The sequence below is a fragment of the Dermacentor andersoni genome, chromosome 5 (genome assembly GCF_023375885.2).
Source record: "Dermacentor andersoni chromosome 5, qqDerAnde1_hic_scaffold, whole genome shotgun sequence".
Taxonomy (NCBI): Eukaryota; Metazoa; Arthropoda; class Arachnida; order Ixodida; family Ixodidae; genus Dermacentor; species Dermacentor andersoni.
The window spans coordinates 20,910,007-21,054,185 of record NC_092818.1 but is presented as its reverse complement, the minus strand read 5'-3'; the positions used below and the strand labels follow the sequence as shown (position 1 = coordinate 21,054,185).

Sequence of the window (144,179 nt, the reverse complement as noted above, 5' to 3'; positions counted from 1 at the left end):
GCAGTGACTGCCTGGCCGTCGAAAAGGACGTCGAGGTCAGTGGTTCTTTGTCTGGCGTTGCAGTTAGGTCTTGACGGCGGATCACGGATGCGTCGCGTTGACCTGTGGCTTGAACGTCGCGTCGTCAGGTCTTCTTTCAACAGCGTGTTCTTTGCTGCCAGACTTCGTCGGGACGGCGGTGTGTCGTTGTTATGTCGTCGAGATAGTCTTTTCGGCATCTTCGTCGGCGGCAGAGGATCTTCGTAAGTTCGACGAACACCAACCGCACCTCCATCGGTTGCTGCTTTTACTTTTCCGGATATGGGCTGACGGACCGGCCCCGGGCTGGGCCAGCGTATGGTCGTCGTTGCGGCGACAGGTAGCGGCCTGGTGACGGCGAGCGGGACGGTCGTCGAGAGTTCCACTGAGTGGCGGCTAGGTAGTCGGCGATGTCACGTGGGCGCTCCTAAGCTGTGGACGCGGCGCGTTGAAAGCGAACCCTCTCAGTCGCAAGTGGCGGTATGGGCATCGGCGGTACACATAGCCGGCTTCTCCGCAGGGATAGCAAAACGGGCGGTGGTCGGGGACTCGCTAAATATCCGTCTTCCTCGCGTAGGTGCGCTGGGCGACGAGTGGGCGTGCTGGCGGTGGCGGTGGTGGAAAACGAAATTGCGGCGTTACAGGGCCCTGGCGTGGTCGCGGAGTGGGGCCTTGACGGCGTGCGACGGCGGCGTAGGTCATCGCTTCTGGCTGGGGCTATGGTAATTGAGGTTGCACCTCAGAAACTCTTAGCGATCGCTCAAGCTCATCTTTGACGATTTCGGTCTCGAGGCTGCGACCTGGGGTATAACCTCTGCAGCTCTTCCCGTACGACCGCTCTGATAGCCTCGCGAAGATCGTCGGTGGCCAGTGATTAAATTCCTGCGTAATTTGTAGAGTTCGTGTGGCGGTTGAATTGCCGGTTCCGCGTTTCGAGTGTCTTCTCAATGCTGGTGGCCTCGCGAAGGAACTCTTCTACGGTCTTCGGCGGGCTTCGTATCGTTGCGCCGAAAAGCTCTTCCTTCACACCCCGCATGAAAAGGCGGACTTTCTTCTCCTCGGGCATATCCGGGTCGGCGTGGCAAACAGGCGGTTCACTTCTTCCGTGAATATGGAAACGTTCTCGTTAGGTAGCTGCACTCGGGCGTCCAGCATGGCTGCGGCCCTTTCCTTGCGCACGACGCTCGTAAAGGTGCGCAGGAAGCCGCTACGGAACAGGTCCCATGTTGTCAAGGTCGACTCCCGGTTCTCAAATCAGGCTCTGGCGGCATCTTCTAAGGCAAAGTATACATTCCGTAGCTTGTCGTCGGAGTCCCAGTTGTTGAAAGTCGCGATTCGGTCGTAGGTCTCCAGCCAGGACTCCGGGTCTTCAGTCGCTGCTCCATGAAAGGTCGGTGGGTCCCGAGGTTGTTACAGGATAACGGGAGACGCTGCGGCAGCCATTGGGGTTGTCTTGGCCACGATCTTTTTCGTCGTCTCGGGTAGAAGTCCGTGTTCCGGGGGTAGCTGTAGCAGTCGGCGATTTGCTCGATGGTCCGGGATGACGTAGGTTTTGTCCTTGCGGTCCGGGCTGTAATCACGGCTTGTCGGGTGCGTTCGGTGCATGAACGAACCAGCACCCCCACCAGATGTGACGTGGTAGTGACGATAAAGAAGGCAGCAAAACTGTGGTGAACAAAACGAGCGTTTTTTTGGGCGAACTTGTGCCCTCAAGAACAGGCTACACTCAAAGAACAACGGTAGCGGCGAACACGATCGGCGGTCATCGAAATCTGCTCAGCGGGTGAACCGTGTCGGCTTTCATACAGCAGTCGTCGAATGTTCCAGACTAATCGCTGGGACCCGTGTGTCTTCCACGAAGTTCTACACCACTCGCTTCACGCGATGAAATCAGATAACACAAGGTTCGGTGATAACAGACAGAGGATAGAAGCATCGACAGCATTCCAGAAACTTCCGATACATGGAGGCGCGTCCCGCGCTGTGCGATATCATTTGCTAGGCGGCGAAACGTGGTCGCCCGATAAAAATAGGCAAGTGCACGTGTCAATATCTCGGAGGGTCATGAAATTGCAGGAATACGCTTTGTCTTTAAAATCATTAAAGGGCACTCAAAGAGTGACACATCTAACTTCGTGCATTTTCTGCGGGATATATCCCACTAGAATGACCCCAGTCTTTCAATAGTTCCATTTCCACCAAAAATTCCATGTGTTTCAATATTCCTTCCTTCCGCGTACGATGACGGAATGACTTAGACTCGCACCCAGTTGAAACAAAAGACGTCGAACTTTTTCAAAGATGCATTGCCAGTTGATCGGTTCTTTGTACGCATTCTTTCTCTTGTTTTTATGTATGCATACACATTTGCATATCAGTAATCACGATGTGATTTTTTTACTGCTCTCTGTTTGAAATACTTCTCGCGATCCAATCATCGTTTGCTACCCACTCTGCAACGACTGCCACTGGAGTCCGCAGTACTGCCTAATAAATATAATAAAGTACAATACGCGGAAATTTGTTTTAGGGTGTGTAAACATACGACATCAATTATCAGCTGCGGTGCGTCTGTGTGTTGTAAACCATTCTGGTTGTATCGGTTTCCACTGCCCCTATGAATTGGAAAATTGTCTCACAATCAGATCGCGCGGCTTTGGGACTGAAACACGTGATCGTTCGGATGCGACCAACCCAATGCAATCAAAAAGCATCTATGCGCGAATTGTTACCGTATACTTGCGTCAACCACCGGCATCGTTCTCACGCATTTCGAGCCTGTTTAGCCATGTCTACGTTCGCCTCCTGAACAAGGTCATTGCCGTCGCTCAATACAGCAATCACTGCGTTTCGTAAACCAACACGATACAGGTAAATACATAGGTAAATACACCTGGTAGGTAAATACACCTGGTAAATAGGTAAATACACCTGGTAGTGAAGCTTTCTAGGAGCCCATACGTTCGAAACATGGTGGTTGATGGGGCTCAGCGCTTTTTGTGACAAGGGAACCCTTCTGGTGGAACATGAACTACTGTGACGCTATAAGCGCCAAGAACATAGGTCACATTATTTTATGTGTAAAACTTGTCAATTTTTGATACACATTGTTTTCGTGGCCAGTCATTGCAGCTGTCTCTTCAAGTGCCCTGCATTTCGACTCAACGGGCGTTTCGAACTTTTAGCGAAACACGCGATACAGAAGAGCGTCAGCCGTAGGAGTGTCCAAAGTGCACTCATGCACAGAACATATCTTTTTTTTGGCTGACCAAAAGAAGCTTTCAGTATTAAATTCTGGGGCTCTATAACGTAAAACTATTCCAATATGCTTTCATTCCAGTCTCCTGACGTGAAATTTGCGTAACCACCGATGCAAGGATAGGTCGGTGATTCGAAGGTTTCTCTAAACAGAGCAATCAAACCCTCTCCTCGTTTACAGGAAGTCAATTTTGTTTCTTTTAAAAACAAATAGCATTGCATACACTCAGCCGCTTGTCTTATCTAATTCGCAGACAAGAAGCGAGGAGCCGATTCAAGTGGAGAGTGACTCGATGGGGCCGAGCCAGTGCACTTAAAATCGATAATCGAATGAAGAGCGTAGAGCTGCGTCTGCGCTTGCCCGGCTTTCCCTTACTTAGCTTGCGGTGACTGGTCGAAAGTCGCGGCGGCATTAAACAGAAGAACGCTGCTAAAACGAATTCTCAGCATAAAACGAGTTGGCAGAGCCAGGTGGTAAACCTGCCGAAAGTGCTCCAAAACGTTGCATGGCCACGCGAAAAGTTTTATTGTACGCAAATAAACCCATGCTCTCCGCAGGTGCGAGTCGCCAGTGCCTGATCAATCGGCAGCAGCCATCTTTTATTTCTTTCGGAACGGGGCAGCCTGCGGCTATTCAGAAAAAAAATCAGTTTTGTTCTGCACATTAATGCATCTTTAACGCGCAGACGTCACTTGACGCGGGAGTTTTCGCGGTTTTGTGACGTCGCGTGACAGGCAGTTGAAATGAGTGCAGTCCTAAACCTTCTGACCAATAGCCGAGGTGTAATGGTGAAAAGGTATCGAATCACAAATAACTATATTTCTTTTGTTCGGTCCACTGATGCATAATCAGTGTGCACACGTCATATCAGATGGTGAGCTATCGCGGTTTTCGTGACGTCGCGTGACAAAAGGCGAAGTGGGGGTCGTCCACAAAAGTTTTTGACCAACCGCGGAGGGCTGATTGCCGAACTGGAATGGAAAAGTTTGGAATAGCTTTACGTTATAGCGCCCCTACATTGCTTTGTAATTGACAACGGCGTAAAGGCGCCCTCCTACAGCGGACGCTGAAAAAGAGGTGGTTAGTAATAGAATAAAATGAGAGCCATCTTCCCTTCCCAAGCGTATGCAACATTGATCAGGAATACTATTTTCTTTTATTGATATCAAACTGTGTCCTGTTTTAATCAACAAACGGTTTTTCTTTCTCATAATTTGTTTCCTCCTCGTACAGTCGTGCTTCAATCGCTGCTATCTTAACCCCACTTGTTCATGTCTGTGACGATTGGTTCTGCACCACTTTCAGCCCGAAGTTCAGCGAGCAATTTGGATCAACATTTTATAAGCTTTGTGCTTGCGCCTTGCATCCTTGCCCTGTAATGCAGTATTATTCAAAGGGGGTCGTATAAAAAAGATGTGGCGCATATTTGTGAGGACGCAGTTTCCGTAAAACTACTGAGCGCGCCATAGAGGCCGGCAGGCGTAAGACAAAAAAAAGAGTTTTCATCTCTTTCCGGCTGCGAAAAATTGAATTAAGCTTCTCTATTTCTATAGTTTTCCTCCGGACAGGCCGCCATTGGAATATGAACCTGGCAACGTTTAACGCTAGAACGTTATCTAGTGAGGCGAGTCTAGCAGTGCTATTGGAGGAATTAGAGGGCAGTAAATGGGATATAATAGGGCTCAGTGAAGTTAGGAGGCCAAAAGAAGCACATACAGTGCTAAAAAGCGGGCACGTCCTGTGCTACCGGGGCTTAGCAGAGAGACGAGAACTAGCAGTCGGATTCCTGATTAATAAGAACATAGCTGGTTACATACAGAAATTCTATAGCATTAACGAGAGGGCGGCATGTCTTGTTGTGAAACTTAATAAGAGGTACAAAATGAAGGTTGTACAGGTCTACGCCCCTACATATAGTCATGATGACCAGGAAGTCGAAAGCTTCTATGAAGACGTGGAATCGGCGATGGGTAAAGTCAAAACAAAATACAGTATACTGATGGGCGATTTCAATGCCAGGGTAGGCAAGAAGCAGGCCGGAGACAAGTCAGTGGGGGAATATGGCATAGGCTCTAGGAATAGCAGAGGAGAGTTATTAGTAGAGTTTGCAGAACAGAATAATATGCGGATAATGAATACCCTTTTTCGCAAGCGGGTTAGCCGAAAGTGGACGTGGAGGAGCCCGAATGGTGAGACTAGAAATGAAATCGACTTCATACTCTGCGCGAACCTTGGTATCATACAGGATGCAGACGTGCTCGGCAAGATGCACTGCAGTGACCATAGGATGGTAAGAACTCGAATTAGCCTTGACTTGGAGGGAACGGAAGAAACTGGTACATAAGAAACCAATCAATGAGTTAGCGGTAAGAGGGAAACTAGAGGAATTCCGGATCAAGCTACAGAACAGGTATTCGGCTTTAACCCAGGAAGAGGACCATAGTGTTGAAGCAATGAACGACAATCTTATGGGCATCATTAAGGAGTGCGCAATAGAAGTCGGTGGTAACGCCGTTAAACAGGAAACCAGTAAGCTATCGCAGGAGACGAAAGATCTGATCAAGAAACGCCAATGTATGAAACCTCTAACCCTACAGCTAGAATAGAACTCGCAGAACTTTCGAAGTTAATCAACAAGCGTAAGACAGCGGACATAAGGAACTATAATATGGATAGAATTGAACAGGCTCTCAGGAACGGAGGAAGCCTAAAAGCAGTAAAAAAGAAACTAGGAATAGGCAAGAATCAGATGTGTGCGTTAAGAGACAAAGCCGGCAATATTGTTACTAATATGGATGAGATAGTTCAAGTGGCTGAAGAGTTTTATAGAGATTTATACAGTACCAGTAACACCCACGACGATAAGGTGAGAGAGAATAGTCTAGAGGAACTTGAAATCCCACAAGTAATACCGGAAGAGGTAAAGAACGCCTTGGGAACTATGCAAAGGGGGAAGGCAGCTGGGGAGGATCAGGTAACAGCAGATTTGTTGAAGGATGGTGGGAACACTGTCCTAGAAAGATTGGCCGCCCTATATACACAATGCCTTATGACCTCGCACGTACCGGAATCTTGTAAGAACGCTAACATAATCCTAATCCTTAAGGAAGGGGACGCGAAAGACTTGAAAAATTATAGACCGATCAGCTTACTGTCCGTTGCCTACAAAGTATTTACTAAGGTAATTGCAAAGAGAATCAGGAATACCTTAGACTTCTGTCAACCAAAGGACCAGGCAGGATTCCGTAAAGGCTATTCAACAATAGACCATAATCACACTATCAATCAGGTGATAGAGAAATGTGCGGAATATAACCAACCCTTATATATAGCCTTCATTGATTACGAAAAAGCATTTGATTCAGTCAAAACCTCAGCAGTCATGAAGGCACTACGGAATCAGGGTGTAGATGAGCCATATGTAAAGATACTGGAAGCTATCTATAGCGGTTCCACAGCCACCGTAATCCTCCACAAAGAAAGCAACAAAATCCCAATAAAGAAAGGCGTCAGACAGCGAGATACGATATCCCCAATGATATTCACAGCATGTTTACAGGAGGTATTCAGAGACCTGGAGTGGGAAGAATTGGGGATAAAAGTTGATGGAGAATACCTTAGCAACTTGCGATTCGCTGATGATATTGCCTTGCTTAGTAACTCAGGAGACCAATTGCAATGCATGCTCACTGACCTGGAGAGGCAAAGCAGAAGGGTGGGTCTGAAAATTAATCTACAGAAAACTAAAGTAATGTTTAACAGTCTCGGAAGAGAACAGCAGTTTACGATAGGTAGCGAGGCACTGGAAGTGGTAAAGGAATACATCTACTTAGGGCAGGTAGTGACCACGGATCCGGATCATGAGACTGAAATAACCAGAAGAATAAGAATGGGCTGGGGTGCGTTTGGCAGGCATTCTCAAATCATGAACAGCGGGTTGCCACTATCCCTCAAGAGGAAAGTGTATAACAGCTGCGTCTTACTAGTACTCACCTACGGGGCAGAAACCTGGAGGCTAACGAAAAGGGTTCTGCTGAAATTGAGGACGACGCAACGAGCTATGGAAAGAAGAATGATAGCTCTAACGTTAAGGGATAAGAAAAGAGTAGATTGGGTGAGGGAACAAACGCGGGTAAATGACATCCTAATTCAAATCAAGAAAAAGAAATGGGCATGGGCCGGACATGTAATGAGGAGGGAAGATAACCGATGGTCATTAAGGGTTACGGACTGGATTCCAAGGGAAGGGAAGCGTAGTAGGGGGCGGCAGAAAGTTAGGTGGGCGGATGACATTAAGACGTTTGCAGGGACAACATGGCCACAATTAGTACATGACCGGGGTAGTTGGAGAAGTATGGGAGAGGCCTTTGCCCTGCAGTGGGCGTAACCAGGCTGATGATGATAATAGTGGCGAGTCAGCCTGCTTGGTCACCATCCTTCGAAAAAAAAAAGTTTAGTGGCGATTTAGTGGCAAATGCGAGAGAATCTCATTAACATTACATAGCGAATCCTTCAGGCCCCCGTTCCATGTTTTAAACCGCGTTCACCACATTGAAAATTGTTATTCAGGAGCTCACTCGACAGACGTCATGCCTCTTCGAGCGGCGAAGTGCAAGTGAAATGCAAGTGTTTTTCTACGGCGGTAGAGCCTGCGCGTCCTTTTCAGGATGGCGGAGCGGAGAACAGCTGCAGCCGGAACTCCCCGTTTTAGAATTAATCTGCAGCTTGTGCAAACACTGGGCGAGCTGCGATTCGTTACACCGCGCGCCGTCTCCGGCGCGTTTAGTTCTGAAAGATGCAGAATCTAGAGTTTCGCGGACCCGTTGAAGCGAGGGGCAGACGAAGCATTCGCTGTGCGCTCCGTATAAACCAGATTGTCTTGGCTTCTTACGGCCGAAGAGAGGATACCGTCGACACGGTATCACACCGTATCTTTCGTCACTGCGACGCTCAAGTTCAGCAGAATTATAGGTTTTCTCATTCAATATTTCTTTTTTCCGATTGCCCAATAATTTGGAAAATCTTGCGCCCCTTAAATCCTCCGGCGTTTCTACTTATACTTATTTCAATATAAACAAAATAATTTAGCGAAGGAAATTACCGAGTTTGCCGATTTCGTTATATGGAGGTTTAACTGTATAGTAAACAAAACTATTTTATTCGTTGGCCGACACTTCGCCCAACAAACGAGGTTGTCGCGCAATATACTCGTATGCACAGACAACAGTTTCAACGAATCAACAGCAAACCGCCTTGGTGGCGTAGTGCCTTGGGCGCTGCTGTGCTAAGCCGGAGGTCACGGGACTACATCACGATTGCGGTGGCTGGATGGGGCCAAATAGGACAGGGCCAAATGCAAAAACGGCCGTGTACCATGCATTAGATTCACGTTAGTGAAATCCAGTTGGTCAAATTTGATTCGGATTCCCCCATCACGGCGTGGCTGATAATTACCTTTTGGTTTTGGCACGTAAAGCTCCTTAATGTTTTTAATGAACAGCAGAACTTATTTCGTAGCAGAGCGGTACCCACGCTGTTACGATCGTCGGGCATGTTTGTTAACTGCTCTTTCGTGCTGAACGACTGCATATATTTACAGGCACAATGCTGCAGTAAGGGCACATTCTTAAAATTGGTATTTGAAGATACGCAACTAATCTCCGAGGCTGATTGTAGAGTCAAACAAGCGCACACGCATCGCGCTTCGTGCACCGACCGCCTCACCCTCGGCTTAAATTCCGTCCATGCAAAGTTAGATCACTTGAGAACGTTTCATACACCTGTTTCCAACGTACAAGACGACATGTCATACCAAATAGACCGCGCCAGCCCAAAAACAACCACCAGCATCCGCCGCCGAGCCTGTACAGCTTTCATCAGGTGAGGAGGAAAGGGCTCGAGGCGGCGATTTCCTCCTCTCTGGTCTGCGCGATACGGCGTGGCGCTGCTTGAATGGGTTCCCGCCGCATACCGCGGTACGATTTGGAGTTGTTTTAGCTCGTGAAATTTACGCGATGAAAGTTCATAAAAAGTTGTCGCAGAATGACTTCATAGCCTTTCGGTGCAGTGATAACTACACCAGGCAGAAATTTATCGTGGCAGCGTAAACATTCGACGTGCGTCGTCAGCCGCGGTGTGTGTATGTGTTACACGTGAAATATTTTGGCTGTATCGGGTTCTTAATTTACAAAGAACGTGTCTCTGTGAATTCCCGGCACGAATTGAAAAAAAAAATATTTTCACAATATCTATTAGCTTGGGCTGAAAATTAATACATAAGAGTGCTCGTGTACGGTAAACCCAATGGAAACCTAAAGCATCTAAGCGACAATACTAATAAAGCATTTGCACGACCTACCAGCATCGTTCTCATGCATTTCAAGTATAGCAAACTTGAAAACTTTATGGTGTGCCTACGTTAGCCTCCAGCATAAGGCCGGAAGCGTTGCTCAATAGGGTTATCAATGCGGTTGCTAAACCATCGTGATACACATACGCTTTGTGCTTCGGAATTGCCTTCTTTCCCTGCAAAGCAGAATTAATTCATAGGGAATCGCATAAAAAGGATCTGACGGCTATTTGAGAGGAAACGGTTTCTGTAAGACGGGTGAATGTGTCGTGCAGAACGGGACAAATAGACTCCCCGCTCTTGAAAAAAAGATTTATCTTACTCTCCATGTAAAAAAAATACCAAAGAAAATGATGGCTCTCCCACAATTGAGAGTAAATGTAAACATAAAATAGCTTCAGGCAAAACAGATTTGTTCGAGTAATTACGACGATTACTCGCAACCACCTTACAACCATCCCCGGCGCGCTGGACACTGCCGGCCTGGATGGATGGGTGGATGGATGGATATTATGAGCATCCCCTTTGGAACGAGGCAATGGGTTGCGCCACCAAGCTCTTGCTATTATACTACGTAATGTCCTACCTACGTTAAATAATAAAAACGAAGAAAAAAAACACTATGAATTCCCACAACCAAATTTCATGATCCCCTATTGCGAACTGTGCTTTTGTACATCTCTGTTTTTTTGTCGTTTCCCTACTTTTATTCCACCAATCCTCCTATCGCCTCTTACTAATCCCTATTGCGGACTTGTTTACTTTTCCACTCCTCCCTCTGAACCCAAGGGCTTCAAGGAGGCCCGTGGTGCCTAAATCGACCGCTGGGTAGACGTCTTCACATTCTAATGAAACATGCTCCGTAGTTTCCCTAGTTTTACCGCAACAAGCGCATGCTTCTTCCTTCTTATACTTCGCTTTATAGGTGCGTGTTCTAAGGCATCCCGATCTCGCTTCAAAAAATAATGAGCTTCCCTTTGAGTTCTCATAAATTATTTCTTTCCTGATTCTGTTTTTTCCTCTTAAGTAGTTACTCATGGCAGGTTTCTTTTCCATTACCGCCACCCATGCGATTATTTCGGCCTCTCTGACCAAGCATTTTAAGCATTTCATGCCTGGTTACGCAGCGTGGCGTCATCTCTCGGAGTAGGTGGCACAAAGCCCGCACCGCGGAGCTCACGGACCGCTGGCGTTAAAAGGAGCCCAGGCAACCATATCCGAGCGCCAATATGACAATCAAGAGCATGCATGGTGCACTGCATCTGCCTTTTGAACGCCGCTATTCAAAACGACAAATAAAATTTCAGTGCAGCAGAAGTTACAGCTTGAGTGATATTATGAAAAAGAAACATTAGGAAGAACTCGGAAGCAATATATTTTGTGACTCGTTTGGGCAGTAACTAGCATATGTAATGCGGTCCTGCACAAAGGGCTGGGGACCAGAGACCGCATTTTCTTGAGTTTTGACTGGTTGCCGGATGATCTCGCCTTGTTATCGCAATGATGCCCAGATGTTCTGGCTCCGTTCTCGTGTTGAGTGACCGGATAATGCCTTTGGTTTTTGGCACAAGGTCACTTAAAGGTTGCCGACAACGGGAGATAAAGCAGTTCATGCTTAAAAACACTGGATAATGCCACAATAAGGCATCGCGCGGTCATGCGGCATGCTTGTACTATGCGCCATATAGAACAAACCTCTATAACCCTGTATATACCACTGATTCGGCTGCTTGCGTTGTCCGTAGCCGGTCGCTCGACCACTGGACAATTATTATTCGCGCTGTAGGGTATGCTCCTATTAATAACCAAAACTATTTCATTAGTTGATGAAAACCATGTCCGATCTGTCTACTAAAAGCAATATGAAAGCTTGTCATAGTAAGAAGCGAAACTTATTCCATAAGAGAACGCTAAACACGTTGTTAGGATCGCCATATGTTTCGCATCTGTTCATTGCTGCTAAACCATAGCTAAGAGCAACAATGAGAATGCTGCAGAAAGGTCACACTAGTGAAACAAATTTTAACGAATATTCAACTATTCGTCGAGGGTCATTGTAGGCTCAAGCACACGCACTCATCTCACTGGGTGCTCCGTTTATCTCAACGCCACAGGAACTCTGGCCACGATGACTTAATTCACTTGAGTACGTCTTGTAGAACCGTTTCCCACGTAGGAGACGCCAAGTCATACAAAGACCCGGCGAGCGCGAGACCAATCACTAGAATTTGCCGCTGAGCGTATACCTCGCATAGAACATGGAGCACTCGCCCAAGCCACCTTGCGAAATGCTCATAGACTGTCTACACAATATGGCGACGCCCACGAATCAATAGGCTTGTACGGAGAGCTACGGTGGCGGGCAAGGCGTGATCGGGCAACTTGAGTGTTTTTATAGGATGTGATTCGTCAGACATATAAATAATGGTAATAAATAAGCAAATGATACATTTAAACGAGGTAATTCGCGTTGGCGATGCAGAGGTGTTGAATACCTGAATACGAAATTTTTACACAACTTTCGGAACTTTTGAGACTTATAGGACATGCGTCGTCCTAAATGAATAACAGCTGCTGTCCAGATAAATATATGCGTGAGGTAGAATGCTTAGAAACTTTTCATGTTTCACGAATGCGCTAAATGTTCTTTAATAGATGGTGCTAAAGATAAGGCACTAAACACTCATGCAAGACGCATTCATTCGTGCTTGTGTTCAAAATGCTAAATATGTTAGGAGTCTGACAGTGCTGTTACATAGCTATCCCTATTTACCCTTGCCTGAATGAGAAACTCTGTTCCTGAAATACTTGTAATGAAGCGAAGTGTTGCTCACGTTCCAGTCGCTGCCCTTGCTGGTAAGCAACAGTGGAATGGCGATGATCGGGATGGCCAAGATGATAGCCATGACAACAAAAAAGCAGAACCTGTCTCCTAAGACACCGCTTTCAGCTGGATTGCTACTATGGAAGTCCGGACCCGGCTGTATTTGCTGGAAGCTACCCGGTGAAGGTTCAGCAATAGCTGAGGCCGCGCCTGGGCACTCGGGGACTCGAACTCCAGGCTTCGCTGCATCGGTCGGCGCAATGGGCTGATCAAGGCGTGGTGGCGAAGGCTTTGCAGAAACGGGTTGCGGCGGGACGTTTGTCTGCGCATCTGCCTTGACATTCGCAGCTTCACTCTTCGGTGGTGAGGCCTGCTTGGCATCAGACTTTACGGGTGGGGGTTGTTTAGAATCGCTCTTTGTCGGTGCGGGCTGTTGAGAGACAGACTTTGGAGGACTGGCGACCGTCTTGTTTTCATCGGAACGTGGCCCCAACTGCTGTGGATCAGGCTTCGCGGCACTGGCATCCGGTTTTTTTGCATCGGTGCGTGGTGGTGATGCCTTCGCTGAGTCGGGACCTGGTGCACCGGTATTCGGAGGGTCGCCTTTTGTCGCAGCAGACTTTAATCCGTCAGGCTTCGACTTTTCGCCAGGCGATGGCCCAGCTTTGTCCCTCTCAGCTCCAGCCGGAGCACCGGAGGGAGGCGGAGAGGTTGTTCTGCGATAAAAAAATTAACGCGATGGCCTTAGGGCGATGACGCTATTCGTGTTGTACGCTACAAGCCAGGACGAAAAACAGTGAATTATCTTGCTGGGACAGAACTCAAGTCAAGACAAAACGCACCTTCGAATATCTCGAATATCCATCGGCACACAGTGCCGAAAATATGAACTTTTTCGGTACTTCGTGCATGTAAAAACAAAGCAGAGAAGGCTCCCTGCACTTACTTCCTTCATACACATCTGTTTGGTCATTGTTCCACACTGAAAGCAGCGGCACGTAGATCACATGTTCACTATGAAGTACCAGACTACAATACGCAGCGAAAAGACCTGAAATTTTACGCGAAAGCCCCTGCGCTCTTGCTCTCGGTGGAGCCATGCTTCCTACTGAAAATTTGACGTCACACGCATCAACGCGTCTAAGTCAGACGCAGTGCCCGCAATGGCGTCGCTTATGGAGCGTGACTTCGGTCAACTGTCCAATGCAGAACGCGCAATACCGCCAGAGGAATTCCTCCGTGCAGCAAAAAATGCTGGCTTTCCCATAACCAAGAGTATAGGTAAGGGTGAAATGGTTCCAGCAAAAGCAGATTGGTTGGAGTAACCACGAAGATTGCCCACAACCATCTCACAACCATCCCCAGCGCACCAGACGTGCTGGCCTGGTCACGCATCATGGCGCCATCTCTCAAAGGAGGCGACGGAAACCCACGCCGCGACAATCACGGACTGCTGGCGCTGAAAGGAGCACAGGCAACCCTTTCTTAGCACCAAAAGAGGATAATGAAATACATGGTTCACAGTATCGGCATTTCGAACAGCGCTATTCGCAATGTCAAACAAAGCTTCAGTGTACTAGAATGTCTTGAGGGATATTGTGAACAAACATTAGGAAGAACTCCGAAGCAATATTTTTTCTACGTTGTATGTGCAGTAACTAGCGTATGTAATGCTGTCCTGTACAAGGTGTTGGGGGCCAGTGACTGCATTTTCTTAATTTAGACTGGTTGGCCGGGTGATCTCGCTTTGTTCTCGCAATGATTCCCGGAGAACGGCTCAGGTTTTTGGATAAAGGTCACTTGAAGGTCGCCGAAAACGGGAGCTAAAAGCATTCATGATTAAAAAAATAATGAGCCATTCCACTCTGTGAAGGTGGAATGGCAAACAGAGAAAGACATTAACCAAGAGCGGACACTACCATAGAACCCAGCAGCCGAATTGACTGCAGCGCACCAAGCAGGTGATGTGAATACCTGAACCACACTTACGATTTCGGTTTTGGGCGCTCGCGTTTTGAACGCTGGCTGGTTCGTGGTTCGTATTACGCCGGCTGCGCGGATAGCCTCGGCAGTTGTTTTCGCTTCTATTGGCCAACGGCGCGTCGTCTTGGTGCGGAATCGTTTTTTCAAGCGAAGCTTGTATTCGAACAGAATGGGCAATTGGGCTAGTTGATTTACTTGCATCTTGAACCTGTAAAAGCGCACAAAGACCTGAACGAAAAGAGTGGCCAGGACGAGGCTCTTGTATTGCCTGACTCGTGCCGTCGGGGTAGCTGTCGTCGTACGGGAGAAAACAAGTCCTCCTCACCCTCAGCTGGCGGCCAGAAACCCTCCTCACCTGCTCCGCGCGGGCCGTTTCTCGCCAGTTCAGAGCAAGCCGCGTTATGGGTAGGCCGCGCTTTGTCCTGTCCTCCAAAGAGGAGGCACCCTTCAAAAAAGACAACGGGAGCGGGCCCGGGAATGGGCGCGAGCTCGCCGAAGTTATCCTAAGTTTCGCCAAATCGAAGCGGAAGTCAAACACCAACGCCGCACCGATGAAGGAGTTCGACAAGCAGAAGTGGAACGAGAACAGTGGGCCGATGAACTGATTCGACAAGTAGCAGCGAAACTCCGACGCCGGATGGATGAAAGAGTTCGGCAAGCAGAAGCGAAACGCCTACGCCAGACCGATTCATTAACATATCATATCCCATATCATTAACATCGATTCCAGTAAAAATCCTAGAGCATATAATATACTCGCACCTCATTGAATTCCTCGAGTCCAATTCCTTCTTCAGCATTTATCAGCATGGATTCCGTAAAGTAGTTTCGTGTGAAACGCAATTGTTATGTTTTACTAACGACTTGTTTATTAACGCGGATCATGACTTTGATACTGATTGCATGTATTTAGATTTTGCTAAAGCATTTGACTCCGTTTCACACGATCTACTTATCTTCAAGCTTAATCAACTTAACATAGACCCCAATGTACTTGCATGGATTAAGGAATTTCTCTCTAACCGTAGTCAGTATGTGACGGCTAACGACTTCTCTTCACGTAATTCTGCCGTAACATCTGGTGTCCCGCAAGGGTCAGTTTTGGGCCCTCTGCTCTTCTTGATTTATATTAATGATCTTCCTACTTGCCTTTCTTCCTCAACTGTCCGACTGTTTGCAGATGACTGCGTGGTTTACCAGAAAATTACTAACCATGACGATTACCTCAATCTGCAACGTGATCTAGATAGGGTATTTGAATGGTGCAGTCAATGGCTCATGACACTTAATACAACTAAATGTAAAAGTACGCAGGTTTCTCGCCACAGCACTAATCATTGTCCGCGTACTTACCGCCTCAATAATATTCCATTACCATCTGTTGACAGCTATAAATACCTTGGTGTTCACATTTCTTCTAATCTATCGTGGAATACGCATGTAGAATTTGTAACTAACAATGTCAATCGCATGCTTGGTTATCTGCGTCGAAACTTTTTTGATGCCCCATCGTCCTTGAAGTTACCACTTTACAAAACCTTGGTACGTTCTAAATTAGAGTACGCATGCGCCATATGGGATCCTACTCAGACTACACTCATTCAAACTCTTGAAGCCATTCAGAATCGTGGCGCACGTTTCATCTTGTCGAATTATTCACGTCATTCCATTGTCACATCTATGAAGAAAACCCTAAACTTGCCTGACCTTTCGTTGCGTCGAAAGTCATCTCGCCTTAGCCTTTTTCATAAAATCTATTATTATAACAACGAGATGAATGACGTTTTGTTCCATCCACCTCATTACATATCTTCAAGGACCGATCATCGCTTCAAGGTGGGGCTACCTTCTTGTCGCACAAAATTGTGTAATGACTCTTTTGTTCCTAGAACAAGTGTCGCATGGAACCACCTTCCCTCCACAATCGCCAGCATTGCTGATGGCCACCAGTTCAAGATCGCTTTACAAGACGCCTTTTAATATTTCTGTTTGTTTGTTTGCTGCACGCCTTGCCATTTCTTCCCCACTCCTTTCTGTAGTGCCTTTGGGCCCTGAAAGTATTTTAAATTAATAAATAAATAAATAAAAGAAGAAGCTTTATCTCGGGTGCTCCTATCTAAATACATCTAAAAGGAGAATTCGTTTTCTCGGCAAACACTGCATCAAATATGGCGAGATTTCTTGCATTTAAAAGGAAAAAAACTCTAGAGACTGTTGGTTTCGACTCTTCGGTTTATGTCGTCAATATTTTATTAACAGATTGGAAAAATCACAAATTTTCAGAAAACGAAAGTGTAGAGTTTACGACTCTGTAACTCAGCAATGTAAAATGACAGCACAATTATGTGAATCATATCTGATAATACAGCTAAAGCGGACAAAATTGATTTGTGTTACACATGAATATGAAGAAACGTAGTAATATGGAAATACAGCTTTTGCAGAACCCTTGTAGAAACGTCACCGATTCACGTAATATATAAAATGATGTATTGCATTTTTGCGCTTTTAGTAAACTAATGGGTGCCGTTCACAGAACCGAAATATCTGTTCTTGATGCAGCGCTGTTGATTTGTAAACTTCGTGCTTCTGTTTTTTCAATCTTTCGGATTTCTGAAAATTTTACACAACTTTCAGGCCATAAATCGAAATTACGATTCCATCAGTAACTACAATTCAACTTTTCCTCTGAAATGCAACAAATTTCATTAAAATCGATCCAGGCATTATCGAAAAAAAAAAGTTTCTGCGTTTTACATGTATTTGAATAGGCCGCGTCGTAGTTGGGCCCGAGCTAAAGCTTCCTCTTAAGGAGTTCGACAATCAGAAGCGGAATGAAAGCGGCATGCTGAGGAAGGAATTCGAAAAGCAGATGCCAAACGCCAACGCACCACCGATGGATGAGTTCGACAAGCAGAAGCGAAACGCCGACCCCAGGTCGATGGAGGAGTTCGAAAAGCAGAAGCGTAACGACAACGGCGGGCTGACGGAGGAGTTAGACAAGCAGAAGCCAAACGCCAACGCCGCACCGATGAAAGAGTTCGACAAGAAGAGGCCGGGTATTTCGCTACGCCATGCATGTAAAAGTGAACTGCTTCTGTTTGTCATGCCTCCCATTCACCACTTTAGCACGTTTCACCTCTACACGCGTTATTCGTATATGTTAATACTAAAATGACCCTTGTAATATACTTTCTTCATCTCACGTCGCCCGGTGGCGCTTTGTACGGGAACTACTGATTCTTATCTGGTGCCACAACGTGGGATGAATGCAGAAAAATCCCGCTACGAGCATTAACATAGAATAAAATGAACATTTCCTAATTACACAAGGCGTCTTGCGTCTTTATGAAATTGCATGAGGCACATATTCGATGGAGGCTTGTAAAGATCCTTCGCAATCAATTTTAATAATGAAACGATTTCGCACGAAGACCGCACGCAATTGATCTGTAGAATTAAAAAAATCGTTCCGCGCAGCAGGCATAACGCGTACGAGCTACCGTTCAAAACGTTCGCGCCCAAAACCGGAAGTTTGGTTCAGGCATTAACGCCGACGGCTTTGTCTGCTGCAGTCAATTCGGCCGCTGAGCTCTATGGGAGTGTCCGCTGTTGTTCAATCCTTTCTCTGTGATACTCGCGTCAGCTAAGGGCTGATGTGGATACTAAGCGCGACGTATTTCCTGTTGCCAGTTTTCGCCGAGTGTTCACTCTTGTTGAGTTTCTTTCTCTAGGCTTACCCTCCGCACTTGGAACCCCGGGTACATGCGCGCTGTAAGCGGCCTCCTCTAATGCGCGCAGTGTGGGAGGTCCCGTGATCCAGGTCTCGAAGACGCGGTGGTGCGAGCGGCAACATGAAGCGCTACTTCACCGCGACCGTCGCTCCTCAGGACAGCGTTGTGACAGCGAATTCTCGTGCTTACAGTGTGAAATCTGTTCATATTTGTTTGTGCACACGTGACACCAAGCTTGTATTGTTGGTAATTCAATCATCATCATCAGCCTGTTTTATGTCCACTGCAGGACGAAGGTCTCTCCCTTCTAGCGCCCGCGAATTTCCTAATTTCATCGCTGCACCTAGTCTTTGGTCGTCCTCGATTGCGTTTTCCTTCTCTTGGTACCCAATCTCTAACCTAATGGTCCAACGGTTATCAAACCGGCGGATTACATGACCTGCCCAGCTCCATTTTTTCCTCTTGACGTCAATTATATTATTGTCTATACCCGTTTGCTCTCCGATCCAAACCGCTCTCTTTGTCTCTTAACGTTATGCCTAGCAATCTTCGTTCCATCGCTCTTTGCGCGGTCCTTAACTTCTTCGCAAGTTTCTTTGTCAGTCTTCAAGTCTCTGCCCCATATGTCAGCACTGGTAAAATGCACTGATTGTACACCTTCCTTTTCAATGATAGTGGTAAGGTTTTTTGTATACTGGTAATTTACACAGTCAATTAAACTACGAACCCTACTTAGTGAACTTTCGAATAACGTGCTATTCCTACTAATGATCGGTGTTCCGGTTAAAACCATGTTAATTTTTTAGTTTGTCTTTTGGACCACCACCCTCCCGAGGAAAAATAAAGTTTATTATTATTTCAATAATTACTTAATAATTCTCATTAGAAAAACCGTACTGACGCTTCGTAAATGACCTCCACTTGGCCAATCCTCTACAGTGGTCTGCGCTCAACCACTATGGACAAGTTGACTAAGACGTTGGTAAGAAGTTGCCCTTTGGCTATCAAGTTCTATTTAAGAAAACATGGGGTCGGCATCTTCTGCTGTTTCGAGATTGTAGCGACTGCTGACCGGAACTAAAGACTTTCTGCGAACTTAGATACGATTGTCGTTAAAAGAGCGGCGCGTATCGGCAAACACACACCTACAGAATGTCAGACAAGACGAGCGCTCGACTCGTCTATCATTAGCTGTTTATGTGTCAACCTTTGCACTTGAGCAAAATGAGAATAAGGTGAAAGCAGAAACCAATGTTTCGACAAGGCTTGAAGAAGACGAGTCGACTTCTCGAAAGGTTGACTCCTGCTTTCACCTTGTTCTCGTTTCTCCCATCGTCTTGAATTTCCATCTCCCGCCTTCCTCCTGTTTTCCCTGAACTTTGGTACTCGCTATAAAGGTTATGCTTTAACAGCTAGCTCAACAACACTATTTAGGCAAAAAGATGTCACTGTCCCTGGAGCAGGTGCTAGATCCTTGGGCGGCGCTTTCGTAACAAAGCACCAGAAAATGCGAGAGCATTAGAGCGATTCATTTACCTTATTTGCGGATTGAGTGCGACAAGTCTAGCGACTTTTGAAGTACCGGTTGAAGGAAACGCACACTCGTCAACCTTAAAACCAAACGAAAAATAAAAATGTTTTTGACGTTTCGGCACCCGATACAGGTGCGCAGTTCAGCATCAAAAAGGTGCATGGTGGTCTTTATTATATACATACTCAATGACGTAATACGTCCCGAGTAGCACAGGGAGGGGTCATAGTATATTGTAACTGGAAACGGGGAACTTAAAAAGGCTACGATATAAGCGCAATGGGGATTTAGCCAAAGGGCAGAAGGTGCCTAACGCACTGAGGGAGAAGCACAGAAAAGCAGATCACAGTATTGATTGACAGTCAGAGCCCGTCATCGAAAAAGATAATTATATCCAACATGCCCCTTGTATCATTTTGCATACAATCTACGGCGCACACGACAAACCGCTCACAGAGACCCCTCCCTGATCTACGCACAAACGCATTACGTAATTCGGCACCTACCTATATTATAAAGACTACCATGCTCCGTTTTAATCGTGGACAAGGTATAGGGTGCCGAAGCGTCAAAAATATATTCATTTTTCTTTTTCGATTGGCAAGTGTACATTTTCTTCAACCGCGCTGCTTCCTCGCCAGCAGAGGTTTCGTCGCACTCTGAATTACTCTCATAGTACTATGAAAGCAGAATAGTGCCGCTCGTCGTCACATGCTTAACAATTAAGAGTGAGAACTGGATAAGTTGACGTCGAAGTAATATGAAAGGCGAGAAAAAATAGGCTAGAACAAAATCCATCGTATGCGCAGACAAATCTATTCATTTGTTCCCTTGATCCATGCCATGTATTTTGCCCAACTAATATTTATGCAAAGGGTGTTTAATTACTTTGTATTGGTGTTTATTCACAATTTGTGGTTTTATTTTTGACGTTGTATTTGAGAACTTGCTGCGTAGTCTGTGGAAACACCCCTAACCTGTTAATGCAACATAGACAAAATCGTTCCGGACGCACCAGCAGAAGTGTTAGGGCCTGGAAGAGTTAAGAGGGCTCAATAAAAACCGCATTGATATCAACAGTCATGTGAGGTGTGTTCTGCGTCTCATAAAGGTTATCGGCGGCGGCATTCCGTAACGTTGTTCAAGGTATGCGAACATGCCAATTATTAGACACATTTAAATTAGAGGACGCAAATCGCGCCCAAGTGTTGAGGGAAGCCAACCACTGGATGTGCAAAAGAACGCAAAGCGAGCGCAAAAGCACGCGAAAGGCCCACAGTGCAGTTTGCCTACCCTAACGCTTGGTTGCGGCTTGCGTTGCCTAATCCAAATTCTCTATTGCGCAATCGGCGCTGCGTTTAGAAATACCACCTGCCTCTACTACGAATAGGGGCGGGAATTGGGCTTCTTTGTGGTTACAAATTTAAAACCGCTGCGGGATAAGTAGAAAAAAATCATTGCTTACTTAGGAGGTGTGCTGACCTTTTCAGCCATTGCTTCTTCTGCTTCGTCTTCTTTGTGATGTGGCGTGAACGCATCGATCAAAGTGGCATAACGTTCGGACACGACTGCCTTGGAAAAAGAAAAAAACACGGGCAGTTTTCCTTCTTTTACATAGCTTTTGAACTTCGTTAAGGTCTACTAATCGAGAGCTAGAAGGAACAATATCTCAAAGCAGGACACTGGCTTGTGTGAGGATGAAAAAAAATGTTTGTTCTTTTATAATTTAAAACAGCAAGTTATGCTTAGCATACTTGGCTGGCGAATGAGGAGATAATAAAACCGATTTCTCGTTTACATTTTTACATCGAAGCTGTATGTGGATAGGATTCATATGGATCATCAATGACTTATACATCATACCTCCTTATGTATTCGTGCTCCCGTAAGCAAGCAAAATGTAATGGCTCATAGCCCAGTAAGGCAGAGGCTACAAGCACTCAAAAAAGTAAAGCGAAGAGGACTTCAATTCTTCTTAATCACGCATACAACATACTGAACAGCATGTTGAAAATTGTCATCATCAATGGCTCATATCCCCGAGAGCAATGACTGATACCTTCGTAAGTAAGCACAAATTACAATGACTCATAGTCCCGCAAGATTTATGGCTACTCACTTTGCGTGACTTAGCTGCGATGACACTACCCCTGCTGTCGTTGTCGGTGATTTCACTGTGGATATGTCAGTACAGAAAAGAGAGCGGTTTACGCGTTTCCTGTTGCAAGCATATCCCTTGCGATGCCACACTTATGAAGACAATAAATGAGTTCGTAACTTTGTTCAATATTATGTGTAAACTCCGTGTCGTGTACTAAACAGCTTCGCTGGTCAACCACATTCACAGAGTGGAACGGCTGACGTTTGTTTTTCCTTCTTAGGACGTGCATTATTCTGTACTACCGCTGCGACAGCCTGCTGCTATCGTGGTGAAATAAATTACAGCAACAGGAATTGCTAGAATCTGCAGTTTTTATTTCACTGCGCAATAGAGCAACACAGCAAGCTGCAGAGTTTGAACGGTCCTAGCGCCACGCACAGTGCACAAACTATAGCCTCGTTATGGAAATCCTAGACGACATCAGGAGATTACATTTCGTATGGATAGAGTCGAATAAACAAAGTAATTTCGAAAATTTCAATTTGTGGATAATCAAGATTGCGCTAATTATTTCTTAAATATTATTCTCATTGTCAATTTAAAAGATACGGAGGTAGTATTTCGCGTATCAACAGTTGGAAAAATCGAAATGATATAGAAGTACGTAATATTTTTAAACCATAGTTTACAATGAAGTTTATCACTACCACCTATCATAGTTTACACACAAGTGGGCATCAGTCTGGTTCTGTCCAGTGGGACAGAACCCGAATGAAAGCAATTGTTAAAGTTGGCACGATTTCGTCCGATGTGGGCCTGAAAGCAGCGTTGTTGCAATATACAAGGACCAAAAAGTCCTCTACGAAATGGCATACCTTTACGACACTTCGTTTATCTAGCATGCTCAACAGCAGCCGGTCATGATGGGCAAGGTAGGTGTCACTTAGGACAGGGGCTAAACAAACTTTGAACAATTGCTTGCACCCGCTTGTGTTCACCCGTGAGATGCCTACTGATAATAGCTATTGATTTTTAAACCTCAATTTACTTCTTTCACGTGATCATGTATGCCTGATGTACGAACCAAGAAGCGGGAAACTTCTTTTAGCATTTGACTCAGCCATTCTAGGCTGGTTAAGCAAAGCATAACTAAATTTTGTCTTACTAATACCCTCAGGAAATCGTGTCATCATGCCATGCAGCTCAGTTTTGCAGGTCAAGTTGATCGACTTTTCTGTGCCGAATACCCTGTCGCACTACTGTCGGCCATAGCTGAAAGGCTATTAAAGCAGCTGAAGAAGGACAGTGACACGGAAGCCCAACAAAGAAATAATGAACGAAAGAGGCCGGTAGTCATGCCATATTTGCATAAGGTCGCTTACAGAAAAAAAAGAAGTTGGCCGCAAGGGTAACATGGAAGTAGTGTTTTCCGCGCCGGATACGCCACGCAGGCTCTGCACGGTCGTAAATCCACTCCATCCGCGCAGTTCTGTCTGTTCGAACATGCACAAGAAGTGTTTTGGGTCTTGCGTTGTTGAGGTTATTTATTAAATTCCACTATCATGCGGGGAGAGATATATATGCCAAACTGGTCTCTGCCTTAATGAAACATTAAAAGAACGTGATTACGATGTGCATCGAGTTATACAGGGACACTTATGAATTCACTGTCGCGACTGTGGCTGTAAGCCGAATTTCTATCGGTGTCAAGTGCTAAAAAAGGATCGCTCACAACTTACGCGGGAGATTATTGAAGCTGATCTCATAGTAAGGGCTGGCTGCACGTGTATTAGCGCGTTACCTTTGTGCCTATCTTCACATGAAGTAATAATCATTGGTCAGTTTAACCGTGCATGACAGAATTGCGCGTACTGTGACTCATGGTGATGTAGTGTTCTATCGTTGTGACGTTCTGTAAAGTGTTGTGGCGACATGTCCTGATGCTTTCTTGTAGCTATATATTACGTGCAACTTGCTAATAAAGCAGTTGGTAGTCAGCGCTCTGTTCCTTCATCTGGCCAGCTCGACTTGTTTCTTCCTTTTTATGTTGCCCTGTACGAGCTTTAGAATGCAATACCAACTCGCCCAATACTCAAATCCTGTGGAGTGTATGATCATCGCATATTGCTCACGCAGTGATTCGGCTGGAGCCATGGTGTGATAATCAAGACGTTTTCCGTGTTCTGACACGAACCGTGAAGACTCCCGTCATTCTAGTGTCATTAAACTTTAGACCACAGTGCACACGTTTGAACTGGGTGTGGATAGCCCATCTACGGTCTATGTGTCTATGTACCCAGGAATTCCTATTCTCGTGGGCGCAGAATTCAATGCTCTACATACCGAATGGGGATACAAATGCAACTTCAGAAGAGGATGTCAAGTTATAAACATCATGGTCGATGCCACTTTTATACTGTTGAACCATCATGCTGTGGCTACCTGTGGTGCACCCGAATTATCTAGAACACGTGCTCCAGACTTCACGTGGTGTTTGGGTCCCAGGATGCTGCAGTGGCGTAACCCGCCGTGGTTGCTCAGTGGCTATGGTGTTGGGCTGCTGAGCATGAGGTCGCGGGATCGAATCCCGGCCACGGCGGCTGCATTTCGATGGGGGCGAAATGCGAAAACGCCCGTGTACTTAGATTTAGGTGCACGTTAAAGAACCCCAGGTGGTCGAAATTTCCGGAGTCCTCCACTACGGCGTGCCTCGTAATCAGAAAGTGGTTTTGGCACGTAAAACCCCATAATTTTTTGCTGCAGTGGCGGCTGGAACCGGATACGTGTAGCAGTGATTACATGCCAATAATGATTTTTCCGCAGAACGTGCATAATGAAAATTCTACGAGGAGTAACAGTCACGCAACGTTTGGGGAATTATCGATTCATAAGCACCCTCAGAGCCCTCAGAAATTATTCCCGCTCTACAAGAACTTCCCCGGAGTAGCACCACTATAACCACAGTTGACGAGGAATAACCTCAACCGGACCTCGCTCCTTTGCAACTTTGGGCAAAGCGACGTCAAGCAGAAATGTATGCGTCGAGGAATCCCGATGTACCTGGTAGCCATGCAGGCGGCAACCATATAGCGGCGAAGGCACGTCGGCAGGAAGAACAACTTTCTCGACGACGATGGCATGAGTGGAGGGGACATCTTCGATCTGGCATTGGAAAGAGCTCTTTGGCGTACGTTCTGGTCAATGTAACGCGGTCATAAGTAACCTGACCCTGCAGGGAACGTTAGGTTAGCAATGCAGAGTATGCCACATGAATTTGCAGAACATGCTGCTGGAGCTCTCTTTCTAAAGTGTGATCGCGCGTCATCTATAAACTGCCCGAAATTGACGAGTCTGACCCATATGGCAAATCCGGAATATCCAGCCCTTTCAGAATGGCCTAACTAATAGCGGCGATTGAAATTTCGAAAAAACGAACAACCCCTGGTCCTGATGGTATTCCTCGTGAGGTTTTCCATGACAAAGAAGGAGCAGCTCTTGACGCACTTCTTGAGGCTATCAATAAAGTATGGGAGACTGGTAACGTGCCAACTGATTGGAAGCATTAGGTTTTTGTCCCCATTCTGACACCAGGAAAGTCTACAAATGAGCTTCGGATTTTAGGCCCTATTCCACAATCTCCAACCCTATGCAGGCTGGGTGAAAATATGCTGGTCACAAGGGTTTCCTCGTGGCTTGAACATCATGATAACTATCATCATGCTCAAACTGGACTCCGTTCTTACTTGCGAACTGAAGATGGACTATCTATCTTGTCAGACGATGTTTTACAGGTTTCACCACACAGTACCGCTGTACGCAGGGTAGTAGCAACAGACAACAAAAGCTTATGATTATGTAGACCATGAAATCATGATTTCTAACACCATCAAACTGGGATTTCCACCGCGGGTCATAAGATTTTTCTGTTTATTTCTTCAGAATTGCACATTTGCGATTAAAGTAGATGGCGGGAAAGAAAGGGGCTTCACATCGAACAGAAGAGTCCCGCTAGGTTCGGCTCCTCTTCTCTCCAACGTTGCTCTAATTCCTCTAGCCTGGCAACTACATCGGTTTCCAGACTTGAAGTTTTTAATCTATGCAGGTGATGTCACTTTGTGGTCCGGCAATAAAGATGTCTCAATGCAAACTCCACAGCTTCAACAAGCCCTTGATTTTCTGCACAACTACGCTCGTCCAGCAGCATATTTGCGCCCAAAAATCAAGCTATCTTGTGGAGGCCAACAAGGTAGGACGCGCAAGAGTCACGCAGCACCCTTTTATATTTAGACACGGCGCAGTGACGATCTCTTAGGCTTCCGAGGTTCGCATACTGGGTTCATATTCATATTGACCGCTGCGGCAGTGCACACAGGTTCCGTGAAAACAGGCAGAGTTCGACAAGAGCACTGCAGAGAGCATTGCCACAAGAGCATTGCAGCAAAAGCAGCTACATCTGGTACTGGCGTAGCCGGACGGCTGGTACAATCAGTCTTGCAGCCACGAATCTTATATCAGGAACAATTTCAACGGCCGACTTTGGCGCAGTTCGCACATAGTTCGCTACCACGATGCTATGCGCACAATTAGAGCACTGTGCCACATCACTCCGATACCAATCTTGCAAAAACGTGCCCAGCTCAATACAATTATAGAGCAAATTTTATAACGTGAAAAAGCGCGTGAAATGAAAAAGCAACCTGATCCAGCTGTCAGTGCGTTGCAGTATCATTTTATACGCGGCTGTCAGATTATCAACCAGCCCTATTCAATGCATCCCTAGATCTCAATGCAAAAATGCAATGCAATGCATTGCAACGATGCAGCCACTATATATAATGAGTGCTTCTTTAGCGGCTATTGAAGAACTCAGAAATGAAGACGACCTTAGGAAGAGGACCTTAGTATTGAAGCAATGAACGGGAATCTTATGGGAACCATTAGGGAGTGTGCAAAAGAAGTCGGTGGTAACTCTGTTACAAGGGATACCAGTAAGCTATTGCAGGAGACGAAAGATCTGATCAAGAAACGCCAATCTATGAAAGCCTCTAACCCTGCAGCTACAACAGAACTGGCAGAACTTTCCAAGTTAATCAACAAGCGTAAGAGAGATGGCATAAGGAAGTATAATATGGATAGAACTGAACATGCTCCCAGGAACGGAGGAAGCCTCAAAGCAGTCAATAAGAAACTAGCAATAGGCAAGAATCAGATGTATGCATTGAGAGACAAAGCCGGTAATATCATTACTGATATGGATGAGATAGCTCAAGTGGGTGAGGAGTTCTATACAGATTTATACAAAACCAGTGGCACCCACGACGATAATGGAAGAGAGAATAGTCCAGAGGAATTTCAAATCCCACATGTAACGCATGAAGAAGTAAAGAAAGCCTTGGCAGCTATGCAAAGGGCGAAGGCAGCTGGGGAGGATCAGGTAACAGCAGATTTGTTGAAGGATGGTGGGAAGATTGATCAAGGAAAACTGGCGACCCTCTGCACGCAATGCCTCATGACTTCGAGCGTACCAGAATCTTGGCAGAACGTTAACACAATCCTAATCCATATGCAAGGGGACGCCAATGACTTGAAAAATTAGAGACCGATCAGCTTACTGTCCGTTGCCTCCAAAATATTGACTAAGGTAATCGCAAATAGAATTAGCAACACCTTAGACTTCTTTCAACCAACGTACCAGGCAGGATTCCGTGAAGGCTACTCAACAATAGATCATATTCCTACTATAAATCAGGTGATAGAGAAATGTGCGGAATATAACCAACCCTTATATATAGCCGTCATTGATTGCGAGAAAGCGTTTCATTCAGTCGACACCTCAGCAGTCATGGAGACAATACAGAATCATGGTGTATACGAGCAGTATGTAAAAAATACTGAAAAACATCTATCGCAGCTCCACAGCCACCATAGTCCTCCATACAGAAAGCAACAAAATCCCAATAAAGAGAGGCGTCAGGCAGAGAGATACGATCTCGCCGATGCTATTCACAGCGTGTTTACAGGAGGCATTCAGAGAGCTGGATTGGGAAGAATTGGGGATAAGAGTTAATGGAGAATACCTTAGTAACTTGCGATTCGCTGATTACATTGCCTTGCTTAGTAACTCAGGGGACCAATTGCAATGCATGCTCACTGACCTGGAGAGGCAAAGCAGAAGGGTGGGACTAAAGATTAATCTGCAGAAAACTAAAGTAATGTTTAATAGTCTCGGAAGAGAACAGCACTTTACGATAGGTAGCCAGGCACTGGAAGTGGTAAGGGAATATAACTATTTACGGCAGGTAGTGAACGCGGATCCGGATCATGAGATTGAAATAATCAGATGAAGAATGGGCTGGGGTGCGTTTGGCAGGCATTCTCCGATCATGAACAGCAGGTTGCCATTATCCCTCAAGAGAAAAGTTTATAACAGCTGTGTCTTATCGTTACTCACGTGCGGGGCAGAAACCTGGAGGCTTACGATAAGGTTTCTACTTAAATTGAGGATGACGCATCGAGCTATGAAAAGTAGAATGATGGTTGTTCCGTTAAGGGATAACAAAAGAGCAGATTGGTTGAGGGAACAAACGCGAGTTTTCGGCGTTTTAGTTGAAATCAAGAAAAAGAAATGGGCATAGACGGGACATGTAATGAGGAGGGAAAATAACCGATGGTCATTAAGTGTTACGGACTGGATTCCAAAGAAGGGGAAGCGGCAGGGGGTGGCAGAAAGTTTGGTGGGCGGATCAGATTAAGACGTTTGCAGGGACAACATGGCCACAATTAGTACATGACCGGGGTAGTTGGAGAAGTATAGGACATGCTTTTACCCTGCAGTGGGCGTAACCATGCAGCTGCTGCTGCTGCTGCTGCTCCTGCTGCTGCTGATGATGATGATGTTGCTGATGAACTCAGGATGGTTTAGAAGGCGTGGAAATCTGCAAGACAGTGCGCGCTATGAATAGTAAAACAGCTACTTACGTCAAGGTACACTGGATTCAAGGCCATGCTGAGAACCCTCACAACATAGCTGCTTAACAGCAGGCACCTTGCCCTCGTAATCCAGATCTCCCGTTTATTCCCCTCCCATCTCAACCCCTTAACTGACTCCAAGCACGTAAAAAGTTTCTCCGGCAGGACATATGCTCTTCTCCTCCCTTGTGTCTGCTCCCTCCCTCTTCACCTTAACGGGCGCAAGAAGTTGTGCATAGGGGGCTTCGGGAAGGGTGACCCTCACATTGTCTGTTGTTTCAACGTGGAACTGGTCGCCTTTACCACTGGTTTCGACTTGCTGATACTGCTCCGTGCCAGTGATGGAGGCAGACGCTAACCACCTAATGTGGACTTGTCCAGGCTCACAATCGGAACGCTCGCGTCTCTTACTGCAAGCCGGCCTCCGTTACACTGTGAAAAAAAGCTATGGCCGCTCGATATATAATAACATATTCCACGAAACACTGCTTCAATTCATGCACAACACAGGCTTCACAGCATACATATTGCCACATGGTGTGGCACAGCAAGGGGACTGAAGAGGAAGAGAACAAGGTTCGTCTCGGCATCGCGGGTCAACGGTTAGGTTTCGTGAAGTACAAACGCCTGCATCCCCATTTAGCGCGTATACTTCGGCAGGGTATACGCGACAATTTGGTGGAGGTGCTGGGTAACCCAACTTATGCAGGAGACCCCACTGGGCAGCAAGAACCTCGCACAATTGGAGTTGACTCCAGTTCACCGCACAAGCCGGCGAATACGAGGCCTCACCCCAGAATTTGGAAACCTCCAGGATAAAGTGTTGATTAGGACCACTGCGACTTCTACGGAAAGGATGACGACTTACCTAACGCTGCTGAACCCCGAAGTGCCGACGGCTTTTCATGGCGACATATTTGAAGACGTGGAAGACTGGCTGGCGGATTTCGAGCGCGTGGCTGCGTTTAACGAGTGGGACAACGCCAAACTCAGGAACGTCTACTTCAGCCTCCAGGATGGCGCTCGCACGTGGTTTGTGAACCGCGAAAGTGCCCTGTCATCATGGCGTGAATTCCAGCGCAAGCTGCTGGAGACTTACTCCAGCCCCGATCAGCGGGAAAAAGCGGAGCGAGCCCTTCAGTCACGCGTCCAAAAGCCAAACGAGAGCGTCACGATGTACGTGGAGGACATGACGCATCTCTTTCAGCGTGCCGATCCGAGCATGTCGGAAGAGAAGGTGCGTCATCTCATGAGAGGCGTAAAGGAACAGCTCTTTGGCGGTCTTGTTCGGAATACGCACAAGACTGTCGCGGAGTTCCTCACCGAAGCCACCGCAATGGAGAAGACGCTGCAGCAACGGTCGAACATGTACAACCGACAAGTAAATTCCGCCTGCACTCCGGATACGCCGGTAGGCTTCGGGTGCGACGTCGCCTTGCTTTGCGAGCTTATTCGCTCAGTGGTTCGCGACGAGCTGCAGAGCACCACGGTACGTCGCCACCGCCAGTCAGCTCCCTCGCCAGCGTCGTACGCAACGAAGTACAGCAGGCACTGCAGGCATCTCTTTCCAGCAGTGAAGTGCCACCTCTGCCAAGTGAGTCCCGGCGGAAGACTTACGCAACAACATTACTGAGCCCCGCCCAAGCTTTCGCACCTACTTATGTTGCGTCGCTAGTCGCGTTGCGATCCGCGCAAGCCGCTCCGACGACTCCGCTACCGTACTTCGACGACCGCCGAACGCCCGCGAGGAAATCAGAGGTTTGGCGAGCACCCGACCGACGACCGCTGTGCTACCACTGCGGCGAAGCTGGTATTGTGTATCGGGAGTGCCCCTATCGACGACTCGGCCTGCGGGGTTTTTCCATCGATTCGCCTCGACCTAGGTTTGGCCAGAGGCCTCCCGACATCGCAGAATTCATCGAGCAGCAGCGCAGTCCGGGCACATCGCAGCGGCAGTCACGCTCACCATCACCGCGGCGATATTTCCCTGCTCGTGATACCACCTCGAGGACGACGCAAGGGAGATCACCAAGTCCACACCAGGAAAACTGACGTCAGCGACCTTCCGAGGCGGGGCCGCTGATACTCGACGCGCTGAAGACCGCGTATCGTGCCGTCCGCAGAACAACGAAAAGACGATGACGCCAGAACCAGTTCCCGCCAACAAGATTTCACTGGACATACCTGTGTTGATCGACGGCATAAAAATGAGTGCACTTGTAGATACCGGCGCCGATTAGTCCATTCTTAGTGGCACACTGGCGAGGGTTCTGAAAAAACTTACGTTGCCCTAGAACGGGGCACCAGTTCGCACTGCAGGTGGCCACGTCGTCACACCACTTGGCTTATGCTCGGCGAGAGTAAAAATTCGCGGTGCTGCTTTTCTCGCCACTTATCTGGTTCTACGCGAGTGTTCCCGCGATTTAATCCTTGGGTGGACTTTCTCTGGGAATATGGCGCCATTATTGACCTCCGCGAGCGCTGCATCACTTTCTCGACACAAAGGGCAACAACACAAACCGACGCCGTTGGACACAGATTCGCACTTCGCGTTTCGGACGACAGCATCACGATACCGCCGCGTGCAAGTGTTATGGTTCCGGTCAAGTCCGACGAGCTACAAGACGGTGAAGCCATTGTAGAAGGCAACATTTCTATGTTGCTGACCCAAGGTATTTGTGTAGCGCGAAGCCTTGTGGCACTTCGTGATAGCCAGACAGCGGTCCTCGTTACCAACTTTACCTTTGAGCATCGGCACATTTTTCGTGACACTGCCGTCGCCTACGCCGAACCATCAACGGACATCGTCGAGTGCTTTGCTTCTGAAGTGGACACGGATGACGGTTCACTCAGAGACATCGATGTAGACTCCGAGCTTACGGACGACCAAAAGAGCGCACTGCAGGAACTTTGAACGAATTCCGCGCGTGCTTCGCTCGGTCTACTATGGTGGGCCAAACGCCGATCACGAAGCACCGAATAACGACATCCGCCGACACACGCCCCATCAAACAACAGCCTTATCATGTCTAGCCGAAAGAACGTGAAGCAATTCAAGCCCAAGTCAAGGAGATGCTAAATAATGGTGTCATTCAGCCTTTGCACAGTCCGTGGTCGTCCCCGGTCGTTCTGGCCAAGAAAAAAGAGGGAACGCTTCGTTTCTATGTTGATTATCGACGCCTCAACGATGTCACCAAGAAGGACGTGTACCCACTACCACGTATCGATGACTCTTTATACAGGTTGCGGCGAGCTAAGTATTTTTCGTCTCTCGATCTAAAGAGTGGTTACTGGCAAATTGAGGTAGATAAACGAGACCGCGAAAAAACTGCTTTCGTCACTCCAGATGGCCTTTACGAATTCAGGGTACTTCCGTTCGGGCTCTGTTCGGCCCCAGCAACCTTCCAGCGAATGATGGACACCGTTCTCGCTGGTCTGAAGTGGCAAACCTGCCTCGTTTACCTCGACGACGTGGTTGTTTTTTCGGCGACATTTGACGACCACCTGAAACGACTGCGGCAAGTTCTCGAAACCATCCGATCGGCTAACCTCCCCCTTAAGCCTCAGAAGTGTCACTTCGGCTACAAGGAGCTTATGTTTCTGGGACATGTGGTCAGCGCGGAAGGCGTTAGCCGCGATCCCACGAAAACTACCGCTGTAGCCACGTTTCCAACACCGACCGACAAGAAAGGTGTCCGACGCTTCCTGGGCCTTTGTGCATACTACCGGCGTTTCATCGAAAATTTTTCGAAGATGGCGGAGCCGCTGACTCGACTCACGAGGGACGATGTATCGTTCGTCTGGGCCTCAGAGCAAGAGACTGCTTTCACTGAGCTTCGACAGTGTCTGGTGTCAGCACCAGTTCTGGCCCACTTTGACGAGGAGGCGGACACGGAAGTTCATACAGACGCCAGTAACGTCGGTCTTGGTGCGGCGCTTGTACAACGGCAGGAAGGTATTGAAAGAGTGATTGCCTACGCAAGTCGCACACTATCGCGTGCAGAGACCAACTACACCACTACGGAGAAAGAGTGTCTTGCCGTCGTATGGGCGCTGGCTACATTTCGACCTTACCTCTACGGCCGCCCATTCGTAGTTGTAACCGATCATCACTCGTTATGTTGGCTTGCAAATTTGTGGGACCTTTCTGGACGACAGGCACGGTGGAGTCTACGTTTGCAGGAGTACGACGTGACCATCGTGTACAAGTCGGGCAGCATACACGAAGACGCTGGCGCACTCTCGCGTGCCCCTATGGACACTACCGACCAAGACATTGAGGACGAGGGCGTCTTCCTTGGGGCCGTAAGCGTTACTGATTTGTCCACGTGACAGCGCGCAGACAACTCACTACGACCTATATTCGAACATATGGAAGGACGAAACCCATCAATACCCCGGCACATCGCTCGAGGATTGTCGTCTTTTTGTTTACGGCATGGCGTCTTGTATAAGAAGAACTCTGCTGCCACCAACAAGACATACCTTTTGGTCGTTCCAGCAGACCTCCGGGCTGAAGTTTTAGTCGCCTGTCATGACGAACCTCCGTCTGGTTATTTGGGCTTTACGCGAACGCTTGATAGAGTGCGCAAATCCTACTACTGGCCGAAACTTGCCGAGTGTGTTAAGCGGTACGTCCAAGCCTGCCGTGAATGCCAGCGCCGAAAGTCGCTAGCTGTCAAGCCTGCGGGATTGCTGAATCCGATTGACCCACCTGGCAAACCTTTCGACCAGGTCGGCATGGATCTTCTGGGCCCGTTTCCACTGTCATCTTCTGGCAACAGTTGGATAATCGTCGCCACAGACTATTTAACGCGGTATGCTGAGACAAAGGCGTTGCCTCGAGGCACAGCTTCCGAGGTTGCCCAGTTTTTCACACAGAGCATCGTCCTACGACATGGCGCCCCATCGCACGTCATCACAGACCGAGGCAAAGCCTTTACAGCGCAGCTAATTGAAGACGTTTTTAAACTCAGCTGCACAACCCATCGAAGGACAACTGCCTATCATGCCCAGACAAATGGCTTGACCGAACGACTGAACAAAACGATAACTGACGTGCTGTCTATGTGCGTAGACGTACAGCACAAGACGTGGGACGAGATACTCCCATACGTAACGTTTGCCTATAATACTGCTACGCAAGAAACAACACGCTTCACGCCGTTTTACCTCGTTTACGGCCGTGAAGTGCAGACTATGTTAGAAGCAATGCTGCCATGCGACAACATTGTTCACCTCGATCTCGCCCAAGATGCCGAACTCTTCGTGCAGCACGAGGAAGAAGCCCGTCAGCTTGCCCGAGTGCACATAAAGAAACAACAGAGCATCGATGCGCAACGTTACAATCTCCGCCATCGACAAGTCGAGTTCCAACCTGGCGATCAAGTTTTGGTCTGCACTCCCGTGCGCCGAAAAGGACTATCCGAGAAGCTTTTGAGTCGCTACTTCGGACCTTATAAAGTGTTGAAGTGAATTAGTGACGTGAATTACGAAGTCCTTCCTGACGGAAGCCAGCCTCCCCGACGTCGACAACCGCAATCGGAGATTGTGCATGTCGTGCGGTTAAAACCGCACCATAGCCCCTAAAATTCGACGTTTTCAGCCGCTTAGGTTAGTTTTTGTTGTTGCTCGTCCCTCAGTGCCTTGTGACTGCATCGCACACCACAGTGATTGTGACTATGGCCTATGTGTTCGGCCTAGGCCATCTCGGTGCTCTCACATCAAGCCTATGTATGTTTTGATTCTTTTATTATTATTTTTTTGAAGAGGGGGTAGTGCCACATGGTGTGGCACAGCAAGGGGACTGAAGAGGAAGAGAACGAGGTTCGTCTCGGCATCGCGCGTCAACGGTTAGGTTTCGTGAAGTACAAACGCCTGCATCCCTATTCAGCGTGTATACTTCGGCAGGGTATACGCGACAATATAATACTCTTGTACACATGGGGGCAAGTCTGTTTCGCAATAAAAAATGTTGTCTCGCGATGTCCTTTTGTCCGAACACATGAAAGAGCCGCTTTATGTCTGCTGACGGTTCTGAAAGGTCTTTGCATTGTCCAAACAGATAACCTTAGCCAACTCTCTTCGGCTTGCAAAACTCACCAGGGCCAATAAAAATGCCTCAGACGGCATCCTGGCAAGCAGCTCGCGGTGAATTGCTCGCGAAACAGCACAAGAGAAGATTGCAGCATAAGACTTAATGTCTCTGTCTCTTGTACAGGCTAGGAGTGGGTCCGCGATCTCCAAACCAAACATTTCGAAAGTATTTGTCGGCGTATCCGGCGACTTCGTAAAGTTGGGCATAGAGCACTTCCTGCGAAGGCTGCGAAATGCTCGAACTGCTATGTTTTTCGCTAGGCTACGTGCTCGGCAAATCCAGTAAGATGGGCTGAGCTGCGTAAATGCGTAGCTAGTTAGGACGACGCCACTATTTGGAGGTTCAAGTCATTTAATTAGGTAAAACATCACGCGTCAGCAAATGAGATGGATTTTCTGATCCGTGGCACTATCTCTAACGAGATGGTTCTGTTCTGCACATCATCTCCATAACACGATTTGCCACGAACAGTTTCCATTTTGTAGACTCTCCTCTATTGAACAGTACAAAAATATGGCAGGTCCACATGGTGTACTCAAAATAAAACTAGTAAGTGCACTGTTCACGTAAGTCAGCTGTCTTGCACCATGCAATGCACCCAAAAGTTCCAAACGTGGCAGCGTCGTTCTGCTAATGGGAGCCACATGTGACCTGGCGATGAGCAACATGAGTCGTTAGGCCATATCCGTCATGGAATAAATCGCGGCCTCTATGCGGCTGGGCTGGCGTCGCCGAAGACGTGCAAGCGTAATTCACTGTGTACACTCTCTTGTCCGTCAAGATAGCCAGAAGCCGCTATTTTCTGAAGTTGCGGAAGTTGTCAGGCCCAGCCTTACCGTTCTTAACTAAGGTCTTCGGGCAATGTCTCGTCCCAGCTTACTCCTCGTGTCCGTAATTCGTATATTATCTTTATCGTGAATGTCTACGTTGGAACGAGTCCCTGTAGATCGAATATTCTCGACACCACCTGTAAGATCAGCCATTTAGTGTCTAGCTTGGCCCCTATGATATCAAGAAGCTGTCCCCAGAAAAACTGAATTTGTCCGTTGTCGGATTCCAAGCTGCGCTAAGAACTTACAGATTTCTCATGTGGTAATTTATTTCGAGATTACCAGATTCTTTCTTGCCTTCAAAAGCACATATCAGATTGATGGAATGCGTCCTCTAATTTCGGTACATCGTTCCTGCCGGCTTCATAATTTCTTGCACGTCTTGAGAAAGTTCTTGGTCGCTTCTTCCATGTTGGCACCGGTAACTAGATCATCTACGTAAAATGACTCAGCCAGTGTGTTCTCCGTTTTGCCATAGCACTAGGTACTTGATTCACATGGTAAAGGATTGTCGCTGGGAACAGGAATGGGCTGGACGTAGCTCCCATAACGACATTCGTCATTATCCATTCTTGAAGCTGAGAGTCTATAGTTTGTCTTCGGCAAACGACGAGAAGCGAAAGAGATCTCTGTCTTGCTCCAGTATTATATGCAAGAATGTCTTTTTTCTATCGGTGATTACTGCAATGGGTTGTGTCCTGAAGTGCAGGAGTGTTACTCAAAGGACTTGATATAAATGGTCTACCTTTTCAAGGCACTCGCTGAGAAACTTGCGTCCCTTGGCATGTGAGGACACCTCGAAAGCCACCCGAATTTTTGTGGTCAATGCTTTTTCTTGGATGACCTTTTTATGTGGCATAAAATATAGCTCATTTTCATATGGAGAAACTTCATGGACAATTTCCGTGTGTCTAAGTTGTAAGTATTCTCCCATGGTGTCGTCTTATATCGCCAACAGTCATTTCTGTCTTGCTAGGTGGTTTATTAGTTTTTAAGCCTTGTGATAGCAACGCGTCTGTTGAGGGAAATTACAAAGCCATGCCCCCAATACAACACCCTTGCCATGGGTGATGTCGCTCATAAAATCTTTCATAACTGCTTACTTCGTTCGTTTTCTCGCCCATATTTGATATTCCAAGGTGCTCCATTCCCATAATGATCGCAGGAACTCGTCCGACTCTATTGCCTGGGTTTTCTAGACACAAATCATAATGCACGTTGTTGTTGGATGTGATGTTAAGCAGGCAGTTTGTCCTTGAAGGTTCAATCCAGCTAAACTTAATCGTAATCAGCAATTTATTATTCGGGTCATAGCACTTAGGTGACGCGACAAGGACTGGCGCTAACTTTCAACTCTGTCTGGTGTTCTCGTTCTTCCTTGTCAGTGTCAACTAGACGATATGGTCCCAATAACTATGTCAAATCAACTACCTCAAAGCCTGCAATCACAGCGATTTGTTATCCTCACACAACGAAACCTAGCCTGTCAATTCTCTCAATATTTTGTGAAAGCCAATGAGCACGCTGACACCGCTTCCTTTGATGACAGATGCGTGTACCAGTTCAACGGCATCATCTAACCCCAATTTCATGAATAAGGGAACGAAATATCATGTATTTTGACTTTCCTCGATGTGAACGCACATAGGCGGACTCTAGATGGCGCTCAGCACAACTTCCACGTCATAAAAGGGGCTTCGTAAGTGCCGCTCGACCATTCGTGGTTTTTCGGCCGCCTTGTCTGAAGTACTGGCGAATGTGCTTAGGGCTATTTGTGTATATCCAACGCATTTGAGGCCCACGTGTCTTGACAAATTATTGGTAACAAAGGCACGTTGGTTACCACCGTCGAAGATACTTCGTACGTAGAGAAAGGCGCTGTCAGTGACTTCCCAGGCGCAGAATGTTTGGAGGAATACACAAGTGCTGGATTAAGCTTTACTACGTCGCCAGCCTCCTATAGAGGTGCAAGCGGTTGTACTTGCGCTGTCGTTCTTGATGCCTTGGAGCAAGTTGAGAGCAATCCTTTGCATGTCTCACATGCTTGAGGTGTAATGGCCTGTGAACCTCGAGCAAGAGTTCCTTGGTACGGAATCGCGTAGCTGGTGGCCTCTGATTGTACACCGGAAGCATCGTTTATCGTTGGATAGCACTAGCAGCACTTGCACTTGCAGGCTGCAGAAAATGGAGGCTTTCCAGGAAGAGTTTGTCGAACAGGTGGAAGAACTCAAGAATGAGCTAAATAGGGAGCATGATGCACGGAAGGTAGTTGAAAAAGGACTTGAAGCAGCCGAGCAGAAGCTGAACAGGGCCGCCATTGGGAACGAGAATGTGCGTGACAATGGAACGCAGTCCCCCGATGTGACAGAAGAGGGAGTGCTAGCAAAATACGTGGAATGCAGGCAACGTGGTGAAGGATTAGCTGGAAAGAGCGGAACGTACGTTGAGGCCGCCACACGGAAAAAGCAGGAGCACAGGGGACAATGCCCCTTGTAGTGTCCGAATCACGCTAAAAAAGACAAAGGGAAACAGGAAGAGGTAGGAGAGAGTGAAAGCGTGATTATCCCCCGCGACTTAAACCTGGCTAGGTGCTCAGAAGCAATTGTGGAGAGGGTGAAATGCGATAAAAAGTGGTGGTAGCGACATTTCCAGGGCGGGCACTGGGTTCTGTCATGGAGCGAGCAAAAGAAAAGCTCGCTGAAGATGCCCACGTGCGCAACCTTGTCATAGTAGCAGGTGGGCTAAGTTACGTCTTAAACAGGAAAAGGACAGGACTAGCCCAGGGCTTGGCGAAGGGGGTGGAAGACTTGTGCGAGCTATCCCCTCAGGTGCAGATCGTGATGTGCACGGTGCCGGAGGTGCATGTAGGTGACCATCACGTAGAATGAGCCGTAGTGGCTGCTAATGAGGCGATATGGAAAATGAGCCGAGAGAGAGGCTTCGAGGTTGTCGAAGTAAACAGGAAAGTGAGAAGGTGTGGTCATTTTAAATGAGGTGGGATCCACTTCAATTAAAGGCTTGCACGAGAAGTGGGCTGGCGACTTGGTGGTCGTGCTGTTGCTTTTTTAGGGGGCCCACGGGCACTCAGGAGGCCAGAGAGTAGGTAGTAATGAATAAGGTCCCCTAGGGGAACCTCAGAAGAGCATCGCAGTCGATAACAGAAAAAGGGGAAAAGCAAGAAAGAGAGCTCGCTATGGAAAATGCTACGTAAACATGCAGATCAGCAGAAGAAAGGAAAAGTGGCCAGAGATTGAGGAGCAGTTAAATACAGAACAAAAAGGGGCGTATACGGTTACAGAAACGCACCTTAGAGATTCGGAAGAGCCGCCAGTGCTTGAGAATTATGTTAGGGAAGGGTGCAACAGAACTAAGTCGGAAAGAAAGGGAGGGGGAGTCGGAATGCTCGTCCACCAGGGAGCCAAATGGAAAAGAGTAAATTCAAAATGTCAAGAGCATCTTTGGTTATCAGGTACAGTGAGTGGGAAAAAAAACTTGCTGGGCGTTACGTATTTGTGGACCGGAAATAATTGCACAGAGAAGAATAAAGAGTTAGTGGAATGCATAAGCGTTGATATTAAGGGTTTCGAGAATGGTGCTGAAATTATCCTATTAGGAGACATGAATGCCCACATACAGGATTTAGATGGCTATACCGACAACAACGGGAAGTCAATGCTAGACGTTTCTGAGCAACATAACCTCGTTATCGTGAATAAAGGGCCTAAGTGTGAAGGGCAGATCACGTGGGAAGTGGGAAACCGGCAATAAACCATTGATTACTGTATAATGAAAGAAGGAATTCGTGATAAGTTGAGAAGAAGGGTCATTGACGAGGAAGGGTATACCACCATAGGGGGGACCATAATGGCATCATTTTGAAAATGGGATATGTAGTTGGGAAATGGATCAAGCAGTGCAAGATGACCGGTCCAAATTTGAACGCTGAACAATTAACAAATATATTCACTAGAGTCGAGGAAGAACTTGGCAAATGTCCAAAGAGTGGAAATATAGTGAGATTCTAAGTGTAATAACGACAGAAATACGGAAATAGAAACAACATGTTCGTTGGAAAGGAAAAAAGGAACCGAAAAACTGTTGGAACAGGCAGATACGAGAAACAATCGCCGAACGACAGAAAGCTTCCCGAGAACACAGGAAGGCAAAGAAGGCGCAGTTGCCGCAGGATGAAGTAGCCACCAAATGGGAAATGTATCTGGAGAAAAAGTCTATGGTTCAAATGCTCGTGGAAGCAAAAATGTGAAAGTGAACGTTGATTGTCAGAAATACGTGAGAAAAAGAAGGCCGCACCTCGAATATTTTAGACCATCATAAAATTATTAGGCAGGAAGTCAACAACAACACAACAACATATTCTAGGCGAGAAGCCGCAATAAATTACATCCGAGAAATAACAGCCGAATCTTTCCAAGGCTATGACGAGGTTGTATTTGAAGAAAGAAAGAGCACGAAAGAGACCCAGGTAGAAAAGAAGCTGGTGCTGACAAATTTCAATTGGGAGAAAGCCAAAGAGAAAATTCCTAAGCGCACAGCCACAGGGCTAGACAAGGTTCCCGTTAGGCTAATTAATGAACTAGGACCAACAGGTAAGGAAGCTCTGGCGAAAGCAGTGAAAAAAACTTTTAAAGATAGACGAATACCAGACAGTTGGCCACAAAGTAGAATGAATTTAATTACCAAAGATAACGGGGAGAAATGTAGAATTCACTCGTATAGACCGTACATCGGTAATATACAGGCTGCCAATACAGGCAATCAATTAAAGCTGCAAGCATGGGCAGAGAATAATGGCATTTTGGGAGAACTTCAGAATGGCTTCAGAATAGATAGGCGTTTAGATGATAACTTATTTGTTCTTACTCAGTGTATTGAAATATCAAAAGTAGAAAGCAGACCTTTTTGTGTGCCCTTTTTAGACATTACAGAAGCCTATGGCAACGTAGACAGCTACATTTTGTGGGATATTCTGGAAGGGGAAGGCTTAGGTGACGACTGTCTACAGCTTTTGAGAGAGATTTAACTGCAAAATACCGTTTGCATTGAACGGGAAGAGATGAGGAGCAAGGAGAAAGTTAATGTCAACAAGGGACTGAGGCAGGGGTGCCCTTTATCCCTACTGCTGTTTATGGTGCACATGGTGAGGATGGAGAGGGCGCAAGAACGAAGTAATACCGGCTTTAATCTCTCATACAAACTGGTGGGTACAGTAGTAGAGCAGCAGCTTCCAGGTTTATTTTATGCGGACGACATTGTGTTGCTAGTTAACAAGCAAAGTGATTTGCGACGTCTGGATAATATCTGTGGACAGCAAGGCAACAATTCAGGTTGCAAATTAAGCATTAGGGAATCAGGTGTTATGGTATTCAATAAAAACAGTGAAGACAGTGTCGATACAGGGCCAGGAAATACCTCGGGTAAGAGAATATAAATACCTTAATATATGGATAAACGAAGGCAATAGATATATAGAAACAGGAAAAACAATAACAATGAAGGGGAAGAGAAATGCAGCCATAATTAAGCACAGAGCGCTATAGGGTGCAATAGGTACAAGGTGCTCCGAGGTATGTGGAAAGGTGTAATGGCTTACTTTTGGAAATGCGGTTTTTTTGCTTTAAATCAGGGTTACAATCGGGACTCCATGAGAAACAAAGGTCAGTGGGTCGCCGCGCATTGAGCGCTCACTGGAAGACTAGAAATGAAGCTGTGCAGCGTGATAGCGGCCGGAAATTTTTGAAGTTAGGGAAGCTTGCAGTAAAATTGGGTATGAAGAACGACCGAGGAATATGGAAGAAAGTCAATGGGGTGGGACAGTGTTGAGGTATCTGCACAGGAAAAACATTGATTCACAGTGGAGGAAGGGAACTACAAACTTGCCAGCAAGTATGCGGCCTGTATGGTTGGCAACACAGCAACAAAGAACGTCAAGCGGAAAGTCAGAGAGGCTGAAATAATCGCATGGGTGGCGGCAACGGAAAAGAAACCTGCCATGAGTAACTACTTAAGAAGAAAAAACGAAATCAGGAAAGAAACAATTTATGATAACTCAAAGGGAAGCTCATTACTTTTCGAAGTGAGATCGGGATGCCTCAGAACACGCACCTATATAGCGAGATATAAGAAGGAAGAAGCATGTGCTTGCTGCGGTAAAGCTAGGGAAACTATGGAACATGTTTTATTAGATTGTGAAGACGTCTACCCAGCGGTCGATTTAGGCACCACTGGCCTTCTTAGAACCCTTGGGTTCAGCCAGAGCAGTGTAAAAGTAAACATGTCCGTAATAGGGATTAGTAAGATGCGATTGGAGGATTGATGGAAGAAAAGTAGGGAAACGACAAAAAACTGAGACGTACAAAAGCACACTTCGCAATAGGGGATCAGAAAATTTGGCTGTGGGAGTTCATAGTGCCTTTTCTTGCTTTTTTTATTGTTTAACTTAGGTAGGACATTAGGCATTATAATAGCAAGAGCTTGGCGGCACAACCCACTGCCCAGTTGCAAATGGGACGCTCATAACATCCATCCATCCATTCATACGCAGGGGCTGGCGGGGGCTGGGACGTCGGTGTCCGGACATTCGCTGGCGATCGCGCTGGGAGCGCGCTTTGCAGACCATGTTTTTTAGAGTGCATTCTTTAGAGAGACAAACCTTAAGCCACTGCCTTTATGTTACAAAATCTTAAAATGATGAGGCTGCTATTGCCCTAGCCATCGTACACGCTTCAACCGTGCCGGTGCCGGATGGACCTATCACAGTGGTCACTGATTCTCAGACCGCCTGCAGGACTTTGGCACAAGGGAGGGTGACACCCTACACACACCGCATCCTTACATCATTACACTCCACAGCGTTACACAGGGTGCGTATCGTCTGGACACCTGGACACGCCTCTCTCCATGGTAATGAACGCGCTAATGCGGTAGCCCGAGAGCTCGCTAACCGGGCGCCATTGGAAGAGCTGTCCCACCCAGAGGACGCACCGACAGAACGACTGAACTACACTCAAACTTTACAATATTGCAGAGATACCAGGAGACACTTCCCTCCACCATATAATTCCCTTAATAGAAAAGATGCCGTCGCGTGGCGACAGCTTCAAACTAATGCATTTGTCTGCCTCTTTTATCTTCACCTCTTCCACCCCACACAATATCCCTCATACTGTCCCTATTGTGGAGCAAAGCCCACAATATATCATTGCACCAGGGAGTTCCCACACCCACCGGGCTACTCCCCTATTCCTTCACCTTCCCCTTCCTCCTGGGAGACTGCGCTGACCAGCTCAGACCCGCAAGAGCAGCGACGGCTGATACGGCGGGCACGCGGAGAGGCGTGAGCCAATGGGGACCTGAACTAAGGGCTCCACCCTGCGAGGAAGTCGCCCAAACTCATGATGAATAAATGTTCTCTCTCTCTCTCTCCACATGCAAGACTTGTTCTTACAGTTTGGTGCGAATCACAACTCGTCTACAATCCTTCTCCACCAGGCAACGTCGCAGCTCGAGAAGTAAACCTCCCTTCCCTCTCTTGCGATTCAGACTGCTCGCCTGAATTTTTATGTGCTTACTAAGAACGACGATGATAGATTCGTCAATTGTGAAGAGAATATTGACAAACTAATCGCTTGTCGTCTTCCCGCGGCGCTTGTCTGCGACAGCTTCGAAGGATCGACAAAACACTGTCTGCTAGAGCACTAGGCGCGACCAAACTGTGGGAGTCATTATCGTCTATTACGGCGCCTGAGGGATTTCAGTGATTATAGTGAAGGGCAGAAGCACTGAAAAAATTGGTTTTAATTTGTTTCAACGCACTTTGGGTACCGATACACTTGCTTACATGTTCAAAGTTCTCGCTTTTTCAGCATTCTAACGTGTGCTACCGTGAAGCGGTGCAGACGTGAAACACCCCCAACAGTGAGAGGCGTTTCTCACCAGCGTCCCCCGCGTTGTCGGAGCATCTGTTCTTCTTACATAGTGACTAAGGCGTCTCGTTGTAATGGCCGCAGAATGACTTCGCAGAGCAACGGTGAAAACTATGGTTCCTTCCCTCCAGGGACTCCAGGCTTCGGATGCTGATGAGCATGTATTCATATAGTTGCCTGGGGGCTCTTGTTCCACCAGATGAACAAACTGGATTCAGCAACCATAACCTTGCGAAGTATTGCTGTCCCGGCGTCTTTCGTCGCCGAAGTGTTCCTGCATCATAGCTATGGCGTCCTGGTAACGTAATTGTGTCGTCGAAAGTCCCACAACTGCTGAAGCCGCGTCTCCTCTCAGAAACAGTCCCAAATAAGGAAATTTATTCGTGGCGATAAGACATTCAATGTTACGAGCAATCTGCCCGAATACCTTCCAGAACTCAGCCCGTTTGCACACATCTTCAGAGAGTGGAGCAACCATGAAATGCGGTAGTTAGCTCCCGTTCTTTCTGATGGTGTAGCGAGTGTGTGGTTAGTTCAGCGAAGTTCAGTGAAGGTCATCGTATTGCGGACTGCCCTGCTAATATGCTCAGCAAGCGCGTACTTTGTGTTGTCTTCATGCTCTAGGCTTCGCAGGTAATCTTCGCAGGTAATGAGATTGTCTAGTTCCGCATTTATCTTGTTGAGTTCATCATTATTTATCGTAAGCCTTACGTAGTAGAAGTTGCCCTGCTCAGGCGTTGCGTTGTCGTTATGAAGCAGGGAACTTGCCTGGTTGGTAATCTGACTGTTCAGGGCTCGTCTTGAAGTCGGTTTCGCCTTGAGTTTGTCTATGATTAATCAGGCAAATCGTAGCCGTCCGTCGGTCCTTCTCGAGTTGATGAGCCCCAAACTTGTGAAATGTGGCGTACCAATAATCGAATATAAACTCTATAACGTCGATAGGTCAAAAAAAAATTGGAGGACGCTTAAGTTTCGCCTTCAGGAGTGGAACGCGATAGCGTTATCGCACCCCGCTCGCACAGCCCACTGATTGGCTCGGCATGCTCTTAAGTCACGCAAATACATAGTTTTCATATACAACACTTGTAAGTCCACAGCACAACTTTTTTCTAATTATTTGTTCTAACAAGTGTTTCTCACAATCTACCTTACCGCACTGGGCTGTGCACACTACAACGTTTCTTGCTCCCCTGTTCCTTTAGCGTTCACACGCACTGAGTATCTCGGTCACTTAGAACGCACCTACACAAACACAACACTGGCATTTTCACTTATCGTAGAGTAAGTCATTGTGGACTCTTTCAAATCGCTCTTCTGGCATGACACACCTGGATGAATGTCGTTCCCTGTCTTCAAGAGCACTTTCATCACACTATGCTTGCGATAGTGTCAACAGCACCCGTATCAGCATCATCTGCGTTTGAATCCCCTCTGAATTCGTCAATTGGTACATCCTCTGGTTTGCATTCTATTCCTTGTTCTTGCAACACGTATTGCAAGAATTGCAACACATGTTTTTATTGCAATACGTATTGACTTACACGTGCCAAGGGGTGTAAGACAATGCGCTACGGTTCAGCGATCACTTACGAGGTGCCACTTTGCACCCACCAATCACGCGGTGAGCGCCGAGCAACGCAGCGTCCGGCGCGGTAACGAAACGTGCGCCTGAGCAAGCGGAACGAACCACAGGACTCGGTGTCTATGAGGGAGAAATGATCTACGCGAGCCAAACGTCGTCATCGGCACAGACAGCCGGGCCGCGACGCGCCATAAAGGCGGACGTGATCATGGGGCTGACGCCTCGATGGGATCGTCCTCTATCTCGCTTGGGAGCGCCACGCAGATGTATGACTCGTCGCCAGCAGCACGGCACACATCGCAGGGGACGCTTTCCGACCAGACGCGCTACGGCGCAGCGATCACGTCAGAGGAGTCCCGCAACGGACGCTGCACCTAGGAATCGTGCTGTGAGCGGAAAGAGGAGCCGCGTCGCCTAAACAGAAGGGTTCGAGTGACGCCCGCTGGAAGTTGGAAGGGGAGAGAGCGAGAAAACTTATTAAAGGCAAGGGTATTGGGGCATCCTCGCATCGATCCCCGCACGGCCACAATGCACTTAAACAAGACGAAGGGAAGAAGTTGGCGAGTGGCGCGCCACCTGTCGGAGCAGCACCGTACATTGCGAGGAGGGGGTGTTCTGTGTTTGCCACAAGATGGCTCTGCGTGTGCGCCAAGCGCAGAAGAAATTTAGCGGAAACATAATTCTCTACTCGTTTAACTGCGACTTCTGTAAATTAAATGCTCATAATTGCCAATATACACCGCAGTTTAACTTTCTATGGCACGTTTCTAAGGCAACACCGCATTCACTAGAGGCGTTTTGGTCCCGTTTGAACCATCGAACTCATGGCTGAGTGGCAGCTTCTCCGTCTCAAACTACGGATACCCTGGTTCGATTCTCACCCAGGCCATCTTGCAAGCTGTTTTTATTTATTAATTGCCTGTCGGGATTTTTCGCTCACGGTAACGCCGACGCCGATGACACCGGCTTTTCTGCGACACGAGCTCCCTAACGCTGTTGCGTTAAGAAGCATTTTAATGACACTGACTCGGGAGACAGAAGCCTGCTAGTAGTCACGATTCCCCAATCTTGCTTGCTTATGCGTTCCTTGACTTCAATGGAGATTTTTATTCGGGTATCTGGCTGGTATTTGGCCGTTTCCGTGGGCTGATTCCGAAAAGAGTGAAGTGCAGAAATGTGGATCGACCTCAGAGGCTATTTGTGCCCCTGGAGCTACTGGGTATGTGGCGTTCATCGATGAACCTTTGCGGCGCAGAATAACTGGAATGTTGGTATTGCAAGCGCCGTGCGGGTCAAGAAAAGAAGAAGCGTGTGGTGGAGCCCAAGGACAGGATGGAGGATCTAGTTGCGCTCGGTCACGTACTTTTTTTTGCTTTATTGAGATTGCAAACTGTATAGGAGAAAAGATAACAGACGCGGAGATATCCACAACAACACGACAATGTCCACAAGAAGAACAAGGTTCGTCAACCTAGGTGCGGTGTTCGACGTTCCTGCCGTTCGAGAAAGTCTGCTTGCCAGTGATCGCCTAGCCCTGATCCAATCTACTTCCGAGTTGGCTGTCAAGTAGCGGGTGGTTACGCACTCACATTTGTAGCTTTATTTCACACCTTTTTTGAGTGGAAGCCGTGGTTATTTTTGAACTGATATCTGTCTCATCTCCAGACCAGAGACATTGTCTGATCTGGAAGACAATCTGGTCTTGATCCATTCCTCTTCATTACATACCAATGGAACTATGTTTTAGAAGCGCAAACGACAGCGTTCCTGCGGTTTTGGTACCCACAAACGGGAGGATGATCCACATGAAGAATCCTAAAGTAACTGAAAATGAACTTTAGGCAGTCTCCCTTCACTTTCCGCAAATCACCAAAGTTCAGCAGTTGGACGAGGGGGGGTCCTGTGCTCTTCACCGGACCAGGCTTGTGCACAAGAACTGCTAAACTGTACTAATTTTGCCACGCACCCGGGGAACTGTTTAATCCCACCTCAATTAGCTTGCTGCAAAGGCTTAGTCCGCGGTGAAGATGTAAGCTTACGTCCAGCAGAAATTTCAGAGCTTTTTTCCCTGGCATGTGTAGTATCTTGTACCGCAGCGCAAGGGTAGTCGATAACAACAAGGTTCCAACTGATACTGTTGTTCCAACGTTTCCAGGGACGGCTCGCCCATCAGAGATTAAGGCCTGGCCATTGATTTACAGAGTTGAACCTCTAGCCCCACCAGCACTGCCGTGTCTCAAGTGTCGGATTTTCGGACACAGCACTAACGGTTGCCGGTCAACCATTCGATGCGGGGATGAAGATGGTGATAATAATTCCACATCTCAAGATGTATCATACTGCCTGCGTAATGGAAATTGTCCCACTGATGATTCTGATTGCACTGCAAGATCAAAGGAGCTTCGAGTGGTCGAAATATCTGAAAGGATACGTAGCTCTCCTTATGAAGCTCGTGAAGAAATTTAGAGCAGAACACACAGATACGTTACGTTGGAGTTAGAGCCTGCCAGTCGCTCAGCATGGATTCATATTTTTCACAGACGATGACCACGTGATAAAGAAAGCTGCTGAAAAAGATATAGAAAAGCTTTTGGCAAATCATACAGACACTATAGCTCAAGTACTGTTTGCGCAATTCTCTCAGATATCTAAGGTTATAATAAAATGTAGTCTCCAAAGTCTCCAATCTCTGCTAGCTCTCCTAAATCACGTTTTTCGAAATCGTTCCCCTCTGCGCGTGCACATTTAACACAAGGTTCAACTTTACAACAACTTGATCAAAAGTTTCATACGGAATCAGTCTCGAGGCAATCGGGATGTAGACAAGAACGCTAGGACCCACAGACGCACCAGATCTCCTAACAACGAATTGCCTAGTCCACCTTTTAACTCCCATACTAAAACGTGTGCTAAGTATTCCCTTAATATAACAGACATAGTGAAAGAAGGATAGCTGTTGCTGAGCTTTCATCAACATAGGGTGCTTTAGGGTATTCCAGTGGAATTGCCGGCCAGTACTTTCTGCTACTAAAGATTTCTTATATCTCATATCCCAGCATACTCCCGATAACATACTGTTAAAAGAGACTTGGTTGACAGCTGGTCAAGATTTTCATTTAAAAAACTATCGTTGTTTTTGATTACATAGGCCTTCCCGAGGTGGAAGATTTACTTTGTTCATTTCATGTAAAATTTGTCATAGAGCGAAATTTTCATATCAGAATGTACCTCCTGAATTTGAAATTTTAGTATTAAAAATAACACTTCCAGGCGGCACACCACTCTCTATAATCAATGCCTACTTCCCTACTGGGATACTAGATATCTGTACACATGACGTCATCGTCGACTACTGTAGAAAGAGCGCGTTGTTCGCGGATGACTTTAATTCACATCATGTGGCATTAGGTTTTCGCATTGATGCATCTGGGAAACGTTTATAGGATGAGGCTTCTTGGAACAATTTTACGTCTTTAAATTCTAAAGTTGCAACTTTCACTCGTTGTAAGTCGCGCTCCGTCTTAGACCTATCATTTGCTAGCTCAAGTTTATCAATCTCGCCGTGGGCTGTCGTTGAAGATACCGCGAGTAGTGATCACCGTCCTATATTGATGGATACTGTCTACGGTTTAATTTCTTTAGATAGTGATGTACATACGCGTACATTGGTGGCCTATTCAAAGTTCAAGAAAATGCTACAGCCCACGTTGTCTTCTTTGATAAGCATGGAGATAGACATAAAACCTACGAGCTTTTGCTCGGTTTTCAAGGATACCATAAAGAAATCTAAGTTTGCAGTATCGAAAGCAAATGGTGATTCTGGCTGTCTCTGGTGGAAGTCTGCCTGTGTACCAGTTGCAGACGCCGAAAGGCTGCGTGGAAGAAACTTCTTAACCAATGCCCTACAAATGGGAGTAACTATAAATATGCTGCAGCTATGTTTAAACGAATATGTTCATTAGCAAAGAATAACTACGATGAAAAATGTTATAATTTTTTATTGACGAGTGGCAATGAAAAAGCGCTTTTTAGGTTTCTTCGTTTTTTCAAGAGTATACCAACGCCCGTTAATATTTATTCAGTGATTCATTCAATGATTTATTAGAGTAATTGGAAAACATTGCCAGAGGACTATAAAAGTCTTTTACAGCTCAGTTACAACTGAATTTTGTTAGACAAGCCTCCGGGTACAATTTTATAAATGTTGCGATTGAGGAATTTGCGCACGTTGTGAGACAGCTACCTGCCTCAGCTCCAGGTCCAGATGGTATCACAACGAGCATGCTAAAATATTATTTTTCGTGTCTCCACAAGACCAACTTAATATCTTCGACTACTCCCTTAAGAACGGTTGGATTCCTCCAGATTGGGGGCTTGCTAATATTCTGCACCCCTGCTTAAGAAACGAGGAGCGGGATTGCATATCGACAATATAAGGACCATTGCGTTAACATCTAATATTATTAAACTAATAGAAAGAGTACTATATGCCCGTATATTCAGGTCTTCAACTAATGACACATTACTGAGCTCATGTCAGATTGGATTTATATGGAGATGCCCGATTTTGTGCCCGCACTTTGATTTGAATGGACACGTAAGCTTGCTCGACTCAGGCGCCAGTATGGAGTGTTGGCGGCTCTTGCTGTAGCTAAGGCATACGACAGTGCAGAACATGTCACTCTCCTGAGTATCCTAAAGAGCAAGCATTTTCCTCCGTATATTACAAACTGGATTTATGAATTCCTAAGAGATGGAAAATTCTATTGGTCATAAGACGTCATTTTGGCGTCAAAATTTAATCAGGCCAGAGTAGTTCCACATGGTTTCGTTATTTCTCCGATTTTGTTCAATATTCTAATGAGTTTAATTCTAGTGTGTGATGTTACAGAACTGTATGTTTACGCAGAGGACGTTGCACTCTTCGCCTCAGGGAGTGATATTTACTCACTGGAGATAATATTACTATCTTATTTATCAATACTTCGATATTTGCTTGAGGATCTTCGCATGTCATTAAATATTAGCAATAGTGCCTTGCTTGCATTTCTATTAACTTTACCTGTTAATGTTTCCCTCCAATACCATCAAGAAATAATCACGCAGCGGGACTGCATTAAGTATCTAGGTGTTATATACGATCCAAAACTTAGCTGGCGAAATCACATCAAACATGTAACGTCTAAAGAAACGCGTGCTGTTGGCACGATTCGCAAACTCGTTCACCGCCGCTCTGGGCTACGCAGGGACCCTCTGGTTATGAGTTATCGCATGGATGTTTGACCCATAATGAAATTTGGGTGCGTTTTATTATCTAGTGGGCTAGCACACAAGATTCACCTCCTCCTTCTTCTAGAGGGAGAGACTCTCCAGATTTGTCTTGGTTTGCAAAAATTTGTTGCAAATGAAGTATTATATCAAGAAACTCGATCACCCTAACTGTTTTTGCACATTCCGCATTCGCACAGTAAAACCTACTTGAACATTTACGCACCTTCATTGAGGCGATCGCAGTGTGTGTTTATTAAGGAAAGATCTTCGTATGTTAAAGAAACATGGTTCCGTCTACTCAATCCGCCGGTTGTTTTTGCGCAAGAATAACTAGAACGCTTAATGTTAGGATCGACGGCTAAAGTTGCAAGGATTCCGCCGATACCAAGTTTTCAAGCGTGGGTGGACATTTTCCCAATCGTTCGTTTCTGTGCGACCTCTGCCCGGCCGAGGCTCGGCGGGCGAGCTCAGCGCGGTTCCGCACGCTCAAGCCACGATGTTTACGGCTGTGCAAATCACCGTTGATGGTGAGGAAGTCAGTGAAAGCGCTGGGTGGACCACAGCGTTACACAATAAGCGAAAACCCATCATCCAGGACCCGCTTGGGCAGGGCGGCCGAGTCACCGACACGCCACGTGGCGGGAATAAAAGCCAGGCTCCGGCGAGTGTCAAGACACGGCTAACGACTGCTTCGAGATTGCCTCGACTACCGAAAGAGTATGTTCGAATCATAATCTGTCCCCGTGGAGGACTGGACATCAAGAAGATGGGCCACTTCAGAGTTGCCCAAGCCCTCACTACCGCTGCTAGACTTACGGAGGCGAATACGGCGGAGGATATCATATGTCCGAACATGGTGAAAACATATTGGTGGCAAGCACACCATCAAAGCGCCACGATGTGAAAGCTATACCTATTGCACAAGCAAGCTACGAAGTTAGTACATATGTCGCAGCCCCCGAAAACTCATGCAAGGGAGTTATTCGTCACATTGATCCCACCATTGATCGAGAGGAGCTCAAACGCCTCATCATTCAACCCAAGAATCCAAGTGCCTTCGAGGTGAGATGAATCAAGAACACAAGCACGGTAGTCTACCTGTTTGATGGACTCAAAGTCCGGGACTACGGTAAATGCGGTCCCAGTTTGGTAAAATGCTCTCTCTATCGCAGACAAACTGACGTTTGCTATGCATGTGGAAAGTTTGGCCACAGAGCTGACGTTTGCCCAGCCCCTGAAAATGCTATCTGCCGCGGCTATGGTGTGAGCAACCCGGACGGTAAGCACGAATGTACACCGAAGTGCACGCTCTGTGGTGTCCCTCATCCCACGGCTGACAGAACCTGCAAGCAAAGGTTCCAAATTCCGTTTGTAGTTCGACAACGGAGAAGAGAACGGCGCAACCGCGAACAATCCAATCAACCAACTATGTCGCCAACCCCTCTCCAGCCGGCTCTCAGCAGCTCGCACAGATCCAGGAGCCGATCCCGAGACCCCGGCGGCGAGGATGGCGGCTACCTGGACCGTGCCTCTTCTAGAGGTCGCTCGACGGAACGCTCGTCTTCCAGGGGCCGCAAGGCCCCCAGGACCCGCTCCCGCTCCAGGGGCCACTCTCGTTCCAGGGGACCTGCAGTTCAAATCCAGGAGCCTGCTGATCGTGGTACCACATGGGCTGACCGGGTCCAAGAATCACCGAAAAAGGTAACGGGGGGTCAATCGCCAGAGCACAACAGGATTGCACAATTGGAAAGAGAAAACGCTTCCTTAAAATACGCAGTGGAGCAGCTCACAGCAGAAATTGCAGAACTAAAAAAAAGCCAGCAAGCGAGAGACAGTTCAACCCATTCGGGCCCCTGCAGTAGAAACCCCCATGGAGATCCCCGTAGCAGAACCGACTGCCAATGGTCTACCCAAAAAGAGGGCGCTGGCAGTTCATGCCTTAGACAAGAGCCCCAGTGTTCGCAAAATGAAAAAAAAAACGATAGATAAAGTTGATGAATCCCTCGAAAAAGTTCAAATTGTTATTGACAAACTCGCGGAGGCGGTCAGAGCACTAGGAATCAGATGCGACAATATGGAGCGCCACGTTCCTACAATGGCTACAATTACATCGTTGGACAAAGTGAATAACACCGATACTGAAAGGTCGGCAGCGGCTTCGCTCCGCAGCATTTTATAATACAAGCTAACTGCTACATTCCACCATGGCGGCACATCACAGGGTAATTATTATATGGCAATGGAACTGTAGGGAATTCCATCGTAAAAGGAATGTCCTCCAACAGTTCATTCGGACCCACCCGGAAACGCCACATGTAACCCTATCACAAGAAACGCTCACGGATACGGTCACCCTACCAGGCTATAAATCGCATGCCCAATATGGTAATGGGAAGAGGGGAATCAGTACATTAGTCACCCACATATGTGCGTTCATAGCCCATGATCTGAATCTTGAATCCAATAACGTTGAACACTCGCTCGTTGAAATTATCCCCAGCGGACAGTTCAAGACAAGTATATTTATACTTAACATATACAGTACACCCAAAGACCTCAGGCAAAGATTCGTGGCAATTATCAACAGGGCTACAAGCAAGGCCAAGACATTCCCACTCCTGGTGGCCGGAGACTTCAACGCTCCGCATCAAGCATGGGGGTACCAACAAGCTAACCGCAAGGGCGTTGACCTATGGCAAACTACAGTCACTAATAACCGCACGCTTATAACAGATCCGGCTTTTCCAACCAGGATCGGCAACTCCTGCTCTAGAGATACCACACCTGACCTCTTTTTCATACGGAATGTGGAAACCACAACTTGGTCCATTCTCCAAGTGGACCTTCGCAGTGATCACAACATCCTGGCCACCTCCGTCAACGTGAGAAGCGGGGACCTCAAATAGTTCACTATTACAGATTGGGATTACTTTCGCAAGATTAGGGAAGAGCGAGCTCAAACACATGACTCAGCACTTAGCCTAGGGCAGTGGGCTGAACAGTTAAAGGAGGATATCAGCGCGGCGAGTAAGAAAATCCAGACTGAACTGGAGGTAGACAGGATGGATAGCCGCCTCGCTCATCTTCTAGAAGCTAAAACGTCATTGTTGAACTGATGGAAAGGGCAGAAACTCAACCGAAGGCTCTGAAAAAAGATCGCGGAGCTCAACAAAACTATAGAAGATCACTGCCAAACCTTGAGCAGACAACAGTGGCATGAGGTCTGCAATTCCGTGGATGGCCAGATGAGAGTTGGAGCTAAATAGAACCTACTCAAGCATCTGCTCGATGATACCAACACCAACTCAAACCAAAGACAAGTGATAGCGAAGGTTCTACACAAGGCATCACAATCAGAGACACTGCAGACTGTACTCGACAGACTCGCTCGCAAGTATCTGCCACTGGGCAACTCGAGTGACGAACACTATCCCCCCTACAAAGGCTCATCTTGCCCCAAGCTAGATAAACCCTTCAAGGCACGCGAAGTAAGGGCGGCTCTCCGGAATCTAAATGGCAGGTCGGCCCCTGGTCCGGATGGCATCCCGAACCGGGCTCTCAGAAACCTGGATGACTGCTCTATAGAATGGTTGACAGAGAAGATTAATGGAATATGGGAACGAGGGGTTGTCCCGGAGTCCTGTAAAATGGCCTTGGTCATCCTCATTCCAACGCCTGGAAGGCCCCCGAGTCTCCCAAACCTCAGACCCATTTCCCTCACATCCTGCGTGGGGAAAGTAGCGGAACATGTTATACACAATCGAATTTCCAAGCACATCGAGAAACAAGGATTTTTTCCGTACAACATGATCGGCTGTCGTCCGACCCTGTCAACGCAAGACGTGATGAAGCTCATCAACTGTCAAATCATTGACAATACCACAAGAGATATAAGAGGCATTCTAGGCTCAGACCTGGAGAAGGCCTTTGACACTGTATCCCATGTTCACATTCTGAACTCCATCTTGGAGCTCAATTTGGGAGACGCCTTCCACAAATACATAAGCTCGTTCCTCAGGGGTCGCAAGGCCACGCCCAAGATCGGTGACCTCAAGTCCGACAATTTCAGTTTGGGCCCCAGAAGCACGCCACAAGGAGCGGTAGTCTCACCACTGCTTTTTCACATCACCATGAAGAAACTATCGCAAAGGCTATCCGACATAGAAGGGATCAACCATACGCTCTACGCTGATGACATCACAATCTGGTGCACCGGATGAAGCGAAGGAGCTGTTGAATTAGGCTTACCGGAGGCTGTAGATCAAACAGAGATGTACCTGGAAAATACGGGGCTTAGATGCTCCCCGAGCAAGTCTGAGCTCCTCCTTTACAGGAGAGTCAGGAGAGGTCCCAAACCTAGAGGCTGGAAACCACTGTCAGAAATAAACATCAAACTCCAAACTAAAAGCGGCTGTACCATCCCTAGAGTAGACGTCATTCAGGTGCTTGGCATGTTCACCGAATCCAATGGCAGTAACAATACGACGCTCAACAAGCTCACAGCCAAGACTGAGAACATGATCAGACTTTTCAACAGAGTCTCGAATAGGCGTGGAGGCTTAAAGGAAGACAACCTCCTCAGGTTGTTCCACGCCTTCCTCATGAGTCATATAGTTTATGTGGCAGCCATGCACAACTGGTATAACTCCGAGAAGGAACGATTAAACACGCTCATCAGAAAAAGTATAAAAAAGTACTAGGCATTCCATTAGGGGCGAGTACGGATCTCCTTATGTAACTAGGAGTGCAAAACACATTGGACGAGATAATCGAGGCGCAGGAGTCAGCCCAACTGGCCCGTCTATCCTGTACCCCAGCTGCAAAGAAGGTCCTGGCGGTTCTTGGGATCAACCCTATCCTCATGGAAGCGCGGAAATATGAAATTTCAGAAGATCAAAGGAACAACATACGAGTTGCACCGTTTCCCCGTAATGTTAATCGTCTACGCAACGTCGGCAGACGCAGGGCAAGAGCCCTCGCCCTCCTCAAGCGTTCCAAGGACGATCCCTACTCGGCATGTTTTGTCGGCTCAGCCCAATATGGACAGTCGTCTAACTTCGCCATTGCCCTCGTTTATCACAACGGACAGATAGTGAATGCGGCTTCCCTGAAGTGCTGAACACCAACCAGAACGGAGCAGGTCGCAGTTGCTATAGCATTCCTAGACAACAGCAGATCACAAATCTTCACTGATTCGAGATCGGCGGACAGAGCTTTCTCTTCAAGATCCATCGCTGAGGAGGCTCACAAGATTCTCAAGAACAAGATAATCTCTCCGCACACCATCACGTGGTTTCTGGCTCACCTCGACCCTCAGCTTGACTCGTTTCCCAATCTCAATGACATCGCCCACTCCCAAGCGCGCGCACCAACCCACCGCGCGGGAGCAGGATCGAGCTCAGACTTCGGGGTTCTCGAGTTTCGCGACACTCTCACTGCTTTCAGCGAAATTACTACGCACTATCACCTGGGTAGGAGGACTTATCCTCCCCCTTACAGCAAACTGGCTAGACCTCTGGCGTCCACTTTACGCATGCTTCAGACCAAGTGCTATCCAAACCTGGCCCTTTTCCGCACGATCACTCCAGAGGCTTTTAGCTCTACTTGCCCCGACTGTGGGGCTGTTAGCAATCTCGCACACATGCTCTGGCGATGCCCCTCGTTACAGGGACCCAATCGCATCACAGAAGAAGAATGGAGCTCTGCCATCCAGAGCTCAGAACTTTTACGTCAAACCCAGGTTGTCCGGAGAGCCCACGATGCGGCGGTTAGGCTCAGCCTATCAGTCCCCACGTGGGAGTGGCCCGCAGCTCTGCCCTAGGGCAAAGCTTCTCAGGCCCTTGTAATCAAAGTTATTTGTCTGTCTGTCTGTCGTTCTGTCTGTCTGTCTGTCTGTCTGTCTGTCTGTCTGTCTGTCTGTCTGTTAATGTTAGAATACGCGATATTATTCCCCTAAAAAACCTGTAAATACAATTAGAATTGAATTTGACGACATATTTACTTCCTATGCTAAACTCCTGCCAACTATATATCTAAACGAATTATCACAAGGTGATTCAGGGCAATTAAAAAACAATAATTCAATAGTTACGGATGCATTAATCTTTTAAGAGAATGCGGGTGTAGCCATTTTTACTGAGGCGCTGTACTGGTCGCATTCAATGCGACTTCTTGATTTTACACCTATATTTCAAGCAGAATTATTAGCAATTACTGTAGCTCTTCGAAAGCTTCCTGTCATTTCTTTAACAGCTGTAATAGGGACCCATTTGTTATCAGTGTGCACAGCGCTCACCTCAACCTCAGACATTAGTGTTTTCAAGGAACTAGAAGCAATAATACCTTCGACCTAGCGTCTGGGGTGCTTGGTGTGGCGACCAGGTCAACGTGGCTTGTTTTTAAATGAAATCGCCGACGAACTAATTGAATGGCCGACTGAATGAACGAGTGAATGACCGACTTCGCAGTGGTGACTACCCCGGTGTGCATCGCCTTACACCTGCTATTTCCTTTGGTGCAGATTGACCCTGCACAGCCGCAATTGTGCGCCACGTCACCATCAGCCGGGATCACGTGACCTGACACGCTACTCGGCACGCATCGACAACAGGAGGCGTGGCACTCTTCGGCGGCACTGATATTGGCAACAAAGGCATGACGTCAGCCATTTCAGAGCTAGAAAAGGAGCCTTCTTGTGCTTACTGCATTCACATGGCAGTGGCGACGACCCTGGTGCGCATCGCCTTACGCCTCCTATTTCCTTTGGTGCAGGTTAGTTAGTTTTCATCTCTTTTTTCATTTTTTTCTTTTCGTCGGTGCTGCCAACTGTGTGCCGCGCCTTGCTTGTGTGACGATGTCAAAAGAGTTTGCGAAAGCGATAGACGAAATCCTTCAGAAACTAAAAGATGAACTGAAGATAGAATTGAAATCGTCACGCGAAGCGTACGAGAGTTACCTGCGCAATGAAATTTGTGATTTGAAGAATGAGCAGCAAAACATGACACAGAGCATCGAATTCGCGCATAGAGAAATAGAAGACTTAAAGAAGAGATCTGAAGCTGAAGCAGCAAAAAACACTCAGCTTTTGAAATAGAACCAGGCAATCAATGCAAAGTACAACTCCTTGGAAAGAAAGAACGGCGAATGTCATTCTTGAAATCCAGGGAGTTGTTAAGACAGAAAATGAAAGTGTTGTTGCCATATTGTCCACAACCAGATATGCTATTGAAGAACCAATTAGTGAGTGCGATATCGATACTTGCCATCACGTCCCCACGCGTAACCCAGATAAAACTAACATTATCGTGCAATTGAAGTCCCGATCGAAGCACGACATGACATTAACGAAAGCTAGAAAATCCCGGCTTACTAACGACAGCCTAGGACTTGGCAGCTCAAGTCCTATCTATGTAAATGGGCATCTTTGTCCTACATTGAAGAGATTTCTCAGTATTGTTATCAGGCGTAAGAAGGACTGCCAGTGGAGATCCGTGTGGACCCATAATGAAAGGATTTTTTCGAGGCAGTCAGACACTTCTAGCGTCCTATCCATAACTTGTAAAGACGATTTCAATAAGATTACATTGGTGTAATTAGCCCCCTGTTTCTGCGTACAATTTAAGCTTTTAAAATGCGCTACCACGATTTTGCGTAGTCCCATGAAATTCTTCCCAGTACTTCTATGTACGGCTCTGTTTTGCATATAAACACACGCTCTGCTCTCGCTAAGCATGACCAGATTGCCTATTTCCTAGACGAATTTTCTTTTCAGTATAGTATTTTAATGCTTACTGAAACATGGTATTACGACGGGTGTGCAATGCTCAATGTTAATGGATACAAAAACTTTTTTTGTCAATCGCAGTAGTCGTAGGGGCGGTGGCGTCGCTATTTATGTTAAAGCTTCTAAATAATGTGAGGTAATATCAGATTATACATGCATAGACAAACGTTTACGAGGTACTAACACTGAAACGAAACGCTGACGTCATTACTGTCGTTGATCACCCACCAAAGAGAAATTTCGGGCACTTTATGAACATTTTTGAAAACTTCTTGCAATTTGTTTGCGCAAATAGTCTGAAACTCGTTTGCGGGTGAACTTTAGCATAAGTACCCTTGAAGCTAGCACCTGCGTTCAAGATTTAAACACCATTTCTTACCCAGGCTTTGTGAATATAATCACTATGCCGACACGCATCACTGTATTAACTTCATCAGCACTTCATTTGTTTATTACCAACGCGGAAACTAGAGTCTCTGATGCAGGAACCATAGCCTCTGACATAAGTGACCACTGCCCAGTCTTCATGATTTCCCGCCCCCCTCCCAAAGTTCATCAATATAGTTGAAGGGACGCAATTACAGTGCAATATGTATCAGACGATGCTTTACTTTTATTTAAGCGTCACATCAGTGCTCAGGATTGGTCTTTTATATTCGGAATAAAAAACGTGAATAATGCATATTCTAAGTTCAGTGAAATTTCTCAGCGAATATGCGCTATACATTTTCCTTCTACAACTTTCAAACCTTTAAAAAGAATAAGAAAACCTTAGGTCACTCTTGCCCCCATGAAAGCTATTAATAAGGAAAATCGATTATTTCACACATTTTTACGTACAAGAGCACCGTCTGACTTGATTTTAAAACTTTCAGAAATAAACTGAACGCCGAGCTTAGGTCGCTAAAGTTAGGATATTATCAGCGGTTGTTCTCTGAGATAAAGAAACAGCAACCTGACGCCGCATGTAAAGCGCCAAATAGGGTTCTCGGTCGCGAAAGCAAAACGGAAACGCCTGCAAAGTTAGCGCACAATAACCGTGAAACAGTTGGTCAGGTGCTTGTAGATCATTTTAACCAAGCGTCTCTAAAACACGCTATTCCACATAGCAACCTACAGGTTATCAGACCGTCAAGCAATTGCCCTGCTGAGAGCTGTGCTCTGCATGATATAAGTGAAGCTGAACTTTATCGAACATTTCTAGGTCTAAAGAACAGCAAGGCTTTAGATATAGATAAACTACAAATAAAGCCCATAAAATATGTTATGGAATGCATTATACCTGCGCTCACTCACATATTTAATCTCGCTATCCAATCAGGTCAAATTCCTGACGTACTGAAACGATCCAAGGTAACAGTCACTTACAAAGGGGGCAATAAAAATGAGATAAAATATTATAGGCCAATATCTGTGATACCAATTTTTTCTAAAGGCTTAGAAAAGCTACTGTCTTCGCGACTGACTAACTTCATTGACAAAATAAATATTCTTTCCGACGCGCAGTTTGGTTTTAGAAAAGGATGCTCTATTGAAACAGCTTTATTAACTCTTAAAAAGAGTGTTCTACAAAACATTGAAAATAAGATATATATATTGGTCTTTTCGTAGATAACAATAGGGAATTCGATTTACTTAATCATGAACTCTCGTACCACGGGGATCGTGGTAAGCAGCTCGAACTATTCCGTTCGTATTTAGCCAACAGGACTCAGTGTGTGTACATTGGCAATTACCATTCATCTCCCCACCATATAAAAGGTTGTGTGCCCCAAGGCAGTAATTTAGGTCCTCTTTTATTTAAGGTATATATAAACGATATTTTCCGTATTGACACAAGCTCAAAATTTATCATATATGCCGATGATAGCACTATGCTACTCTCCGGAACACATGAAGCCGATCTAGCATGAAGATGTAATCACGTCATTGAGAAGCTCGTATTTTCATCCCATTCTAACTGCCTAAAAATTAACCCAACTAAAATCAAGGTACTTTTCTTTCGTGCAAAAAATAAAGTAATTAATTTAGAACAAGATATATACTGCGACAGGCACAGGATTGAAATCGTCAATGAATATAAAATTCTCAGAATAACATTTAGCTCAAATCTCGCATGGGATTCGCATATTGACAACTTATGCAAAAAACTTTCAATGACCACAGGAGCTCTATCGCGTTGCCGCGTAATTCTCCTAGTGGAAGCAAAAAAAAAAGAAGAAATTTATTTTGCATTGTTCGCTTCCCACATGAATTACATTAATATAGTATAGTTGACCACTACACAAAGGAATATTACGAGGATTTGTTTATTATAAAAGAAAGTTGTTCGCATTATCGCAAATATTCATTATTTAGCTTCCACAGAATATTATTTTAGGTTGTACAAGATTATGAAAATACAACCTATGTATGAATTTCGTGTTCTGCGTTCATTCTATGTGTCTTCACCAGCATTTAAAAACATTATTGACAAAATAGCCCTGCTTCAGCAAGATACCAGTTTTTGTACACGTTGTCTTGACTTTTGGATAATACCACGTTTCTGTACTTTTTATAAACGGCACTCTTTGAAATATAACTTTCCATTATTCCTCAATAAATACAAAGACACAGTGAACTCCACACTAGCATTACTTCATCAGCTTCTTTTTCTAAAAGGGAAAAAAAAATCATACCTACCACTATTGTCGTCAAGCTACATACATTAATACTTCATTTTTTGAACAGAAGCTAAATCCTCCTGTGTCTGCTTATATTTCACATTGTAGTGTTTTAGAATGTAGTATCTTTTCCTGATGTATACTATGTGTTCGTGTGTATGCATACGTAAATATATATATATATATATATATATATATATATATATATATATATATATATATATATATATATATATATGTACATTTGTTGTTTTCCCCCTTTTCCTCATTATATACGCCTTTTTTGTATATTTTCTCTTCTCTATATAAAGCATTTTTTTTTTCGTATTCCTTTATAGCAATATATCTAGTATTGTGTATTCTTGTTCTTATAGTGTATTCTTCTTCTGATGAACTGTTATGTTTTTGTTTAACGGTTCGACAAGCACAACGAGGTCAAACCCTGCCTTGAATATGGTGCCCAGCTCCTGTCAAGTTGAAGAACGCAGCTTTTAGCCGTGTCAACCACAAATTTTGTTTTGGAAATAAAGAATTTGAATTTGAACTTGCACGCATATCACTACATGCACCAGTCATGTATGTTCTGCCTACTTCTGCTTAAATCGCCGTGGCTAGATTTATAAGGCTATCTCTTTTAATATATTCTGCAAATCAAACATTCCAAACAACAGACTTAAGCGGAAGCTTTAGCTCTGGTCCAACTCTGACGCGGCCTATTCAAATGCATTTAAAATGGAAGAACGTTTTTCTGAGATAACCCCTGGACCAATCTTCATGAAATTTGTTGCAGCTGAAAGAGAAAGTTAAATTCTAGTGACTGCTGGAAGCGGAATTTCGATTTACGGCTTGAATATATTAAAAAAATTCATAAATTGGCAAGTTTGAAAAATAAGGAAGCACAAAGTTTAGAAATTCATTGCTCTGCATCAAGAACAGAAATCGCGGTTCTGCAAACGGCCCCCATTGGATCATGGAAAGCGGACAAATTAGATATGTAATATTATATCTTACGTGAATTTGTTATGCAGTGTGCAAGGGTGCTGCAAAAGCTTTATTTTCATATCACTAAATATTTTGACATTCATTTGCAGTGCATCCATTTTGTCCACTTTAGATGTACTATTAGCTAAAATTCACAGAATTGTACAATCATTTTTGTCGAGGTACATAGTTGTACACTTGATAGTTTCGTTTTCTGAAAATTTTCTATTTCTGCCAATTCTTGATAAACAACTCACAAAATAATTCAACAATTTAACACCAGCAGTCACGAGATATTAAGTTTCTTTTAAATGCGAACCTCGCCAAATTTGGTATAGTGGTTGCCGAGAAAAACGAATACCCATTTCACATGTATTTAGATAGGAGCACCCGAGCTGAATGTTCCTCATAAACCATGTTTACCTTTGGGACAATCACTGGTGTCGCACATGTAAACTGGAAATCGCCCTCACAAAACTACGATACCGTATTCCCCCCATAAATTTTTATACACACAGGCCTGGCCTGGCGCTGTCCGCTCCATGTGATTTCTACAAAGGACTGCAAAGAGCGGCAACCAATTATCATTATTTATTGACGTGCTGCCGATTCGCAATCCTGATAAAGAAATACTTCAATATTCAATTCCGGAAATTGAACATTGGTAAAAACACTGCAAACATTCTTTCCTTTGAGGCAACTACATTTCGTTTTTGCCACAGGAACGTATGCAGAGCCGCATGCGACTTTCTTGGTGGCGCAACAGTACGCAATTAATTTCATGATTTATTATTTATTATTTTACAAGATACCAGCTTACGCTAAGTTGATTATTTATCTTTGTTAATTTACAAAATTCCAATTAAATCGAATAACATTCATTACCTTCTTGCTCACTGTCCTTTCAAGAACACCCTTTTCCTATAGGCGTTTTTCGTTTTTCGTTTTGGACTCGAGACCTTTCACCGAGTCAAAGATACTCGGATCGTGGCCACACCCGTCACTGGCTCGAAAAGCGATTCGTGCACTAGTGCGGTACTTGGAGTGCACGGGCTTAACAGACCGTTTATAGTGTCCTTGTGTATGGTGTCGCTCCCACACGTACTCAGTGCTTCCTCTCTCCCTTTCGTCCTCTTTTATTCCCCTTTCCCCCACCCCCAGTGTAGGGTAGCAAACCGGATGCTGTTCTGGTTGACCTCCCTGCCTTTCCTACCCTTGTTTTCTCTCTCTCTCTCTCTTCGTTTAATCGCTGGCTTCTTGGCCAATCTCCTGTAGTGTGTACGAGCCATGGTATAGGCAGCAAGCAAGCAACTAGACGCGAAGAAGAAGAAGATTCTGCCACAGCTACGACGTGAGGCGTTAACCAGAGGTCTCAAAATGACGAGGGAACGCAAGGCGAAGAAACCGAGAAACAAGAAGAAAAGCAAGAAAGATGGACCTGAGAGTAAGTGTAGGGAAATTATACATTTGTATTTTGTCGTAATTTTCTATGAAATTCATTTGCTCCATGTACAACAGACCGAGGCTCTACAGCCACAATAACAATATCAGCCAGAATAAGTTAGGTCTTTTCAATTTATTGCATCATAAAGAGGACTCCTGCGGATAAGTGAAGCTTCGTGTTAGAGTACTTACTTTAACTGCTTTTTTTAATGCACGGATATTGCATAAAGAGCTCAAAGATTTTAACAAGTGTTTCAGGCGCGGATAATAAACATGACGACTCGCGAACAGGTTGACAACGGCGAATGTATTTATGCACTGGTTCAGTGCAGTTCGCTTAATAGTAGGGCTGCCACATTGTTGTTTAGCATACTAGGGCACACGCATTCACAAAGATGAGATTATGTGGGTGAGTTTTATCTGGAAGAAAGAGACGACCTCACGGATTCATCTCTCCGTCGTTATCAAGTGTACTACCTTAATGGCATGACAAGTGTACCGCGAACAATGCTTTCTCCTGCTGTAACTGCAAGTAAATTGTTTCGTGTGAAGTTTACGACCTATAGAAATGAATTGTTGCAGCTACGATACCAGTTAGTGTACTGACGTCGTGCTGTGCACTTTTGATTCTCTACATCATTACATTACTGCATCATTAGATGCTTGTCTGCTGAGTGAACAGACAATACTAGAACATCGTCCTCACCGGTGATCGGCTCAGTAGGCACTAGAGGCTCTTCTATGCTTTCTAGAAAGTCTGGCTTATGCGAGCACCTTTTACTCTGTAGTGCTGTTCGTGGACGCCTCTCTACCCCCCTCTTTCTCTTTTTCTCCGTTCTTTTTATTCCCCTACTCCCTTCCCTCAGCGCAGGGTAGACAACGGGACTCTTGACTGGTTAACATCACTGCCTTCCTTTTATCTCTCTCTCTCGTCATCACCGCTTCAATCATAGATACACAAAATATAAGCTGTACTGGATAAAAAGTAATTTGCAGTGGCGCATACTTTGTCCATTCATTTTCCTATTATGCAGAAGTATTGCAGTAGTAAAATTGGGCCCTAATTTTTTAAACACACACACACAAAGACAACTTATGCGAGGTAGAACAAGCAGAGCCTAATTTTCTGCGCATTTGTTTCAATCGAATAATTGTCTTAAAAAATTTTAGTTGGCATAAATAAAGCGTACATTGTAAACTTAATGTGCACGTGGCCCATGAGATGCCTCCATCCCATGATAATTTAAACTTTGTCACATTCCATAGATGGAAATGTTTGTTTGTATGACGCCTTCTAGCAGTAGAATAGGTGACTGCAATAATCATAACCAGCAAACCAATTTTGCTTTGCACGTTTTGCTTGCAAAACTAGTTATAACGTGTTTACTGATGCTATCATATATGAAGTCAATGTCACTCTCAGTTCCCTTCATATACTGGGTAAGAATTCTACGCGTTTCCTAAAACAATGGCAGCATACTCTGGGGCACTTATACAAGTAGTTTACTGCAAAGACAATGTTCATACAAGGCACTTTACCCTTAGTCACCAGATAAGCAAAAATGCCGGCCTCAATTCATGAAAGCTTAAAATTTGTGTGACTGTTGGTTGCCCCAGGGAGCACGTGATTTCATGTGAGCACCAGCTGTATAAGACCATCGATCATTTCCATACTTTTATTTCAAAGGTCGTCGTTCACCAATGCACTTTTCACTTTGTATGTTTGCATGCCACGTTGTACCCCGCCCACCATTTTTATCAAACCTTACCTTCTGAAACACTTCAGTAGGCTGTTTACCGGCAGTGATTAACGTACAACCTCTAAAATATTGCCTGCTAATTACCCCGAGATTGTCACCTATTTTCTCCTAATTTCCAGATGCCACATTCTGTCAACCGATACACCGAAAAAATGTTTTACGCCCTTCGTAGAAAGCTTGAATATCGAAAAGAAACTCGCATTCAGCTGTTATAACTGAAGCTCAATATGGACCCTCGTGTGTAAAACATGGGCTGCATATTGCCCCTCATATTTCTCAGTTTAACCAAATATAAACTCGGTACGGCGCTCATTTATATGGCGACACTAGGAAAACATTGCGTGTAATGTCCTTATGACACTTTTGCCCATGTGCATCTGCTCAGTCGTAGTCAATTCTTGCCTGTTAAGCGTTGCACTCACATCAGCCATATATATATATATATATATATATATATATATATATATATATGTATGTATATATACATGTACACACACTTCGGACAAGCAATCCAAGTAGGGCGAGCAGAATGCAAAAGATGGTTTACGCCGAAGAACAAGATGTAACTAGTGTGTAACACGTTTTTCACACCACTTCTATCATCATAAGGTAGACGATGAAACATTTTTAACTTGATTATAATACAATTATAATAATTAACTGAAAAGAACAACATTATTTACACAAATGGTATACAGGTAACGGGCGCTGCAGGTAGGCTTCAGTTACTTTATTCCAGTCAGCTAAGGTTTGTGGGAAAAAAAGAGTACCGAAACGTGTCATTCCTTCCAAAAATTGCTGTTCCAGAATGAGGGTAGTGGTGTCGAGTGGGTCTGCTTATCAAGAGGGATACGTGTTCTGCGATGTCTAAGGCTAGCCTATGATTATTTCATTTTGAAATAAGCTTTAGCTTACTTTTCTTTCTTCGAATTTCTAATAGTTCAATGATGTTTTCGGCTAGTAATGCAGTGGGGGAGGCAGTAGCCTTAAACTTACTATAAATAAATTGTACTGCTTTTCTTTGAAATATTTCGAGCTTCCATAAGTTAATTTTTTGTGAGATTCCCAAACAATGGAAGCGTACTCTAGTTCTGGCCTAATTAAGGAAAAGAAAGAGAGTCGGTTCACACTAGGCGGAGCAGTGTTGAGTTTGTGGCGTAGAAGGTATAATTTCCGGAAAGCGGCAGAGCACATCGTATTTGTGTGCAAGTTCCATGATGCATGTCCAGTAACGAGTGACTACTCGTTACTGTTAGAGCTAAATATTGCCGCAAGGCCATCTGTGCCCAACCACGTTGACGATGAAGACGACGACCTCGTGTGTGCAAGCGAGGCGCTACAGAAGAAGCCTGGACTGAGCGCTTGCCCTAACTCCCTCAATTAAATACGCTCTCCGCTCTTGTCTCCAGAGAACCGTGACACTGGTGGACGTGCTGGGTATCGCATCATCACCTAATGATAGGGACGACTCCTGCGAGTAGCCCTGCATCGAGCCCTTCAAGACATCTTCCAGGCGTCGAGACACCTGTGCACCGCGCAAGCCACCGCCTGCAAGGTCTTCGCCCGGAATTCGGCCTTTTCCAAGGAACTTTGTCAGCGACCTCACCGACTCAGGAAATGGCGCTTGCAAGTACAACACAGGTGACTGTTCAAAACAATCTAGTACCCCCTAGCTTCCACGGTGACACGTATGAAGACGCCAAAGACTGGCTGGACCAGTACGAACGCGTAGCTAAGGTCAATCAGTAGCGTCCGGACCAGAAGCTTTCCAATGTATACTTCGCTCTTGAAGGTAGCGCCAGGACGTGGTTCCAAAATCGCGAGGCACATTTGACAACGTGGGACGAATTTTGCCGTCGGCTACTTGACACCTTCGGAAGCACTGATCGCCGAGATAATGCACTACGCCTTCTCCAGTTGCGCATTCAGAAGCCCAACGAAAGTGTTTCGATGATTGCCGAGGGCATGTCTCGTTTGTTTCGCCGCGCGGATCCCAAGATGCCTGATTCGAAGAAGCTGAGCCATCTCATGCGTCAAAGAACAGCTATTCGCTGGTCTCGTGCGTAACCCGCCTACAACAGTGGAAGAGTTCATTAAAGAAGCCACAGCAATCGAGCGGGCGCTGCAGCAGCGTTGCCGGCAATACGAACGCCTGACTAACGATGCGCCTGCAGGAGCCGCAGTACTGACAGTGACAGACGAGACCTCGCTGCGGGAACTAATAAGAGACATTGTGCGCGAGGAGACTGCGAAGCAAACTGCGACACCGAAGGAGTTCACTGTTGCTTCGGTCGCTGAAGTAGTCCGCCAAGAAATCCGGCAAGCATTTGCATCACCTAAGCCACTCCCTGAACCGTGTCCCGAGCCACGCTTCGAGCCGCGCGCAAAGAGCTACGCCGCCGCTGTTCGTCCCCCGCTTTCTACCGGGCCACTACAGCAGTACCACTAACGGCCACCTATTGCTGCCTGGATACACAGGGAGCATTTCGGGCGACCCCAGCTTCGCAGGACCGACGTATGGCGCACTGCTGATCGCCGACCATTGTGTTTTCAATGGGGTGAACCAGGGCACATTTATCGTTTTTGCCCTCATCGCCAGGGTGGCATCCAGGAAATGTCACCTGCCACTCCGCGACAGTTTCCAGAGAGACATCGATGCTTCGACGTCAGTGTCACTCGGGAACAAAGCAGCTCAGCTAATCGCCGGTCGCGCTCGCCGTCTCCGTTGCGTTATTCTTCGCCGAACCGTCGCAGTTTCGCCGACGTGGTGAGAGGCCGCTCTCCAAGCCCACGGCGGGGAAACTGAAATCGGCGACCTCCGGGGAGAAGGTTGCTAGTCGTCGAACCGCCGAAAGTCCCTCAACATTACAGAGAAACGAGCAGCGCAACGTGGAGAAACGGAATGCCGACGAATTTGCGAGTGCCGACCTACTCTTAACGATTGATGGGCACGACGTGACAGCTTTAGTTGATACTGGCACAGACTTTTCGATAATGAGCGAGCAGTTGGCAGATCGGCTTAAGAAAGTCGAAATGCAATGGACGGGCCCTTATATTCGAAATGCCGCGGGCCAGATAACGACACCTACAGGAAAATGTGCATTGTAAAAAAATTTGCCTTACTTTACAGAAAATTTGCTGGTCATTTGTGACCGAACACTCTTCCGTAAATTAAGAACGGTCATTTCCGTAGAACGGACAACTGTAAAAGAGAGACCGTAATACAAGATACGAGTGCTTTTGTATCTAGAAAACGGAAGAGTCTGTATTCTGAATCTGTACTGTAACCGTTAAAGTACGGTGCTTCTCGTATTCAGAAAACGGAACACACTGTATGCTGAATTTGTACTATAACCGTTAAAATACAGGTGGTTGCCGTATTCAGAAAACGAAAGACTCCGTATGCTAAATCTGTACTATATCCGTTAAAGTACAGGTGCTTCCCGTATTTCCTCTTGCAGAGCATATATATTGTTCGGACAATGTGCCATCGAGGACAAAATTGCCTAGGACGTGCGAGAGTCGACCGAATTTTATGGTGCACTATTTGCTGGGATCAGCCGTGCTACTATCTGCGTTCAGAATGTGTATACGTGACCCACTGTTTTCAACGGTCTTGAACAGAAATGCAATTTGGTCAACGCTCGCACTTCCAGGGTACTTTTGTGCACGATAGTACATCTCCTTTAATGCAAATGTAATGAAGGCAGCTCATAGCCAAAGCAGCAGGTCACCATTGAGAAAATTGTCTTGCCAACACACTGACATGGCTGCTGAGATAAAACACTTCGCACTTTGTGATATGAATGCACTGCATATCATATATACAAAAATGTGCAACATTTCAGTCCTCAAGTTCTTAGATCACAGAAGCAACTTTATTTTCTTCAATCACTCGTCTTGCACTTCTTCCTGGTGAAAGTTGTTCTTGACCCCAAACGCTTGCAAGGATAAACTTGCTGCTATTAGAAGAAACAAATAGTATTCCTGAATATCCATCCTAAAGAAAGTGGCAAACAAGTATAATCACAGAACATGACAAAGCAGTAACTTCTGTATTAGAAAAACATGTAAGTAGACCAACATTGTTGGAACAAGGGATGTTGCTTTAGCCAACATTTCGACATAGGTGCCTGTCATTAGGGTAGCAAATGTTTTCTTTGGCTGTGTTGTTTTGGATTGTGCATAGCTCACTGGCCCCTAGCCTCATTGGGGGAGAAGAAATTAGTGCATATAATAGGTCAAGAGAAGCCAAAGTGTTAAAATAAAGGAAGGAAGGGTGTGCTTAGCAGTGGCGATTGTGATGGAGTGGGTATGAGCACTGCTGTCAGTACTTGCTAAGAGTAGGGGTGACCAAAACAGAAAACGATGTACACATGTAAGCAGTCAATAATCCAGTAGACCTAATCTTCCCAGAAGAGAAAATAGGTATCAAGATAAACAGTTTGCACTTTTGGAAAAGGGAAACGAAGAATTAAGGAAAATAAATTTTGTATCAAGATGCATCTGGTTACGATCACTGTAAATGGTAAATGAAGGCACATTATGAATATATATTTTGTTGAAAGCCGATGAAGAAAAGATATATTAACCAAATAATAAAAAATAGGGACATTAAGATTAAACTGGGCATGACCATAAAACAGTAAAGAACAGCCTGTAGAAAAACATGGGATGGACAATATGATAACGAGGTGCAAGAGTGCAAAACGCCTAGCGCTGTTTATATTCATGCTGCTGTTGACGGCTTCAAGTTTCTGTTTTCCCGTGGAACCTTTGTCTTACTTGAACAAGGAAATGGGTCATTTTTTAAACAAGTCAGTTCAAATGCGGTTGAAAGCTTCAGCATTATTACAATGAAAGAAAATATGGGCAGTTTTCCTGGGTGTGCTTTCATTCACCAGTTATTTCCACTGGTGTAAGCTCAAAATTTAATGATCTAAATGGACCTTAGCTCCTGGTAAACCATTAGCTGGTCTTTTTTTCAACACAGATGCCTGCACATTATATGTGTTGGCAGGAGCGCTAGCGATCTACATTATACTTGTTGCCACAACCAAGGTGAAACTTGGTAACAGTGAGTGAAAAAAAAACAGCATTCCACAATACTGATTCAAGTCGTCTGGAAAAGTTGCTTAAGTTATCGTACACCCCCCAACTCACCATAGACATAATTATACACCACACTGGCTCTCATGGTGTCAACTTTGCTATTACAACACTAGGCATCAAGTGAGGAGAATTAGGGGATAAGAGGGCACAATTCTTTGTTATGACATCAAATGTGCTTTATATTAATGCTACATTGCAGCTAACAAAGAAGCAGCCGGTTTGTGAGATAGTGACCAATGCATACGAAAGCTAATGACATTCTGTGCAGCATAATGTTGCCGATGAGGTGTTATGCGCACAAGTGCACTCTTTCACACAAAATGACATCCTGCAGTCAAACCTTGTGCAAACATTAGAGATTGAAAAACACCACAGTGGAAAGCACAGTGCTAAATTTGTTGAAGATTACTAAAAATTATTCGATTATTCATTATCCTTACTGTTCGTTATAAATTCACAGATTGTTCCCTACGCTTGCTGTAAACAGGCACCCTGCTTTTACAGTCGTAGCAACAATGATCTGTGGCACAGACAAGAAGGAATGCTCATGAAGTTTATGCAAGGGTATACCCTACAAATTACACCCCATTTCACATTCCAATGGGGTAGAAGAGGAAGACGAAAAAAACTTTTTTTCTGGTGGAGGATGCATACCCCAGAATAGAAGAAACGAGTACCCTAAATATTGCTGCTGCCGATGCCTGTGCACTAGCAGTTACATATAATATGGCAGTTACAATTGTTTTTCCACAAGCACTGCAAGCTGCTGCCAGTTTACCAGTACACAGTTGTAATAAATTTAGGGCAACTTAAAGCTCTCTAATGGGTTTATCTCATATGACACATTTGGAATGCAATATTCTGCAAATAAGTGAAGCGCGATGTGCCATCCCATACAATGAAACACCTTTGAAGAATCGGAATCACCACCTGCACTCTTAGGCAAAGTTACACCCTTTGGAGTGCCCCTTCTGCCACACAACAATAATCGTTATCTGCCTTGATGCGTTTCCTTTCTTGAAAACGCCACGCCCGCTACTTTCCTGTCGGGAATGCTATCATGCTGATACCGCGCATGCCTTTCGTTACTGGAAAGTACGGGACTCGCAGCGTTAAAGAAAGGAAACGCATCAAGGCAGATGACGATTATCGCTGTGTGGCAAAAAGGGCACTCCAAAGGGTGTAACTTTACCTAAGAGTGTGGGCAGTGACGAGGTAAAAGAGTGTCTTCTGTGTAAAGTAGTGCACCTGTATAACCTAAAGGTGTGGAGAATGCATTTAGTATCAGCTGTGAAGGTTTCTAATTTTAATTGCACACAGTAAAAACCTGCATGCAGTTTTGCAAAACACAAACCCCCTACCGTTTTGTTGTTCAAAGGTAACGACACGTAGGGCCATAACATGTACAGTATGGGTTTTGTTCCCAAACAATCAAAGAGAATAGCACCACCCATAGTGTTATGTGCCTTCGGTCTCACATTTTCTGTCACAAGATTGTTAGTGTTAAATGCTGCGATCGGCAGAGAAACGGATTTTTCGAGCAATATAATGTATTAAGTACTGTGATCTCAGTTCTTTCACTGCTGTTTATGCATTATCGGGTCTTTCAGTAAAAAAAAGGAGGAATAAATACATGCGTATTTCGCGTCACAACCCTCATGAGGTATTTAGTAGTCTGGATTATAAAGGATTCCAGATTTACAATGCAGGTCATTTTTATTCCACTGAAAGAATGGCATCATGCCAACGATTCTGCATTTCGTGCTATATTTATTTGTATTTACTTCAGTTGGAATGTGTGTGTACTGTCAGCGATATCGCTTGACATGTTTTAGATTGACTGTTTTCCCAATTTAGGCAAATTCGTATTCGCAAATAACCTTGTATGACACCAAGAACTTGCATAGCAGGAGTGTTTCTAACATTTGCAAGGTATGAGGCTCTTGAATCCGTATCTAAGCCTGGGGTGCACGCCGCCCTCTAATCTCATCAGCAAGTTTCTGGAACTCATCTACAAGGTTTCTTATGATGAATGTCATCATCATCATCATCATCATCAGCCTGGTTACGCCCACTGCAGGGCAAAGGCCTCTCCCATACTTCTCCAACAACCCCGGTCATGTACTAATTGCGGCCATGCTGTCCCTGCAAACTTCTTAATCTCATCCGCCCACCTAACGTTCTGCCGCCCCCTGCTACGCTTCCCTTCCCTTGGGATCCAGTCCGTAACCCTTAATGACCATCGGTTATCATCCCTCCTCATTACATGTCCTGCCCATGCCCATTTCTTTTTCTTGATTTCAACTAAGATGTCATTAACTTGCGTTTGTTCCCTCACCCAATCTGCTCTTTTCTTATCCCTTAACGTTACACCTATCATTCTTCTTTCCATAGCTCGTTGCGTCGTCCTCAATTTGAGTAGAACCCTTTTCGTAAGCCTCCAGGTTTCTGCCCCGTAGGTGAGTACTGATAAGACACAGCTATTATACACTTTTCTCTTGATGGATAATGGCAATTTGCTGTTCATGATCTGAGAATGCCTGCCAAACGCACCCCAGCCCATTCTTATTCTTCTGATTATTTCTGTCTCATGATCCGGATCCGCCGTCAATACCTGCCCTAAGTATATGTATTCCCTTACGACTTCCAGTGCCTCGCTCCCGATTGTAAATTGCTGTTCTCTTCCGAGACTGTTAAACATTAGTTTTCTGCAGATTAATTTTTAGACCCACTCTTTTGCTTTGCCTCTCCAGGTCAGTGAGCATGCATTGCAATTGGTCCCCTGAGTTACTAATCAACGCAATATCATCAGCAAATCGCAAGTTACTAAGGTATTCTCCATAAATTTTTATCCCCAATTCTTCCCAATCCAGGTCTCTGAATACCTCCTGTAAACACGCTGTGTATAGCATTGGAGACATCGTATCTCCCTGCCTGACGCCTTTCTTTATTGGGATTTTGTTGCTTTCTTTATGGAGGACTACGGTGGCTGTGGAGCCGCTATAGATATCTTTCAGTATTTTTACATACGGCTCGTCTACACCCTGATTCCGTAATGCCTCCATGACTGCTGAGGTTTCGACAGAATCAAACGCTTTCTCGTAATCAATGAAAGCTATATAGCTTTCATTGATTTCATTGATATAGCTTTCATGAAAACTACCATTCAAAACTACCATTTAAATCGCCATGATTCCGTAAAACCATATGCATTCAATGAAAGAAATGTAATTTATTTGATGTAACCCACGGTTCTTTACTTTTTTTCATTTCTGAAAGTGTTCTTTGCCACCGGTCTGCCAATATGTAAGGGGGCCAGGGACCACTCAAGCTGCGAAAAAGCAGCTTTTACCTTGGCCCCCTCCATTTGCTTGTAAATGGGCACAAATAAAATGTGATGAAATGAAATATATAAGGGTCGGTTATATTCCGCACATTTCTCTATCACCTGATTGATAGTGTGAATATGATCTATTGTTGAGTAGCCTTTACGGAATCCTGCCTGGTCCTTTGCTTGACAGAAGTCTAAGGTGTTCCTGATTCTATTTGCGATTACCTTAGTAAATATTTTGTAGGCAACGGACAGTAAGCTGATCGGTCTATAATTTTTCAAGTCTTTGGCGTCCCCTTTCTTATGGATTAGGATTATGTTAGCGTTCTTCCAAGATTCCGGAAGACTGTATAAATCTCTATAGAACTCCTCAGCCACTTGAACTATCTCATCCATATTAGTAATGATATTGCCGGCTTTGTCTCTTAACGCATACATCTGATTCTTGCCAATTCCTAGTTTCTTCTTCACTGTTTTTAGGCTTCCGCCGTTCCTGAGAGCATGTTCAATTCTATCTATATTATACTTCCTTATGTCAGCTGTCTTACGCTTGTTGATTAACTTCGAAAGTTCTGCCAGTTCTATTCTAGCTGTAGGGTTAGAGGCTTTCATACATTGGCGTTCCTTGATCAGATCTTTCGTCTCCTGCGATAGTTTACTGGTATCCTGCCAAACCGAGTTACCACCGACTTCCATTGCACACTTCTTAATGATGCCCACAAGATTGTCGTTCATTGCTTCAACACTAAGGTCCTCTTCCCGAGTCAAAGCCGAATACCTGTTCTGTAGTTTGATCTGGAATTCCTCTATTTTCCCTCTTACCGCTAACTCATTGATCGGCTTCTTATGTACCAGTTTCTTCCGTTCCCTCCTCAGGTCTAGGCTAATTCGAGTTCTTACCATCCTGTGGTCACTGCAGCGCACCTTGCCGAGCACGTCCACATTTTGTATGATGCCAGGATTAGCGAAGAGTATGAAGTCTATTTCATTTCTAGTCTCGCCGTTCGGGCTCCTCCACGTCAATTTTCGGCTATCCCGCTTGCGGAAGAAAGTATTCATTATCCTCATATTATTCTGTTCCGCAAACTCTACTAATAACTCCCCCCTGCTATTCCTAGTGCCTATGCCATATTCCCCCACTGCCTTGTCTCCAGCCTGCTTCTTGCCTACCTTGGCATTAAAGTCGCCCATTAGTATAGTGTATTTAGTTTTCACTCTACCCATCGCCGATTCCACGTCTTCATAGAAGATTTCGACTTCCTGGTCATCATGACTGGATGTAGGGGCGTAGACCTGTGCAATCTTCATTTTGTACCTCTTATAAAGTTTAACAACAAGACCTGCCACCCTCTCGTTAATGCTATAGAATTCCTGTATGTTACCAGCTATCTTCTTATTAATCAGGAATCCGACTCCTAGTTCTCTTCTTTCCGCTAAGCCCCGGTAGCACAGGACGTGCCCGCTTTTTAGCACTGTATATGCTTCTTTTGGCCTCCTAACTTCACTGAGCCCTATTATATCCCATTTACTGCCCTCTAATTCCTCCAATAGCACTGCTAGACTCGCCTCACTAGATAACGTTCTAGCGTTAAACGTTGCCAGGTTCATATTCCAATGGCGGCCTGTTCGGAGCCAGTGATTCTTGATGCCAGTGATTCTTGATTCTTGATGTCCGGAGCCAGTGATGATGAATGTAAAGTTGCTTGAATGGGAGAAATAGGGAATTTAAACAGGTGAATTATGCAGCGTAAGAATGATGTCAGCAAGAAGCAAGCATCAAGAAGCACTGTCGCTCAATGTGCATAGACTATCAAACGCAAGAATTATTTGGGGTGATTTAAAATTCTGGCATTAGAACGAAATGTCTTTTAATCTATATATAAACTCTGATTATTCACTCTACTACCACTACCTTTACCAGAAACATTCATAATCATTATCCTATCTATGCCACATCATCCTAAATAATATACAAGCGTTCATAAGCTGCTTTTTTTTACTGATAATTCTCAGTGGGAAAGAGGTGTACGTATGAAGACCATATCATATACTTATTACCCGTTTTTTGATAAATGATAAGGGAAAAACTTCACACCGAAAATGCATTGAGCTTGAGCAATTTCTACGTTTGAAGCTGTTGAGTCTTTTTTCCCTTTGCCATCCTTGACCCACCTGGTTAGCTAAGTAGACAGAAAAGCTGCAGGAGAAAGGTAGGGGTGCCAAATTAGACTTGTGCCCCAGGGGACCTTTTCACGGTCACTGGACGAACTGCCTGTGGCATCGGCATCTTCCTTGAGGGCCATGGCCATGTCTAAGAAACCTTGTCTCCACAGGCAGCATAAAGAAGGATAATTTTTTGAACTAAGTCATTTTCATAAAAGAACCCATTTAAGTTGTATTCCTGGCTTTGCACCACAATATTGACACATGACTGGCCACTCAAGACACTTTACATGTATTCGCAGGCTTATTCCTTGGAAAAACATATTTATGTACCACACAATGAGTAACAGTAACAGAAAAGTGTATCGGGAGGCTTTCATATTGCTCTACAATTTTTCATTGACACTTTTCTTTTAAATATTTGAGATGTTTATGAACTAATTAAGAATTACGTAATTAGGCAGAATGCAAAAAATAATCTGAGTATCTCCAAGCGATGGCAAACAACATTACCTTCCTTCTGTCTAGTTACATTGCATTTACATATTTCTAAATCTTGGTGCACGATAGTTAAGACACCCTGTAGATCATAAAACAATATTACAATTTTCATAATCATCTCTTGCGTGTTATTAGTGGCTATGGCTGCTTCAAGTTATTCTTTCTGTACGGTACAAGCAGTTTTGAAGTGAAATTGTTTTGCATCGAGGGCGTGTAATCTAGAAAATCAAGCAAAAGGTCAAGTTGTGTTCACTATTCAGATGTTTAACTAAGAAGGTGCAGGAAAAGGAAACGGGACACAACACCTAATAAACAATGCGAAATTTGAAACTTTAAACTGAACAAGAAACCAGTTTTTGAAAACGCAGAAAAAAGCCACCAGCTTACGTCGAATACACCCTTGGTATGTACTCCAAGTGAAGTTGTTACCGCAATGCTTGGGCACCATATGAACGTAACAATCAACAACTTTGAGCAGAATATTAACACCACTAAATGAACTGGCCTTTGAAGATTCTTGATCTGAAATCCTCAACGACTTGTGCTGGCGTTTAATCTGTCGAGCTCCATCTGCATTCTCAAAAGCTGGCTCTCGGCCATAATTTCTCTAAACGCAAAATCAGCTTAAATCTCAAGATAGGGTTGACCTGTAAATAAAGTGGATAATGTATGGCAAACATCATGAACACTCTTACATGTGAACCAGAGGGTTCACTCACGCAGCCATGAAATTGTGATACAGACACATGATACATTGAAGCTGGTTTTGTGAAGTGTTTCATGCTTACAAGGCTTCTTCCGCAGTTGTGAAAGCTATCTCCACTAGCTAAATAAGCGATGAGAATAAAAAAACAACTTCAACATGCTCACAACATGTTGGTCATTTGCAAGTAAACAGCAGCAGGCTCCCAGGTTGCCTGGTGCAAATCTACTATGCCACAGTACTTGCGTTACCCAGTAGCAGCCACTTTAAAATACAATGTGTTCAGAGCCCTTTCCCTTTTTCTGCTTTGGAAACAGTTTACCATGTGTTCAGTAGGCGTCGAGAAAGGGGACAGAAAACATTGTGTACCACTGATTTCTAATATTTTTGCTGGATGCCGCACACCGCACCTGATGCAGGTGAAGCCAGTGGAAATGCGGTGTCATGCAGTCGCTTCTCCTGGAAGCAGGGCATATGGTGGACTAACTAGTGCGTGTGATCAGATAATATTGCTGCCGAAAAACTTTTCTATGTGGTTTTTCACATTTTAGGAGGTCTCTACATGTCTGGTATGCGTTTTTATGACAATCTGAACCCGTATAAGATAGTGTTCCATTACATCAAGTTTTTTCTCATTTACCAGTGTTTCCATTGGACGCCACTTATGTTAGCGACACTGTAGACACTGCAATGAAAAAATTCTGGACACCTTGAAACTCTGCTTGGGTAGCTTATGGCACATCAGGCAGATATGTTAGGGGAAGAAATGCCACACACCCGTGCAAACAAAGTGATGCTGCAAAGTTGTGAAGCACCAACTTCCGGGACAAGGTTCGCTTCAGTCGAGGGCGCTCGATGTGCTGTCCATCCCCTGTAGTAGAGATCAGTGGTGTCGACTCTTTTATACTGGCTTTCTTTTCCGGTCGGAACCTTGGCAACAGCTTCTGCCATACTTTTTTGAACCTGCAACATGTGCAGAGAAAGTCACATCACTGTGCGTTGATTGTATGACTTTATTGTTCTACACAGTCTATCAAATCATTAAAAAATTCAGTTCGCACATTTTACTACTGTATATAGACAGTCTAGTTGCTATACACGCGAAACATTACCATCCCTCTGACAGAATGCAACAATAGAAGCGTACGACTGTAAAGCAACACTAAAATTTAAATTGATGCGACACCGTATGAGCATACAGTATGCTTACTGTATGCTCTAGCCCTGTGTCAAGTAAAAGTTATTTGTCAATCATTTATGGTGTATTTCTACTTATTCTGGGTCATCAAACTGTACAATCAATGCTACAAGTTTACACATTGTTGGCTTTTGATTGCCTATGTGATCCGTTTCCTACTTGCGCATGCAGTAATCCCACTGTAGTAAGGAAAAAGAGTTAGAAAAAGAAATGCCATGATAATCTTCTACATTTGCTGAGGGCAGGAGCAATGGCCAATACCATGTGGTTGAAGCAACATAAATACTCAGTTTTCACACAGCTTAATTGTTCAGCAAGTAAAAAAGAGTTACACTGTGCGCCTCTGCATAACCAATAAAATCTGACTACTTGACACTGCATTAAGGCTGCTGCTTGGTACTGTTCGGCAGTTCGGCTTTGGTTTTCTAATATACAGAACTGTTTAGGTACCAGTAGTTTACTTTGCAATAAAATGGAACTTGGAGCACTGGTCATTTGCACATAAATAATGCGACAGCAAATATAACACAATGATAGGAATATGGGTCTCTTAGAAAAAGTACATACACATTATGATTATAATGTGATGTGATGCCACAATGAAACCGAAAGCAACACATAGAAGTGGACGGAACTTCCATGCCACCAAGGTTATGGACAGACAGTACTTCAGATGTGCCCGCAACACAGTCAAAAAAGGCAAAGCCGCATTTCCTTGCGTTCAACACAATGTGTTGGCGGGCTAGTTGGTGCGAATCCATAAATACTTTGTTAAGCGCAAAACAATGGACACAAGAAAGACGACCAGCACAAGCCGCTACTCTCAACTGACGTCACTTTATTGCGTCACTCCTTTATAGAAAGCAGAATCTAGAAGAACATGCGCAGTGAGCACAATGTGCAGGAATCACCAACAACCGATCAGAAGACCGCACTCATGCGACGGAATCCAAAAATCCATATTGAGCCCTGCACAAGGTTAAAGAAGGCACACTAATGCACTGTAACCCCAATGACTGTATGAAGAAAGCTTCCGATAATTCTCGGGCTGTGGTATCACAGCACTTTTTCAAAATCATAGTATCACGAAACATGGCTTTGCACTTCCATATTTTACAATGTTGAGCCAAATGGGAACCTGTGCCTGTTGGTATGGATCGCTTACGTTCGCAATGTTTCGTGATACTACGATTTTGAAAAAGAGCCGTGATACCAACGCCAGAGAGTTATTGGAAGCTTCCTTCATGCAGTCATTGGGGTCACAGTGCATAAGTGTGCTTTCTTTAACCTTGTACAGTGCTCAATATGTTTTTTTTTTTATTCTGTCGCATGAGTGTGCTCTTGTGATCAGATGTTGGTGGTTCCTGCATATGGTGTTCACAGCGCATGTTCTTCTAGATTCTGCTGCTTACAAAGGAGGGATGCAATAAATTGATGTCAGTTGAGAGTAGCGCCTTGTTCTGTCATCTTTCTTGTGTCCGTTGTTTTGCGCTAAAAAAAGCAATTATGTATTCCTTGTGTGTGTTTGAAGACAGCTCCACACGCAGTAGCGATTCCAGTATTGCTGCCCAGTGATTTAGCTCGCCGCATTTTCAAGTTCCACAAAATATAAGGAGAGAAAACTGCATTATAGTCTTGTTGCAAACAAGAATATAACGTGAAGTGCATTCCGAGGCCAGAAACTATAAAAAAAAATTTCTTGATGCACCACTGTGCAGGGTTTTATAGCAAAGTCAAATATATTTAGTGAATGTAAAGAGAGAAAACTGCATGATAGCCTTGTTGCAAACAAGAATATAACGTGAAGTGCATTCCGAGGCCAGAAATTATAAAAAAAATTTTATGATGCACCACTGTGCAGGGTTCTATAGCAAAGTCAAATACATTTAGTGTAAATATTACACTATGATGGTACACAATGGTGGTAATCTGTAATAATATAAAAGGTGCCTTAATGTTACAACAAAAGTTGACATTACTTAATAATAGCCCTGTAAAATTTAGCATGCAGGGGAACCACTTGGTTAAACAATAGTGATGTAATGTCTATGTATACAAGTATTACCCATGCATTTCTGCCATTGTCCAAATGGCATAAATGAATGGGTAATACTTGTATACATAGATATTACATCACTATTGTTTAACCAAGTGGCTAAACTATGTCTGCCTCATACAAGATTAGAATTAAACCATAAATTATATATAGTCACCCTAACAGTAACACCTCATTTGAACTTCACAGTAAGTAGACGCCTGTTGATGCCAGCCTCCCCCAATGCTAAACTGTGCTGCATGCTTTACAGAGAAATTATAGTGGTATCACTTAACTCTGAAGCTATTCAGGACTGCAGCACTGTAGAAGACATCTACAAATGTCCCATTTTATGTATAACAGCCTGAGTTGCTTGCACATCTTACCAAGTGCAAATTAAGATTACTTCTCCTAATTTAGCATTTCTGCCTGCTAGACCACAATCCAATGTCATCAATATATTTATTTATTTATTTATTTATTTATTTATTTATTTATTTATTTGAGTACCCTAAGGGCCCGTTAGGGCATTACATGGGGGGGACGGAAAAGTTCAAGCATGAGTGAAATCTGTACAATGTAAATATATGAAGGCGTTAGGAACCACAAAAAACATCTAGCAGAAGCAAAAAAAAAAAAGAAAGAAAGAAAGAAAGAAAAGGGTAATGAAGTTTATACAACGTTTAGTAGCGTAGCTGAAATAAAAATAAAGTAACCGAAATGCTCAGGCTCCGTACAATTTGTCCATGTCTATTGCACGCCTCATCGCTTCCACCGATGAAAGGACTTCTCGTGGATAGCAGACGTTCCGGAGGTATTAAGCACGATGCCATTTCGATATGGTCGCTTAAGGACTATTTTGTTTGCTTCTGTGATTGGTTGGCAGAGTAACAAGCCCGCGCGGTCCGTGTGCCTTGGTTGCGAACAGCTGTTTACTTAGGTTGTATCCTAATATAGTGCTCTTTATTCACGAAGTGTTAATTACTTAAGTGATTTTAATTAGCGAACTTTTCCATTATTGCTTGAATCGTAAACATATCAATTGCGAATTTGTAGAGTACCTCAAATAACCTCCAAATAGCCTCCAAATCAAGCGTTTGTTTCGTGTGCAGCTTTGCCTCGTTGCTTTTTCCAAAAGAAAAAGAAAAGCGCGCGAAACATAAAAAAAAATATTAAATAGAAACGTGCTCTCGCGTCGCTACTCAAGCGCCCGCATGCGAACAGCCATGGATACACGGATTTACCAACGGCGGCAGCTCTAGACAGGGCTTCACGCTATGTGATGGTTGCGGCATCACGTGAACACGCCATGTATTGATAAGCGTAGCGGATTTATAAGGGGAGGAGGGGGCATTTCGAAGCGGGGAAACCCTGACGTCGCACTTGGAACTGCGATTTTGCGCACACAAATTGTTTAGCAGATAGGCACGCCGGAATATATGCGCCTTTTGTTCCATTTTACAATAGAAGCAAGCGTGTGATGCTCTACCAATTGAGCAACCTCGGCGCCGTGTCTCCATCCACTTTGTTGGGTATTAGTGTTTCCTAGTAGAACCCTGGGAGTGTTAGCCAGTGCCACCACTCGCAGGCCTGCGCGGCGTATATGGAACATCCTTTCTGCCACAGGCGTCACGAGAACGAGATCTTTTTGGGTGAAGGCAACTGGTCAATAAACCCACACATGCTACCTGATGGCATCAATGTTGCCGTATTCAAGACCCTAGTTATGTAATAAACGAGAAGAAAGAGGGTTAACCGAGGGGCCCGATTTTTATTAGTCATATAATAAGAAGCCAACAAACACTGACACCAAGGGCTACATAGAGGAAGTTACTTCTACTTAATAAATGAAATAAAGAATCGATAAATTAATGGAAATGAAAGTGGATGAAAAAACAAATGGCCGCAGATGGGGAATGATCCCACAACCTTCGCATTTCGCGTGCGATGCTCTACTCTCGCTAGTAATTGGGCCCCTTGGTTAACCCCCTTTATTCTGCTCTTGAAGAAGGCAGTCATACCCTTCACGAATGATGAGAGTGCTAAAATGATCCTGGCTCTGGGGCCGGCGCACAGCGACAAGAGAGAGGCAGCCAAGCTATTCCGCATATGGCATTGTGGAGGACGCGCTAGTCCATCAACAATACTTAGAACGTCCGAAGTTCTTTGCCTGACGGGTAGCTTCGCAAGAGAGGAACACAGGACTGCGACGGTAGTCCAATGAGCCGAAACGATTGTTTTCATATTCTTTGCTGCTGACCCTCACGGTAGTGTGCCCGACGCCAGTGGGGAGGCCGGAACCTCAAGCTCATCAGTGTGGAAGATTTTAAAAAATGGTCATATGCACCCGCATCATGTACATCTTCATCAAAAACTTTAATACCGAGATTTTGAAAACACATCTGACTTTGCGAATTGGATTTTCAAGAAATGAGAATAATAACCAGACTTTCTCAGTGGCGTGCTTTGGACAGATGAGGCTAATTTCTCTAGAAACGCACAGGTTAATCTTCACAACCCGCACTACTATAGTGATAGCAATGCCCAATGGCTGGCAGAAACACGACACCAATAGCAGTGGTCGCTTAATGTGTGGTGTGGGATTTCTGATGGCAATCTCATCGGACCGATATTTTTTGACAGCACACTAATGTCGCAACGCCACGTCAGCGACATCCTCGAGGACCCCGTGAACGACGTCTGTTCCAACGTTCCACTTGCTCACCTTCGGAACATCTGCTTTCAACGTGACGGTGCTCCTGCGCATAGGAGTAGTCAATCTCGAGCGTGGCTCAACAAGCTTTTTACTGGACAGTGGATTGGCCGGCACAGACCTTTGCCCTGGCATGCAAGGTCACTGGACATGACATTCCTAGACTTCTTCTTGTGCGGCTACGTGAAAGATCGCGTGTATAGCAGCGAAAGTACCACACCTGATGCCCTAAAGACAAAAATAAGCAGAGTTTGCCGCGAGATTCAAACGCCATTGGTCAAAGCTTCAACAGCACAAGTGTTGGAAAGAAGCAAGTACTGTATTGCTTCAGGCGGTGACCTGTTTGAGCGCGTGCTATAAGTGGCAGTGGAAGGTAACCGATCAAAACTGGTGTAAAATATGACTGTTTAACGCACCTTCATGATTTCGCCCTACCCTAACATAAAAAAAAGCTTACGACAAAGATATAAATCGGTAAAAAACCGCTTTGCTTTGCCTCTTTTAAGGAGTTGAAGAGAGAGAAAATGTAAGTGGCTAAACCAATTGCATATTTGGATCTTTCTTTTTGAGCGGCTGAGACGCCTTACATGCTTCTGGTTTATTGTTTATTGAAATAAACTGAGCACCTCTTTTCGGTTCTTCCGAAAGCTGCGTTTTTTTCTTTTTTCGTGCTCGTTTGCGCACTGTTTTATTAAACATTGTAGTTTCTTTTGTAGCTTTCTTTCATGATACGCGAAGGTTACAGCCATCCAAAGTGCCTCATGATCGAGCACAACACTTTTACGTCCGGAGGTGCTGACGCTTATTGCACCACGCTATAGTTAGGTCGCAAAACCTCCCGAGCTGTCCTAGATTACGAAACCTTATAGAATGCGGCAATAAACGAATGCAGCCATATATATTTCAAAGGTTGCTTGGAGGCGCTTCACTAGCGGTGCGCGAGCGAGCGTCTGTTTCATAATTCGTGTATTTCGGGGCAATTTGTTTTTCTTGAAAAAAAAAAAACAACCAGGCACATTTCCGCACGAAATAAATGCTTGTTTCGGAGGTTATTTCTGGTGCCCTTCAACTCTGTGATTGACACGTTTGCGATTCAAGGAATAATTAAAAAGTCGCTAGCTGAAACCAATTGTTTATAAATACTTCATGATGAAAAAATACTGTCTGTAAGTGCAGACGACTGTCGCTAATATGCAGTCGGTACGATTTGTCTAATGTTCTTGGTTTTTTTTTTTTAATCTTCGTACAAGTTAACTGGCACACCTGGTATATACACAGTAGATTGCACCAAACGTCATAATATCTCAATCTCGCCATTAGGGCCATTGCAGTCGGGCTGGTACTGTCAAAGCAAATGCAATATGAGGATTAGCAGTGCAGTGCAAACATGAATATACACACAGATATGGAGATACTCATTAACGCCGGTCAACAACTCATTCCATGGTGGACTTGAAGCTAGTACTTTTGTTGATTACAGCGTAATGGGTAGAAAAACTATGCCAGTTAAGCGTTGTACATACAGAGGGGAAAAGAGCTACTTGTCTACAACGCGCGAGCCAGACTACGATGACGACATAGGCCCATAACACCTGATGCAAAACCGTCTGGATGTCAGCATGCTCGGCTATGCTTGCGGGATGCCTTGTGTTCTCTCGGACTGCTAGTCACCACGTGCTGTCGCACCTGCTTTGGCCGTCTGCGCTTTCTGCCGTACGACGCCGCGAAACACAAGCGGAGAAATAACAACCCTCAGTGCGTACACGACACTTTGACGACCTATTTTTCGTTGTTTTATGTCTAACACGCAGGAGACTGACGGGAAAAATAGGCGCGACCCGACATTTTTTAGCTAAGTGCAGTATGCGATTGGCAACGACGGCATAGAATCGGGAAGAACTTTTTATCGTTTCCTCAGCCTGCGTATTCAATATCTACACATCATATGGGGGTGAGCGTTTTCGCGGTTTCGTGACGTCGAGTGAGATTGGAGGAAGGGATCCTAGCCCGAAAATATCTGACCAGTCGTGGAGAGCTCATGGCAGGAATAACCCACAACCAGATACAAGAAAGGGGCTTACAGATGGAATAGCACACTGTGGTATAAAATTTATAAACAGGGATAAGGTGCCTCAGAAAGGCTGGCCGACGTTTAGACAGGAGGACCTATCTTCGTCAAAGGCGGCCTCGTCATCCTCGGCATGTTAGTTTTAGAGGATTAGTGCTGTGACGTCACGTGCGGTTGTTGTCGGTGGCGGTTGGATATAAAGGGAGAGACTTCACAGATAATAAGCGCTGTCGCCTGACGTCTGTGAGCGTGGTTCCCAAGACGAGATGACAAGAGCGGGAGAGTGGCGGGAAGGCGGGAAGAAAAGTAAAGAAACAAAAGGAGAGAAGAAAACCGGGAGGGAGACAGCAAGAGGGAAAAAGAAGGGGGGCATGTCAGGGCGTTGGGGAAGCGAGAGGTTAGGCAGCACTCAGGGGTGGTGTTGGCGGCATGTTTTTGTGGCTTTAGAAGAGCAGGTCAAGCGGTCAGTGCGCGAGTAACAAAAAAGACCCCCCCCCCCCCCCAAGAAAAAATGAGTTGAACGAGTGAGTTTAGTAGCATAGCAGCAATGCGTCTAGTAATCTTAAAGTAGTTAAGATAGGGACAAGGAGTCTGCGGTGCAATGTATGGGATAACTGGAAAGCAGCGGCATGGTCTTTCAAGGGACGTTAGCCCCAGTGGCTCAACTTAGGTGTCGTTACGGCGGTATACAGAAATGGCGATACCCTGTGTGCCTGAGGCGCCGAGAAAGGTATACTGACGTCTGGGACTTTGGAATGTATGGGTGAGGGTGTTTAAAATATATACATATTGCTACGAAACAGCCGCCACAGTGTGGCTACACTGAGGACGACGAAGACGACGTGTGTGCCGGTTTTGATATAGCGTCGCCATTTTTGGCCTCCGTGAGCTTACCTGTAAATATATTGTAAATAGTATTCGGCTTCAGCTTCACGTAACGTTATGCTTACACATGGCGTTACCGTGCCGCGCACTGTGCTGAAAATTACTGGCAACTACACCTGCCTTCCACTTGTCAATTTCGCGCTAACCGCGCAAGTTCTGCCTCAGGGGATCTCCTTGGCTATAATTCGCGCTTTGCAGGATGATGAGGTCGAGCCATTCATAGTGGAAGATCGTTACAGCTCACTCCATACCGTGACGCCATCGCACGGTACTGACGTCGACATTAAGAAGACGGTCTCCTCTGACCTTCCACCTGCTCAAGCTGAAGCTCTTTGCCGCGTTCTTGAAGGCTATCGCGACATTTTTTACCTTGACAATAGACCCTTAGGTCAAACGTCCGTCGTGACCCATCGCATAAATACTGGCGATGCGAACCCTGTTCACCGACGTCCATACCGTGTTTCTGCGTCGGAACGAGCTGTTATACAACAGGAAGTCACAAAGATGCTTGCAAAGGACCTTATCGAGCCTTACTGTAGTCCCTGGGCATCTCCCGTCGTACTTGTCAAAAAGAAGGATGGAACGTGGCGCTTTTGTGTAGATTATCGCCACCTCAACAAAATCACAAAAGAGGACGTGTACCCTTTGCCACGTATTGATGACGCTCTAGACTGCCTGTACGGTGCCACCTATGTTTCTTCTGTCGACTTACGGTCCGGCTACTGGCAGATATCCGTCGATGACATGTACCGAGAGAAGACTGCATTTGTTACCCCTGATGGCCTTTATCAGTTCGTGATGCCTTTTGGTCCCTGTAACGCGCCCGCCACCTTCGAACCAATGATGGACTCTTTGCTTCAAGGGTTCAAGTGGTCCACCTGTTTGTGCTATCTGGACGACGTCATCGTTTACTCGCCCACATACGAAACGCATCTAGACCGTGTTTCAGCGATTCTTGATGTGTTCCGCTGCGCCGGTCTCCAATTTAACTCGTCAAAATGTCATTTCGCTCGCCGCCAAATCGCCGTCCTTGGACACCCCGTAGACGCCAGAGGCGTGCGACCCGATCCGAACAAAATTCGCGCCGTTACGAATTTTCCTGTTCCGAAGTCTACCAAGGACGTTCGTAGTTTCGTAGGGCTGTGCTCTTATTTCCGACGCTTTGTGAAGGATGTTGCGACCATCGCATGTCCCCTTACCGACCTCTTGAAGAAAGACGCCCCTTTTTCTTGGGGTCCTGACCATGCCTCATCTTTCTCGCGGCTGACTGCTCTCCTTACCACGCCTCCAATTTTGGCCCACTTTGACCCGTCTGCCTCAACGGAAGTTCGAACTGATGCCAGTGGTCACGGCATAGGAGCAGTGTTAGCACAGTGCCAGCGTGGACATGATCGCGTTATAGCCTACGCCATGCAGCCGACTTCTATCACCTGCCGAGCGCAATTATTCAATCACAGAGCGCGAGTGCCTCGCTCTTGTGTGGGCTGTTGCGAAATTTCGTCCATACTTGTACGGACGCCCCTTCTGTGTCATCACTGATCACCACGCTCTCTGCTGGCTATCCTCGCTCAAGGACCCCACGGGACGACTCGCTCGCTGGGCGTTACGCCTGCAAGAATATACCTTCTCCGTGGTATATAAGACGGGACGCTTGCACCAGGATGCCGATTGTTTGTCCCGCTAGCCCGTCGACAAACCGGCTGATGCGGACGCCATCGCTTGCATTTTCTCTGTGTCCCAGTTGCTTCAAATCGGCAGCGAGCAACGGCGCGATCCTTCATTACGCGCCCTCGTCGACCGTCTCGAGTGAACTCCTGGCGACGCCTCTCTCGGGATGTTTCTCCTCAAGGAGGGGACATTATACCGCCGCAATCTCGATCCACATGGCCTTGACCTTCTGCTCGTCATTCCATCGCACCTGCATTTGACTGTCCTCGAGCAACTTCACGATGATCCATTGGCTGAACACTTGGGCGTCTCGCGCACATACGACCATGTACGCCGTCGATTCTTTTGGCCGGGTCTCGCCCGCTCCGTGCGGCGCTACGTTGCCGCTTGTGAGCCCTGTCAGCGCCGGAAGAAGCCCTCCACACCTGCAGCTGGATGTCTCCAGCCGATCGACATCCCACCCGAACCCTTTTTCCGTGTTCGTCTAGACCTTCTTGAACCATTTCCTCTCTCGGGCTCCGGAAATAAATGGGTCGCCGTCGCTACCTAAAATTCTACGCGGTGCGCAATCACCAGAGCCCTCCCGACAAGTTGCGCTACTGACGTTGCTGACTTTCTGCTCTATGACATCATTTTAGTGCACAGTGCTCCGCGCCAATTACCCACTAACCATGGCCGCAGCTTTCTGTCGACAGTCGTCGAGGCCATCCTCCGCTCCTGCTCGACAAAGCACAAGTTCAGCACGTCCTACCATCCCCTGACCAACGACCTCACGGAGCGCCTCAACCGGACCATCACCGACATGCTTTCCAAGTACGTTGCGACCGACCACCACGACCAGGATCTTCACTTCCATATATGACGTTCGCGTATAATTCATCGCGTCACGACACCGCCGGCTATTCACCATTCTATCTCCTATATGGCCGAGAACCCGTGTTGCCCTTGGACACTTTGCTGTCCTCGGCCACACGTTCCGCCACTGAATACGCCCGCGACGCGATAGCACACACCGACCACGCGCGCCCACTCCAGTCTCGAGGCCTCACAGGAGCATCAGAGATGCCTCTATGATTGCCACCATCGTGAAGCGCACTTTTCTCCGGGTTCTCTGGTGCTTCTCTGGTCATCCGTTCGCCGTGTGGGCCTTTCCGAAAAGCTGCTATCGCGCTACACTGGCCCTTACCATGTGGTACGACAACTGACCGATGTCACGTATGAAACCATCCCCGCCGATCTCTCAGCGTAATCATCAGCTGCAAGTGACATCGTTCACGTGGCAAGACTGAAACCCTACCACACACCTTTCACCGCGGATGTGTATATTAAGCACCGGGACGGTGCTTCTACAGCTGGGGGTGATGCTACGGAACAGCCGCCACAGTGTGGCTGCACTGAGGACGACGAAGACGACGTGTGTGCCGGTTTTGATATAGTATTGCCATTTTTGGCCTCCGTGAGCTTACCTGTAAATACATTGTAAATAGTATTCGGCTTCAGCTTCACGTAACAATATGATAAAAAACAGACAAAAATAGAAAAGAGCAGGGGGGTAACCCAAACCAGGATAAGAAATAGGAGGGTGACGTGCGCAGAAACGGTCGGGGCCAGGTGTACATGGGAAAATGGGGTCGTACAGTTGATATAAACGTAAAACATGAAAAGTATATTAAATTGAGTAGTAGGTAAGAAAAAATTTTCGAAATGGAGGACTAGGTGAGATTAAGAATTAAAGTTAGCTGGTGGCATAGTGTGTTTTGTGCCTTGGTTTATGATATGAGAATTACAGATTTAAGTCACCGATTTTAAAGATTCTAAGTTGCCACGTGCCAGATTTGTTTATTATACATACAGCCTTGCATTGTCGAATATATGACCATGCTCATTAAAGTGGCTGGCTACTCCTTTAGGTGAATTGTTTTTTGTGTTCGCGCAGTGATAGTTGAGTCTTGTATGAATTTGTTGTCCAGCCTTCCCTATATATTGTTTGCTACAAGCGGCACATTCTAGACAGTAGACTACGTTGCTTGGTGTGCAGGCGAAATCCGAAATTACCTTGTGTGCGTAATTCGACACTTTACTTTTTACTGTACTAGTAGGTTGAATATGTTTGCATGGCCACAGGGACCGGTTCCCCACTTTGTCCTTCGTTTGGCAGGCACAAGAATATCTTTAGAATTAGTGTTGCGTCTGTAGGCTACTCTGGGCAGGTCGGGGAAAAATCTTGTTAAGTTTCTGGTTGCTGGTGAGAATTGGGTAGTATGTACTGAGGATGTTATTCACGTTTGGGAGTGCGTTTGAAACTTTAGTAGTAAGAAGAGGCGTTGTTGTTCTTGTGATCCTTGGGCGGGGCTTGAGGACCTCGGTTCGATCAAGTTTGGTTACAGCGGTGTAGGCTTTTTGAACGTCACTGTCTGGGTGGTTCTTGTTTGATCATCATCATCAGCAGCGTGGTTACTACCACTGCAGGGCAAAGGCCTCTCCCATACTTCTCCAACTACCCTGGTCATGTACTAATTGTGGTCATGCTGTCCCTGCAAACTTCTTAATCTCATCCGCCCACCTAACCTTCTGCCGCCCCCCGCTACGTTTCCCTTCCCTTGGAATCCAGTTCGTAACCCGTAATAACCTCGGTTATCTTCCCTCCTCATTACATGTCCTGCCCATGCCCATTTCGTTTTCTTGATTTCAACTAAGGTATCATTAACTCGCGTTTTTTCCCTCACCCAATCTGCTATTTTCTTATTCCTTAACGTTACACCCATAATTCTTCTTTCCATAGCTCGTGGCGTCCTCCTCAATTTAAGTAGAACCCTTTAAGTAAGCCTCCAGGTTTCTGCCCCGTACGTGAGGGCATGATAAGACACAGCTGTTATACACTTCTCTCTTGAGGATGGCAACCTGCTGTTCATGATCTGAGAATGCCTGATCTGGTTGCCTTAGTGATTCCTAATTCTTATTATTCCAGACACTTGAGTAACTCAATTTGTAACTAGACTTCCGCTCTAATATGATATCTATAATGAAGCCTACGACTGTTGTACTGTACTCCGTTTTCTATTTTTTCTGATTTTGTATTTCCTGCCTGGTCGCCTGAGGTAGTCGCGCAAGAAACAGAGTGTCAGTCGATGCTCGTGCCGATGAAAGCACTTGTATTTTGCTCTAATTCTATCACAATATACTGCCATTTAACCTGAGGCACATGCAACAAAACTCATCCAGTCCGATTGTTTTCACTACAAGAAAGAGCTTTGCGCGCTTGTTCTCCAAATGCTTCCATGGGTGACCGCTTATTTCCGGTCTTTCGTGTTCTTCCATTGCCACAGTGCAATAGGTATTCTGTTGATGTTCATATTAACGCGACAGTGTTAAGGAGCTCATGTCGCAGAAAATCCGGTGTCGTCGGCGCGGTGTCGGCGTCAGCGGCGTTGGCCATGAGCGATAAATCCGAGAGGGCACTTCATAAATAAAAAAGATCTTGCAAGATCGGCTGGTGGGAATCGAACCAGGGTCTCCGGAGTGTGAGATGGAGACCCTACCACTCAGCCACGAGATCGATCGTTCAAAACTTGACAAAATCGCCTCTAGTGAATGCGGTGTTGCCTTAGAAACTGGCCGTATAACGTTATACTGCGGTGCATATTGGTAATAATGACCATGTAAATTACAGAAGTCGCAGTTTCACGAGTAGCGAAGTACGTTTCCGCTACATTTCTTCTGCGCTCTGCGCACACGCAGAGCCACCTTGCGGCAAACACGGAAGAGCCTTTCCTCGCTATGTACGGCGCTGCCCGGACACGTGGTGCGCCACTCGCCCTGTGATCGCGTCCGCCTTCATGGCGCGGCGCGGCGCGGCCCGTCGCGTGCCGATCGCTATGTTTGGCTCGCGTGGATCGTTTGAGTAGGCGGTGCGAACGGGGTGCGATAACGCTATCGCGTTCCACTCTTGAAGGCGAAGCTTAAGCGTCCTCCAATTTTTTATAATAAAATTAAGCAGTACATCAAATTTTTCCGAAACATTTCTCTTAACAGAAATATAAGCTATAGTCTACGAGTTATATCTCCCTTTTCTGCTCGCACCCGGACTAACTACGGCGCCAACACATATACAGCAAATTGCTGCAGTATGCAGTGTGTATCTTTCAATAATTTGTGACACTCTAACCTTGAAAATTTTTCAACTTAAAAAGGAAATTACTATGTTATTTTCGCCTCATACTGATGCCCCAAGTACTTGCTGCATGTATTGATTGTAGTGTTAGCCTTATTTTCTATTATCGTTTGTATTATGCATTGTAGCCTTACTGATTTATTTTTTTTCTTTTATAAAGCCATGTGTATGGAATAATTTACACCCATGCCAAAGACTAAATTGCAGAATTTTTCTTTTGTTTAATGAATCTGTTCACCCTTCTGTCATTGATGTGCGACCCGGGGTGAGGCCTTGTCAGGGAGTATGCTATTAGCTTCTTCTTCTAGCCTGACTGCATGGACATGCTCTGTGTAGACATATTCTTGTCCGAATAAACCGATCTGATTTGATTTGAAATTGATGCTCGCCAGAAAATGGCTCGCGCAGCGAGATATCTGATTATCTTGAGATATGGGTACGCTTTCGAAGCGAATGAGTTACCCGCAAGTGTCTAAATTTATCTTGCCATACACGCTTGCAGGAGAGGGATATTTACCAGCACACAAATATTTACACTAAGGACTCCGCATGCGGAATCAATCCTATCCGAAGCAGTGCATTACGAGAAATGCGATAAATCAAATTTCCGCTAACTTTCCCGCGCCGAACTGCGCCTGGCTGCAGAATGCCGTGTAAATGTGAAACTGTTCACGTCATCTTTTTGCAAGTGTACGCTCGTTTATAATGACAGTGAAGTCAGAATTGTAGATAAAGAAAACAGGACGACGTCCAATGGTTTAGAGCTTGCAAACTCTGTAGTCATTGCGTGCGCTTATGCATCCATAGCGTCACAAGAGACGAGCGGTGGCACGGAATCGGAGAGGACCAGTACTCCTACTGAAACGGCACCGATGGCCAAGCGAGGTCCAGCCCGGATGGAACCATGGCGCCGGCTGTCAGGCCCAAGATTGGTTCCGATTTCATTGAGGCCAGATGACGACGAGGAAGATGAAAATGGCGAATCAGAGATGCCAATTAAGGTATATCATTTGAAATAGATACCCAAGTGTTGCTTAATAAGTACTCTAAATCAGCCTTGAAGCTGCGATGAATGAATATTGCTCGAAAGTCAAATCCTGTAACATACGTATTAACCTTCCTCTGTGAGGACGAAATCAATGCATCTGTGTTAGAGCCCGTCAGTGTTTGTTGACACTGATAGGCGCTGGAAGTACAACCTGAAGTAGTATGCGTCAGTACATCCACTCGCCTGGGTTTAAATGTGCTAGTTGGTCGATACTTGGGCAACACAATGTAGCGCAAAAATTTCAGTGGCGATTTAGTGGTAAATGCCACAGAAATGCGTTAGCGTAATGTCGCTCGTCTTTGATGTACCAGATCCATGACTTAAATCGTGTTCACCACATTGCCAAGTATTGCACAGGAGCTCTATCTCTCTCTCTCTCTCTCTCTCTCTCTCTCTCTCTATATATATATATATATATATATATATATATATATATATATATATATATATATATATAATGTGTGTGTGCATGGCTTCGATTGCAGTTTCATTAGGATAGTATCACTGCATTAGCCTATTTAACTGCCATGAATTGGTCTGATACTTCGACATTGCCTCTGTTTAGAGACACTTGAGCTCACATCTAGAATCTTCCGAAACGGCTTAACACTAACACGGTACCGTTGCTCATGACATCCGATACAACTACACATAGCTGTCACTTATTTCAGGCCTTGATAACGAAAACAAGCGAAAAAAGAAAGATTAAGAGATGAGAAAGAAAACGGTCATATAAGTCAGGCGTTCAAGGGCTACGTGCACGCGAAGTTCAACTGCGATCAGTAAAATTGATTTTTCCGCGTTTTCCTATCCATATTTCACCTGTGTGCGGAACTACAGCAGCCAGTATGGCGCCCTTAATTAACTGAATGCGGATGCAAGCCAATCTTATAGCTGTACACGCTCGATCGGCACGTGTTTATACGCTTTACATTTGGTGAATGCAACGAATTGCAAGGGGTACCGTAAGTATTGAGGAATGACGAATAATGAATGCAAAAACAAACACGGAGCCCTGCTTTCGGAGTGTCTTCTCCCATCGTTACTCACCAGCGACGGCACGGAGGGGCACGGAGGCGCACGAAAGCATGATTACACGTGCATCGCGTCATTCTCATCGGCTTCTCTACCATGTTCATGGTTCACTTTGTACAAGTGCGCCAAGCGGATATTCGCCACAGCTTCACGCATTCACAGGTCAAAACGCAATTTAGCGAGGTGACAGACATGGCTAGTTGGAAGCCAGCGCTTGTCCCGTCTCGTTTTATTTCCTGTGTAGCCTATTGCGCGCTATCCAGGCTCAAAAGGCACAATCATTTAACTTTGTACTACAATACGGGAATAAAAACCAAACAGGTAATAGGAAAATAAGATCAATTGTTTAAGACTGCGCTGTGTGAACTTCGTGTAATGTGACCCTAAGTGCATTCTAGCAATACAACTAAATGCTTGTGAATAAATCCCACAAGTGCGCATTTCGGCCTTCTGTTTCCTAGTGTTCGCGTTTGATTGCGGCGTAATAGTTAAGCAATCAATGTATCCTGACTCTTTGTTTCCTGAAAATTTGTGCGGTAACGACGCATAAAAATTCAATGATTTACAGCCGAAACTATATGTTAGCATGTCTTCTGAATCTGTGTAATGCATCCGGTTGTTTCCTAAATTTTGTTAAGCAAGTGCTTTTCCCAAATTAAATGGAATCAGGATAATCAGCCTCAAGCCTGCCCTGCATGATTTCTCTTTGAATAAGCAGTCATTCTAAGTCGGGCTTTCAACTTTGTCTCAACTAAAGAGACAATGGTGTCACGGCCCACCACAATATCCCAACTATAGTGCTACTCAGCACCTTCGATAATGACCAATGATACCCGTGTAATTACACAAACAACAGACTGACAAATGGCGACTTTCAGGACTTCCGCTCGACGATTTAAAGAACGCCACAAGTTCCTCGCTGGCTGCCACTTCATGGCGCTCAATTGAAGAAAAATAAGCGAGTGAGCTCACCCATTCGTGTCGACTTGGCCACAGAGACACACAAAGGAAGCATTTAGACAGTAAAAAACATTATCCGAGATAAGACATGAAATCAACTTTGTTTTTTCAGAACAACTTGGTTGAAGTAAAGAAACTGATGCGGCCGTAATCTTCACATGCGGACGGATTATCAGCGAAGCTGTATTTAGGCTGCATGCATGGGTTGCTACATAGGCTGCATACATTACAAAATCATACCTTCTTTTTTTTTTTTTTCATGCGGCACCACACTACGCCGACACAAGCGCCGCCGCGGTCACCGCACCTCCTATGCATCTGCCGCAACCTCTGCTGCAGCCATGCTGGCACCTCCGACGCGCGCCAAGTTTTATAGCCGCAGAAGGGCAGGCCACGTGCACAGGCACCGTGAATGCACCCTTTCCAGCTCACCCCCTATCCGGCTCCATTGCGTCAGCGCTGCTTCCATACTCTTTCCCCTTCTTACCTATGCATCTCTATTTCGTACCTATGCATCTCTATTTCGGTCCACGCGCTGTGCCCCTCATACGGACGTAAGCCACCCAGGGTGCTCACTCCTAGGCACGCATGCGGGGACGCATGCGCCCAGGGTGCTCACTCCATGCACGCATTCGTGCATACGGAAAGTTTTCATTTTTCCAGGGAGGGGGAAGCGCTCGGGCTCGACGAGCTTTGTGAAGCGCACCCATAAATATATATATTGCTTTTAATGACAGCTGCACTTGAAGAAAGTTCGTGTGACCTCGAAAAAATTCGTTCACTGAAGTGACGACCTTAAAAGAGTATATACAAGACCTCAAAGTCAGAGACAGCTAAGTTTCGCAGCCTGAGTTTCCTCGCACCACCGAGATACTGGCGTGTCTTGGATGAGCCATATCCCAAGAGGATGCAGATAAACACGTTAGGAAGATATATGGCTATTGTGCGGATTAGGCCGCACAAATTCACATCAAAGATAAAAGCCATGTAACCCCTTCAAAAAGCGGAAAACTCATGGGTACAATCAAGAAATATTCTCGTGACGTAATGTGGTTTGAAAAGATAAGGCATCAAATATATAAAAATTAAGATATAAACATTTCTGAGCACAACTTATCACAAGAATTATTAGCACAAATTATTGTAATTCCGTAATGTGATTCCATAATAGTTTAATTACTTATCAGATCATGCCTTATGTCAATGGTTTCATTTAATCGCCGGCGCCAGAATAAAGCAATATAGGGTAATAAATTATCAGGAGCACAAATTAACAACTACCAAAAATCATTAAATAATAAGACGCAGCAGTAAACCACGAAAGAACACGAGCGCAAGTAAGAACAGCGTGAGTTGCGTTATTGAGCAGCTAATAAAGCACGTGACGAATAAAAATTAATAAAGAAAATGCTAAGCATTGATTAGGGAGTTTTATGAAATAGCGCAGCCAAACGTGTTTGCGTAACCAAAAGGCTGCACCCTGCTTGCACTATTATGTACCCCATTTTCTTTCCTTGGTATAACTTTTGGCGTTATATTGTAAGCCAGGTGCTTTCCTTGAAGCTTGCAACACTTTCCTGAAGCTTTCCTCACTGCCTCCTCGCCTCGTATTATCGCCTTATAACTTTTTCAACTGAGTACATCATGTATGCTTTATTGTATAAGGAGCACTCTCGGTAAAACTGGCGCCCTAGTACAGAACGGGTAAGAGCTCTTGCCCGTGATATCGCATAACTAGTTATGCGATAGCCCTGAACTTCTTTCTTGCATCAACAATTTTCGGCACAGAACGTTCCTGAAGGCGCACCCCTCCCTTAGAAAGACAACGGACAAATTTCCGAATCAGTCAGTTACGCCGAATCAGACGGTTAAGCACGCGTTTTATCCTAGTTTATAGTGACTGCGCTTGGCTGTCCGCGCGCCTGAAGAGTACTGTATAGGTGGGTCGTGCGCTTAATTTTGGAAGTAATCTGAACTGGTTTGAGCGGGCTGGACTTTGCGTTCGCGATCTCCCCACACACCTAGAGTGTTATGTTTCCGCTGGTGCTTAAACGGTGTAAAATGCGCTTCCTTCTCAACGTACCCATAAGAGAGGTGCCCACTGTTGGCTTTGTCATTCGGACTCGTGCTGCGTTTCTAGCCGGTGCACATTGCAACATGCGCAGCCTCATTAGAAGCGAGCTCGAGGCATGTTTTCTATTTATCGTTTTACTTCTCGTCATAGCCATAATGTTCCGTATAAAGTCCAAAAGCCATATGAATGAGCAACCCATACATCGTGGCTGCGAGAAAAAGCACGTAAAACAGTGACCCCAGAAGGATGGCGGCTTGTTGGGCATTATCTTCCCAATTCGCACGTGCTCAATATTTGATTTAGTTGGAGGTGACGTGATCAAGCACGCGCGCTTACGAAGAAGAGCGCGCATCTTCTCATCTTAGCTGTGGATGACTGCGCGCAAATGACGCTCACGGGGCCTGTGGGCCGCATCTAATTGTTGGTAATCAGTGATGTGTGCACTGATGAAGAGCGAGCAGGAATGGCCGATAACTTCATGCGCGTTGTCTTCCTTCCCGGGCTGGCTTCCCGCGCCTAAGTGTTGCAGTTTGCATAGTCTAAGAGAGAGGAGTAATTGGAGATCGCTGAAAGAGGCCGTCTTATAGTAGACATAAATATAGGCAGATAATGATGATGAAACTACTTTGTGGAGTCGCGGTGCATTGCGCGGATGTCACATCCGCTTGCTCGTGCTGCCGGCGTTCTTCTAATGCCAGCGTTGTGGAAGTGAGTGCTCGTGCTCATCCAGTGATATATCTACAGGTTGGCACGGCCCGTGCACTGAACTATACTTGTTAATTTAATTAGTAAGCGAATTTTTACTGCAATCGATATTGCCGATATAACTAGTGTATAGACTCGAATAAGGGCCGCACTTCTTTGTCGCGATCTTGACGAGCCTTTCATGGACAAGGCCATTTGACTTTTTTTCTGCCACGCGTGAGAAACCCGGCGTAAGCCCGCACGATAATCCCCTGCTCTCGCCATCTAGTAGCGACGCGCGAAAGTACGCTGCGCGAGAAAATTCGCTGTTGAGCATGATCGGAGTCAGCGCACAGAACAAGATTGCTTCTCAGTTGGAGTTCTTTTTGGCTGTCAGTGCTGTCGGTATTGCCCGTCAAGTTGGAAGGCGCAGTCGAGGAGGGCTGAAGGCTAGGTGAGGCCATGAAATTAGCTAATTCGCAGGCGCTATATGGAATCGGTTGGTACAAAACAGGGATAATTGGAGATGAAATGGTTGAAAAACTTTATTTGCTCGAGGTGCAGACCTTCGTCGTGCAGTGGACAAAAATAGGCTGATGATGATGAGGATGACTATGACGATTATCATTAATCCTTCTTCACCTTTCCGGCGGAACTGCAGCCTGTAATAATTTTTGTACCATGAGTCCCGGTATAAGCGCTGCCACGGATTAAAGCTATTGATTCTGATTTCGCGTGAATCCGGCTCGGTCTCATTTAGGTTACTGAGGGAGCTATATATATATATATATGTTTCCATCCCTAAAAAATTCAAGTTATTAGAAGATTATTTGTTCATGAGGCCATAGCATTGCCTACTGGGAAGAGAAACAGAACTGAGACATATATCTTTCACGTCTCTTTCACAATTCATTGTTTAAGGACTCCACAGAACGGGTCACTGAAATCTGCCGGTTTCCTTCTTTTTTTTTTGCAGTATCAAAAAAGCGCGTAAGGTCATTTGAAACGAGATGACCATACAGCTACATATTCATTCTCTAGGCCTAGGCTATCCGTGCCATTAGAAATATTTGTTAGTTGTCTCTTTGGTAGTTGGCTCCTTCTCTTGAATATATATAATAAAGTTTGTACTCTGTATACATTTATACATATTGTGTTTGTGAATGGTATTTGCAGTGGAAATTTGAAAAATGTTGAAGTAAGAAAATACGTATGAAGTGCTGCTGCTGTTGCTTGTAATGCGCTTGACCTGTTATAAATGCGACTGCGTTATGGTTCCCGAGTCGCAGAGAATTCGACGTCGACATCGTCGATGTTGTCCATATCAGCAAATTCGTCCCAAACCACGCATTCCGATCCCGCAGGCCCTCCGTGGGGTGCAGGGGCGTTAAGGAATTAATGCAATTTCTCAAAGTAAAATGCTTCCTAAAATTAGTAAAGTACAACTTACTCACAACCTCCACACATGATAACGTGGGATTGTAATTTGAATAGGCGAGAAAACATAATTCTGTTACGCGGAAACTCAAACACAATGTCCTTTTCCAGCCGCCGTTGGAGGTCTGTCTTGGTGCGAGCAGCGCGCCCCACTCGGTTCTTCACAACAGTTCCTCGCATCGGCGCTTCCGCGGCGCCCGCTGTGGGCGCTGGAAAAAAAAAAAAGAACTATCAAGTTCGTTTTTGTCACAACTTTTGCCGACAGCGTTTCCAGGAAAACGTTGCGGTTACATAAGCTGCAGTTGCCGCGAAGCATGAGAAGCAGTCAGGGATCTTTCACTGCCATCGCGTTCCACTCTTAAAGGCGGAGGCTAAGCGTGCTGCAAATTTTTGTCAGGATTTGTAGAAATAAAATGAAAGTATGAATTAAAGGCTGTGCATGTCCGCGCCGACAATGATGCAATAAGCTGGCCGCTGTAATAAACTTTTAAGGGAAATGCTAGAGGCAGCACCTAAATAACGTAAAACGGTGGGCATAAACAACACCACTCATGACGCTCTATGGGCGGGGGAAGTGTGGGTTGTGGCATCGCCGTGCAGGGGGAGGGGGGCTCTTGGAATACTTCCGAGGGGGCTGGGGCCCCGGAGTTCCCTCCCCTATAGCCGGCACCTATGTACGGGGGCTAGAAGTAAAGAACTTCGCTGTAGTAAGAATCGACAATATGCCTTTCCTGGATTGATAATCATGCGTTCTCTCCCGTAATGATCGCGATGGCACAAAGACCACAAGTTTCATTGTCCGGTGTTCCAAGAAGACACGTAAGCACTGGGTGTCGAATTTATACACTACATACAACGTAGCCGAGTCGCAAAATCTTATCAAACGCAATGCTGGCACAAGTAAATCAGAGATCGTTGGATATCGCAGCCGATGAAGGTGCAATAGTGATATTACGAGTGCGGAAGCACCGATATATATATATATATATGAATATTATAGTTCACAGTACTATAATGAAATGCCAGCTGTGATTTAAGATACGGAAAAAGTCACAGGGTGCCTCTGTCAGCGCAGTGTGGTTGTTTTACCTATTACATTTTCTGCTAGAAACAGTGCATTGGAGCAAGCATGACTTCAGTGACGTCACGGCTTCTTTTGTGTTTCCCTTCATATTCGAAAGTTTTAATGCTTTAATTGAAGCATGTTTACTGTCCTCGCATGCAAGCAGAGGGATCATACTCGCATCGGTATATTACAACATCCCTCCAGGTAGTTAATTTTGGAACTTGCTCCATCATAGACGCCACCAGGGCTGTGTTCTTATAGAAGCAATTTATTACGCACTACTTAGAGCGTCTCCTAGAAAACAGTCAATGAAGTTTTCCAGATATCAACGGTGCGAAGTCATCGCTATACAGCAAAGATAGCCCACTGAACAGCCCCAGGGTTGTCAATATACAATGAGCGAGAACGTAGGAAACAGAGAGGCCAGATCGTCGTTAGTAATATCATCAGAAGCCAACAAAGACACAAAGGACAGCATATGGGAAATTACTTGTGCATTAGGTACTCAATCAAAGATATGATAAATTAATGGAAGTGAAACTGGATGAATAAACTAGCCACAGGCGGCATACGAACCAACGTCTTCGATTACGCATGTGATGCTCTCACCAAATGAGCTACCGCGGCGCCATTTTCCCATCTAATTTCTGGGCTATTTATACTTATCTACGAGAAATAACCATGGGAGTCTTAGGAAGCGCCACCACTCACAAGCCTTCGCGGCGGATGTGAAACATTCTTTCTACAGCAGGCGTCACGTGTAAGTGAAATGCTATGCTTAGTGTCTTTCTTCGCAGGCTTTTTATGACTATGTATCATCATCATCATCATCATCATCACCCTGGCTATGCGCACTGTAGGGCAAAGGCCTCTCCCATACTTCTCCAACTACTGTCATGTGCTAGTTGTGGCCATGTTGTCCCTGCAAACTTCTTAATCTCATCCGCCCACTTAACTTTCCGCCCCCTGCTACGCATGCCTTCTCTTGACATCCAGTCCGTAACCCTTAATTACCATCCGTTATCTTCCCTCCTCATTACAGGCCCTGCCCATGCCCATTTCTTTTTCTTAGTTTCAACTAAGATGTCATTAACTCGCGTTGGTTCCCTCACCCAATCGGCTCTTTTCTTATCCCATAACGTTACACCGATCATTCTCCTTTCCATAGCTCGTTGCGTCGTTCTCAATTTAAGTATAACCCGTTTCGTAAGCCCCCAGGTTTATGCCCCGTAGGTGAGTACTGGTAAGACAGAACTCTAATACACTCTTCTCTTGAGGGATAATGGCAAGCTGCTGTTCACGATCTAAGAATCTCTGCCAAACGCACCCAAGCCCGTTCATATTCTTCTGATTTCAGTCTCATCATCTGGATGCGTTGTCGCTACCTGCCTTAAGTAGATTTATTCCCTTACCACTTCCATTGCCCCGCTACCTATCGTAAACTGCTGTTCTCTTCCGAGACTATTAAACATTACATTGGTTTTCCGCAGATTAATTTTTAGACCCACCCTTCTACTTTGCCTGTCCAGGTCAATGAGCATGCATTGAAATTGGTTCCTTGAGTTACTAAGCAAGGCAATATCATCAGTGAATATCAAGTTACTAAGGTATTCTCCGTTAACTTTTATCCCCAATTCTTCTCAATCCAGGTCTCTGAATACCTCCTGTAAACACGCTGTGAATAACATTGCAGAGATCGTATCTCCATGCGTGACGCCCTTCTTTATTGGGATTTTGTTGCTGTCTTTATGGAGGACTACGGTGCCTGTGGAGCTCCTGTAAATATCTTTCAGTATTTTTACATACGGCTCGTCTACACCCTGATTCCGTAATGCCCCCATGACAGCTGAGGTTCTGACTGAATCAAACGCTTTCTCGTAATCAATGAAAGCTATATATAAGGGTTGGTTATATTCCGCACATTTCTCTGTCACCTGATTGATAGTGTGAATATGCTCTATTGTTGAGCAGCCTTTACAAAATCCGGCCTGGTCCTTTGGTTGACAGATCTAAGATGTTCCTGATTCTATTTGCGATTACCTTAGTAAATACCTTGTAGGCAACGGACAGTAAGCTGATCACTCTCTAATTATTCAAGTCCCAGGCGTCCCCTTTCTTAAGCATTAAGATTATGTTGGGATTCTTCCAAGATTTCGGTACGCTCAAGGTCATGATGCATTGCGTATACAGGGTGGCTAGTTTTTCTAGAACAATCTGCTCACCATTCTTCATCAAATCTGCTGATACTTGATCCTCCCCAGCTGCCTTCCCCCTTTGATTAGCTCCCAAGCCTTTCTTTACTTCTTCCGGCGTTATTTGTGGGATGTCAAATTTCTCTAGACTATTTCCTCTTCCTTTACTGTATAAATCTCTATAGAACTACTCAGCCACTTGAACTATCTTATCCGTATTAGTAATGCTATTTCGGGCTTTGTCTCTTAACGCATACATCTGATTCCTGCCTATTCCTAGCTTCTTTTTCACTGCTTTTAGGCTTCCTCCGTTCCTCAGAGCATCTTCAATTCTATCCATATTTTACTTCCTTATGTCAGCTGTCTTGCGCTTGTTGATCAACTTCGAAAGTTCTGCCATTTCTATTCTAGCTGTAGGGTTAGAGGCTTTCATACATTGGCGTTTCTTAATCAGATCTTTCGTCTCCTGCGATAGCTTACTGGTATCCGTCGGCGTCTATTGCACACTCCTTAATTATGCCCATAAGATTGTCGTTCATTGCTTCAACACTAAGGTCCTCTTCCTGAGTTAAAGCTGAATAGCTGTTCTGTAGCTTGATCCGGAATTCATTTATTTTTCCTCTTACCGCTAACTCATTGATCAGTTTCTTGTGTACAAGTTTCTGCCGTTCCCTCCTCACGTGTAGGCTAATTGAAGTTCTTACCATCCTATGGTCACTGCATCGCACCTTGCCGAGCACGACCACATATTGTATGATGTCAGGGCTAGTGCAGAGTATGAAGTCTATTTCATTTGTAGTCTCGCCATTCGGGCGCCTCCATGTCCACTTTCGTCTATCCCGCTTGCGGAAGAAGGTATTCGTTGTCCGCATATTATTTCGTTCTGCAAGCTCTGCGAATAACTCTCCCCTGCTATTCCTAGAACCAATGCCATATTCCCCCTCTGACTTGTCTCCAGCCTGCTTCTTGCCTACCCTGACATTGCAGTCGCCCATCAGTATAGTATATTTTCTTTTGACTTTACCCATCGCTGATTCCACGTCTTCATAGAAGCTTTCGACTTGTTGGTTATCATGGCTAGATGTAGGCGCGTAGAGCAGTACGATCTTCAATTTGTAGAACTGAGGTTAAACAGCGCGAGAAAGAGGAGGACACAAGGAAACGAATACCACAGACAAACGCTGACTGCCAACTGGAAATTTCTTGAAAATTCACCGGACATTCATACCTTTTTCAGCATAGGCATGAGCACACCAGTTGCACACCAGTTGCACACCAGTTGTGTTTAACGTCAGTTCTAAGTATGAACCAATTAGCCCTCATCAAGATCTTAATAACTCAATTTGTACCTCTTATTAAGTTTCACAACAAGACCTGCCACCTTCTCGTTAATACTATAGAATTCCTGTATGTGAGTTATATTTTGGTTATTCAGGAATCCGACTCCTAGTTCTTGTCTCTCCGCTAAGCACCAGTAGCACAGGACGTGCCCGTTTTTAGCACTGTATCTGCTTCCTTTGTCCTCCTGACCTCACTGAGCCATATTATATCTCATTTAGTGCCTCCCAATTCCTCTAATTGCATTGCTTGACACGACTCACTACATAACGTTCTAGCATTAAAAGTTGCCAGGTTCAGCTTCCAATGGCTTGACCTGTTATAAATGTGACTGCGTTATGGTTCCCGAGTCGCAGAGAATTCGACGTCGACATCGTCGATGTTGTCCATATCAGCAAATTCGTCCCAAACCACGCATTCCGATCCCGCAGGCCCTCCGTGGGGTGCAGGGGCGTTAAGGAATTAATGCAATTTCTCAAAGTAAAATGCTTCCTAAAATTAGTAAAGTACAACTTACTCACAACCTCCACACATGATAACGTGGGATTGTAATTTGAATAGGCGAGAAAACATAATTCTGTTACGCGGAAACTCAAACACAATGTCCTTTTCCAGCCGCCGTTGGTGGTCTGTCTTGGTGCGAGCAGCGCGCCCCACTCGGTTCTTCACAACAGTTCCTCGCATCGGCGCTTCCGCGGCGCCCGCTGTGGGCGCTGGCAAAAAAAAAAAAGAACTATCAAGTTCGTTTTTGTCACAACTTTTGCCGACAGCGTTTCCAGGAAAACGTTGCGGTTACATAAGCTGCAGTTGCCGCGAAGCATGAGAAGCAGTCAGGGATCTTTCACTGCCATCGCGTTCCACTCTTAAAGGCGGAGGCTAAGCGTGCTGCAAATTTTTGTCAGGATTTGTAGAAATAAAATGAAAGTATGAATTAAAGGCTGTGCATGTCCGCGCCGACAATGATGCAATAAGCTGGCCGCTGTAATAAACTTTTAAGGGAAATGCTAGAGGCAGCACCTAAATAACGTAAAACGGTGGGCATAAACAACACCACTCATGACGCTCTATGGGCGGGGGAAGTGTGGGTTGTGGCATCGCCGTGCAGGGGGAGGGGGGCTCTTGGAATACTTCCGAGGGGGCTGGGGCCCCGGAGTTCCCTCCCCTATAGCCGGCACCTATGTACGGGGGCTAGAAGTAAAGAACTTCGCTGTAGTAAGAATCGACAATATGCCTTTCCTGGATTGATAATCATGCGTTCTCTCCCGTAATGATCGCGATGGCACAAAGACCACAAGTTTCATTGTCCGGTGTTCCAAGAAGACACGTAAGCACTGGGTGTCGAATTTATACACTACATACAACGTAGCCGAGTCGCAAAATCTTATCAAACGCAATGCTGGCACAAGTAAATCAGAGATCGTTGGATATCGCAGCCGATGAAGGTGCAATAGTGATATTACGAGTGCGGAAGCACCGATATATATATATATATATATGAATATTATAGTTCACAGTACTATAATGAAATGCCAGCTGTGATTTAAGATACGGAAAAAGTCACAGGGTGCCTCTGTTAGCGCAGTGTGGTTGTTTTACCTATTACATTTTCTGCTAGAAACAGTGCATTGGAGCAAGCATGACTTCAGTGACGTCACGGCTTCTTTTGTGTTTCCCTTCATATTCGAAAGTTTTAATGCTTTAATTGAAGCATGTTTACTGTCCTCGCATGCAAGCAGAGGGATCATACTCGCATCGGTATATTACAACATCCCTCCAGGTAGTTAATTTTGGAACTTGCTCCATCATAGACGCCACCAGGGCTGTGTTCTTATAGAAGCAATTTATTACGCACTACTTAGAGCGTCTCCTAGAAAACAGTCAATGAAGTTTTCCAGATATCAACGGTGCGAAGTCATCGCTATACAGCAAAGATAGCCCACTGAACAGCCCCAGGGTTGTCAATATACAATGAGCGAGAACGTAGGAAACAGAGAGGCCAGATCGTCGTTAGTAATATCATCAGAAGCCAACAAAGACACAAAGGACAGCATATGGGAAATTACTTGTGCATTAGGTACTCAATCAAAGATATGATAAATTAATGGAAGTGAAACTGGATGAATAAACTAGCCACAGGCGGCATACGAACCAACGTCTTCGATTACGCATGTGATGCTCTCACCAAATGAGCTACCGCGGCGCCATTTTCCCATCTAATTTCTGGGCTATTTATACTTATCTACGAGAAATAACCATGGGAGTCTTAGGAAGCGCCACCACTCACAAGCCTTCGCGGCGGATGTGAAACATTCTTTCTACAGCAGGCGTCACGTGTAAGTGAAATGCTATGCTTAGTGTCTTTCTTCGCAGGCTTTTTATGACTATGTATCATCATCATCATCATCATCATCACCCTGGCTATGCGCACTGTAGGGCAAAGGCCTCTCCCATACTTCTCCAACTACTGTCATGTGCTAGTTGTGGCCATGTTGTCCCTGCAAACTTCTTAATCTCATCCGCCCACTTAACTTTCCGCCCCCTGCTACGCATGCCTTCTCTTGACATCCAGTCCGTAACCCTTAATTACCATCCGTTATCTTCCCTCCTCATTACAGGCCCTGCCCATGCCCATTTCTTTTTCTTAGTTTCAACTAAGATGTCATTAACTCGCGTTGGTTCCCTCACCCAATCGGCTCTTTTCTTATCCCATAACGTTACACCGATCATTCTCCTTTCCATAGCTCGTTGCGTCGTTCTCAATTTAAGTATAACCCGTTTCGTAAGCCCCCAGGTTTATGCCCCGTAGGTGAGTACTGGTAAGACAGAACTCTAATACACTCTTCTCTTGAGGGATAATGGCAAGCTGCTGTTCACGATCTAAGAATCTCTGCCAAACGCACCCAAGCCCGTTCATATTCTTCTGATTTCAGTCTCATCATCTGGATGCGTTGTCGCTACCTGCCTTAAGTAGATTTATTCCCTTACCACTTCCATTGCCCCGCTACCTATCGTAAACTGCTGTTCTCTTCCGAGACTATTAAACATTACATTGGTTTTCCGCAGATTAATTTTTAGACCCACCCTTCTACTTTGCCTGTCCAGGTCAATGAGCATGCATTGAAATTGGTTCCTTGAGTTACTAAGCAAGGCAATATCATCAGTGAATATCAAGTTACTAAGCTATTCTCCGTTAACTTTTATCCCCAATTCTTCTCAATCCAGGTCTCTGAATACCTCCTGTAAACACGCTGTGAATAACATTGCAGAGATCGTATCTCCATGCGTGACGCCCTTCTTTATTGGGATTTTGTTGCTGTCTTTATGGAGGACTACGGTGCCTGTGGAGCTCCTGTAAATATCTTTCAGTATTTTTACATACGGCTCGTCTACACCCTGATTCCGTAATGCCCCCATGACAGCTGAGGTTCTGACTGAATCAAACGCTTTCTCGTAATCAATGAAAGCTATATATAAGGGTTGGTTATATTCCGCACATTTCTCTGTCACCTGATTGATAGTGTGAATATGCTCTATTGTTGAGCAGCCTTTACAAAATCCGGCCTGGTCCTTTGGTTGACAGATCTAAGATGTTCCTGATTCTATTTGCGATTACCTTAGTAAATACCTTGTAGGCAACGGACAGTAAGCTGATCACTCTCTAATTATTCAAGTCCCAGGCGTCCCCTTTCTTAAGCATTAAGATTATGTTGGGATTCTTCCAAGATTTCGGTACGCTCAAGGTCATGATGCATTGCGTATACAGGGTGGCTAGTTTTTCTAGAACAATCTGCTCACCATTCTTCATCAAATCTGCTGATACTTGATCCTCCCCAGCTGCCTTCCCCCTTTGATTAGCTCCCAAGCCTTTCTTTACTTCTTCCGGCGTTATTTGTGGGATGTCAAATTTCTCTAGACTATTTCCTCTTCCTTTACTGTATAAATCTCTATAGAACTACTCAGCCACTTGAACTATCTTATCCGTATTAGTAATGCTATTTCGGGCTTTGTCTCTTAACGCATACATCTGATTCCTGCCTATTCCTAGCTTCTTTTTCACTGCTTTTAGGCTTCCTCCGTTCCTCAGAGCATCTTCAATTCTATCCATATTTTACTTCCTTATGTCAGCTGTCTTGCGCTTGTTGATCAACTTCGAAAGTTCTGCCATTTCTATTCTAGCTGTAGGGTTAGAGGCTTTCATACATTGGCGTTTCTTAATCAGATCTTTCGTCTCCTGCGATAGCTTACTGGTATCCGTCGGCGTCTATTGCACACTCCTTAATTATGCCCATAAGATTGTCGTTCATTGCTTCAACACTAAGGTCCTCTTCCTGAGTTAAAGCTGAATAGCTGTTCTGTAGCTTGATCCGGAATTCATTTATTTTTCCTCTTACCGCTAACTCATTGATCAGCTTCTTGTGTACAAGTTTCTGCCGTTCCCTCCTCACGTGTAGGCTAATTGAAGTTCTTACCATCCTATGGTCACTGCATCGCACCTTGCCGAGCACGACCACATATTGTATGATGTCAGGGCTAGTGCAGAGTATGAAGTCTATTTCATTTGTAGTCTCGCCATTCGGGCGCCTCCATGTCCACTTTCGTCTATCCCGCTTGCGGAAGAAGGTATTCGTTGTCCGCATATTATTTCGTTCTGCAAGCTCTGCGAATAACTCTCCCCTGCTATTCCTAGAACCAATGCCATATTCCCCCTCTGACTTGTCTCCAGCCTGCTTCTTGCCTACCCTGACATTGCAGTCGCCCATCAGTATAGTATATTTTCTTTTGACTTTACCCATCGCTGATTCCACGTCTTCATAGAAGCTTTCGACTTGTTGGTTATCATGGCTAGATGTAGGCGCGTAGAGCAGTACGATCTTCAATTTGTAGAACTGAGGTTAAACAGCGCGAGAAAGAGGAGGACACAAGGAAACGAATACCACAGACAAGCGCTGACTGCCAACTGGAAATTTCTTGAAAATTCACCGGACATTCATACCTTTTTCAGCATAGGCATGAGCACACCAGTTGCACACCAGTTGCACACCAGTTGTGTTTAACGTCAGTTCTAAGTATGAACCAATTAGCCCTCATCAAGATCTTAATAACTCAATTTGTACCTCTTATTAAGTTTCACAACAAGACCTGCCACCTTCTCGTTAATACTATAGAATTCCTGTATGTGAGTTATATTTTGGTTATTCAGGAATCCGACTCCTAGTTCTTGTCTCTCCGCTAAGCACCAGTAGCACAGGACGTGCCCGTTTTTAGCACTGTATCTGCTTCCTTTGTCCTCCTGACCTCACTGAGCCATATTATATCTCATTTAGTGCCTCCCAATTCCTCTAATTGCATTGCTTGACACGACTCACTACATAACGTTCTAGCATTAAAAGTTGCCAGGTTCAGCTTCCAATGGCTGCCTGTCCGGATCCAGAGATTCCCAGCAGCCTCTGCTGCGTCACAGGTATGACCGCGGCCATGGTCAGTTTCTTCGCAGCTGCTGGGGGCTCAGGGCCGGGGTTTGATTGCTATGGTTATATAGGAAGTTGTGGCCAAGTGCTGCAGCAGGGTTGGCAATCCTGCTCTGGTGAGGTGATGACTGTATATATGTATATGTATATGTATATACACATATACACATACAAATACACACGTGCAAGCTCTTCTAAGCTCTCCCATCCCCTTTCTACCTCTGCCACATGACTGGGACTGGCTTCGGACACTGTTTTGTGCAATTAGATGATCATAATGTTGTGTTGACAGGCACGCCCAAACCCCGCGACTATGGAGAAGGAAAATATCCACATTAACATCGTCGTCATCGCCTACGTCGATTTCGAACAGTCTACGACTACCGGACAATTGATCCACAAATGCGGTGGCATGGATAAGCGTACCATTAAGAAGTTCAAGAAAGAAGCCCAGGAGATGGCAAGGGTTCCTTGGAGTATGTGCAGGTGTTGGACAAGTTGAAGGCCGAGTGTGAGCGTTGCATCACTATCGATATCACCCTCTGGAAGTTCGAGACGCTCAAGTACTACGTAAATGTCATTGATGGTGCCGGACATCGTGATTTCATCAAAAAACATGGTCACTGGAACATCGCAGGCTGACTGTGCTGCGCTGACTGTGGCTGCCGGTACCGGCGAGTTTCATTTTATTTTATTTCCTTAAAGACCCCATAGTAGGGGAATTACATAAGGGGTGGGAATACAACATATAAAAACAAGTTTTATAACGCATTCAATTCTGCAGATAAAAAGTTGTTACATCTTGAACAAATTGTAAAGAGCAGGTGATGGCAGCGATTTGATGAGGAAGGCCATTCCAGTCTTTAGATGCTCGGTAGGAAAATGAGGTTGAAAGTGTATTTGTGCGTGAATGTAGTTGCGCTACCTGCTGGGGATGGCCAATGCGTCGTCGCCAGCGTGTTGGAGGAACTATGTATGGTGGTCGATTAAGCGTCGAATAGAAGAACCTGTTGAAGAGGGAAAGGGTGGCAATGCCGCGACGAAGGCATAGACGCGATAAGGAAGATTCTTTTTGCAAAGATCATATGCTGACGTTGTAAGAGTATGTGTAATGAATATACCTGGTGGCGCGATTTTGAACTGCCTCGAGGGCACTGGCGAGCTATGCTTGATGCGGATCCCAGATGGCAGATGTGTATTCGAGGTTCGTTCTTACCAATTATCTATAGGCTAACAGTTTTACATGCAATGGAGCGAGGCGAAAGTGACGTCTTAGAAATCCCAATGTTTTGTTAGCCGATGAAAAAACATTAGTAACATGCGCATTCCAGGTTAGATCATTAGTCAAGGAGATACCTAGCTATTTGTAGAATTCCACTGATTCCACGGTGACGTCACCAATCCGATAAGAAAAGTGAAGAGGATGATGACGATGGGTAAATGAGACAAGTTTGCATTTATTGGAGCTGAGTGTCATCAGCCAAACATCGCAGCATTCTTGTACGCGGTTAAGGTCAGATTGAAGAGTTATTTGGTCAGTGATGGTATTGACTAGGCGGCCAATAACGCAGTCATCGGGAAACATACAGATATGGCAGGACACATGCAAGGGTAAGTCGTTAATGTAAAGTAAGAAAAAAAAGGGGGGCCAAGGACGGACCCCTGTGGTACACCTGATGTGACGAGTGTAATGTTTGAAGCGTGGTTATTAAATGAGACATAGTGTGAGCGTTTAGTTAAAAAATGCCCAAGCCATTTTAGGATATCAGGATGCAAATTCAAACTAGAAAGTTTTGGTAATAGGCGTTGATGAGCTATTTTGTCAAACGCTTTCGCGTAATCCAAAAATATGACGTCTGTTGGTATGTTACGGTCAAGATTAGCATGAACGTCATGAAGAAATAGTGCAAGCTGGGTCTCGCAAGTTGGAGGCTGATATCTCTAAGAACGGCCAGACCCGAGAGCACGCCCTGCTGGTTTACATCCTTGGCGTGAAGCAAATGATTGTCGGCGTGAACAAGATGGATATCCCCGAGCCAACATTCTCTCAGAGCTATTTCGAGGAAATCCAGAAGGAAGTGTATGCCTACATCCAGAAGATTGAATGCAACCCTGCTATTGTTCCGTTTGTGCTCATTGCTGGCTGGAACGGTGTAAACATGATCGAGCCTAGCCAGAACACACCTTGGTACAAGGGCTGGTCTATTGAACGCAAGCCTGACAAGTCTGAGGAAAAGACCCTTCTTCAGGTTCTCGACGCGACGGCTCCCCCGACCCGGGCCACGGACAAGCCCCTCCGACTTCCCTTGCTTGACGTCTACAAGAGTCGTGACATTGGCACGGTGTTCCTCGGCCGTGTGGAAACCAGTGTTCTCAAGCCCGGTATGGCCGTCACCTGTGCCCCTGCCAACCTGACCGCTGAGGTCAAGTCCGTGGAGATGAACCGCGAGGCCCTCGTCGAAGGCATGCCCTGTGACAACGTCGGCTCCAACGAGAAAAACACGTCTGTGAAAGATCTCCCCCGAGGCCATGTGTGCGGAGACTCAAAGGACACCCCGCGCAAGTTAACGGAGGAGTTCACCGCCTAAGTTATTGTTCTGAATCATCCCAGCCAGATCACCAACAGCTACACGCCTGTGTTCGACTGCCACACAGTCCTCATTGTCCGTACGTTCATTGAGATCAAGGAAAAATGCGACCGTCGTTCGGGCAAGAAGCTGGAAGGCAACTCCAAGTTCATGAATACAGGCGATGTTTCTACCAATGGGACAGGCTTGCCACACTTTTTTCAATTAGATAATCTTAATGTTAACGAATTATAAAACGGGCCGTGAAGAACAGGAGACCGGACACCACGGGCGCTGCACTCACAATGGATTCTGAGTGTACCATTGTGGCGTTGTAAGTGTTGTGAGCGATGCGCCCGAGTTGTCCGAGCTTCTATTCTTTGGGTTTGTTTGGTTTTCGTTCGTGACTGTGGCTTCGACAAGTCGCTCGCATTGCTTGTGCGGCCTGTTCGTACTTCTCAGAAATCAGCACAGGAAAATATTCAGTAGAGAGAGAAGTTGACAGGGTCGACCTCTTGCCCCGTCTGCTCTATAAACCACTCTGCGTGCATTAGTGTTTAATTCCGCGTTCTGCTGTGTCATCTCGCGCAGCCCTACATGAAACTTATTCCGGCGGCTGTCGTCGTGTTCATCGTGGTCTCCTCCACCGTGGCTGTCGTGGTGCTCACCACTCTGCAGAACGGCGCACTGACGGGGCAGTCTGCCGCACGCTCACCAGTGGCGCAATCGGACTCCAGGTCCGCCACTGACGTCGCAGTGCCGCTGCTTACGCCCGAGACGAACGAAGGGGATTCCCAGCCTTTCAATTTCAGCGGTAACGGGGCGGAAAACGCCACCACCGGGGTAGGAGATGCCGCACCATGGCGCCAGAAGCGACGTTAATAACACAATGCGTACGCGATTCACGGAGTAATAAATGCACATAGAAGTAAAGACAAATTTTTATTCCGATAGCAACTATCAGACACTGGAGACACGCTCGTACGGCCGGCACCACCCGCACTGTCATGCTATCAATCTATTTACGGCGCATGCGCGGATCTCTAGTGGAGTGTTAGCTCTATAGAGATGCGCAGCGCGTTTGATTATTCACAAAAAGTCAAAGCAATCGCTCCGCTTAATTAGATCTGCAGCGCGCTCAGAGCAGCGCTTTCTCAGTAGCCAGTTGTGGCGCTGTGGAAGCTGCCGGACTAATTAGCCAATAGGAAGGCCGAATGCCCCTCAATGTGTTCATTCGTCCCGGGTCGTCTACTCGACGTCTGCTTGCCGTCCTGTCGAAGCATGCTTCAATGTTGGTGGATTGAAGCCACAAACATATAGCTTTTTTTTTTGCGTTGTAACCATATTGGCTGTGTTTACATGAATTTATGCGCATTCTCAGAAGTTCCTTGCAGCATCCTTAGCCAGTAGTATGGGCGCATGCCTTCAAATTTTCACCTGTGCCGCATTGACTGCTTGCCACCTTCATCTGGTGCCATCCTAGAGCGGAGTAGTAACTTAATGATGCAGTGAACAATTGCGCCCTTCTAGCGTTACTCATCGTCAAGGTAAGATCAGTTTTATGCTATGACGCCATTTGCTTACTGCAAATCAAACCACATTTGTGACTCGGCGATATCTCTGTAGTACTACAACTATCCCCAACATACAGTTGTTCTCGACTAAAATGACAAACCTACTTAGTGCGTACCACTCGGCGTGAAATGAGACGAAGTGATGACTGATTTCACCATTTATTTCTCGCCGCCAAGGCCGAGAGCCAGTAACAAGCGCCAATTCAGATCGCAGCGGGAGGAAAGGTGTCCTTCAGGGACAATAAATTATGATGATGATTAAAAACATGCCTGTACACCTGAAGAACTTAAGAAGACTAGGTGACTGTTCGCCGCCACCTCGTTTCTATTTGTATGCCAAGAAATCATCATCATTATCATCAAGCACGAAACTGAAGTTTAGCTATAGAGCACACCCCTTATGCATAACTTGTTTCGCCAGCGGCCATACGTTGTGTCGCTATACTGATTTATTGCTTAGTGCATTACCATCGGTTGTTCTATTGTGCTGTGTACTGCCTATATATATATATTTTTTTTAACAATTCTTAAGTGGGTACGAACGACGAACTCTAACGCTCAACATCTACACCGGCACTGTCAATATATCTATTCTGTTTCTTTTATTTCGCATGTAAGCGTACAGTGCATGAGATTGGATGAGTGATCTTTGTACTGGAGAAACATACCCATTTATGCGCTTCCATACTACATCAGATTACACTAAGCAGAATTCACCCTGTCAGTTCTATATGAATTAAAGGGAAGCTGAAAGCTTTTCTAGAAAAAATGAGTGAAGAGCAGTACGTCATGGTTTTCAACCCTCTGAATTCGAATATCGCATCGAAATTGAGCGAAAGAAAGCGCAAACAGACTTTATTTCGACGAAAATTGCAGCAGCAGACTCAGGGCTGCTCGCGCGCCTCGTTTCCGCATGTGATTGATCGGGTGCCTCGTCACGTCAACAATGGTGTTCGTCCGGACCGACTGCTGCCGCTAAATACGAAGTGCGCTGCAAGGTAGTTTGGTGCTATTTTGCTGAGACGGTCATGGAAAATTTTGAGAGCTTGAGTTTCTCTGAGGAGTTCGGCGTTAAGTGCAAACCCCACGAGAGTGATCTTGCGCGCGACGGTGACGGGCGACGGCTTCGAGCGACAAAACAGGCCGTCGCTTGAACAGATCGCTCGCTGTTGTCGCTTGATCGGTCGTTTCTAGAAACGTAGAACTCGTCGCTCGTCGCCCGGAAGTGCTATGAGCGACTAGGCAATAGTGCGATGCCGGAACTGGATGTACATAGCTCAAACACTACTGTTTGTCGCACGGAACGAGCAAACTATTGAATTTTACACGTGCAAGAATAAGAACCTAGTGGAAGACCTTCAGAAATATTTTATGCTTCTTTTTACAGTAAAATACGTCTACTTAAATTGATAAAGCACACGTCGCGCTAGTTTCGGCACGTATATTGCTGCCCTCATACCGGGAAGTCGTCGCTCAAAGCCAACGCTCGCGTGGAGTTCGATTGTAGGCGACGTGTGAACGCGACAGCCATCGCCTCGCTTGTCGCTGTCGCGTGCACGATCACTTGTATGGAGTTTATACTTTGCTCCCTACATGTGCGAGCCGATTGCGAAGAGCCGGCCTCTCCAAGAAGCAACAAATGCTGGTGCAAGCACTGCTTTCCACGCGAACGAAGGCGAAGTGTTGGCATCTCCTTGTTTTGGAAATGTTCTTTGACGAATATGTTTCTTGCTAAGCTGCACTCAGCGATCCGGTGAGTACGTTTCCGGGCAAACAACTGTAGTGTTATGTTCCTGCATGCCTCCTCGTAGAACGCAAGCGGTGATGCGATCTTCGCCATTTGTGCGCTGCCCCAAAGCTGTCGGCAATCTACACATACTGTCTAAACGCGGTAAAAGTTTACCGGCTGTTGTAGCACGTGCAGTATAGAACCTTTATCAGCTCTCTCGCAGAGGAGACAACATGGGTCACTGGGTATGTGTCCAAATAAACAACTTTCTGCAAGCTGCTGCCAGGAGCATTAGGTAACTTGCGGCACTCGGTACACGTACGTTCAAAGCACATATACAGGTGGTGTAGATGATAAGTTACTGCAGAAGTGATATAGGCAAATTGATTGCAATTAAGTGGTTGTCACAGTGCAAAATGCATCCTTAATGCTCTAGAAATGTCTAAAGGACCTGAAATAAGTATGACATCGAATAAGGCGATATTGAAAAAAGGACGCTAGCACAGCGTCCGGTCCGTCCTTAATGGCTACGACGTTGAGCCGTTAAGCTTTCAGGTCGCGGGTTCAATACCGGCCCCGCCGGCGCCCGTAGTTTCTTAGGTGCGCATTGCAAAATTTGTATGCTTCTATACCTAGATGTGGGTGCACTTTCAATAATCCCCAGTTTATGTTTTGTGCTATTCTGGTGTACATTACAGCGTAAGCTGGTATGGGCTTGTTCTAATAGCCGTTTGGGTTGCGCATCTTGTCCGCCGCCATCGAGGTCCGTCGCAGCTATCCCCAAGAATGGGAAAAAGTGCCCGTTTTTCGCTCGGATAGAACCCGGGCCTGCTGCGCGTGACTCATCTGCTGTAAGCCTTAGCCACGCCAGCTGGCAGCGGGAAAATACCCTGTACATGCGCCCTATAACATGCGAGGAGAAACGCGATGTTCGATGCGTGCCGCGTGGCCTCGAAAGGTGCACACTTTGCGTTGGAGTCCGATATTATTAAATAAGGTGGTACGCCATGTAGCAAATGCATAGGCACCGGTACACCGTATAAAGACCGTGTGGTAACCATTTATACGTTGTACCGCTACCTGTACCGGGGGGCCTCATAGGATTCCAGGAGTTCTGGGAACGCATGCTCCGAGCGTCAAAACATACGCTCCAAGCTCGGCTGCCAGTGTGGGCCCCGGGCTAACCTTCTCTGCGGCCTGGCCTCCCTCCTTTTCTTCCTACTAAAATAATGTCGCTACAACCACGAGCGGTTCTACGTTTGACGAAGGAAAAGAAGCCTAACGAGATATATTCAAAGATTCTACAACGAAAATCATGTTTAATATACCTGAATAAATGAAGCTGTCTAGGTGACTATTTGCCTCCATCCCATTTCAAAAGGAATGCCAATAAATCATCATCATTACCATCGCATTGTGAAATTGATGCCGCGTAGCGTCGATACGTGTGCGCTTCGCATTGCGGTTACCAGGTGACAGGCCATATACACAGTACTGTACACTGGCACTGTACACTGTACAAACATGTACAGCTTTTCCCGATTAATCAGTGTAGGTTACTGTTTGTCACCGCCCCGTTTCAAAGTGGATGCCAATAAATCATAATAATAATAATAATCCCCACCATCTTCATTGGCATCGTATCGTGCCATTGTAATGTGAGCTGACACGCGCGCTACGTGGCGTCGATACTTGCACATTTTGCATTGTGGTTGCGGAGTATTCCATAAGATCTCCCTGCATGTAGTAGTTGCAGGTACCTCTAGGTACCTCGTCCTGGTTAACTGAAACAAGCCAGGTGACTGTGTGTCACCGCCCCGTTTCAAAGGGGATGCCATTAAACAATCATAATCTTCACTATCGTGTCATACCACGGGTCAAGGGATCTGACATTTGCGTCGCGTAGTCTCGATACCTATATATACTCTTCGGCACACTTCGTGGCGCTTCCTTGCCAGTTACGTACCGCCATTGAAGGCGCGAATCGTAGAGCTACGCGCACCGCTGCAACCAGGCAATATCGGGCTCAGCATAGCTCTGTGCAGAGAGCAGCACTAGTCGCTGCTCGCCGTGGACCCCGGGTGAACAGTTCAGATTGTTCTCGTGAGCACGACGCAGAGAGACTTCGCCGCGAAGACGCGGTAGTGCGTGGTGCCGAAAGTCAAGCTCCTATGGAGCTGCTCCTACAGTTTACGCTGTGAGTGTGCTGGGTGCGCCGCGCAGGCACGTGACATTTTTTATCAATATAGCATGTGCACATGTAGGAGCCTGCACATGCACCTTTACGAGCAATGCACATGTCTAGGTGCATAGCGTACTGATTCCAAAAATAAAGAACTATTCGTGCCGGGCGTTAGGCCGTCACCTTTGTAGTTTCCGCTCTTGTATACTGTTCTACACCTTAGCTTCCTAAGTAATGACAGTTACAATTCTTTATAGACATCTTTAGTTGTGTTCCTGTCCTTTTATGACTGTGGAACGCTGCTTTTTTGTCTCTGCGAATTTTAACCTACTCAATGGGAGACACCGCTCCCTTAACTACGGCGATGGACGTGGATTCACCTGGAAGAGTTCCTCGTCCTTCTACGTCAACAGCGGCCGCTCAGAAAAAGTGGTCTCGTCGTTCCAATGACACCGACAGCGAGGACACTGTGATCTACTCGGCGACCAGTGATGAAACCTCGGATGACAGTGACTTCGTGCCCGCAGCGAAGCACAAAGCAAAGAGAAGACATCTCCTTCCACAAGTAAAGCAAATCTGATTCCGACGCGAAATGCATCAGACCTCACAATTTTATTTGTGCCTGTGGCTGCTAGCGACAATCTAAACCGGATCAACCGCGAAGCCACATCTGTGTCGCTCGAGGCACTTGTTCCAGGTCAGATCAAAAATGTAAGGGTCAACGCCCATAAGAACATCCTCGCTATAGATGTCACAGACCGCAGCGCGCTACACATTCTGAGCAAGGTTAAGGTGCTGGATAGCATCAACGTACGCTGCTATAAACAAGACGATCATGACTCTACGGCCGGTGTTGTGTATCGTAACGTTCGCGGTGCTGGTCCCATTCTACGTTGTTATCTGCAGATAAGATTGCCCCGCTTGCCGCGATATCTTGCTTTCTTTTGCCACTCCCTGGTTAACTGCTTAGCGCTCAAAAAGCGCATCGCCGAACGGATAATCGTCATTGTCTCCCTGGCGCTGCGTGGGTCGCGTGTTCCTTGGGCCCGTTGTCCTGCCGCCCTCGGCGGCTAGCCGTGGAATACGTAACAGCTGGTGGCAGCGGACTTCGGATAGCGGATGGAGCGCACATCGGCGGTGGCCTTGGCGTCCGGTTTGGTGAGAGCACGGCTTATTTGACTTCATTGGGAGTATTAGCGACATTTACTTGGTAGTCGAGGCCTTCTGATCTTGCTAAATATTGGTACGTGTAAGAGTAGCGAATGTTCTCAGCAGTCATGAACCTTGCATCGTTAACGAAACTCAACCTAGTGTTGCTAGCACAAGAGTTGGGTATCCTTGTACAGAAGTCGATGCGTAAACCTGCAATTATTGAATCAATATCCAAATGCGGAGCGAACAACGACGAAGTCGAGAAATGTTGGAAGACAATTTCCCAACAGCTAAAAGAAAGAGAGATAGAAGTGGAGTTAAAAGAGATGCAGCTGCATAGCCTTGAACGAACTGACAGTTTCGACATGCGGTGAAACATGCAACCTTTCAGGGCTGGTAGCGACATCGCTTTGTACCTCGTCAACTTTGAGAGGACGTGTACTAGAGCAGCACTTGCAGAAGAGACCTGGTCGCAACGCCTCTCGACATTGCTCCCAAATGAAGCAGCGGACGTAATCGCGAGAAGGCCCGATGAAGATTCGCGTGAATACAATAAAGTAAAGCTTCAGCTGACGCGAAGGTACAGCTTGTCTACAGAAGCCTTAAGGATGAAGTTTCATAACACGACGCGTAGTAAAGCCGAGTCATTCTCGGAATTCGCCTACACATCCATGAGCTTGTTGGAAGAATGGCTTAAAAGTTCCAACGCATACGAGAACAAGCAATGTCTGATTGATGTGTTCGAGCTATAACTTTTCTATGCGTCAATTCCGGAGCAAATGTGCCTGTGGATTCAGAACAAGTCAAACGTACATACGTTCCAAATGGCAGCCACTTTGCCTTACGAGTACTGTTCCCGCAGAATGGCAAGTTCAGAAGTGCAAAAGAAACCGTCGGGAGCATTCAAAATGTTTCAGAAAGGAGCGAGAGAAAGCAACCAAGGGAAATCCGACAACGTTCCCGCCCAAGTGCATGCGGTCACCTCGAGTCAACCAAAAGTTCCAAGTTCGAAGAAAAAAGACCGTTAATCTGTCACAAATGCCAACAACCAGGCCATATCGCAGTAGGGTGCCGACAAGCAACTGTGTCCGTTAACTTGCTAACTGAAGAGAGCGGTTTGCTCTTGCCTTACACCTATGACATGACGGTGAATGGCGTCAGTTGCAAGTTTCTATGCGACACAGCAGCAACATTTGATGTCGCCCACCCGTAGTTTGTTAAGCCCGAAGACTTTAGCGGATCGTGTGTATGGGTGCGTCAGGCACTAGAGCACGACACGAAGGGCTTGCCGGTAGCCAAAGTTGAAATTACGGGCGCCTTCGGAAAACTTCAAACTGAAGCCGCTGTTTCAGACAAGCTGCCGCAAAGAATCCCTTATTTTTTTCTAACAGATCAATGAGGGGCTTGCAAAATGCCGGAATGGAACTGCATGCGAACCCTGTAATGGTCGTCACGAGGTCCCACACAAGAGCGCAAACTACTAACGCGGTCCCGCCGACATTCCAGAGCAAAGTGATTCGTCGCAAGCTGCCGCAACGAACGAAGCCGTTCCAGCCACACCATCCGTTGATAACTCCGCGGTCGCTTCCGCGCCCGGAGACGAAACGATAAGCCCAATCAGTGATAGCTTTCAACTTCTTTCAAAAGTAGACAAAAGCGTTCTCAAACCGGATCAAGCAAACGACGAGTCACTGCAAACGTGCTGGGAAAGGTCAAGACGGAACCAAAAGGGACCACTAATGTTCACTGTCAAAGACGGAATCTTCTACCGAACATCAAAAAACAAGAAAGGCCGCTCTTTCGAACAGCTGGTAGTTCCCCCAAAAGTATCGTGCTGCACTTGTCCATCTGGTCCATAGCAACAGCTGGGCTGGCCATTTAGGAATAAATAAAACTGAGCAGACTATTGAACGACTACTACTGGCCGATGTGCTTCAAGGAATCTGAGCAATGGGTACGTTCTTACGTTTGCCAAGGGATCGGATGGCCAAACGAAGAACTCACAGCGCCTTTGGTCCGAGTGGCTTTGATTGGCGAACCTTCTCGCAGATTACTAGTCATCGTTGGTCCATTACCAGTAACAGCGGCGGGCAACAAATACTTGCTAACTCTCATTTGCCCTGCCACGAAATTCCCGGAAGCAGTGGTGTTACTGGAACTAAGCTCTACAGCTGTAGTAAACGGGCTACTCGGCGTCTTTGCCAGAATCTGATTTACCAGTGAAATCCAATGCGACCAAGGTTCTGTATTCACAAGCACGCTTACCACGACATTCTTGCAGAAATGTGACATATCCATTCACCACAGCTCTGTATACCACCCGCAAAGCAATTCAGTCGAAAAGCTTCACTCAGTAATGAAACGCATTCTGCGTGCGCTCTGCTTAGAGAAGTGCACCGACTGGGATGCAGCTGTTCCCGCAATGCTCTTTGCTCTGCGCTCTGTCACTCACGAAGCAACTGGATTCAGCCCGGCGGAACTTGTTTACGGTCGAGCGCTTCGCTCCCCGCTCACCTTGCTAAAGGAAAAGTGGGAAGACAAATTTTTAGACAAATCCGTTGTCGAGTACGGGCTGATCTTGTTGACACGCCTTCGTGAATCGCAATTGGCGCAGGTCACCATGGCAGAAGCGCAGCAACGCGCGAAGGTGTACTACGACAGTTCTGCACGCACTCGAGCCTTCAAGGAAGGCGACAAAATGCAGAGTTTGAAGTTGTCGGAGGTGCACAAACTGGAAGTAGCATGGGATGGCCCGGTCACGGTTAAGTGAAAGCTTTCAGACACCAATTACCTGGTAACAACACCCGGTAATCGCAACGACGTGACAATCTACCACTGCAATCTAATGAAGCCATTTATCGAACGCATGGAGAGGCGGAGCATCGTCCTAAACAAACCAGAGGAAATAAATATTCCAGTCCCTCAAGAGCCGACCCCTTGCTCTTCCCTGTCAGCAGAAGAAATACTCGAATTTGTAGGTGAACAATTTTCTTTAACAATCGAGCAGAGAAAGAAGTTAAACGAGCTTGTACACAACTTCAGCGATTTGTTCAGTCTCTATCCCGGTAGGACAAACCTTGTGGAACACGATGTTGAGTTGACATCTGACCAACCCTTCCGTACAAGGATGCACAGATTTTAGCCCCGTCATGAGAAGCTGTTGAACGATTCCGTTCAGAACATGCTGACACTGGGTCTAATTGCGCCAGGGAAAAGCGAATACGTGTCGCCGATGTTTATCGTAGAAAGTCCTGGCAAGGAGGCCAGACTCTGTATTGACTATCGTAAGCTGAATGCGATGACAAAAACGAAGACGTTTCCCATTCCTAATATTGAAGCCTTGATCGAGAAAGTTTCTGCGGCACAGTACATTTCTACGTTAGATATTGTACGCGGCCTTTGGCAAGTGCTACTCACGGAGAACGCCAGTAAGCTCGCCGCGTTCATGACTCCGACAGGCACATATCGCCCTCTGGTGCTCACTTTGACCTCAAGAATGCACCGTTCGTATTTTCAAAACTAATGAATCAAGTGCTCACAGGCACCGAGTCTTTCACTGCCCTCTACCTCAATCACATCGCTGTTTTCTCGAGTACTTGGAAACGGCATTTGGAACATCTGCAGCAGGTATTCCTTCGAATCCGCGAAGCAGGTTTGACTCTCAAACTGAGCAAATGCTGTCTTGCAAACAGTGCACTCCGCTACGTGGGGCACGTTGTTGGCCAAGGGAAGCGACGCCCTTCCGAATTAAAAGTTGAGGCAATCACTAGCTTTCCTTTGCCAAAATAAGACTAACTTGCGTTCCTTCTTGGGTTTAGCTGACTATTACAGAAGCTATATTCCAAACTTCGCACATATCGCTAGTCCTCTTACAGATGCTCTGTGCAAGACCGAGCCTACTATTGTGCGTTCGAATACGGCGCGTAAGGACGCATTTGCTGAGATTTAAAAAAAAAGATTCTTGTCAGCGCACCGGTTCTCGCGGCACCACACCAGATTACCCTCTCCCTTTCTCAGTTCAGTATGACGCCAGTGACCATAGAATGGGCTTGTTTTAAGTCGAGTGAACGAAACAGGCGAGGAGCACACTTCTCTACGCAAGTCCAAAGCTAATGTCACGCGAGCAAGCCTACAGCACAACAGAAAAAGAATGCGCTTGCTTAGTGTGGGCTCTCAAAAAGCTCTCATGTTACTTGAAAGGTTCTTACTTTGCTTTTGAAACCGATCACTCTCCCTTAGTGTGGTTAAACCACATGTCAAACAAAAATGGTAGCTTGATAAGGTGGAGTCTAGCACTTCAACAGTTCGATTTTCTAGTGCGGCACAAGAAAGGCAAACGCCATGGCAATGTTGACTGCCTTTTCGCATTCCCTAGTTTCTTTTTTCTTTATTTTTTTTTCGCGTGTGTATGCCAGTCAATGCAAGTCTTTTTCATTGTCGTGTTCAGTTTTCACGTGTTCTACTCCCAGTGAATTCAACTGCCGGGCTTTCCTAAACTTGGGCGCGAGGTTGCTTCTGACGTTTTTACTGCGTTTCTTCCGCTCTTTCAAAACGCCCCTTCACATCCTGTCGTGCCGGCTGACGGATGAACCCTGCGCAGGAGATCTGCGGCGGGCTACCTGTGCTAAGGGCTCGGTAGCCTTTCGGCACTCGGCGAGCAGTGCTAATTATGAGTGTCACCTCCTCCTCGACGTGTCAACCCCTCTCCACGGACCTGTTCTTCGAGCCTGAAGAGGCTTGGTGCCTTCTCCACCCTATCTGCGATGTTCAGCTCAACTTGCCCGCCTGTGCCACCAAGCACCTCAACGTCTTTTCCAAGCGCAAGGACAATGTAATATTGCAAAACGCTTTAGTGCTGTGCTTGGACAATCTTGTTGCCCCCCTGTTCCCTCCTCTAGTTCTCCAAGAAGCGTCATCCTCTTGAACGCCTTCCAAAAAGGGTAGCTTTGGCCGAGCTGTAACATTCACGGTGCTGGTCGCATTCTACGTTGTCATCTGCAGATAAGATTGCCCCGCTTGCTGCGATATCTTCATTTCTTTTTACCAGTCCCTGATTGGATGCTTAGCGCTCAAAACGCGCGTCGCCTTGGGCCAGTCCTCCTGCCGCCCTCGGCGTCTAGCCGTCGAATACGTAATAGTATGGCGTCGATAATTCCATAAGTGATGCTGACCTGCATGTACTCATCAAGCCGGCGACAGAGGGAATTGTCTGTCGACAGAGGGAATTGAACTGCCTTGGAAAGTGGCAGTGTGTGAAGTTAACTTTCAAAGGAGACAGCATACCGTCACACGTCAAGGTCGGTCACTTTCGACACATAGTACGGTCGATTGTGCCGAAGCCGCTTCAGTGCAGGAAGTGTCAAGTGATAGGACACGTTAGTGCGGTTTGCACAAATGCTGCCGTGTGCTCACGATGCTCTGGGTCGCACAGCTCCGACGCCTGTCGTGCCGAAAACCAAAAGTGCGCAAAGTGTCAAGGCTGTCACGATGCAACTTGAAAGCATTGCCCACATGTGGAATATGAGGCGAAAGTCTTGAGGCAAATCGTCAGGGATGGTTCCTCGCACATTGGGGCTGCCGCTTAGGTGCGACGTCGACATTCACGTCAACGGAGATCTAGAAAACCCACTGCTACAGCTAAGGATGCACCGCGTCATCTGACATTCCCCAAACTTCCACATACAACTAGCAATAGTAGCAATGAGTATGCTAAGCAGAATGTCTACACTATCATTGCCTCATGCGAGAAGTGACCACCATTGCTACGACTAGATCCACCAGCAGAGTGACAAGATGTAGCACCCTCGCTGAACAATGCTTCACCTTCTGGCAGCAACCAAGACGACGACAAACAAGTCGTCACCATGATAAGGGCCCTTATGAACACGCTGCGAGGACTACTGACCGCCATGCACACTCCGGTGGCTCGAGGCGCACTTCAAATACTGGCTGCCCTAAATCCGGTATTGTCCGGTCTTGAGAGGCACCATGGCTGCTCATCTACACTCTTTCCTTAAAGAGGTCAACGAAGCGTCTGTCTTCCACTGGAATGTCAGAGGCATTAAATTCCGCATTTTGGACTTTGGTCCGTTTGTTTTTAAGAACAAATTTCCAATAATCGTCATTTGTGAACCCAACATTGAGAGCGCCATCCGCCTAACAGGATATGAAGCTTTCATGTCTGCCACCTTTAGCGACCGCAGCAAAGTCATGGTTTATATCAGATGCGATTTTACGTATGTTTTACACCCTGTGGCAGCTGATGACGACAATAAGTACGTGTTGTCCCGTGGTAGTGACGGTTAAGAAAACCCGCCGCGGTTGCTCAGTGGCTATGGTGTTGGGCTGCTGAGCACGAGGTCGCGGGATCGAATCCCGGCCACGGCGGCCGCATTTCGATGGGGGCGAAATGCGAAAACACCCGTGTACTTAGATTTAGGTGCACGTTAAAGAACCCCAGGTGGTCGAAATTTCCGGAGTCCTCCACTACGGCGTGCCTCATAATCAGAAAGTGGTTTTGGCACGTAAAACCCCATATATTATTATTATTACGGTTAAGAAGGCAGCAAAACTGTGATTGACGAAACGAGCGTTTTATTGGGCGAGCTTGTGCCCTGAAAAACAGGCTACACACAAAATTCAACGGTAGTGGCGAATACAATCGGCGGTCGTCGAAAATCTCATCAGCGGGTCAAGCAGGGGGGTAAATCTCCGCATGGCTGCCATTGGTTGTTTTCGAGCAGGCGCTCTTTCGACGCTAGCGCCACGGTCCCCTTCAGTTATGGCCCTAACCAATGGGCGACGCAGAAGCGAAATGGTGGCGCATACGATTATTTACGTTGTCATGGCACCAGGAAAAGCAGCCGCGCGGCGCCTCCTCTCCCAAACGTTTTTTTTTCTTTTTTTTATATTATGCCGACCCACTTCGCTCACTTCCCCCTTCCCGTGTTCGCCCATGCTGCGCGCGCCACTTACTTGTTTTTACCTGTACGGGGCGCGTTCATTTCTTATCGCGCGCGCGCTACGGCGCACCACGCGCCAGCTCGCAAGCAATGCGCGCACTACGCAGCGCGCTGGCATTGCTTGAGAGGTGGCGCGTGGTGCGCCGTTGGCTATGCGTTGGCACGCATGCAGTCTTGCCCATACTTATATTATACCAGTGTGGGCGGGACATAAAAAAAATTCCACTTCCAACACAACAGATCTTTGATCTCGCCTTTTTAACTTCGTTTCCGAAAACAGATTTTTCTTATAACGTGGTCTGATACACGATCAAAAAAATGAGCAAAAGTGAAAGGTGCATGACATACACAAACGTAAAAGAACAAGCTTTTTATATAACGCCCTCAAGACCTAAATGTAGACGAGCTTCTGATATATACACTAGGATATTGCACAAAACTGGACGACATGTATGACATAGTCATGACAACTATAAAAATGGAAAACTCACTGGTAATGCCAAAAACATCATCATCATCAGCCTGGTTAGGCCCACTGCAGGGCAAAGACCTCTCCCATACTTCTCCAGCTGCCCCGGTCATGTACTAATTGTGGCCATGTTGTCCCTGCAAACTTCCTAATCTCATCCGCCCACCTAACTTTCTGCCGCCCTCTGCTACGCTTTCCTTCCCTTGGAATCCATTCCGTAACTCTTAATGACCATCGGTTATCTTCCCTCCTCATTACGTGTCCTGGCCATGCCCATTTCTTTTTCTTGATTTCAACTACGATATCATTAACTCGCGTTTGTTCCCTCACCCAATCTGCTCTTTTCTTATCCCTTAACGTTACACCTATCATTTTTCTTTCCATAGCTCGTTGCGTCGTCCTCAGTTTAAGTAGAACCCTTTTCGTAAGCCTCCAGGTTTCTGCCCCGTACGTGAGTACTGGTAAGACACAACTGTTATAAACTTTTCTCTTGAGGGATAATGGCAACCTGCTGTTCATGATCTGGGAATGCCTGCCAAACGCACCCCAGCCCATTCTTATTCTTCTGATTATTTCAGTCTCATGATCCGGATCCGCAGCCACTACCTGTCCTAAGTAGATGTATTCCCTTACCACTTCCAGTGCCTCACTACCTATTGTAAACTGCTGTTCCCTTCCGAGACTGTTAAACATTACTTTAGTTTTCTGCAGATTAATTTTTAGACCCACCCTTCAGCTTTGCCTCTCCAGGTCAGTGAGCATGCATTGCAGTTGCTCCCCTGAGTTGCTAAGCAAGGCAAAATCATCAGCAAATCGCAAGTTACTAAGGTATTCTCCATTAACTCTTATCCCCAATTCTTCCAAATCCAGGTCTCTGAATACCTCCTGTAAACACGCTGTGAATAGCATTGGAGAGATCGTGTCTCCCTGCCTGACGCCCTTCTTCATTGGGATTTTGTTGCTTTCTTTATGGAGGACTACGGTGGCCGTGGAGCCGCTATAGATATCTTTCAGTATTTTTACATACGGCTCGTCTACACCCTGATTCCGCAATGCCTCCATGACTGCTGAGGTTTCAACTGAATCAAACGCTTTCTCGTAATCAATGAAAGCTTTATATAAGGGTTGGTTATATTCCGCACATTTCTCCATCACCTGATGGATAGTGTGAATATGCTCTATTGTTGAGTAGCCTTTAGGGAATCCTGCCTGGTCCTTTGGTTGACGGAAGTCGAAGGTGTTCCTGATTCTATTTGCAATTACCTTAGTAAATACTTTGTAGGCAACGGACATTAAGCTGATCGGTCTATAATTTTTCAAGTCTTTGGCGTCCCCTTTCTTATGGATTAAGATTATGTTAGCGTTTTTCCAAGATTCCGGTACACTCGAAGTCATGACGCATTGCTTATACAGGGTGGCCAGTTTTTCTAGAACAATCTGCCCACCATCTTTCAACAAATCTGCTGTTACCTGATCCTCCCCAGCTGCCTCCCCCCTTTGCGTAGCTCCCAAGGCTTTCTTTACTTCTTCCGGCGTTACTTGTGGGGTTTCAAATTCCTCTAGATTATTCTCTCTTCCATTATCGTCGTGGGTGCCGCTGGTACTGTATAAATCTCTATAGAACTCCTCAGCCACTTGAACGATCTCATCCATATTAGAAATGATATTGCCGGCTTTGTCTCTTAACGCATACATCTGATTCCTGCCTATTCCTAGCTTCTTTTTCACTGCTTTTAGGCTTCCTCCGTTCCTCAGAGCATCTTCAATTCTATCCATATTTTACTTCCTTATGTCAGATGTCTTGCGCTTGTTGATCAACTTGGAAAGTTCTGCCATTTCTATTCTAGCTGTAGGGTTAGAGGCTTTCATACATTGGCGTTTCTTGATCAGATCTTTCGTCTCCTGCGATAGCTTACTGGTATCTTGTCTAACGGAGTTGCCACCGACTTCTATTGCAGACTCCTTAATGATGCCCATAAGATTGTCGTTCATTGCTTGAACACTAAGGTCCTCTTCCTGTGTTAAAGCCGAATACGTTATGTAGCTTGATCCGGAATTCCTCTATTTTCCCTCTTACCGCTTACTCATTGATCGGCTTCTTATGTACCAATTTCTTCCGTTCCCTCCTCAAGTCTAGGCTAATTCGAGTTCTTACCATCCTATGGTCACTGCAGCGCACCTTGCCGAGCACGTCCACATCTTGTAAGATGTCAGGGTTAGCGCAAAGTATAAAGTCTATTTCATTTCTAGTCTGGTCATTCTCGCTCCTCCACGTCAGCTTTCGGGTATCCCGGTTGCAGAAGAAAGTATTAATTATCCGCATATTATTCTGTTCTGCAAACTATACTAATAACTCTCCCCTGCTATTCCTAGAACCTATGCCTAGCTTACTCAGCTCTTAAGTTTGCCATTACTAAGTCATGTCCACGCAATATGAAACAAAGTTTTTCACAACAAATAGATAGGCTCGAGAAGCCTAGTTATCCTGTGCATTTATGATCACTAACCTGCGAAAAGTTTTTAAAATGGGTAAAAGGCCCTGCTAAGAAACAAGAAAAACAGAAAAATAAGGTTTGCTGTGGCGCCCTATGTACATAGATTATCCCATAGTTTAGGGAATGTGGCCAATAGATATGACGTGGATAAAGTTTTCCCGGCCCCGCAAGTTGTCTATCATGTGCCCTATGATAAATAGGAAACTTGAACAGGGTGGGAAAAAAAGAAAAGTTGATCGCGGTGTTAGACATGTGCCCCTTTTTGTGCCTTGTAACGCTGGTATAGTTTATCATATTCCTCTCAAATGCGGGAAGACTTACATTGGACAGAGCGGCAGGCGCATTAATATTAGACTAAAAGAACACAAACATTCACTTTACAACCCTAATGCTTCACATATAGCGTCCCATTGTTTCAATTGCGGTTGTAAACCTTTGTTTGAAGACACAAAATTCTTTCAAGACACAAATGCCAAACCACACGGGAAATAATCGAGGCATTCCACATTAAAAGATTAGGAGAGACTTGCATTAGCCAGGCATCTTTGTCTCTGTTAGAATGCGAATTTCAGCATCTTCACAACACGTGTCTTAATCTGAAGTAGTCTTTTTCTTGTGTCCTTTTTTTACTTCCCTACTTCCTGATATGTTTAACTGACGTCTTCATACCTTGTCATGTTCTTATGCTGTGGTTTTTTGCAATCACCTATATATATATATATATATATGTTCTTCGTTTCAATAAAAATTTAGTTGAGAGTTAGCGCTCATCCTGTCTGCTTGTAGTCTGTGTCCGTGTCACTTCGCGCGACAATCCAAGAGCATATGTGAACAAAACATGGCTAGTAATAACTAGTGAGCACTACAAAAGTTGAACATGAACACTAGTAATAGTAAAGATATATACTTCACTCAGCTGAACTGCAAAATATTGCAAATATCACAGAGACAGCATAAGAACTGAGCAGGACAGAGCACTGACTGTTATAGTTGCAATATGCACACCAAATCTAGACATAAAAAGTCAAAACTATACTGCCGGAAATGGTGATCTCTCCAAGAGACCACGGAGGAACAAAAGGTATACTTTTTATAGTTCCATCTCATAGATTACTGATCTAATTAAATTTGATACATGACCCCTTGTCTCACAAATGCCCTGTTCTCATTACCTATGCATGATTACCAGCTTTGGTGAAGAATGACTTGCACTAACGTTTTGAACACCGGTGAAAATGCTGCTTGTTCTAAACTTTCTGTTGTGACAGCACACTTGTGGGCAGTTGTGGACGCAGTTGCCTATAGGGCTCAAACACCATGTTTTGGCTGCACAGGTACTGTCTACCGCAGGCACGTACCCAGGATTTTTTTTCGGGGGGGGCCCCCACCACCTCCATCATCATCATCATCATCAGCCTGTTTTATGTGCACTGCAGGACGAAGGCCTCTCCCTGCGATCTCCAATTACCCCTGTCCTGCGCCAACTGATTCCAACTAGCGCCCGCGAATTTCCTAATTTCATCGCTCGACCTAGTGTTTTGTCGTCCTCGATTGCGTTTCCCTTCTCTTGGAACCCATTCTGTAACCCTAATTGTCCAACGGTTATCTGACCGGCGCATTACATGACCTGCCCAGCTACATTTTTTCCTCTTGATTTCAATTTGAATTTCGTCTATACCCGTTCGCTCTCTGATCAGAACCGCTATCTTTCTCTCTCTTAACATTGTGCCTAGCAATCTTCGTTCGATCACTCTTTGCGCTGTCCTTAACTTGCTCTCAAGTCTCTGCCCCATATGTCAGCACTGGCAAAATGCACTAATTGCACACCTTACCTTTCAATAATTATGGTAGGTTTCCAGTCAGGAGCTGGCAATGTCTGCCGTATGCGATCCACCCTATTTTTATTCTTCTGTGAATTTCCTTCTCATTATCAGGGTACCCTGTGATTGATTGACCTAGGTAAACGTACTCCTTCACAGTCTCTAGTGGCCGACTGGCGATCCTGATCTCTTGTTCCTTTGCCCGGCTATTTATCATTATCTTCATCTTCTGCATACTAATATTCAACCCCACTCTTACGCTCTCTCTGTTAAGGTCTCCAATCATTTGTTGTCACTCGTCTGCATTGTTATTGAATAGAACAATTTCATCGGCAAACCGAAGGTTGCTGAGATATTTGCCGTCGATCTTTACTCCTAAGCCTTCCCAGTTTAATAGCTTGAATTCTTCTAAACACGCAGTGAATAGCTTTGGAGAAATTGTGTCTCCCTGTCTGACCCCTTTCTCTATAGGTATCTCCCTTGCTTTTCTTGTATAGAATTAAGGTAGCTGTAGAACCTCTGTAGATATTCTTCCGCGAAGGACGAGTCAGTAAGACGAGAAACTATTTACAGATTATATTTACAATAACGGTTGCAGCGCTGACCGGTTAGATTCACAGCGCGAGCCCAGTTCGTTCTTCCTCCTCTTTTCTGGAGTGATGGCGTCCACGCGCATCGTTCATTCATACAAATACCACACGCATGTAGCAATACTTTCCAAGCTTTTTACGTAAGCGTTCTGTACTCCTTGATTACGTAGTGCCTCTATGAGTGCTGGTATCTCTACTGAATCAAATGCATTTTCGTAATCTATATCAGCCACATAGAGAGGCTTATTGTACTCTGAAGATTTCGCGATAACCTGATTGATGACATGGATGTGATCCATTGTAAGGTATCTCTTCCTGAAGCCACCCTGTTCCCTTGGTTGATAAAATCCAGTGTTGCCCTTATTCTATTGGATATTATTTTGGTAAATAGTTTATATAATACTGGGAGCTAGCTAATGGTCCTATAATTTTTCAATTCTTTAACGTCTCCTTTTTTGTGGATTAGTATGTCTGCATTCTTCCAGTTTTCTGGGACCCTTGCAGTCGCTAGACACTTCGTATAAAGAGCCGCCAGTTTTCGAAGCATTATGTCTCCTCCATCTTTGATTAAATCAACTGTTATTCCACCTTTTCCTCCTGCTCTTCATCGTTTCATGTCTTGCAGGGCCCTACTGACCTCATGGCTAGTTATAGGAGAGTTTCTGTATCCTGTTCATTACTGTTTCTAAGTGAGGTATCGTGACTCCTCTGGGTACTGCATACAGGTCAGCTTAGAATTTTTCCGCTGCTTTTACTATATCTTCGAGATTGCTGATGATATTATCCTTCTTATCTTTTAGTGCATACAACATGGTTTGTCCTATGCCAGGTTTCTTTTTTACTGATTTCAGACTGCGTTCATTTTTTACGGCTTCTTCACTCTTTCTCATGTTATAGTTTCGAATATCAGTTATTTTCGCCTTGTTGATCAGTTTTGACAGTTCCGCGAATTGCGTAACGCTGTGCGGCCGCCAGTCCCATACAACCACGTAGAGCGCAGGACTCTGCGATTCTTGACGTACTGCGCTCACCGCGATAGGTTAGAAAAACACCCACATAAGCACAGCAGAGAAGTGGCTACGTGAGGCGGTTCGACCGATAACCGTGAAGCGTCATTCAAAACAAGTAATTGTTTTCCACTTCTGGCGGCCTTTTCCCTACTTCCTTTTTAAATAAAAAGATGTTGATGCATAAATATTCTCATAAACAACGGTTAACTTTCTTTATATTCGCTTTTGCTTACAGTTTGGTTGTTGCCTTGGCTCTCTCCCTTAGTAGATCGCTTAATTTCTCAACTCCTTGCGATTTTTTGTTTCCAGTTGCCAATTTCGCACGAAAAGTGCTATACAATCGGGGAAAAACAGACGAGGTAACGGGCGACAGTCATCTTGCTTATGGGTTCAAGGGTTATTGCAGGGTTTCATGATGGACGCTCTTGCACATTATTTTATTTCCCACCTTATCTAACCCATATCACGTGTATATGGTTCCGGGCATCTGCCAGCGTCGCGGCGAGCTGTAACTCGAGGAAATAATGAAGCAACGGGAAAAGTTAAACGCAATTGGCGTTTTCTCCGGCCGCAACTCGTTCCATGAGAGTACAGACCAGCTGAGTAACAGTCGCATTCCTCTCCTGGTCCCAGGATCAGCCTAAACAAAGAAGGTTGAACTAACAAAAGCAACAGCTATGCGCGTGACGGTTGAATAGATGGTGACAACTGAACGCATCTCGAGTTAATCGCACGGGTGCGGAATCTATGAGAAAACTGTCCTTCACATTACAAGAGATGCCGATAACTGCCACCATCTGAAAGGAGTGAAAAAGGCAGCATAATGCTGACCGATGAACAGCTGCCAAGTATCAACATTCATCTGGCGGCGCTTTAGGAATGTGTGAGGAGTGGTGGCGTGGGTGGGGAGGGGGGGGGAGGGTATGCCACTTGATTTCGGGGGGGGCCCGGGCCCCCCCGGGGCCCCCCCTTGGGTACGTGCCTGGTCTACCGAACACCTGGTTCAAGATAGCTTGCATCTCAGAGTGTGCAGCCACACTGGTGGCACAGCATTCTTTTTTTCACCTTGCCAGTTGATAAAGCCTCAGCAGCTGCAATCACTTGCGACTGCTCCTAAAGGTGCCATAAGGTCAGGCAGCAAACACAGATACCACGTAACAAAACTTTCAGAGTGCATTGTCTGGGTCGAGGTGTGTAATTTGAGCTTTAGTTGGGCAGCACTGCCACCATTCAGAACTATTCATTGCAGCTCCTAAATTTCAACCACATCAACAAAATAAATTAGGACAGTTCCTTCAGTACGGTGGCAGATGCTCAGCTGCAGGCTTTCTAGAACCATGCATTATCTTCAGACAGTGCCAGTACAGCCCGTAGCACATCTTTCAAGCACTCCAGACAAGTACACCGATTGCACTGTACACAGAGCATCTGGTGTCCATTTACCTATAGAGGCAAGGTAGCCCCTAGAACACATTTTGTGACAGGCATGCTGTACACTTTGTCCCCTGAAATGCATGTGCCATTTGATACTTCAGTGCCTGTGGTGTCATTTACATCTGAATGAAAAATGAATACATAGTAGTAACATAAAGACAAAAAAAAACCATCAGCTGTGTGGCAAATCTTGGTGCAAGGTATTCTCTTATCAAATATACCTGTAGGCATTGCGACCAATGTGCTTCCAAGATGTATGAGGCATTAGTCATTGCAGAGCTGTAAGGATATGACAATCCTAGGATGATTATGTTCTTGAGGCTTTCTTCCCCACTTTCCATCTTTTGAAACGTGCATATTGTCATGAAATCAAAAATGCTACAACTGGCGTGTGATAAGTTTTGCATCTTATTTCCTAGCAGCTCATTGAAACGAGCCACGATGACAAATTTAAATGCTGTTACCTCATCAGACATTCAAATTTCTTAAACACTAACAAAACCAGATAGGCATTAGAGTGAGCATCACCTAAATATATTACAGTGATTTAAAGTTATTGCACCGCATTGTGCCAGGTAAAAATGTTAGAAAAATAAAAAATGGTAAGATTCTACGGCCAACCGTGAAAACTAAATGAAAAAATCACTAAGCTTTCTTAAACGGGTTCAGAAGCTTTACAACTGGCAGATGGACACGCTGATAGATGAGCAGCCATTCCACTGAGACGAGAATGTTGAGGGCTTTGCATGGAAGTCTGCGAGACACTGAAGAGTAGTTCTTGGTCAACATGAAGGAGGTTGCTTGCATACACGTCTGGGCCACCATACTGAATGCATGGTGTTACCGGAACTTTTTCTCCCTGCATTGTGGTAAAAAAAGCATGGTTAAGTTTAGACTATATTTAATATGTAAAAAAAAAAGGTGAGGCGCGCAGACAGGACACAAGAGAAGTAAAGTGAACACGAACGCAAAAAACATGAAACATTTCATGAAATTGTATTAACACATAAAATTTTGTACTATGTGTCATTAATTATGAGGGTTCATAACCGCAACATATTTCATATATAAGCAGGTAGAATTATCGGCTTGGTCAGTTTGTACAAGCTCGTTTGAGGCAAGAAATCGAGTTTCACAAAGACAACCTCAACATTCTTGATTGATAAAGGAACACCTCAGATGAGATGCCGTCCTGTGAATGGGAATTGCACAGTTCAAGAAAAACAAATTAAAGCTGGCACACCGATCCTGAAAAAAAGAATAAGCACCTGCTACTGCAAGAAGCTAATTAATTGATAGGTTTTAGTAGCACAAGGGCATCTTTGGCCAAAGAGCGTTAAGTCTATACTGCAAAAAATAAACTTAGCGCATCTTAACAAAGCAAATATGTAAAGATGACTGATGCCTCTCTGTACTACAGTTGCTTTACTCTAGCATGAAGTCATTTTGATGCATGCACACGTACCTACACACGCTACACCCAAGTGCAACAGCTGCAGAATTAAAATTTGGCAGCAACAAAGCCGCAGATTTTATCCCTTGATACCGAGCTGTACTAGTGGCTGGAGGTAGTACCAATATCGCCAATGACGAGTCGCATTTTCTCTGCCCAATGTTATGCAGCTCTGACTGTCAAAGATGAGTTACAGTCGGCATTGAGGGAAAGCTTAATTTTTCTTAATTTTAATTTTTCTTAATCACAGCTGGAAGATGCCAGGGAAGGCCCGTGGAAACTTATTTGCAATCTTCTATTTAAATGTAGACATGATAAAGGGAAATTAAAAGTGTCAAAAAAAAAAACAGCCACGGGAGGAGAACGAACCTACAGCCTTTGCATTAGGCATGCGATGCACTAACCACTGTGCTACCAAGGCAGCATTCAACCATCCACAATGGCCCCTCAGATTGTCGACGCTCAAACGCGGCCGTAGTACCACAGTGGTTAGTATATCACATGCGTAATGTGAACGTTATTGGTCCGTTCCCTACCAACAGGTGAATGTCTTTTCATCCACTTTCATTTCCCTTGAATTTATCATTTCTATACTTCATATAAAAAAATTAAAACATGTTCCTGTATGCTTTCCTTGGCCTCATTATCTGCTGGCTTCTTCCAGTTGTTACTTCCAACACTTATACATATTCTCATATGGTAAGTAAACAGCTTTTGCATGATGCTGGAATGCAATATAAAATATTATTGCAGGGCCGCGTTATGTAGAATACCTTAGATTGCCCAGGCAAGGTGTATTAATGTCAATCTGAAAAAAAATCCCACTTTAGACAGAAATGCTGTGTACTGCTGTGTGCAACAGGGTTTAAAGAAAGCAACTTGTTCAGAAATAAAGCCGTCAAACGACGAGGAAATATGAAAACTAGATGAAAATTTGTGCAGTTGCATGTTAAAAATTTAGCACAGCTACAGATGAAGACATAATGAAGGAAGCGCGAGGATGGTTTATTTTGGACACACTAGGCAATATACTTGAAAAATGCATATGAGCTTACATGTGGAGAAATATTGTTTATGTAGCAGCTAAACTACGAACAGGCCTAGAACACACTGATACAAGGTGTCTAGCATGTAAATCTTAACAAGCCCTTAAGTCAAAAAAACATGGCTCTTTCTCATGATTCGCTACACATGGCTGGCTCACACAACTTAGCCGCTTCTATATATGCCTTGTAAGTATCAGGTGATCTGTGTGACTTGTGCAAGCTTTGAATATGTACAAGTGCCACGTAGCTGGACAGAACCAAGGTAATGTCGTTTGCCATCGTTTTGAGCAAGTGAAACCAATTCTCGCGTTTTTCCTAATTAGGTAATTAGTTATTAACGATTATTTAACTGCTCAAATATTATATTCAAAGCAAAAGTGTCAGTGCGAAAATTGTAGAGCATCCTGAAAAATTCCCAATCCAGATTTCTACTGCTCAATAGGTGCAATACGAATTTTTTTTCAAGCTTGAAAGAAGCCTGTGAATGCATCCAAGAAGTGCCGTGCAACTAACCACTCGTGCACCTGAACACCATTTGGCTCCTCCTTTCATGCTTGAAAAAAACTTTTTGAAAAGAATATTTTAGAAATTGATTAATTATTATTGACTATGTTTTAGGCAAAATGCATGAAATAGTGTGACTGCCACCTCCATTTTTGGCGACAAGAATTGACTCCATTTTCATGTCCAAATTCAGCTATACACGATGCGTGTTTTGAGCTGGTTCTGTAATTTAGGCTGGTTTTGACTACTTGAAGCTTCGCACTCTAATAATGGAGTCTACAGTCTAAAAAGAAATTGGTACATAAGCGGTCGCTGTCAGTACTCCATACTCCTTTAACTTAGTGCAAAGTGCTTGTGAGCCAAGAAGTTGGTAGTTCTAAGTAGTATTTCCCATCCTGACCTGGTGTTATAGTCCAGTTCCTATGATGCCATGCTGCTCAGTCATGCTGGTCACAGCTTCAATGTAGGCCATGGCAGCTACCCTCCAATGGGGGTAAAATGCAATAACGCTTATGGGCACTTAGATTCAGGTGTACATTAAAGAAGGCCAGGTTCCCAAAACTTCAGGCTGTGACTTTGGAATGTAAAAGCCCCTAATTTAACTTTAAAATCTAAAGGTGCTTTATTAGGAGCATGACATCATCTTGAGCTTTTACTGCACTGCCATGACACCAAGAAACTCCGAGTAAATAAAAACAATTTCTTAGACAATGTCTATATCTTGCAAACAATTACAAACACTTCTCTGCATGCACCTCTGTTGTTATATTTAGTTCCGTATGCCAAGGCGGGTTAGGATGTTAGAACATTTTTCAAACCTGTTTTCTTTTTTACCGCTTTAAAGTTGTTGGTTATTTTGCATCTCTGTGGGTGTCGAACGCACATTTCAGTGCATCAATTTCTTCAGAAAGTGCACTGCTCTTTAATTGTGCATGCAAAAAGGGTTCAGAAGAACTGCTTTCTGAAGATCTGTATAACAAGCAAAAAACAATTCTGTGTAGGCTGCACAAAGAGAAAGGATTGGTTTGTAAATACGTTATTTAGTTCTTAAATAAAGAGGCAGGTGTCAGTATTCTGTTCCAAAGTAAAATATTGCCCCTACCTGGCTCTGCTTCATTTTCCGACGTTGATGGTCCATTCGGGGGCACTCAATTGATAGGCTGCACTCTGGCCATGTCGGGTGTGCTGTCACCAGGCCCAAGGTCGATCGACATCCTCACCAAAAGTCGAGTCCAAACTCTATAGAAGAAACATCTCATCATTTTGCTATCAGTTTTGTCATCTTGCGTGTTTCACACACGGCCGTCAGTGAAACATTTCGTCACTTGGATACTGAAAAAAATTCAAGCATTTTCTGGCAGTAAATGGAGAACATTAAAGAGCAAATACAGTTGTCAGATTGGATTGATCAAGTACAGCAGAAATGGAAATAAATGAGTGATACTGTGTCTGTTGACTTTGAATGCAAGAAACGTAAAAACAGGAACTTGCAGCCACGCCACTTTCAATTTCCCGCGTTTGCTACGCCTCACGACAAGTTTGGCATCGTCCGGTACTCGGGATAGTAATCGCTTAAACTTAAGATGAACGAGCGTCGGCATAAATTAACAGGATACTTAACCGGGAAATACTTGCGCACAAAACAACTCACGTAGCGAAGCTACTGTCAAATACCCGATGACGCATCTGCGGGCGGTGCGGTTCGGGCGAAAAATTCAAAAAGGAATGCGAGTTTCACTTGTTTCACGCCTACTAAGCTAAGATAGAATTTGAGTTTCCTACTAAACTATACTGGATATTTACGCTCCGAATAAAACGCTGGAAATTTTGTTACGTCACACTGCATACGTATGAAAGTGAGGAAATTGCTTTTATTGTATTCTGCCCAGGCGGAATGTAGCAGCTACCACTCTCATGCAACAAAAGCATGAAAGTGGTACTCGCGGCACGGAAAACAAACACATACAGCGCCAACGTTACGCCTCTTGGAGTTAGAACCAAGCACGATCAGGCCAGTTTTCTAGCCTTCATAACACCATGAACACGACCAAACATCGAGCGAAACTGTCTGCTCTCGAAAATTATTACCGCTTCCATTTACATACCTATCGCTGCCACAAGCAAAAGTCAATGGGCTAGCTGTCCACAAGCCGCAGATTAGACTCTCAGCCACATATTACGGTAACGTAAAACAATTTCCACGCTGACTTAGCAGCCGCGGTGTGCGCTAAGTGCCACAGTTCTCGTTTGCCGCTCTAAATTCACACCATGATGAGGGGCACTGCATCTTTCACATGAAATATTGCACGCTTTGCTCCGGAGCTCAATAGGAGGGCGAAACGCATTTGCACGTACCTGAAATCCGCATGCGGGAAGCCCGTCGACGCTTCCGAGAACGGGGCACACAGCCATACACCCGTACGGCGGCTTGACTTAGACGTGAGGCACTTCTATCAAATATTTCACATCCGACATGTCGCACACCAATTGCGCGAACACGAGCAAATGCCGCAGGTCGCAATGCGACGCCGTGCACCCGTGCATCTACCGATGAGCTGCGTGCACGGGCTTGCAGAAAACAAAACTATGACAAAACGGCAGGCGCGAAGGGATGGCGGCTTTCGTTGCGGATACGAAGCTGACGAACACGGAGGAAGGAAACTAAGGAGAGGCCCTGACGTCACTCTTTGTGAAGCAAAAGTGAAGCCGGAAGTTGGCGTTGCTCATGGCCACGTGCTCATGGCGATGCTCCGCCTTTTGGGCCACCCTCCTCTCTTGTTTACATCTTTCGCGAAACCACGCCGCGCTGCGCGTGGTTTCGCGCGCGGAGCGCGCGCGCTCGCTCCGCAGCAATACTAAACAATCGCGATGTCTCATTGCGTTGCCGTTGCCAAACCCATGTTCATAATGAACTTCGCACATTGGGCCGTGAGGTCGAATCGGCTGCTTTTACCGGCTTTTATGAAAATAAACATGCCTTAAATATAAGGCCAACCAACTGAACTGTTCTCATTAACCGCAGGTACTGGCCGCTACCCAGCTCTTGCGTGTTTTTTAAAAAAAAGGTCCCCTTTATCGCTGCCTTCTACTTGCTTTTCTCTGCTTGTGCTTCCTGGGGCTCTCATACGGTCTTGCGAGCTAGACGTCTGGCGATGCGAAAAAAGATGTACGCATTCTTACTGCACTGCAAGAACGCACTGGGGACACGTACGACACAACAACCCATTTGCGATCCATTTGGAGTTTATGAGCACAAACACATTCTCGCTTGAGGAATCGTCGTGCTTTATTGAACAAACTTCGGGTGGCCGCGCATCACTTCGACGGCGCGCCGGCGAGGAGGCAGAATGTCATTTCTGACTCCGCGTTTAGGTTCGTTGACTGCGGCTTGAGGTGCCTTCTTCGCACGGTAAGTGAAGCGTCACGGAACCAAAGTTTGCGATAGCCGGCGCACGGTGCAGAACAGTACGCGCGTGGAACCGGCCTACCTGCGACCATGGAACAGCCGTTTGCTGTGTTCGCAGGTACGCTCTGTGGAGCCTTCCTCACCCTTGCGGCGCATCCGCTGACCTTCCCTGCGCTTCGCGCGCGCACAGATAAGGTACGCCTGCGGTAGGGAGGATTATTTCCTTAATAAGTCAAAGCAGCCGCTTCTTTCCCATCTTCCCGTATGAAGAGTCGACTGGCCGGCGCACGGTGCCGAACAATACGCGCGTGGACCCGGCCTACGTGGGAACATGCAATAGCTAGCCGTTCGACGTGTTCGCAGGTGTACGTTCTGTGGAGCCTTGCATATTCTTGCAGCGTATCCGCTAACCTTCACTTCCCTGCGCTTCTCGCACGCACAGATGAGATAAGCTTGTGGTAGGGAGGATTCGTTCCTTAATAAGTCAAAGGAGCCGTCCCGGATGAAGAGTCGACTGGCCATGACTGCTTTTTCTGCGTTTCTTTCCCAGCGAACGATGCGCGAAAGGCACGGTTTTTTCAGTTTTCGTTCCGCGCACGAGTTGTGCGGACGCTTGCCTAGGTATCCGCTCATCCAATGCCTAGTTGTTGTGTGCCAGGATGCAAGTCGCGCACGCCGAAAAGTGGAGCGCCCATATCTTTTCACGTGTAAGTAAATTTCCTTATGTGGTTGGTGTTTTATCGGAGGAAAAACTAGAATTTATGATACACGCATTCACATAGCGATAATAATTCTATAGTTATAGTATAACAGTAGAATATTTTACTCGCACAGTATAAGTTATCATCTAATACCTATGCACGTGATTCTTCTTTATCAGGTTTCCCGCTGACACCGTTCGTCGGAAACAGTGGATAGAGGCAATTTGGCCATCCTCCAGTGTTGATCGAGAGCCTAAGAAGCAAGCCCGTATTTGTTCAGCTCACTTTCGGGATGAACATATAGATCGCACGTCGCTAAGTAGAGTCCGTCTGCGGGTACATGCCGTGCCGACGCTCTTGGTGAGAACTGATGCTTCTTATGTGGCATGGCTCTTGCAATACATACACACATGCATATAAGGGGGGGGGGGGGGGGGGGGGGCTTTTTTTAAACTGGTAAACAATGCTGATACCTGTATGTGACCAGAATTTTAGTAGAGGATGAAATTTTAGAAAGCAAATTTCCACACAATCAACCGACTTACCGAAACAAATAAATAAATTTTCAGCAGTACACAGTACTCACTATACAAGTTTTTCAACTTTAACACGAGTTAAGAAACTATGTTTCTCATAAATTTTAATTATGTATATCGTACCTGCTTCTCTGGTTACTCGTGGCACCCAGTACATGAGTTGGAGTGATGGAAAAAATTAACTGCATGCATTTTAAACTTTCTACTGCAAGCACAATTTCAGAAGTAATTTTGGCGAACCATGCCAAATAATTTTGTGAGAGCAAACAAAGGATATGTTGTTAGCAGTCCCAAAGTGGCTGAGCACATATTCAGTTACTGCTATTTGACATCCCTTCCTTATCATGTGTAATATTAATAATATGAAGTTTGCAACCTCCCAGCTGCCTCATCCAGTTTACCAAGGTGACAGTGCATCTGATGCAACAAGCCATGTTGCACACTCGCACTCTGCATCCTCTCAACTCACGCAAGGACGTGATGAAGGCTTGATGGTGCTTGCACAGGTGAACATTTCAATTCACTAATAATAGTCAGCAGTTGCTATTGAACACAAAATTGTATCAGGCCATTTGGTGCATATCAGTTTCAAGTAAGACTGCACAACGCATAATAGGGATGAATGCGGCTATCGCACGCTCATCCCTGTAAATTCCACGTCTCGCTTAGTCCACGTCATGCTGCACAGTTTTACTTGATGCGGTTATTTACTTATTGATGTCTTGCCCTCAGGTTGCCACAAGTTTTGATGAACGCACAGCTCAGGCCAGCCTACCTACCCTTGGTTTGTCTGGCTTAGGTGCTGGTCTCTACAGTCAGACTACATTTGAACAGGTGCACATTATTTCCTTCTGTGTTGCACTTTTCCTACACCTTTGTAGCACTTCAAGTAGGCAGTTTACGACATACAGCTGATTACAATAAGCACTCTTGTTTTCAGGCTGCCATGAATTTGGAGTATGAAAGTGCAGTCCAGACCAGCCTGTCTGAGCCCGGTCCATCCGGCCTAAGTACCAGTCTTCCTATTGAGCCACAACTTGCGCAGGTGAGCATCTATTTTATGTGCAATTCACCCAACACTTTTATTGTGTTATAAGCATACAGTGGTTGCAATTGAAGTTTAAACGGAAATGGCTAACATGTGCTCTTGCTACCAGGCTGCAATGGATACTGGAGACAACAGTCAAGTACAAGAGAGCCTCTATGTCACCGACCCATCCAGCCTAGCTGCTGTTCTTCAATTGGAGGTGACACCAGCGCAGGTAAACAAGTCTTTTCTGTAAAAAAAAGGCTATGCTAACATAGTTAGCACTTTCCATTTAGTTCTTTGCTTGCATTATTCTGATGTTAAGGGATGCATGAACTAGCCTAGCTTAATGTATTCTAGTCACAAGACACTGGTTTAGTGACTGAAGTTCTGTCCTCCTCCCGTTTGATTGCAATGAATACAGAAATGAAAGTAGCAGAAATATGTAACAGGTTTGTGGGCCCAACTAATTTTTGATAACGCCAATACCTAAAAAAAATCTATATGACTGCTGAAGAAACCGATTCAAGCTAGCATTCTTGCATGAGTTCAACATTGAGTAAGTGCAGTCACTGTTCTGTCAATACACACAAACCTATACATGAACTATTTTAAATACATCGCTGCTTTTTTTCCTACATGTTTGCTGAGTACTTCAAGAAGGCAGTAGACACTGTGTTGTAGGGCAAACAGCTGATTACAATAAGCACTCTTGTTTTCAGGCTGCCATGAATTTGGAGTATGAAAGTGCAGTCCAGACCAGCCTGTCTGAGCCCGGTCCATCCGGCCTAAGTACCAGTCTGCCTATTGAGCCACAACTTGCGCAGGTGAGCATCTATTTTATGTGCAATTCACCCAACACTTTTATTGTGTTATAAGCATACAGTGGTTGCAATTGAAGTTTAAACGGAAATGGCTAACATGTGCTCTTGCTACCAGGCTGCAATGGATACTGGAGACAACAGACAAGTACAAGAGAGCCTCTATGTCACCGACCCATCCAGCCTAGCTGCTGTTCTTCAATTGGAGGTGACACCAGCGCAGGTAAACACGTCTTTTCTGTAAAAAAAAAGGCTATGCTAACATAGTGAACACTTTCCATTTAGTTCTGTGCTTGCATTATTCTGATGTTAAGGGATGCATGAACTAGCCTAGCTTAATGTATTCTAGTCACAAGACACTGGTTTAGTGACTGAAGTTCTGTCCTCCTCCCGTTTGATTGCAATGAATACAGAAATGAAAGTAGCAGAAATATGTAACAGGTTTGTGGGCCCAACTAATTTTTGATAACGCCAATACCTAAAAAAATCTATATGACTGCTGAAGAAACCGATTCAAGCTAGCATTCTTGCATGAGTTCAACATTGAGTAAGTGCAGTCACTGTTCTGTCAATACACACAAACCTATACATGAACTATTTTAAATACATCGCTGCTTTCTTTCCTACATGTTTGCTGAGTACTTCAAGAAGGCAGTAGACACTGTGTTGAAGGGCAAACAGCTGATATACATAAGCACTCTTGTTTTCAGGCTGCCATGGATTTGGAGTATGAAAGTGCAGTCCAGACCAGCCTGTCTGAGCCCGGTCCATCCGGCCTAAGTACCAGTCTTCCTGTTGAGCCACAACTTGCGCAGGTGAGCATCTATTTTATGTGCAATTCACCCAACACTTTTATTGTGTTATAAGCATACAGTGGTTGCAATTGAAGTTTAAACGGAAATGGCTAACATGTGCTCTTGCTACCAGGCTGCAATGGATACTGGAGACAACAGTCAAGTACAAGAGAGCCTCTATGTCACCGACCCATCCAGCCTAGCTGCTGTTCTTCAATTGGAGGTGACACCAGCGCAGGTAAACACGTCTTTTCTGTAAAAAAAAAGGCTATGCTAACATAGTTAGCACTTTCCATTTAGTTCTGTGCTTGCATTATTCTGATGTTAAGGGATGCATGAACTAGCCTAGCTTAATGTATTCTAGTCACAAGACACTGGTTTAGTGACTGAAGTTCTGTCCTCCTCCCGTTTGATTGCAATGAATACAGAAATGAAAGTAGCAGAAATATGTAACAGGTTTGTGGGCCCAACTAATTTTTGATAACGCCAATACCTAAAAAAATCTATATGACTGCTGAAGAAACCGATTCAAGCTAGCATTCTTGCATGAGTTCAACATTGAGTGAGTGCAGTCACTGTTCTGTCAATACACACAGACCTATACATGAACTATTTTAAATACATCGCTGCTTTCTTTCCTACATGTTTGCTGAGTACTTCAAGAAGGCAGTAGACACTGTGTTGTAGGGCAAACAGCTGATATACATAAGCACTCTTGTTTTCAGGCTGCCATGGATTTGGAATATGAAAGTGCAGTCCAGACCAGCCTGTCTGAGCCCAGTCCATCCGGCCTAAGTACCAGTCTTCCTGTTGAGCCACAACTTGCGCAGGTGAGCATCTATTTTATGTGCAATTCACCCAACACTTTTATTGTGTTATAAGCATACAGTGGTTGCAATTGAAGTTTAAACGGAAATGGCTAACATGTGCTCTTGC

The 144,179-nt window shown here is 45.5% G+C and overlaps 1 protein-coding gene, 2 long non-coding RNA genes and 1 pseudogene across 3 annotated transcripts; 3 read left to right on the top strand and 1 right to left on the bottom strand.

Moving 5' to 3' along the window:
• The first annotated feature begins 63,263 nt into the window (after positions 1–63,263).
• LOC129380176 (uncharacterized) lies at positions 63,264–112,450 on the top strand. The gene is made up of 3 exons (XM_055070140.2): positions 63,264–63,362; positions 92,477–92,670; positions 112,130–112,450. The coding sequence occupies exons 1-3, from the start codon at positions 63,296–63,298 to the stop codon at positions 112,418–112,420; spliced, it is 552 nt and encodes a 183-aa protein (XP_054926115.1). The 5' UTR covers positions 63,264–63,295; the 3' UTR covers positions 112,421–112,450.
• LOC140218322 (uncharacterized) lies at positions 68,978–75,957 on the bottom strand. Its single transcript, XR_011894588.1, has 2 exons — positions 75,737–75,957; positions 68,978–69,083 (listed from the first exon to the last, which is right to left on the bottom strand). It is a non-coding gene; the product is annotated as an uncharacterized lncRNA (long non-coding RNA).
• Positions 109,285–111,559, top strand: LOC126529860 (elongation factor 1-alpha 2-like; annotated as a pseudogene).
• A 29,202-nt stretch (positions 112,451–141,652) lies between the features above and the next one.
• Positions 141,653–143,462, top strand: LOC140218450 (uncharacterized). The gene is made up of 3 exons (XR_011894703.1): positions 141,653–141,863; positions 142,351–143,264; positions 143,377–143,462. It is a non-coding gene; the product is annotated as an uncharacterized lncRNA (long non-coding RNA).
• Positions 143,463–144,179: the final 717 nt, after the last annotated feature.

What these genes read in the sequence shown, in the direction of transcription:
- LOC129380176 (XM_055070140.2), top strand. Translation starts at nt 63,296, where the DNA reads ATGACGAGGGAACGCAAGGCGAAGAAACCGAGAAACAAGAAGAAAAGC. An exon ending in CAAGAAAGATGGACCTGAGA is followed by an intron (nt 63,363 to 92,476) that starts GTAAGTGTAGGG and finishes ATGCATCCATAG; the next exon opens with CGTCACAAGAGACGAGCGGT. An exon ending in AATCAGAGATGCCAATTAAG is followed by an intron (nt 92,671 to 112,129) that starts GTATATCATTTG and finishes CATCTCGCGCAG; the next exon opens with CCCTACATGAAACTTATTCC.